The 110564-nt window shown below is 37.0% G+C and overlaps 2 protein-coding genes across 2 annotated transcripts; one reads left to right on the top strand and one right to left on the bottom strand.

Moving 5' to 3' along the window:
* Positions 1-5922: 5922 nt before the first annotated feature.
* On the bottom strand, positions 5923-7402 carry LOC129757242 (hydroxyacylglutathione hydrolase, mitochondrial). The gene is made up of 3 exons (XM_055754408.1): positions 7223-7402; positions 6959-7131; positions 5923-6727 (listed from the first exon to the last, which is right to left on the bottom strand). The coding sequence occupies exons 1-3, from the start codon at positions 7287-7289 to the stop codon at positions 6059-6061; spliced, it is 909 nt and encodes a 302-aa protein (XP_055610383.1). The 5' UTR covers positions 7290-7402; the 3' UTR covers positions 5923-6058.
* A 9727-nt stretch (positions 7403-17129) lies between these two features.
* Positions 17130-107456, top strand: LOC129753505 (coactosin-like protein). Its single transcript, XM_055749324.1, has 3 exons — positions 17130-17712; positions 106149-106472; positions 106542-107456. The coding sequence occupies exons 1-3, from the start codon at positions 17662-17664 to the stop codon at positions 106656-106658; spliced, it is 492 nt and encodes a 163-aa protein (XP_055605299.1). The 5' UTR covers positions 17130-17661; the 3' UTR covers positions 106659-107456.
* Positions 107457-110564: the final 3108 nt, after the last annotated feature.

The raw sequence follows: 110564 nt of genomic DNA, 5'->3' as shown, positions 1-110564 counted from the left end.
AATAAGTGATCAAAATTATTTGCGGACAAACGGTAAACGATAGACTCTTGATGTCTTCGCAACATTTTTATATTTTTTGATGATCTATCAAATTCTTGAAAGAAAAAAGTGATTTTTCCACCTGGAAGGGAGATAAAAAAATTATTTCTTGAAATAATTAGTTAAGAGACTTAATGTCTTCACAAAAGTTGTAGACCTTATTATTTTAAGCAACTTTGTTGAAGACAACATAAAGATCGTATGAAAATCATAAAAGTTACGAGCATTTTAAAAATAACGAGAATTTTAACAAGTAATTTTGAGTTTTTATTTAATATCTTTTTAGGTATACGATTTACAAACTTGATGTATTTGAGAAAGTTGTTCAAATTGTTAAAACATATAATTTTGTAGAACATTTTAAATACATATTTCAACTAAGAAAGGAGATATACTACAAAATATCCAAAATAATGCCATTTTTCAGTAAGTTATATCCTTAAAAGTTCGGACGAGTTCGGATAATTTTTTGAGTGGATTTTGTTGGTCAAGTTATTGGCTTTCCATTGATATATAAATGAAACATTAGTTTTGAATAGATTTTTTACAAACAAGCAATCAAAAATGAGCTTTTTCCTCTAAAAACAGGAAAAATTGAGGGGTTTTTTCTTCGAATTTTAAGTGTTTCTAAAGGAAAAAGCTCATTTTTTATTGCTTGTTTGTAAAAAATCTATTCAAAACTAATGTTTAATTTATATATCAATGGAAAGCCAATAACTTGACCAACAAAATCCACTCAAAAAATTATCCGAACTCGTCCGAACTTTTAAGGATATAACTTACTGAAAAATGGCATTATTTTGGATATTTTGTAGTATATCTCCTTTCTTAGTTGAAATATGTATTTAAAATGTTCTACAAAATTGTGTGTTTTAACAATTTGAACAACTTTCTCAAATATATCAAGTTTGTAAATCGTATACTAAAAAAGATATTAAATAAAAACTCAAAATTACTTGTTAAAATTCTCGTTATTTTTTAAATGCTCGTAACTTTTATGATTTTCATACGATCTTTATGTTGTCTTCAACAAAGTTGCTTAAAATAATAAGGTCTACAACTTTTGTGAAGACATCAAGTCTCTGAACTAATTATTTCAAGAAATAATTTTTTTATCTCCCTTCCAGGTGGAAAAATCACTTTTTTCTTTCAAGAATTTGATAGATCATCAAAAAATATAAAAATGTTGCGAAGACATCAAGAGTCTATCGTTTACCGTTTGTCCGCAAATAATTTTGATCACTTATTAGGTGCATTTACCCCTGTGTGCGGCGCGGCGCTCCGTCGCGCTGCGCCTGACCACCCCCGTAGGCTGTGGATCTTCTGAATGCGGAGGGAGCGCAGATGCAGATGCGCCGGTTGACTACGCTCCAGATTCCAATGTCGTTTCGAAGTCTTCGTCACCAGTAAAAGTTGAATCACACCAGATAGATTCATCTTCACTCGTCGCATCCTCAAGCTCTTATTCGATTTCCGTTTCTACTGCTTCGGTCAAGAATTCCACCATAGGAGTTCCCGTTTCTGGTTTCCGGTTTTTCTCAACTACCTCGCCCAAAAATATCATGTCTCGGCGAACAAACACCTGCAACTGTCTGCAACTTTCTGGATTGTCTTGATCCTGTTTGCTCGAGCACTCCGATGCAAAGTGCCCCATTCTGTTGCACTTGAAGCATTTCACATTCGCTCTTCCTTTGGAAGACCGTTTTCGATTGCTAATGAACGCACTTTCTAAATTCGACGACTTTGCCGCAGAATGAACCTCAACATTCTGCGAAATCAGCCGTGATGTTCCTCCCGGACGCCATCGGCCCCATTATTATGGGCTCATAGTTCTCCGGCAAACCCATGAGAAGGATACTCGCCAGCCACGTATCATCCACCTTGAATCCGACTTCTGCAAGCTTCGGGTTCGTCGCCAGAGTCTCATCGACATACTGCTCCACGGACTTACACTCCTCCAAACGAATACTCGTTAGCTTCCGCAGGAGACCAATTCTGCGGGTCATTCCGCCGTCCTGGAAAGCACTCTTGAGTTTCGCCCACGCTTATTGTGCCGTAGTTGTCTCCTGAACCAAGCTGTAGTTTATTGGCCGGCCCTATTTCAAGGCAAATGGTAGCTAGCGCCTGATATAACTTAAAGGTGGAGAAAAAAGCCAAAATCGCGGTGGACGGATATAAATAAAATACGACGGGTAGTGTTCAGCTTTACGATCCAAAATGTAAGTTATATCAACTGGCGACGAGGTCAAAAAGTGAGTTTTTTTTATCGAAATAGTAAGCGCGTGGTTTTCGGGAAAAGTGCCCTGTATTTTAACCGATATTTTATTATCGAGAAGTTTTTTTTCGCGACGGTAGTGGACAATTTGGTTGGTTTTTGAAAAACCACGTTTTGAAGAACAAAGAGTCTTTTGTTCTACGAGGTATATTGTTCTACGAGGCTCTTCATTGTTACGATCAATTGTTCTGCGGATTTTTTTTTGTAAATTCCTTCAAAGGATTTATTTTTTTTTAACCAGAACAAGTGCATGCTATGCTACAGCAAGTTTTGTGAGCGAAATCTAACGAAAAGCGATTTTGCAAAGAATTTACAATTTGCATCAACATCCATTGAAAGTACGCCACCATTTTGTTAACCACGAGGTTAAATTTTCGGTCTGTACCATTTTGTGATCGGATAAGATTTTCATTATCCCTTTTTCTTGGTGTTCATCTCACGTCTCACCATTATCTGACCACTGTCTCACCCACAAGACAGTTAATAAAAATCAACTGTGGTGAATTTCAGTTGTCAAAGTGGAAGTCTTTTGTCTGCAATTGGGAGCGAAAACGTGCAGAAGAAACACAATTTGTGTCTTTTATCGCCCAAAGCGTTCGTTAAAAGTTTTTTATTGCTGTTTTTTACATCCAGAGTGGATTCTGCTGGTTGTTGCTGCTGTGGTGCGATTTGGGTTGACTGCTGCTAACCGGAAGGCTGTTGTTGCTGCTGTTTGGAAGATTTGGGTTGCCTGCTGCTACCTGGAAGACTGTTGTTGCTGCGGTTCGGAAGTTGCGATTGACCGCTGCTGTGAGAGGAAAATTGGTTTTTTTTGCTGCTGTTGGAAGACAGTAAGTGGTTGCTGTAACTTTTGCCTGGACGGAATTTTAAGCTGTTGGTTCTATACCAGATTTTTTTGTGTGGATTGCTGTTGCTTCGAGAAGAAATTGGTCGAGCGCAGTGATAAATTCACAATTCGAGAACGGGATTTTTTGCGACACGAGCGGATCGGTGCGAGGTTTTCAGATCAGGTATGTGATTTTGTTTTCATTTAATTTTTTGTCATTGTGAAACATATCCGAAGCATATTTTTTAGCAATTTTTTATTTTATTAACGATTTTATTTTTTCAATTTTTCTCCACATTTTTTAAATTTCACCTGTGTATTTCAGCAATTTTTATTGCTTTTTATTTATTATGGCTCTGACTGCGACCATGGAACCGTACATTCTCGGTTCGGTCCCTTTTTCCCAATATTTAGAACAATTAGAGTTCATTTTTGAGCATAACGAATACACGGAAGCCAGATATAAGGTTTCGTTTTTGGCAGTATGTGGCCAAGAGGTGTATTCAGAATTGAAAAAGTTGTTTCCAGGACGCAATTTTAGGGATCTTACATATAAAGAAATAACTGAGGCTCTCAAAAAGCGATTCGATAAGTCAGACACAGAGATTTTGCAGAGTGAAGAATTTTGGACTAGGCGTCAAGGTGATCATGAGAAGGCGGAAGATTTTATTTTAGCAGTCAAAGTACTGGCAGAAAAATGTAATTTGGGAGAACTAAAGCAAAGAGGAATTCGGGATGTTTTGGCTATAGGTGTGAACGACGAAGAATTACAAAAGCAATTATTTAACGAAAAAGATTTAACAGCCGAAAGGGCTGAGCAGTTAATTTTAAATTATGAACATGCAATGAGCCGTACCCGATTTTTGAACAGGAAAAAGGAGAAAAATATTAACATAATTTCACGTCTTGGTTCTCGCCCGCAAAGTAGTTTTAACAATCGCGCCTATTCTTCGAAGTTTTCTGGAGGTTTTAGAGGAAGAGATCGTAGCCTGGAAAGAAACAACTTTAGAAATCGTTCGTTTTCTTCACGCAGTAGGAGTGGAGACCGGTTTTCTAATAGAAAACGTTTTAATAATGAAAAGAAAGTTTTCATTTGTTCCTTCTGTAAAAAGAAGGGACATACCAGAAAATTTTGCTATCAGTTGAAACAAAACAACAAAATTTATACAAAAAATCAAAATAGTGTAAAATTTTTGGATACTCCAAAATCACCTATTCCTTCTACATCTTCTTCAATTTCCAAGCGTTTAAAAGCAGACTTGGAGTCTGATAGTGAAGACGAATTGTCGTGTCTCATGATTGCATCGGGAATTGGGTCTAAGCCTAGATCAAATGGTCCTTGTTATGTTGAAACCCTAATTGAAAATAAGCGTTTAACCATGGAAGTCGATTGCGGTTCGGCTGAAAGCGTGATTTCGGAGGAGCTATTCTTCAGAAATTTTAAAAACCATAGTTTGAGTCCGTGCCATAAAAGATTGGTCGTGATTGATGGGAAAAGGTTAAAAATTTCAGGAATGTTTTCAGTAAAGGTAGAAAATTTGGGGATTCAACATAAACTGAATCTCATAGTGCTGCGATGCGACAACGAGTTTACTCCATTAATGGGACGCACATGGTTGGACGTACTATATCCGGAATGGAGGAACATTTTTGCAAGGCACCATTTGTTTAGCGGAAGCGTACATTTGTTGAAAGAAGATCAAGCGGTAGAAGAGATAAGGAGTAAGTTTAAGAACGTTTTCAACAAAGATTTTTCTAGTCCAATTAAAGGTTTTGAGGGGGACTTAGTTCTGAAGGAGGACCGACCTATTTTCAAAAAAGCGTATCAAGTTCCTTTACGTTTGAGGCCAAGAGTGTTGGAGTATTTGGATAACTTGGAGAAAGAAGGGGTGATTACACCTGTGGAAGCCAGTGAGTGGGCTTCACCGGTGGTAATTGTGGTTAAGAAAGATAAAGACATACGTTTAGTAATAGTTGATATAACTTAAAGGTGGAGAAAAAAGCCAAAATCGCGGTGGACGGATATAAATAAAATACGACGGGTAGTGTTCAGCTTTACGATCCAAAATGTAAGTTATATCAGCGCCCTCTGGGACACTTTCTGGTACACCACGTCGTCATCGTCCGTTTCCACGGCACGCTAGCTTCCTTCGCGAATCAATACTATTTTCATGGCAAACGCCCAGGGACTATAGTTTTCACATCCTCGGAGCCTTTCTGTAACCGGCAGACTAACGTGACATGCTCCGGCCCTCAGAACAACTGCCACTCGGTGATGAGAACTCTGGTCATCTCTGCTTCAATGTTCAACACGTTTTTTAACTTCTTCACACGAGAAAAAATTGTCACTGTTACTTCGAAGTTCGAACAAACAAACCGCTATAGCAACAGTTGTCAGGTAACGTGAACTGGGTCCATAACCTATTATTTACTACACTTTGATCTTAGCCTTTAGGCCGAGAAGCGATAACCATAACCTATTAGTAAACAGGTTTATTCGAAGGTTGAACATCTATAGTGAAGTTTATTGAAAGCTTACATGCTATTTATACAATCCTAATGTTTCATAGCTTATTATAATTTAACAGATTAGATGTTTCTAGTATGTTCATCGTAACGACCATAGTATTTATCTTGTTACTACTGTAAACAGGGTCTTGCCTATAAATAGGAACGAATTGTACTTTATAAGTTAGTTAATAATAAACCGTTAAAACTCTTTACATTAAAATATTCAGCAGCCTTCAGGAAATAGTTCGGATTATTGAACATTTGAGATCAATATTTTTATATTATTTTATTGTTATCCCAAACAAGAAGGCATTGTAAATTTTTTAGAACGATGAAATAAACGAGCTAAGCTCAATAACTATGAAAATAACCCAAAACCAACATACCTTGATAAGTCTTGGTTCCCTCTAGAACACATCCTTGGCGGCACGCAGCGCCTGCATCGTATCCAACGGTGTACTCTTCCCGACAAACTTCTGCACGCTGGGCTCATGCACCCGCATAAATACGTTGGTTTTCTTTTCTTGACCGATTGTGGACGGAACCATGGCCCGACGTCCTTCCAGGTCTGCTTCTTTAGCTACTTTTAGTAGCTGAGCGATATCCGGATTGTTCGGCTCGACCGTGTTGGCGAATTTCAAATTGTTCAGGGCATACTCGTGGCCACAGTACACCTTCGTGTCATCGGGCAGGGCCGACAGTTTTGTGATCAGAGCATCGTACATCTGCTGAGGAGTTCCCTCGAAGAAGCGTCCACAACCGGCCAGGAATAGGGTATCTCCGGTGAACACTACCTTATCTTCCGGTGTTTCTATATAGTAGCAAATGTGAGAACTGGTGTGGCAAGGCGTAGATATGCAGCGCACTTTCAGTTTCCCAATCTCCAGCGAATCGTCCTGTCCCACAGGATGGGTCAGGTTATCGATACGATCATCGTTGCCCCCGTAGATGGACAGTTGGCCTAAGGATGGGTCGTTTTGATAGCGCTTGAACAAATCTGCGTTTCCACCGGCGTGATCCCAGTGATGGTGCGTGGTTAACACTTTGTTCAAAGTTACACCAGACTCTTTGGCCACCTTTGGATTGAAGAACAATGGTAAATTTAATTTTTTTTATGAAACCTTGATTATGTAGCCTCAATTAAGATTTGTTTGGTAATTGATAAGAGGCCATACAAATAATCAATATTGCACCAGACATCTAAAGATAGCTTTGTCGAATTGGATATGCACATAATTAAATGTGTATGTACTTGAATCTCGATTGGATTTGCAAATGTGACACGACCCCTTCATCCTTGGAATTACCTGCAAAACCCGATCCGGCTCGACGGGATCGACAATGGCTGCGTTCTTCGTTTCGTTGCAAACCACCAAATACATGAAGTTGTCCTTGAGGGCTGGAATTTTTTTCACCGTCAGGCTCGCCATTTCGGTCGTTTGTACCAGGGTAGATCTTTGACGGAAACTCCAGCTAGTAACTACGGTCGTGAACAAAGAAAGATAACAGAGAACAGTGTTATCGTAATCATGATAGACAATTTTTTTTATTTCAAAACAAAAACAACTCACCGGTAAAATAGGCCGCTGTCAATCCTTGGGATACCCGGAATGGAAGCAAACTGAGCAGGGAAGACATCGACAAGCGAAGGAAGAAATAAGATTAAATTCGAAAAAACGCAGTCTCTAAAACATGGAATGACTTTTGCACAACTAAACTGGAAGCGATAGCACAAGACTGAATGATGTTTTTGTTACCGATTGTGATAGGATGAAATCCGCAAACGAAATACACAGCACACCGCACGCAGATTATATGCGAGCGATTTCACAGATTCGAGGCGTAAACAACAAAGATGAGGTAGCTTCAAGCTTTTAGAAAACGATCCTGACGAACGTCAGTATGCTTTTTGGTGAGAGTGAGTGACGAATGAGTTCTTTTGAATGAGGGTTGGAAAAAATTAAATTTTCTTAAATTGTAAATTATATTTCTAATAGAAAAACAAGATTTTTTAACACGTTCATCGCCACGTCACCCATATATGGGTGACGGCTCTCTTAAGCAAGGTTGCCGCTCAGTTCTGCCACGCGTTGTAAATCTGAAGCTCTCTCGCTTTACTTTCATGCTCTGAGATTTTTTTGGGCGACGAACGTGTTAATACTTTTGTGTGAGGCAACTGAAATAATATCTTCTTCTTCTTCTTTCTACTGCTGGACTGCCTGCTGTTGGGCTGCAGTCCAATGGGTGTAGAGGGAAATAATATCAAATATCAGTTATTTTCTCTTGTGTAAAGCAAATATAATAATACGTCGTCAGTCAGATTAATTATCTTAGAAACAAGAAGAAATCATGTTTAAATAATCCAAGGTTATAAAAAATCTCCATCAATTATTTAATATTAAGTTTTATAAAGTTTGTGCCCGAAACCTAAGTAGACTCTGTCAACTAGGTGTTAATAGTCAAAATCAAATAGTCAAAATAGTGTTTTCAAATTTAGGCGCTACCCTAGAACATTTTTTGAGTTCTCCTCTACTGGGAACTCACTCTCATGCGACTGATCCTCAAAGGATCCCCGAAAAGCAAAGCAAATTCAATAGTTTTCTGCGTTCGCCGAGTTAACATGATTTGCAAGTTAAGTTTGGGGGGGAGGAGGGCGGGGGGTGGGGGTGCCGATAGTGTTAATGTTAAGTGTGGGGCAGGAAAATAAAACGTTCTGTCCGTTCTGTGAAAGAAGCAGCGAACCCATATATCGCAACAAATAAGGTAAAATTGATCAACATTAAATTAAGTATTTTTCTACATTTCTTTTAATTTGACGAGATCAACATAAAAGGGGCCGTTCACATACCACGTGGACAACTTACGGGGGGAGAGGGGGGTATGGAAATGTCCACGGAGAGGGGGTAGGGGTTTGGGTCATGTCCACGTGGACATACTTAATTTCAAAACATTTTCTAAAGGTGAATAAATATTAAGATGTTTAAATCAAAATCTTGAAAAGTCATAGCTTTCTAGTTTAAGTTTAAACTATTAGCAGCTACTTGAAAACATATAAATAAATATGATAATTTTGAAATTTAAAATTTTCAAAATCATTTTATATCAGGAAATTCATATTCGTTTTTTTTTTTAAGATCAGCCATTTGAATAACAAAAAGGCAAAAACTATAGTGTTATGTAACTGTCAAATTATAGATATTTGAAAAAAATTGGACACGTGGACATCCGGGGAGGGGGGTAAGGGTTTGCCAAATGTCCACGCTTGTCCACGGAGGAGGAAAAGGGGTTCAAAAATCTCATTTTTCTGTCCACGTGGTATCTGAACGGCCCCTAAGTTTTTAAATGGCTGTCCGCTAACTACAAAAGGGTGATCATCCCGAAATAAAATGATTCAGAATGAGTATTAACGGCGTGTTCGTAAATTGCTTTTTTTCTATGGAAGTGATTTGTTTTTATCGATGTTGGCGTTCGTAAATTACAAACAAACGTATGCGAAAGCATTGGAAAGTGATTTTAAATCTACCAAAAAAATCCATCGACTAATGCATCTCCCAAAACTCAATTTACGGACGTGCCTTAAACATATGGAAATTACAGATTAACGCAGGTAAACAAGCTCAAATAAAAAATCTTCTGAAACTTATGTTAGTGCTGAATACCACCGTTAAAAAAGTTAGCCCATTTTTGAAGCCTTATAACTTTTTTATCTTAACTCTTATCGAAATGCAGTCTTCGGATGAAATATTTCTCATAGTTAAGGCTTTAAGAAAACTCGTTTTTGAAAGAAACCGGCCGACGGGAACCAAAGTTATTGATGAAAAACTGGATGTTCATGTTCCTCCCGAACAAAATGTCCCAAAATCCCATACAAACTTCAGGCTCGTTGAGCGACCCCTTCACGTGATCCGATCTCGCCCAAATTTGGCATGAGATCTTGTACTAGGCCAAGGATCAATTTTAGCCTGCAGCGCCTAACTTTTTCAAAAGTCGGGTCATTTGGGGCACTCTATTGGGCAGTTAATCATTTTACAATGTTTTCTGCCAAAAAAGTTTTCTCTATGTGACATTCTTGTGTAGAAATATCAATATAGAGACGACCACCTTGATGAAAATTTCGTATAAGTTCAAAACAAAATATACTTGCTTGTGTTTTTACTTGAAAGTTGACAATAAAAAAAAAAGACTGTTTTGCTTAGCTTAGCTTAGCTTGGTTGACTACTCATATCCACCTTTAATCATTGAAATGGAAATGCTTTGTAGATATGCTTATTCAACAAAAAATAAAAAAAGACCAGTGTGGTATCCTGACGTGTAAGGTAAACTGCCAGAGATTAGAGTTAATAAATAGCGAGCGTAATCGAGAGCAAGTCTCAGTCTAGATAGGACCGGCAAGCAGCGTTACCACATATACAGATTTTTCTGTAAGTATACAGATTTTTTTGAAATTTTCAAACACAGAATCTGTATATACAGATTACAGATAATTGGAAATTTATACAGATTTCATACAGATTTTCGAAAATCAGAGATTTTCCAAGATATTTTGATTATACTTCGAGTCAATCAATAATCATCTTCTTCGATTGTTACAGTTGATTTTTAGAACTTTATTTATGGTGTGATTTGAGCAAAGTACAGTTAAAAAACCCAACCCTAATCAAAAATAAATCAACTTGTTCGACCAGATTTGGCCCACTGTATCGAACTTATTTTTGATAAAACCCGACAGCCCATAGTTCCCGGAAAAACGAAAAAAAAAATTCTGGTACTGTCATCAAAAATTTCCGGACGTGAGTTTTTGGGAAAGAAATGAAAAAGAAAAGTGTGGTGCTCGGTCGAGTGCGGAGGCTTTGAGCCGGCGGGTCGGGAGAAAGGTTTGCTCCGCATCCCCACGGAGGACAGAAGCGGCGATCGTGGCACAGATGGCCACTCCATCATCGCCGACTTCGGAGCCCATGGCAATCAACAGTTCCAGCATCATCCGGCACGGCAATGTCGTGCGTCTCCATCGGGGCGATGCAAGCCACACCTCCGGCTGCTCCGTGCTGCACCAGCAGCAAAAACAACAACTCCAGCAACAACATCCGCACGGTAATGTTATGCGTCGGCATCGGGGCAATACCCACCACACCTCCGACTGCTCCGTGCTGCACCATCAGCAGAACAACACCAACGCCAGCAGCAGAACAACAACAACTCCAACAACAGCATCACCGGGCCGTCGAGTGTTTCGGAGGCAACTACGAGGCAGACAGTGGGACCATGCATGGTTCCCAGTTAAGGTGCCAGTCGGACGAGAGCCGTAAGTTGAACTCAAAAGAAACCACACTCTAAAAATGACCAGAATTGTCGGGAGATTGGGTGGGTGAATTAAAAAGTGGCCATTAGAAAATTTTAAATTGTGTTCTCGTTTTTTCATTTGTGGCGACGACCATAAAAACCCTCCTGTTACAAATGGCGCCCAACTAAATCGAACCACTTTGATTATTAGTTCGATAAATTTTAGAGACTTAGCGTCGACTTACAATTATGAGGATTTTTAATATTCGATAATATGTACTTATCATTTTTTTTTTCATGATTGCTCATCTTGTATATCACACCATATTATTGTATTATCATAGTTTTTGTGTTATTTATTCGATATTGTCGTCAATTAAAATCAACATTTATTATTTATTGGAACTAAAATACATCACGCACAGTTATCAAAGGGGTTGCCAAGGAAAAATCAAAAGGAACGCGATCTGGAGGCGCGGTATAACCTCTATTCTGGGCCCTTGGTAATTAAGAGGATTAAATCCCTCTTTTCCTGAGATAACTGTTGCTTTTAGTTCTGTTTAGTCCTCACTGTAAAATCACAACCATTATTCTCTTCAATGGCTACATGATTTTAAATGCTTGTTTTGCTGCTTGGGTGAAAGTTTTTCAGTCGTTTGGTTCAGGATTCGAGGAAATTTTTGCCAGGTCTGCTGGTATAGATCGACATCATTTGCCAAGATATGTTGGCGTTGAGTTTCGTTTTTAGTTTTAGTTAAATCTTTGCCATAATTCGTTGGCTTAAAGATATTTTGGTCAAGATTCGTTGGCTTTGAGTTTATTATGATGTGTTTATGTTTTATGTATTAAGTTTTAGACACCTCTGCAGTAGGTGTTACGCTTCCGAGGTATGCTCGGAATGTAGTCGATCATTTCTTTTCCTCGAACTCCTTGTGGCGTGGTTTTGAAATTTTCATGGATTTCTATCACAATCCATGAAAATTTCTACCAAAGCAGCAATGTTGTGTTACAGTTGATTTTTAGAACTTTATTTATGGTGTGATTTGAGCAAAGTACAGTTAAAAAACCCAACCCTAATCAAAAATAAATCAACTTGTTCGACCAGATTTGGCCCACTGTATCGAACTTATTTTTGATAAAACCCGACAGCCCATAGTTCCCGGAAAAACGAAAAAAAAAATTCTGGTACTGTCATCAAAAATTTCCGGACGTGAGTTTTTGGGAAAGAAATGAAAAAGAAAAGTGTGGTGCTCGGTCGAGTGCGGAGGCTTTGAGCCGGCGGGTCGGGAGAAAGGTTTGCTCCGCATCCCCACGGAGGACAGAAGCGGCGATCGTGGCACAGATGGCCACTCCATCATCGCCGACTTCGGAGCCCATGGCAATCAACAGTTCCAGCATCATCCGGCACGGCAATGTCGTGCGTCTCCATCGGGGCGATGCAAGCCACACCTCCGGCTGCTCCGTGCTGCACCAGCAGCAAAAACAACAACTCCAGCAACAACATCCGCACGGTAATGTTATGCGTCGGCATCGGGGCAATACCCACCACACCTCCGACTGCTCCGTGCTGCACCATCAGCAGAACAACACCAACGCCAGCAGCAGAACAACAACAACTCCAACAACAGCATCACCGGGCCGTCGAGTGTTTCGGAGGCAACTACGAGGCAGACAGTGGGACCATGCATGGTTCCCAGTTAAGGTGCCAGTCGGACGAGAGCCGTAAGTTGAACTCAAAAGAAACCACACTCTAAAAATGACCAGAATTGTCGGGAGATTGGGTGGGTGAATTAAAAAGTGGCCATTAGAAAATTTTAAATTGTGTTCTCGTTTTTTCATTTGTGGCGACGACCATAAAAACCCTCCTGTTACACGATGACTCAATCATTCATCAATTATCACGCATGCAAATAAGGAAAAACTTCCAGATTAGAGTTAGGAACCGTTTCAATGCAATATAACAAGCAAAGGGTTGAAGAAAGTTTTAAAAACTGTGTTTAAGAATCGTATACCAACATTGGTCATTGCATCATAGGATGTAACTAATTGTAACACAATGTTCAAATACGAACTGATTTTTAAACCCCTGAAGGACACTGATTGTTATACTTAACGGAATATATCGACTTAAAACTTTGCGTGACCTTATTTTTCACACGTAGCGGACATGTATTTTGCGCGTTACAATTAATCGAAAAAAGTATACAAAATGTCAGGTTAAACACTGGTTTGACATGTCGCACAAATAGTAGCCTGCAGAAATGAGCAGCGTAGTCCAAATGAGTGCGTTACGCCTTATAAAAAGGTCACCGTTGTTCAGCGTAAGTATCCGAAATGAAAATTCTTGATACAGATTTCAAAACAGATTTTTGAGATTTTATGCAGATTAAAAAAGATTTTTTGGCTCAAAAATACAGATTTAAATGTGGCAACGCTGCCGGCAAGCGATCCAGATGGGGATACCATATTGGCGATCTGCCAGATGCACTATCCCTCTCTAAGAAAGAGAAGTCTTGATCAGGTTTTCTGTGAGGGAAAGGTAGTTCTAGAACTGGAGTACGAGAGGCGTAGCGAGATGTGCATCGAAAGGTTTGGAGGCGCTGCGAGAGGTTCGAGAGGTTTGAGGCGCTGCTGCTGCGTGAAGCATTAGGAGAGGTGCGAGGAGCGCTACGGAATGTGCTAGAGGTGTGAGAGAAGCCACGATGTGTGCGAAAGTTGTTTGTGAAAAGTGGTACGGTTCGCAAAATGTTGTTGTGCGCAAAGTGCTGCGTTCCTCATGTGCTGCTGTTAAAATTGATGAATAAATTAACACACTCGTCAAGGTTAGGCCTAAGGCAGTGCTGTTATTTGCAGTCGGGTTTAGCCCAAGACGCAAATAAATGGAACGCACTAGTCCGAGTTAAGCTCAAGACAGTGTAAATAGTTGCAGTCGGGTTTGGCCCAAGGCGCAAATGTTAGGAAAGACTCTAGTAACACTAGTCCGAGTTAAGCTCAAGGCAGTGTTTAATTTTGCAGTCGGGTTTAGCCCAAGGCGCAAAAGAAAAGCACAGAGAAAGCAAAAAGATGATGAACGGAAAGAAGAAGCAAGATTAAGAGAAGATGATGGAAAGAAAAAAAAAGAAAAGATTAAAATAATGGAAAAAGAAAGAGAAACAAAAAGGAAAGAGGAAGATAATGTTAAGAGAAAGATAGTGGAATGGAAAAATAATCGAAAGAGATTATGAGCCATTCCAAAAAGAATAAAGTTGCAAAAAAAAAAGATTATGAAAAGTGGAAGATGATAAAGCGAAAGATGGTGGAAGTAGAAAATTGATGGAAATAACATTGGAAAAATTGGAGAAACGGCTGAAAGCAAAAGTCATTACCTAACGATTGAATGATAAAGGTATAATATTGAAAAAGGATAATTAATGAACAATTATTATGATTCTCGAGAATAACACCCTTATTCTTGTTTACGGCGTATCTGACTTTCGTTCGAACGGATACTTTCGATCGAATTCGAAAGAGCTATTCTTGTTTTCGTTCGAGTGCGATACGTTCGTTGTTGGTGTTACCCGATGAACTTCGAAATTTCTAGGCAGCCCTTGGCAGGCAAATGACAGTTCTTGGCGTAAACATTTTTTTCTCTTGTGGAAATTTGTTCACCATCGAGCAACGAACGGAAAAATCTAGGATTTCACGAAAGAAAAGTGAATTTTAGAAGTGTGCTGGTTGATGGTTCCTTCCAGGTTGTGCTTATTCGGTGAATTAATGGAAAATGATACAACATTAGCAGTGGCTGGGGACTATACCGGCAACAAATTTTGCTCGTCAACAAAATGAAAAGCAGCAGCAACAAGCACCTTCCGACATCAATGCTGTTCGTTCAGCTGTGGCCTGTGTCCTCGATGGTCTCCGATCACAAAAATACCCCTAAATGCCCGACGGTAAAAATGATGGCTCTGCCGCTATTTGTATTGCTGTTCTGTTAAAAAACGTCTCTGCTGGAAAAATAATTTATATACCGTTCAAATAAAAAAAAAGTTGTAACATTCGTAAGATAAATTTCTTTTAATTCAATCCTCATTTTTTCGGAGTATGAAATTCGGTGATTTTCCCATAAAACTTATTTTCAACCGCTCTTAACTTCAAAAACGTTCCCGGTTCGCAACATCTGACTCGCGTTTGTTGGGTAGTAGTAAAAATACGTTCGATCGAAAACGAGAATGCAACCATTCGTTCGAACGAACAATGTTCGAAAGATCGAACTGTTCTCATTCGTTCGAACGAAAACAAGAATGCCAAATGGCAAAACTTTCGAACGAATGTCATTCGATCGAAAACGAGAATAAGGGTGTAAGAGATTTGATGAAAAACCCAGAAAATTTAAAACTATTAAAGTTGTACAGAACTGTTGAACAGAAGTTGTACAGAATCCTGAAAATAGATGGATTGGTGCGGCGGAGATGAAAATTACTGATAGAAAGGAAGTAATTATAACAATTAGCTAAGTACGGTTTCCAAAAAACTGTCTGGATGCAATGAGGCAGTTTATTGTGCCAGGGGAGGATGTGGTATCCTGACGTGTAAGGTAAACTGCCAGAGATTAGAGTTAATAAATAGCGAGCGTAATCGAGAGCAAGTCTCAGTCTAGATAGGACCGGCAAGCGATCCAGATGGGGATACCATAACCAGTAGATAAGCTTATTCAACAAAAATAAAAAAAAGACTACATGTAAACATGTTTAATTAGGATTTGCTCATTTTACGCATTTCCAATTCCATGATCGCTGGCGAAAAAAAAGACTGTTTCCAGCAAAAAAGTAAAAATTACCCAAAAGTCACATGGGACAGTTTTGCTTGGAACGGCAGTTAATGTGATGAAAAAAAGACAAATTTAGTTATTTTTTATTTATTTTGATGTTTTTTTACAAAATAAATCATTTATTAACCCAGTTTTAAGAGTAATTGCTAATTATTCAGTTTTCATTCTGGGATATACTATTTTTTTTCAAGGGAGCTTAACTGCTAGGGTCATTCTTCCCTATCGCCTGTGGGATATACTAATTATTCAGTAAACAAAACAAAGGTTTTCAAGAAAAAAGTCGCTGATTATTCAATTTTTCTAAAGTTTCCATTTATGACGTATGATATTGGAAAACTAAAAACTTTTGTTACATTCAATAAATCTTTTGATCAGCTTAAACATTGCTGACATAGTTAAATTTCATGATGCAAACCAGAATATTATCTAACTTTGTTAAAAACGCCATCTTTTTTTTACCAGTTTGTCAATCGGCTCAGTTTTAAGAAGCCACCAAAATAATAATAAATTTTCAACCGTGAAGGATGGTTAAGGCTATGGAATTTTTATTTTTAAATACCATTTTGAATTAAAAATTGGAAACATCCTAACGACTTTCCTAAATACTCTCATTCGTCTTGTTTTCAAAGAACTCACTCTCTCAACACTTCCCAAGCAAGAGCAGTAAACCTGGTAGCTCATTTTCCACGGCAAACGAGCGTGAAAGTCCGGCAACCCCATCGTTCGTGCAATACGCACGACCGCACATGGCCGCGTGTAAGAAGTGCACATGCAACTAACCTGGATGGAGCACAGCACATGGGCCAACCGACGGATGGCCGGTTTGTTGCATGTAGACGCAGACCAGTACAATCACACTTGGCGTGCCATAATAGAAATGAAAGATTATGCGCTGCTTTTTCGATGCCCTAAAGCACAGCCAGAGAAACGTTCAATTCCGTCCATCAAGGCTCAGAAAAAATAACAATAATTTAAATCAATATTAATCATCGCACACCGCACACAGTTGTTGGTTGGTGATGGATGCTGCACTCTCTCCAAGTTTAAACTTTAAGCAAGACTTAATTTTCGGTTCTCCTTTTGCTCCTTTTCCACAGGCAGGCAGCCATCGCCGGTCCATACGCACGAGAGAAGACGCGAAAGTCGCGCACCTAGTCAATATTTATTATGGAAAACGGAGCTGCCCAGCAGCGCTTTCTTTCTACAAATGCATCATCATCATCGCTGGATGAAACGAACCAAACGGAATCGGCCGAACTTTAGCATGACCAGGCATTGGCCGGGAGCAACTGAAAGAGAAACCAAAGAGCGCGAGAGTATCGCCAACGGAGTTCAACTTCCAGAGCCATCGGATTTTGTGGGGACCGGTTCGTGGCGATTGGAAGCAGTTCAGTCGCTTCAGTCATTCCTTTGTTTCGCTCGAGTTAAGTGTGTTCCTAAGCTCCTTTCTTGAGACCAAGTCTGTACCAGCACTGGATAGAACCTACTTGCTGCATCTCTTCTCACACACACATTCTCGGCCAGAAGAAGACAAGACGACGACGACGTTCGCCTTGCTTCCAGCGCTTCAGATAAAGCAAGGGTTCAAGAACTTCTCCCGGAGTTGTCCGTTGCACTTTTACAAACCGGAAGTACGCGTGAAGTCGTGTGATTAGTCCTCGGGACGTTTATTGCCGCGATACTACCAGTAGTGATTCGAATTGTGTCGTTACCGAGTGTCCGCGCGAGTGTTTAATTCGGCTATCTTGACCGCCCACCGCAGAAAGCTCTTTGGATTAACGCGTGAGCCAACCCGGCAAAGTAGCTAACAGCCAAGAAAGAAACCGGGAAACCAAGGCAAAAGCAAACCGGTGCGTGGCAGGAAGCCAGCAATCTTTTCCGAACGAAGTTTCATACCAAGGCCTCAAAATTCCATCCGCCGAGATGTCCGAAGCTTGCGAAGTCGAGCAAATCATCGAGAGCAAGCCAAGAAAGGTAATAATAATCGCACACCACACAGCTCAACACAACACAACTACCGTTGCTTGGGTTGGGTCCAGATTGGGTCCCAAAAAAAAATTTTGGGGTCCAGGTTGAGTGAGGGGTCTCTTCTGCTCTCTCCTTTGCTGCGCGCTAACCTGAAAAATTGGAAGGGCGGGTTTGTGAGCGCAGTAAATTGCAACGGGTGGTGCCAGATTTATGATGATCTGGAGGCAGACTGAGTGTTATTTTTGAGGCGGTCAATAATTTTTTTTTTTTGACAACTTTTAAAATGGTATAAATTTGCAAAACCTTTAACAAAATAATGTATTCAAAATCAAAGTTTTTCAAATCAAAATAGGTTTCTACTTCGTTTGAAAAGAAACCTCTTTTGACCTTAGTGGTTTTGTCATTTGTTCCAACAAAGTAGGCCTTTTCATGGAATTCAATCCGGTATTGATACAATCTAGTTAAGGGATGTCATAAAACTTTCATTATGCCCACGTATTGATTTTTAAAACTGTCCATTCTTTGATGTTTGTGAATTTTATTTTCAACAATGAAGAATTGGGATCCACTTGGCAATAAAAAACAAACTTTTATTTTTTTTTCTCAAACTAAAATTTTACAGTTTCTCTCGAACATTTAATTTTACCTAATATTGCTAAGTTTTAACGAGGCATTTTAGAAGTCGTAGAAATATTTTTTATATGTATTTGACTTGAAATTGAACTTCGGTATTATGTCGTTATTCATACAACAATTATCAGTGTATAGTCTAACTTTCTTTTTTTTTTCAATTCCAGCTCTTGAACAACTTTGTTAATACTGACATGAATGAGTCAAATTGAAAAACTTGAAACGAACAATAACTGTGAATATTATATAAATTGTTTAAAAAAAATGCCCAGCAAGCCCCTTATAAATATTGGTCACCACTTGTAATTTTTACTGATACACCTGTAATTCAAACGGGACTACCTGCAATTATCACCGTATTACTTGTAATTACTAGCGAAATACCTGTAAAAATGACCGAATTACCTGTAGTTTTGCCGAATTTCCGGAACTTTTTACCGAAAAAAAAGTAAAATTTGCAGTGGAATAATGTAAACAAAACGAAAATTGTTTTAAATCATCATGTTGACTACAGAATTTATATGGTTTTCATCACTTAATCGCACTTTAAACACATCCTTCGTTATTTGTAGCTAGAACTGAGTGAAATTGAAAAAAGGACTTATTTCAATGTTATTTTTGAAAAATTGGGCATGTTTGCATCAGAGGCATTGCTAGCCAGCTCGGCTTACATCTTAGTATTGAACATTGAAGAACATTTTCAAACAAGTTATTTCACTTTAAGAACGAAGTTAACACAGAAACTATGTATTTATTTTAAACAAAGTTTTTCTTCCTCGATCAAATCTGGTTTTAATTTGGCTGAAAAATTTCAGTTTTGGATGTTAAAACTTAAAACCCCGTGAATAAACTCAAGAGAATTCTCGACATCCCTGTGGTATTATGCTAAGATATTTATCATTTTGAAGTTAATGGTATCAATCAACTTTGTCCAAACACTGCAAGATATTTTAATTGATACGTGAAGATTTATTTTTTTTTTATATTTTCACACTTATTTAAGTTCTAGACCTATCTTCTAAAAAAAAGCAAAGGGATATTGATGACAATCAATATCTATAAAGTTAGAAACATCCAGTAACGTTCTAATTTTCCAAAAATTTTGATAACTTTAATAATGAATTAATGGCTATAACCTCAGAAACAAGAGTTGTTGAAGAATAATCAATTGTACTAGATGATCACTAATTTCACATCGGTGATTGGCCGAGGCCATCAATTTTGATCAAAGGGCAAAAGAATGTTGCCCACAATGCCCAAAACTAATTATCGCTAACGTCGCCGGCCACGTCCTAGAAGTCAATAGATAGTTTGAAAAAGAGAGAAAGAAATGAAAGATTAATTTTGTGCTTTAGGGCAGGGGTCTCCTATGCTTCCTAGTAAAATATTTGTTGTTGGAAGTATGGGTGAAAGGATATGATCAGGAAGCACTTTTTACTAGTGCGATCTTCTAGGACTAAGAACTTTTTCCACAATTTCCTGTGAATTCTATGTGAAACTCTAATAATTACAGTTGAGTCTAGATTTTCTGCTTTAAATCATTGATCATTTAAAAAAAACTGTTTTTCACTTTTTCTTACACAAACTTTAACAAACTTTCTTGTTACTTAGTGAAACGAAGGGTAAAAATTTCAATAAAACTAAACAATAATTTTAAAAATTTAAAGTAATTTTCTAACATTGCTTTTTGAACTTCTTGAATTTTGAAAAATGAAAAGTTTAAACACGACAATAGAGCATATTTGGATAAACGCGTTATGACATAATCATGAATCCAATATATGTACCTAATTGTTTCCAAAATTTAAAAACAGATCCTTTTAAATGAGTTCAATGATGGCCGATTGAAAACAAGTCATATTTTTAGAATCTAACGCTGAAAAAGATTTAAACCAAATCCTGCTATTGATTTCAACCAAAAAGTAACATTTCGAACCTGATTATAATGTTTGAATAGAAATGAACGAGAAAAAACTGTACTATACTTCCAAAAAATAACCCGCGATAAAATATTGAAAAAGGAATGAACTCATCAATTTCTTAAATATGATCGAGGACTCCAAAGGCTATATTCCTTTTAAATCCTTGCTACGAGCTGCATTCAGGATTCTCCAGAAAATAGATTTGGTGTTTTTCCTCGGGGTCACTCCTTGTGAAAATTTTTCGGGACCCGTTCTTGAAACATATTTGAAGGTCCAATTTGATTGGCGAAAAAGGAAATTTTCTGGCGCAAAAACGAACACTCCCGTCACTTTCGAGCACAGCCTACTGAGTCAGTTAGAATTCTAAATTTAGATTTAGCATACATATTCAAGAATTAAAATTCAGGTTCCTATTTTAAAAAGACTATCTTCAAGGCAAAAAGTTATTGTTTAAATGAAAGAAGAAACGATATGGTAAACAAGGCTGGAACAAATATCAATTTCTTCTTTTGTCACCTCCCCCCCTCCCCCCCCCCCTTTTAAATTTCAAAAAACTCGAAGGGGGGAATAAATAAAGTTTGAAGTATTTTATGTAAATTTTGGAAAAAAAATCCAAATATCCGAAAGATTGCAAGACAAAAAACTAAACTTTGGAAGGTGGGAGTTATTTTACCTTTTGTATTCTTTAATTTATTTATTTTTGGATAAAAATTTACTTCATTTATAGGTTTTTTGCAATGATATAATATGCAATTTTGTTGCCTACAAGTTTTCATGAAATTTATTTCAATTTATTTGTTTTTCGCATTATTTTTTAACCTTTTAACATTAACCTAAAAACAGACCATGTTCATCTTTTGGCTGCCCAGTTTTGGCACTGAAATTTGTCAAGTTTTTGAGATTGATTGTCCCGACTCATCTGTACACGCTCAGCAAGTGTGCGTAAGAAATGTCAAGAACAACTCTATGCAAGTCTAAAAAATTCTCCATTTATGAATTAACCTAACATGATGGTTTGTTGATGATGATGATATTGTTGTTGATTGGACAAAACAAGAAGTCCTATCAAATAACAGTGACATGGTTAAATGAATGATGATTTCTATGGGTAATAAAGTTTCCTATCGACTGGTTTGGTAATGAAAGAGAGGGTTTTTGGTGATTTCAGTCTTAAAGGATATGGGTTTTTGTATTTTTACTGCATCCGACGTTTCGACATTTATTATGCCTTTTTCAAGGATTGGTTCATTTTCGTTTTAATTGTCCAGTTTGTTTTTGAATCTATTAAACTGTTTGATTTTTTAAAATGTTTTTGTCCAGTTGCTGCTACTTGGGCTTGGAGGATTTTATTGATGACAAACGTAAACAACAGTCAAACATTTTTGGGAAATAAAAAACCTGTTATTGATTTATTGATCCACCTCTGATCCACTTACTGATGAACTCTGTCAATTTTCATAAACATTAGAATTTTTATCCGTGGAAGCAGTCTCATTTAGCTCGTACTCAGGTTCAAAAGTTGTCTTGATTCCAAATCGTTGTGGCAACTATTTATAGCTTCATATACATACATATTGCGCAAGCAAAACCGAACAAATTCCACCATTTTTTGGGAGAACCGATAAATTTTGGCACCCCGATGCATCGGTAATCTTGCCCGTAAGCGATCTACATACGGTTTTTTTTTCGTTGGTTTGTTTGTCGACTTAACTCTTACGACTTGGAGAAGGCGTAGGTTTAATTTATGGAGAGCTGTTCGGTGCAGACTCCCCAGTTTGAGGGAGCCTTCCTTCCACCCGGACGATTGCGTGTCTCTTTCACTACTTTCGAAGGTCCATCCGGAGGAGGGAGGTGTCCTCCGGACGACGACCATGCCGCAGATTTGGCGCGTCGTTGTTGACCAACTGTTGAAAATCCGCTTACAAAGTTATTTTATTTATATTCGCCTCTTCCATATCGAGTAAGCCCAATGCCGTCCGGTTGTTCTAACCTGAGATACTTGGGTAGTGATATCTTTGAGATTGTTGCTTGCTGGTTGCTCTCCATCGCATCCGTTGGACCCCGAATTTTTTTTTTTTTGGATTCGGACCCGAGAGAAGAGGGGTCAAGCGTGCCTTTTTATCGCACACACTTAGATAGATGGGTGGATTGGATATATTATATGTATTTATTTCCTAACGGTGTAGCTCAACCATACGGTCTGGTGCCCATCAGCCAAGCTTGGGGGTCTTTGGTTGGCAGAAAGTGTGACTTCTTTCGGAGGAAAATTTCGATAGTTGCTGCTTACTTTCGCGCTTCAAGCTCTCAAGTCAGGGAGAAGAAGTCAGTGTAAGACACACACGAAGAAAAGGCACCCGATTGGGCGCCTCGAGGTTGAACCGAAACGTGCAAAAGCCAATGATTTCTGGGAAAGCACATTGTCGCTGGACGCTGACAGACTCAGAGCACCAAAGTCAAAACACCTGAGTGCTTACCAGGAAAAGTTTATGGAAAGTACCCGTGGGAGACTAGCAAAAGTGAGAAATGGTTTCAATGGATAACACATTTGAAGGTTGAGCATTTTTTTAGGTAATTAGTAAAACGTAATTTTATTTTATCGACGTTTTTTGGCAGATTTTAGATTTGAAAACGTTTTTATCAGTTGTCTAGACGTTTCGAGCTACTCTGGCTTTCGCTTCTCTTCAGTGAACACTAAAATTATATTTTTAACACTGAATGTTCATCTATACAATATTTAAAAAAAACTTACAATCTAATGGCCTTCGTCTATACTTATTTGATTCGGAACGAACACAAACACATACAGGATCTCAATGAAACTTCATATTTCCTCAAAGAGATTCCCTTTTCTCAACTCTTAGCGTACATCTTTCAAGGATATGATGGCTAGCATCTTACAAATGCTAAAACCACCAACCCACAGAAAATGTGCTGTGTGTACCGTGACCGGGAATCGATCTCATACCCGCTGGCTTAGAAGACTTGAAGGCTATCCTCTACACCACGGGCAGCGACATTTTGTAATTTCGTTCACATTTGTATCTTAGTTTTTGTGATGATTTTTAATTACAGAGTCGTAAGCTGTTTTAAAATTAAAGGATTCTATTAGCCTATTGACTACATTGTTGTCACTTCTAATCTTAATGTAAAAAGTTTCCGCTGTAATTCTCGCATTATAGCCTGTATTTTTTTCTAAAATTTTTGTATTGTCGAAGTTAAAAAGATGACCAGTTTCTAAACTGTGTTGTGCTTCTTCCTTATTTTGACTTTTTTATGAGAGTAAATTAAATTCATGATAAAATATTTAAGTACATATTTTTGTTCCCTAGAAGATAAACTTAACGTTGCATTTTTGAGTGTTGTATGTCGAATTCGTGTATGCTTAAGCTTGCCAGATTGCCCGAATTTATCCGGACTTGCCCGGAAATTTGATACAAAATATGGGAATGATCCGGCCCCGCCCGATTGCCCGGATTTCGTTGAAAAATGCCGGGTTTTGCCCGGATTTATTCGCTTTATTTGCAAAATTAAACAAAAACAACTCAATTTGAGTTATTATAATTTTTATATTTGCGTCCAAAAGCGATTCCAATTTTTTAGCAAAATAATTATGAACGATTCTCTTGAAGACTAAAGTATAACTTTAACTCCGCTGATGCGATTTGATGAAAAAAAAGTTTCATGGTTTTTTTTTCTGGATTTTTGTTGAATAATTCCCGGCTTTTGACCGAATTTGCCCGGATTTGTACGACCCGGATGAATGCGAGGAAAATTCTGGCAACCTTCCCGCACAAGACAAAAATGACAAAAAACGAAAATTTAAAAAAAATTACAAAAAATACTTAATAAAAAAAGCAAAAATAGCAAGAATTTAAAAAATTACCAAGTAAAATACAAAGTTGATTAAATTCGAATAATGACAAAATTATAAACTTTACAAAAATGACAAAAATATAAATTTAAAAAATAATTATTACAAAAAATTAGAAAAAAAACTTGATTTTTCATGATTTCAAAAAGTACAATAGATGAGAAAAATATCGGAAAAAATAGCTAAATAGACGGAAATCACAAAAAATACATAAGAAAGGCACCAATTGAACAAAAATTATACGTAATAAGCATAACAGTGCTCCCAAAACTATTTAAAAATTTCATAAAAATACCATAAAGTGACAGTCAAATGAACCAAAACTGGTAAAAAAGACATAAAAAGACAGAAAAATTAAAACAATTTATCGAACATGAAGTAGGAGACCTAAAAGAAACGCAAAAAAAAAAACATAAGTGAATCAAAAACTATACAAAAACATAAAACAAGAACACATAAAATAGGGTCAAATGAGGTTATTATGCACAAAAATAACTCAGTTTTTTTTTCTATTATCTGCTAAATAAAGACTTAAACTTAAACTTTAAAAATTGCTTGAGTTGTTGTAGAACAAAACCAAAATATATGATATCGTTCCCCCTGATCATTTAGGGATTTTCGGCTTAATTTTAAGGTTGCATTTAGTGGTATGAAAATGCCTATTCAAATTACCCAACGTGGTCATAATTATCTCACTGCAGTGCCACTTCATCACACTGCAAAAAACGCGTTTGTTGCTTACAACTTTATGAAGAGATGAATCATTGTAATTTATGTTTGTTACTTTAATTTATCGGCTTTATCGGTGAAAATTGATGTCCTTTTTAGTAGGGACGTCTTAAGATTATGATAATTTATAGACTGATAGAACGTTACACGAAAAATTAAAAAAAAAGGTAAAATTTACCTTTTTGCGAGGTGTTTTTTTTCACCCAGCTTTCTGGGTAAATTTTACCTTATTTAATTCACCTAGCAAAAAGGTAACTTTTACCTTTTTTCAATTCACCTAGCAAAAAGGTGAATTTTACCTCTTTTGCATTTACCTAGCAAAATAGTAAATAATACCGTTACCCCACCCTCTGATTTAAAAGGTAAATGTTAACTGGTTTGGTTGGTTTCTTCAATAAAACTTAAATAAAATTAGTTAAAGAATTGGTTTTTATTTAAGATAATAAGGACTTTTACCTTTATATTTCATGTTGGAATGCAGAAAATTATAGTTGCTTACTCACGGTCACTTTCTTCGAGTTCTTCCTTGGCCGCTGAATCCTCTTGCATTGCGTTGACATTCATATCCTTCTCTTTCGATTGATCCATTTAGGTCCCGCTTTTCCGGAATGATCTGTGGGATGTTCCGGAATGTTGGCCAATCTGTAACAAAAGCAAAGTATTATGACGAGAACCAGCACTATTATAGAAACATTTACCGTTCTGTTCGGATTTTCACATATTGGGCACAAAGCAAAACTTTTTTCTGAATGACAAAACAGCATAACCTCAATAAACGGGTTCGGAAAATTGTTACTTTTTTCAAGATGAACTGTACCGTTTTGTTCAGCTCAATCCAGGTCAACTTCACCTCGCTACGAGGTAAGTTTTACCTTTTTTGGTTCACCTTTTTTATAGGTGGATTGTACCTTTTTATTCAGCTCAATTCAGGTGAACTTCACCTCACTACGAGGTAAGATTTACCTTTTTTGAATTCACCTTTTTTCTCGGTGAATTGTATCTTTTTTTCCAGCTCGATTCAGGTTTACCTTTTTACCTCAGTAAATTTTACCTTTTTATTATTTTCCGTGTAGAAGAAAAGAAAGACGGTGAAAATGAGCGGGTACACTAAAAAAAAATTCCTCATGTGAACACTACGTGAAAATGTACATGAATTTTTGCCACCATGAAAATCACGTGAAACTTACGTGAATTTTAGGTAGCAAACAGAGTACGCGCAGCAGGTACAATTCACGTAATTTTCATATGAGTTCAACTTGAAGCGTACGTGGAGAAAAGATTCGTTCTGCTACATGCTGTTCACGTAAATTTCATATTGATATAAACATATAGTAATGTTTTATTTCGAATCGTAAACTAAAAAAAGGTTTCATTTTCAGGGGAATTTTATTATATCGAGTGATAAGACAAGCACGTGATAATAGATAACACGATTAACAAACTTCTTACTGCCACTTTTACGTTTTAACAACACATTTACATTTCACTTTTTTTTAAACACTTCCGCCGAGAAAATAGCATTCGAAGAGCCACAGTTGCTGGCCGTCCTAGTGGCCCTAATTCATAATCCTGTGTAAACAAAATATGTAATCAAAATTACGACACCTCAAAACTTTTACTACTTACGAAAAATTTGCTTTTCTATTACCCAGAATGTCTTCATCTGCCATCACCAACTGTTGGATCTACGCCATATTGAATATTGTTTCATTCACATAGATTTTACGTGAATGAGCTATTCAGAATTAAGTGAATTTCACTTAGAAAGCACCAAATCCATCTATACTTGGCGAATCACTGGTTTTTCACGTAAATCGAATGTGTCTTTGTTTGGACAGCATACAACTATGTGAATGTCACGTAAAGATCAAGTAATATTTTATTATAGCTACTAAGTGCTTCACGGAAATCGAGCAAAAATTCACATAATGAGCGCCTACGTGAAAATCTAGATGAATTTAACGTTTTCTTTTCGGCTGAGTGTAGAATTTATTAAGAAACATTATCATCAAATATAAAAATTTTGTTCTGCTGAAATATAACTTTTTTTTTTACATTTCATTTTTTAGGTGCAATCGAAGAAGTTTTACAGTAAAATAAGCTCTACACCCAAAATAATCTGCAGGTAGCTGTTACGGAAAAAACTACATTTTTTTTTATCCAATTGATTTTCACGTTCATCTTTTCGCAACGTCTGTCTAATCCATCTGCACTTACTTTTTGGTAAAAAAAAATCAAAACAAATTAAATTTGATCATAATAAAAATTTATTTTCACTTTCATTCGTCACACTGTCACTACACTTAATTCATTATTTAAAAGAAACACAAATCCGGGACCTTTTTCCAGCGAGTTAGGTTGTGGAATCCTGTAAAAATTGTTTTGGTCGATTTCTCCAAACTTTCTCCAAAGCTAAAAAGAATACGAACCACGGCTTAAATTGAATTAAATTTTGACAGGGAAAACGATATTCACTTACCACCTTGCTCCTGAGGCTCGGATTTGTATTTCTCTTGCTTTGGCCCCGCAAGACGTCCTTTGTGGTGTACTGCTCGTTAACCGACGCTGAATACTTTTGAGCTGCCGCATCCGAATTCCGGGGGTCGCGCGAAAAATCTTAAATTTTCAAAATCTTGCAAAATTTTAAACTCGAAAATTTTTCGCCAAAAAATCATTTTATTCAATTTCGGGGTCGCGCGAAAAACCTAGAATTTTTTAAATCTTGCAAAATTTTAAACTCGAAAATTTTTCGGCAAAAATCATTTTTTTCGATTTTTTCCGGTCGGGGGTCGCGCGAAATACCTTGATTTTTTAAAATCTTGCCAAATTTTAAACTCGAAAATTTTTCGGCAAAAATCTTTTTTTTCGATTTTTCCGGTCGGGGGTCGCGCGAAAAACCTAGAATTTTTTGAATCTTGCAAAATTTTAAACTCGAAAATTTTTCGCCAAAAAAAACATTTTTTTCGATTTTTTTCCGGTCGGGGGTCGCGCGAAAAACCTTGAATTTTTTTAATCTTGCAAAATTTTAAACTCAAAGCCAAAAACTCATTTTTTTCGACTTTTTCCGGCCGGGGTTCGCGCGAAAAACCTTGAATTTTTTGAATCTTGCAAAATTTTAAACTCGAAAATTCCGCAATTCCCACATTTTCCAATAGGAATACACTACCAGACGCATGAGAAAATAGCAGAAAAAAGGGTTTAGACCTATCCACCTAGACTTTACGTGAAATTCATATGTCATCTGTTTGGATTCATAGTAGTTACTACAAAGCACACGTAGAGTCGATGTGATGCAGTAAAAGCTTATTCTACGTGAAAAATCCCGTATATTTTATTTCTAAATTATTATGCGTGCATAAGAAATGCAATGATTTTTTTTATTAACCCTCCATTAAGTGAGATAAAAAATTTAACTTCTATACTGTAAGTCCAATCTCTTTGCCGCCTTGGACAAACTTGTTTAAAATGCAATTTATTGAAAATTTTTGTTAAATGTAAAATTTCCAAAACATGTATCTTTCGAAATACAGTGTATTATATACATATAAATAATATTTCAAAATCTGTTTTCTTTTCATTATAACTTTTTTCTGGTAATTTTAAGATTTTAAAGATTTTCCACAAAGTTGGTGAAAAAAAAAATTAGATGAAAAGTAAGACAAATGCAAAAAAATAGGGCAAAATCTTCGATGTTGTCAAGTTTCACGGAATATACCCACACTCACACAAAAAAGGAACGTAAAATTCACCTGGATTTTCACGTAGCCCCTCGTTACGTGATTTTTTGCTTGATTTACGCTAACCACTGAAAAGGCAATAAAAAATCACTCAAACTACATTCATACAGTTGAATGCTGTCAAAAACAAGACATTCCATTAACGTGGATTTCCAGTGATCCGTCACGTATAGACGAATGTGGTTCATTGTAAGTGATGTTCATGGAATTCTCAGAGGCTCATTCACGTAATATGTACGTGTAAGAATAGAATATTGATTTAAGCAACCCTTTTTCTCACCCCAAGTTGTTGCTCCAATAAATTTCCCAAAAAAAAATCACTAAAAGACCTTCCCTCGTGAAGATGCATCTCAGTAGCCGATGAGTTAGTATGCGAGTTTAAAATCGCTTACCCAAACACTCCTTCCTTATGCACTCTTGCACAGCCACAACAACAACAATGTTGTAAGTTCACTGGTCCTACATATCGATCTGTTTCCGTCTGGTCGTCTGTTCCGGATGTCATCGTGATGTAGTAGACAGTTTTTTTTATTCCTCTTCGTGTTTCATCTATTATTTTTATTCTTCAATGTTCTGCTGCTGCACCATCTCGTTCGTTCGTTACCACGGTTACGTTACACATGGCCTCCGAGAGCAGTTTCTGCTCTTAGTTGCTGCACAGCCACACCGCAAGCATTAACCCATTCGTATCATGCATCCGATGATGGTAGAAGTAGATGTAATGTAGGGCATAAATAGTTGCTGGTAATATGCATTCACAAATCCGCCCTCCTCTGTTTGGGACCGGGTTCGAGTTCGGGTAACCGGTTTGCTTTTTTCCCTGGTGGAGCACCAACTGGAAATTCGGGAGCAAAGCCAGTCCCAGAGAGCGTCGTCGTCGTCATTCAACATTAATAACAGCATCAGCAATGAACGAGCTGTGTTTTGAAATGTGATATTGGCCCTCTATTATCTGTTTCGTAATACCAACCATCATCCAGATTAGGGCATGGCTGGAGGGCTTTTAGTTAATATTGGGATTTGACATTTGACACCAGATTAGGTGGAATGGGATTTTTAGATCAGTTAAGTAATAAAAACATCAGATTTAAATTCTGACTTATTAAATTTCTTAAGTTGATTCTAGCATACAATTACCTAAAAATTTCTGCAATCTGAGAACACAATTTTCCCGTATGTTTAGATAACGTGCCGCTATTAAGCCTACCACCATTCTAATACCTGAATGGTATGTATGTATGTTAATTATCCACCATGGGTCTACGGATTCACCGCAGTTCAGATGAATAATGTATTATAAATGACTTGATGAAGAATTAGAAATTTTGAAATTGAACTAACAATCAAAATTAGAGGTAAAGGGTGATACAGTCAAAATTTGGCCAAGGGAAAACGCGTGTAAATCGGTGAAATCGTTTATTTAAAAAATCAAATTGAATTTCTTTTTCAAGTTTAATTAGTATAAAATTCAGGAAAAATATTCAGTTAGGCTTCCGCTTTTCCAAATCCGAGTTTCCGGGCCTTACGCTTAACCCATGCCATCAGATTTTGTACAGCCACCTTGTCAACCTTTTTCGCCGCAGAAAGCCAGTTCGCCTTGAACTGCTGCTCGTCCTTAGCAGTTTTTTTGGTCTTGTTTAGGTTCCGCTTGACAATAGTCCAGTATTTTTCAAGTGGGCGGAGCTCTGGCGTGTTGGAAGGGTTCTTGTCCTTGGGAACCACCTGCACGTTGTTGGCGGCGTACCACTCCATGGCCTTTTTACCGTAATGACAAGATGCCAAATCCGGCCAAAACAGTACGGAACAACCGTGTTTCTTCAGGAAAGGCAGCAGACGTTTATTCAAACACTCTTTCACGTAAATTTCTTGGTTGACAGTCCCGGAAGCTATGAAAATGCTGCTTTTCAAACCACAGGTACAGATGGCTTGCCAAACTAAATATTTCTTCGCGAATTTTGAATGTTTCATGTGTTTGATAATATCTGCTACCTTTCCCCTTCCTTTTGCTTTATAAAACTCCTGTCCCGGAAGCTGCTTGTAGTCGGCTTTGACGTAGGTTTCGTCGTCCATTACCACGCAGTCAAACTTCGTCAGCATCGTCGTGTACAGCCTCCGGGATCGCGCTTTGGCTGTCGTATTTTGTTTATCATCGCGATTTGGAGTCACTACCTTCTTGTAAGTCGATAGTCCGGATCGTTTTTTGGCTCGATGCACGGTTGTAGACGATACACCCAGCTTATTTGCGGCATCTCGGAGAGAGAAGTTAGGGTTTCGCTTGAAACTACCGGCAACTCTCTTTGTCTTCTCAGCGGCTTTCGGTTTTCGATTTCCCCCCGATCCAGACTTCCTGGCTGTCGACAAACGTTCCCCAAACACTTTAATTACATTTGTAACGGTTGGTTTGGCAACTTTTAGCGATTTTGCCAGCTTTGCGTGCGAGTAGCTCGGAATTCGCGATGCGCGAGCAAAATTTTGATACGCTGCTCTTCTTCCTTGGACGGCATTTTTACAACTGAAGAGTGAATTCCAAAATCAAAATAAGAGCAACATTCTACACACACACCTTCAAAATGAGGGGTGTTCAGGTTTTTTAAATGCAAAATTGAAAGAAATACGTCAAGTTGATATTGACCAAATTTTGACCGTATCACCCTTTATGCGATCTTGTGCTATTTAAATTCTCCAACTAAAGAGTCATTTTGATAATTTTATCTTGATTGTGAAACTCTTTTGTCAGCTGAATCTGAATGCTAATTTCAGTATAAATTCTAAATTCTAAAACTCAGCACCTCAATCTAGAATTTGAATTTCGGTTTCGGAATTTAAATACGATTTCTGAAATATACAAAAAAAAAAATACGATTTCAGAATATAGATTCTAAATCAGCATTTTCATTACGAGCCAAGAATTGAAATTTGTTTCAGGCTCTCAACCTTGAATCTTGGATTTCAATTCTGACGTTTTCGGTTTCAATTTGAACTTATATTTTTATTATTACATATTTTCAATCCGATTTGCAAATTTCAATTTAATGTAAATAAAATGATGAATCTGACTCTGAGTTTTTAGTTCTGCATCGTAATTTTGAAGCTTTATAATGTTTGAACTCTGCTTTCTAACTTTTTTTTAAATAAGATTTTGAAATGTTTAGTTCAAGAACTTCGCATGAATGTCTACAAAATTGCAGGCTGGTTTCTACATTTTTTTACCCATTTGAAAAATTATCCCCTCAATATTGAAAATGCATATGATTTGCGAAATCACGAATCATATTTTGAATTAAATGCAAACCCCAATTTGAACGATTTAAAATTAGGTTTGAAATTCTTATTTTAACATAATGATCCGAACCGAAAGTCAAGAATCCCAAACTGGATATAGAATCCGAAACATGAAAACAGGAATACAATTGAGATTTTGATAATGTGAAATCAGAATGACTTTGAGTGAGAATTTAAATACATTAAAATTTTTTATTGGGGTGATCAATTTTCCAATACGCGCTTCACAAGCGTATGACTTCTACTGGCAGTCGAACTTTCTTATCTTTGTTTCGACATTGTAACTATTATGAAATGTTGAACCTCTTAAAACCATTTTTTTTGCAGAAAAATACACGAAAGTATAGTTTTTTTTTATTGCACACCACTTTAGTTCTACGAATAACTTTATCGTTTAGGAAACAATTTTTTTTACAACAATTCCTTAACTGTATGGGCTGAATAACTTAATATCAAAACTTGTCGGTTGCATCCATTTAATATATTCAATAGGGGTTTGAAAAAACGATAAAAATCAACAAATTTTGTTGATTTTTATAGTTTTTCCAAACTCTGTCTTAAGACGTGTTTCATATCTCTTCTTTCCTCTACCGAACATAAAATATATTTTTTGTTTAAAAAAAAGACAGAATGGTGATAAGTTTAAGACCTAATTGTCAACAGCTATTTAAGATCGAAAAACACATGAGCCAAGGAATTTTGACGCGACCAAAAGGATAATTTTTCGAACAATATCCTTATTTCCGGTACTTCTATGTTTTATAAGCATTTCTTAGATGTAGACCTTGACAACTCATTGTCAAGCAGTTGCCATTAGTATGGATTGTTAAATTAACATGTTTTGAAACATTCCGCGCAAAAAGTAAGTTGTAATAATCATTGGTTTTGGTTAGATGCTGATTCTTGAAATCCCCATCTAAAACCGGGGTTGGTTTGAAGAAGGTTCATATTTTTTTTTTTCTTTTTTATACATTACCAATTTCAAAACACAGACATATTTATGAGAGAAAGACAACAGATTTTTTTTTCAATTATTTTTACGTAAAAGTATATCATTGCTTGTTAAATAGGATTTCAATAGAAAAAATGAAAAGTTTTGAAATTAAGGGTTTAATTCTTTTTCTTTAAATAAATTTCAATTCTAAATTTCTTGATACACTTTTAATCAAAAGTGTTGATTTTAACATAAAGCACATGTAAACCCCATTCCTTTTCTAAATGGTCGATTGCTTCTACCAAAAAACTCTAGCTTTGATCTTTTCACCTAACAATACTTTCATGTTTGTGTAAGAATTCTACTCTGAGTTTCATAATTCTACGAAATGCCAAAAATAGGAGAATAGGTGCATATGTTTTAACAACTGTTTCGAAAGATTTTGGCGTCATAAATTCGAACATTAAGTCAGATTTTGTCTATCACCTCAAGATTTGGTGCAATGGCTCGTAAATTTCAAAATTGATCATTTTTTACTAAATTCCAGCTGATAAACTAATACACCTACATTAAAACTAAAAATTGAATAATATACAGACCCCGTTCGATTTTGGCAACACGCCTGTACATTTTGTGTTGCCAAAATCGAATGTTGCCAAAATCGAACAGTTTTTTTTTCTCAACTTTGTTTCAGTTATTTTTACAAAATAACTATTATTATAATCATAAACGTTATTTTTAGTCAATTTCCAATCATTTGAAGTCAGTTTTTATTTTTTTTCATCATGTTTTTGATGCATTTTTCACTTTTCTTGTTCAGTTTATAATGTTTTTTTCATTTTTTTCATATTTGCTATTTTTGTCATTCTTCATCATTTTTTAGTTGTTTTTATGTCATTATCATTCTTTTGTTTGAATTTGTTTTTCAATTTTTCATTTTTTTTGGAATATTTGAGTACTTTATATTTAAAAAAAAAAAATAGTTTTTTGTTGCATTTTATCACCATTTCAGAACATAACAATGTATTAATGGTGTTTGTCTAAATTAAATTGGTCCTGTTATGACATAAACCAGAAAGTAATGTTGTTTTTAAAAACCGTTCGATTTTGGCGGTGAATCCGTGCACCCATGGTGGATAACCAACATACAACATACATACATATACTTTCAATTACTATCTCATAAGTAAGCGCAGGTCATAAGCTTTCAAATAATACCCAAACTTGTAAGACAACTAATATTTCGTACCAAAATTTATGGGTGAGAATAACAAAATGTGAAGTGCAAAGTTAAAATGAGCTGATAGAAGAAATATTTATTTCTTCTATCATAACTATAAAATAAAAGTATTTGTTTTAATAGAATAACTAGTGTTTTCGCACCAATCTGAAAATCCCCGTTTCCTCAGAGAGAACTGGCGACTGAGTCAGCCGGAATGTCCATAGTGTAAAGAGAGTAGCATAAGTAGGTATACAGAAGAACGAGGCGGCCGCAAAACTGGAAGGTCATGTACCTCTGTTCTGTCTGTTGCTTGCAGCTTGGAGGGGTTGCCTTGGGTAGATCTGCGATTTACGCGAACTTCATGCGCGATACGCAAGCAAAGACTTAAGCAGCAGCAGGCAGCGGTTCCTTGGGAGTATCGCGTCTCTACAGTGTTCGATCGCTAGTTGGGATGATTATTGTGTTTTTCAATCAATACTTTTATTATCAAACTTAAATTCTATTTCCTTCTGGGTGATTTACTGTAATTCATTATTAATCCCACCCCAATCAGCGACCATACACTGTGTACCGCCGAAGAGTGATCCGGAGGAGCCAAAATCGTAATAAGCCGGTCGAGTTGTGTGCTCTTTATTTTTTTTTTTTTTGCTGCTGCTGCTGCTTGCCTTTGGTGTTTTATTTTTTCGAGACGTCTCCGTGTGAGATTGGAGAGGGGGTGTTGAAACGAGTGTAATAAAAATTGAGCTCTTCCCGTGTATGGCAATGTTCTTAAATTCTTCATTTCTTCACGTCTGTGCCCCAGACCAGACGTTGCTTGGAGAGAATCCGGTGCCCTGGGGGCGAATCGTTGTTGACGTCACGTGTTTTAAACTTTCGACAAATATATAAGTAAGTCGCAAGTAAACCACGATAAAATAATTCTCGTTAAAAATAAGAAATTGCATTAATGACTAGGGGGAAAACCATACGGTTATCGGTCGAGAATCCAAACCGTTACCCTAGAGGAAGAGACCAAAAAAAACAGCCGAAGTCATCAACGACTCCGAGCGGCTTGGCGGATGGAATTGGATAATGAAGCACATGGAATGGCTGAATAAGTGAGTGAGTGAGTGCGTGCTGCTTACGGGACGAGATGATGACTGTTGTTAGTTTGTCGGATTTCAATTCAAACCAGCGATTAAAACTGTTCTGATTTTGAACTTTCTGGAGGTCGCCTGGATGGAGCCTTTGTGATCAACTAACCGAGATAGGTGATGTTATGTTGAAATATAACAGCAGATTGCTGATTCAATGCAATATGGAAGAGTATTGGGCTTGGGAAGTGCAAGGAGATTGATACTGCTTTCATCCGGTAAAAACCCATAATTTTATAAGCTGAAAAACTTTCCATATAAATCGGGTTAAAGATAATCTTGTTGATCGAATATTTACAAAACAATTATTCCATATCGTAAAACTATTTTTAGAAATTCGAAAAGATAATATACAATCAATGACATCATTCAAGGAAGTCTTTTTTCTGATATTGAATATTTTAACTCATTGAACAACTTTGCAAAACGATTCGACGTATGCTTTAAGAAATGTTCCTTTTGGTTAAAATCTTCTTCAAAATAAAATCAAAATTCGCGTACTTTACAGAAATAGGAAAAATTTACAAACACGATCACTTCTATTTTTTTTTTCTTGAAATTCCAAAATTCCAAATTGCCGCCTACCGTGGCCTAGAGGATAGCGTCCAAATCTTCTAAGTTAGTAGTCATAAGACCAAATCTCGGTCACGGCAAACATAGTAAATACTCTTTCTGTGAGCTGGTGGTTTGAGCGTTTGGAAGATGCTAGCCATCATCTACTTGAATGATGCTAATAAATTAATTTATTATTCAAGGTTTACATTTCAATTTTTGTTGTTCACTTACATTGTATAACCTCCAAATTTAACCTCAACAATAAGGTAATTATAACCGTTAAGTAATTCGATGGAACTCTAGATGATGAAATAATTTTAAGTTTAGATAATAGTAATTTGAGGATTACAAGAATTTTCATTTTAGATAAGAACTTACATTGTGTGATTTCCGAATTTATGAAATCCACGATACGGTTACTTATATCCGTTAAAATACTCGATGGAATTCTAGAAATTATCATTTTTTAACTTAGAGAATAGTTATTCAAATTTATTATACTCACGATCCAAAATTTTGAAACAGAACTATGTGATTATATAATTTTAACCTTCCCATGCCGTTCGCAAAATATCCGTTTCGGGGAAATTTGAGTTGTAGTTTGATTTCGTTCTCCTGGCTGTAAATGTTAACCGATTTTGATGATATTATATTCATTGTGTAGGTAATTTGTTCTTATTACTCAAAATTTTAAAATAAAGTCGATATGTATTACCAAGTTATCAGAAACTGGTTCAGAAAGTAAAAAGTCCGAAAAATCAATTTTATTTTTAAAATGCTCATAACTTTTAACAGCTTTTCTGTATTTAAGTGTTTCATTGATGTTTGAAATCGTCAAGAATCCATCTATCCGACAGTGTATAGATATGTTGGGGTCCAATGAATGTTTTGACCGCTATCTCAGATCTTCCGGTAGAAAAAAATCTAACTTCAAAAAAACGTTATCCAATTTTTGCTTTGCTTAGCTGTATTTCATTTCCCAATGAACCGATTTTCAAAACTCAAATTTCAATTTTTTGACGTTAATTTGATCATTATTTTCATAGAACATACTTGGTCTGTCAAAATTCCTAGTTCTTCAGTATATTGGAATGATGATGAAGAGATTTTAAATGTGCGCTTCGGGTCATATTGACCCGAACGGCATGGGAAGGTTAATTGGAAATTCCTAACTGAGTGAACAGGTGAATGACGATGCACTTTCTTGCTGATATTCAACGACTTAGTCTGTCTCCTCAACTGTCACGACGATTGCTGTTTTGCCATTGGTGTCTGATCCACAATTTGGTAGGGGCTGGGGAGCGACCAAAGATGCGGGAACATATGTACTTTATATGTTTTTTTTTAAACTTTTCCTTTTGTCATCATATTTGATCAACATTCAAAAACGAAGTTTCTCAAGATTATATAGGTCCATACAAGGCCGTAGGAAGAACCGGCTGGAGGCGGGGGGGATTTGTGGCAAAATTTTCTCATATCAGTTTTGCTTGAATAATCTATACTTCAAGAGTATAAAAAAGTGTGTAGTTCTGTTTAATTATTTAGCTTTGAGTTTTTTTTACTATTAAAGTTAGGTATTTATTTCAAATCCTTATATTCGAAATTCAGTCCTAGAAATGCAAATTTAAAAAAAATCAAATGATAAATAAATGGATTTTCAAGGTTTTATTTTACAGAAAAAAATTTTGCATCTACTTAAATCAGCAGTTATTAACCTAATTCTTTTCAACTACAAAATATTTTGAAATAAAAGTAAGAGATTATTTTGCGGATGAAATCAAATTCAAACTCGATTAAAATATAAAATTTTAGTTAAAAACATTGTTTTTAAATAACTAAACAGTTTTGAATCATTTATCCAGTCTGTATAGCCTGAATCGGCTAAGACGGTGTATATCTTTTATTTGCAATATGAAAATAAAAAAAAAATGTTTCCAGCTTAGTTTTAGCTTGAAGATAAAATACAAGCTCTTCGACCAATAATAATTTATATTTATTTATAATTAGAATCCTGTTAATATTTAAAAACATTAAAATTTACCTTTTTCAAAGAACGAAATCTTCAAAATGAATTCAAATATTATTTCATATTTGTGGTTTCTGCTGACTGACTGACTCTGATAAAATATAAAATTTTAATATCGAAACTAGAATTAAAACCATGAAACTGCGATCTCCTGGAAAAAGACTACGAATTTTTAATCTAAGTTACAGATAATAATTTCTTTTAATTATGAACCAACAATTGAAATAAGTATCACAACCCTTAACCAGAAATCTGTTATTTGAATTCTGAATTTTCGCCTTTAATATGAATCCTTTTTTCAGTTATTTATTTGAAAATCAATTTGTAAATCTAAATAAAACCTACGAATGATGAAACTGTTACGGATTTTTCAATTCTGGATCACCATTATGAAACTTTCTTAAGATCAAATTCTGTAATAGAATTCAAAGTTGTTATTTTAAATATTTTTTCATATATTTACGAAATGATGACTTTCGACTATGGAAAATGCATCTAGTTGAGATTTCAAATGCAAAACCAAGATGGGTTTTTCCCAATGATGATCCAAATTGGAGTTTAATAACGGAAAAAATGAATAAAGAGTCCGAAACCACAGACATCGAATTTTAATGTTTATCAGGAAATTTGGATCCTCCTAATCCAGAATTACTCTATCCTGAGCTTATCAGATATTTTTCAGCTCTTATCCCGGCCTTGCAATTTAGGGTTTTCCCCCAATATCCGCCAATATATAAATTATTTATTAAAAATTATAAAGAAAAGCTCTCAAAAACTTGTTTTTCATATCAGGAGCATGTGTGACTCATATTTTAAGTTTATATAAAAAATCGTTAATGTTAATTTTGATGAAATTTGCTCAAAAAGATGAACGCAACATACAAATTATATTTCTAATGAATCAATTCAAATTTTCGTTTGATTTTGCAAATAATGTGAACAAAATCGGGAATCTGGCATTCTAAGTCTTATCTTATTGAAATTCGATATTCGGGACTCAATGTCTATCAACAAGGGAGATTATTTTTTTGAAAAACTGTAGTAGAATTGTGGACCTGGAATAAGATTTCGAGGTTTTGACTTTAGTTCTGAGTCGAGAAACTTTTGAACCATTTTAGTCGTTTATCAAAACTTGATTAGGAATTCGACATTTTGAGTTCAGAGAAGCACATTTCGCTTGGCTTTTTGGAACATCATGAGAGTGGAGAAGTTTAACCTCAAACGTCCCCCTCCCCTTCCTACGGCCATGGGACCTTATTCCTTTAAATGTGGAACACGTAAGGTAATGTTATTCCGAAAAAACCGTTCGAGTTTGGCGCGTGTGCCGAACTCGAATGTTAGCAACGTCGATCGAGGTATATATTAACAGATTTGATAAAATCCTCATCCTGTATTTCGTAAATTATAACAACATAGTAAGTTGTTTTAGTTGAGACGTTTATACATATTTACCTTTAATTTACCCGTGTAATTTGTTTAAAAAGTATCAAAGTATTAAAGATCTTTAAAACAAAAACTTAATAGAGGCGCTTAAAATCAGTAGGATGTAAATAGTACCCAAATGATAGGTTCGAGAAAACGTGCTTCAGAGTTGTCAAGGTGCACAATTGTTCATAAATTATTCGAATTCGAGCAGTTTTAATTCATTCGGAAAAGTTTTAAAATGTTTTTTTAATCTGACATTTGCACCGGATATTTGACCGCATGAAGCATCGATTAGTATACTGAACTGAAGATCGATGATTTTGACACTTACGTCCCTCTGATTCTGAGGGCGTCAATTATAAAAAAAAATCAATTGGTTCTTTATTGATAACTAGCTGACCCGGTGTGCTTTGCTACACCTTTTAAAAATAAATTAAATTTAAAGAAATTATTTAAACTTTCAAATTTCTACATCATTCAGAAGCAACCCCTTGAATCTAACTTTCTGAAATTTGATCTTTGAATTGGTTTCCAAGATCTGCAAATTTTGCTCTGTTTATAAGTTTAGTTGATTCTTTAAATATATCAAAATGTATGTTTTACTGGTATGGATTTATCACCTTTTCCTCTTTCAAATGCGAGAAGGGCTCACGTACGACACAGTTTCAGTATCTAAATAACGTCACATTTCACTCCATTTGTCTGATAAGTATTCGAGATTAAAGGGAGGGTCTCAAATTATTCGTATGAAAACAACTTCTTTTATATAATATGGTCTCTATTGCTTGATTTGTTTGTACTCGATTTATAAAAAAAAACTTGTCTGAAAGCCCTTCTTTCTTCTCCCCATCCGACTACTGGCCCCCTCTTCACTTCCTACGTACTCTCTGGAAGAATGGTGGTGTTTCAAATAATTAAAGAACCATTTCTCGTGCCCTAATGGTTTCCCATGTCATATTTGGCTCCTTTTGTTAGATAAGATCTTGGATTATGCTAAAAAATTGTATGGGAGCTCCCCTCTTCCCTAATTTTATCCCCAATTGAAGGTGAAAGGAATCACAAATAAGCACCTAACCATTTCTCGTACTCGAATACCCTCCCAGGCCAAACTTGGTTTCATCAGTTCTCGAGTGATGTAAAAAAGTGCATGGAAGCTCAGTGTAGTTGAAGTTCCAAAAAATACAATCTTACTTATTGAAAATTAACTGAAGATTTATTCGATTAAAACACGTATATAAAGCTTCTAAGAGGCTTTTCTACATTATGAATGTTTTCAAGAGAGTTTTCATAAGACTCTTGGTATTTTTGTCATTTTTTTATTTCTGTTTTTTTCTTCAAGGAAATATGTTTAGGTTTTATGAATGGGTTCTAAAATCGCCAGTCGATTTGGGGTCATTTCTCAAACTCTAAAAAACTTATCCATGATTTTTTGCAAAATTTTTAAGTAACGTAACGTAACATAAGTAAATTTGAGCTTTGAGGTTTGTATGGGAAAATTCACTACTTCTTGAATTGTTTCTACTGACAAACATCTTAAAATGAAAAATCGCGATAAAATAAAACTCCCGTAAAGAGGATTAAGAAAAAAAAACACCTCCAATGAAAATACCTAACGCCCGTTTGCAAATAAAAATTTCTCTAATAGGCACATTTATGTATACCTAAATACCGAAGACCCCAATCAAATTCCTGCCCAAATTGTTGCCCAAAAATTGTTGAAAATAAGGCAACAACAAAACCGCAAAAACCGTTTACTTCAAGGAAAAAAAAGATCCAAAGTTGAATAGTGGAACAGATACATATTCATGTGAACACAGCCATTATTGGCCATTGATTTCCCAATTTCGAATCTTCACTTCGGAGGGATCGGCAGCAATCGAGAGAATCTTGCATGAGAAAAGCACACACAGCTCTGAAATGGCCTCCAAGGAACTCTGCAGAAGATCTCCCAAGAAACGCGCTGATGCGTCCCTGAAGACTGGCTTAATAATGAAAATAAGAAAGACCCATCCATCCAAATGACGACCGGGCGGCCGAAGTTTTGTGTATACAGTGGTCTTGGTCAGTCAAGTTCAACGATTAAATTTTTATTTTCACGGGCCTTCAGCTACGAACACGGTTCATGGCCTCAGCAGCTTCTTTAGTCGGTTTGCACTCTCCAAGTGTCTTCCTCATTTCCGCCACATATAAATAGGTATCTAGCGTGTCCAGCGCGGTATTTGGGCTGTTGCATTTTTGACGGAAGAAAGTTGACCGCGAAAACGATCCATCTGGAACCCTCGGATACTCTCCACGGCCTAAAAGTTAGGAACCCGGTGCAGTTAGGTTAGGGACGAGGTCAATTTGACCGGGTCGCGATGGTCAGATTCTGCGCCTCCCTTTGGGCCATTCGAGGCTAGATTGAAGCACAACCCACGTGATTGGCGCGACCAATTGGCTAAATTAATCCCCTCGATGAATTGAAGGAAGGTATGAGTTTCTTGTGGAAGTGAGTAAACACATCTATTCTTCACTTACTCTGCTGTTGGTTGCCAGGTGTTGCTTTCTTTCTCTCTTCCTTTTCCCCGTTGATTCCGGTATAAATCGCTAATTGGGCCAAACGTGATCGGTCACGGTCATGGTCAAGTGTTTATTTGGATTTTTATTCATTTATTTGCCGAGCCGAGGGCAGCACCTGTGTAACTTCGAGATACCTATCCTCTGTCGGTAATTGAAAACTATTATTTTGAGCGGAAACGCGCTTTTGAGGGAGCGAGGGATGGGGGCTCCTCGTTTATTGCAATGAAATTGCCGTTTCCAAATGCAAGCCATGATATCTATTTGTCTGTGGGCTTTGAATGGTGTAAGGTATTTTGGAATGTTTGTTGGAACTGATGTTTCAATTTTGGGTTCTTAAAATACTGAATATCACCAGTAAATTTGAAAAAACAGCTTCAACTTTTTTTTTGTTTTCTCGAGAGATTTTAAACCAAGTTGGTTTACTCTTCCCAAAGTAACTTACACCTTGAAGATCTTTTTCCGCTTTCAAACGTTGCAGAAGAATAAACTCAAATTTTTATAATAAAAAAAACTACTTTCCTACCCCTTGTAGTCTCACGCCAATTATGACATTCTTGGTTGGTGCCATAATTGGCATAAAGAGATGCCCGAAATGGACAGCATTGGCGAAATGTATAGTTTCGTATTTCTCCATCATTTCCATTTTTACACTCGTCGGAACGACAGCCTGTTTATAAATTTTACAAGCAACAAGAGAAAAACGAAATATTTCTTCACATCCGTTCATAAGACGAAAAAGACTGGAAACATTTTGTTGAAATGCGCATATAAACGAGAAATTATGATCAAATAGAAATTGAATTATAGCTTAAATCGATCAAATCCAAGTAAAGTCAGTAGGAAGTCCATTCTACCACTTTATCGGCGATTGATCAGGAAGAGCACTTCTTGACAATTATGATTTCAAAATTACCTCATGTTTGGAGTTCAGCACATTTGCACACATTTTTGGCACGAAGAAAGCACAGACCCTTTAAAAATCCTGAGTTTTATATTGACCTAACACTGTCATGCAACCTTTGACCAAAGCAAGAAAAATAAAAATATATCCACATAAAAAAATGATAATATGTATCCACAGCAGCTTAAGATTGTTTTGTCTATCCAAAGATAAAGCTAATAGCTTTGACATAAGCAGTGAAGCATATATACGATGCTAGATTTTCTACTTAAACAAGAACTAGAAAACTTGAAACCAGATTCAAATTTATTTCAATAAAATCGTTTAAAGTTAACAGCTTTTTTTATTCAATTATAGACACAATTGTTACTTTTGAGATTATGCAATCTCTTCAGCTCTCAATCATTCAACCAAATCCCACAGAATTCGCCTTAAAACGTTTTTTTTTTTAATATTTACACCAAAAATAATTTTGGTGATCTTAAAACTGAGACTGAAAAATGGTTTAGTAAACACAACTGATAGAAATGAAGCAACAAATGATTGAATGTATACAGATTTTATGTTGAAACATTTCAAGATCAATTCAACTGTTTGAAGTTTCAAAAATTGTTCTATTTGGGTAAATATTAATTTTTTCAACCCCACAAACCTATTCATATTTGGTGCAAATGACAATCAAATTAATATATCATCAGTCAAACCCTTTTTCAACGTAATGTAAATTTTTATTTTTTTTCGAAATTCGCGCTATTTATTTGTGCTATTTATCGGACAATGAATTTGTTAGTATATGTTTTTTAAGTTAAAAACTATTAATTGCTAAAAAAGTTAAAAAGAAGTTCAAAAATACAAGGTTTATTAATTCATCTTTGTAGTGTGTTTTTTTTAACTTTTTATTTTTTTCCAAATTCTAATTGTTTTCAGAATATTTTTTCTCCTTATTTTAAACTAAATTTATTAAAACGAAACTATTAATCATGTTTTTTCTTTCTTCCTTCCAGGTATGTACAAATAAACATTCGTATGTAAGTAACATCTTAATGGTGTTTATTTTCAAAAAGAAGTCTGTGTAATTTAAGGACCTATATAAATCATTTAGGTTCGATTTAGGTTCGAATACAGACTCTATTCTTTATCTTTGCTTTGTACTTCCAAACAAACCTTAGCATGTCTGAAATGATAAACAAGAACTTCCTGATATTCGTTTATTTTTTAAATGTGTTCAGGAAGTGCGATACTGTCAATATTATGTAAATCTATTATTTTTCCATAACTGATAATAATATCATAATAGCTTAAATCAAGTAGAAGACATTTTTTAGAAGAATTTACAAAATGAATGTATGAAACAAAAAACAAATAGCAAAATTCAGGAATTGTATTTAGAATCAGAATCCTAGCCATTTAAACAAAAATCATATGATTTTCGAAACGTAGTTTCGAAATAGAGGAAGCAATTTAAAAATGGTAAAATACATGTTTTACAGGGCCGGATTAAGCCTTCGAGGGGCCCGAAGCAATTTTTCTCGAAGGGCCCTTAAAATAGTTTTTTTACAAAGCCATCCCAAAGAATTCCTTATATTTTAAGCAACCGAAAGTTGGTTGTCTTCATACAACCGTTATATCTTCAATAAAATATGTTGTAATAATAATTTCAGCCGTTTTTTGACAATTGTTGATAATTTTTAGTGAATTTCAGTTTCGCACACAGTTTTTTGTGTTTCCCTTTAAATGATTGTTGTCATATTTGAAAGCGGCAAATATAAGCTAATGTCGTTCCAAAAACCCATCCGTACCAATATCAAGCGGGGTCTGTATCTGGAATCTCCAAATAAACGATTGTTATTACATTACAGGCGAAAATTGGGAAAGAGTTATTCGACTGATCGAAGATAAAAACTCTGATAAGATCTTTTAAATCCAAATTGATGTTGTGTTTTATTCAAAAACATTTATTATTCAAAATTCAAATGTTTATTCTAATTTCATATCTTTAGCACCAACGAATCGGTTTCAAGGGATTTGGCAATTTTTTTGAAATGGAATGCAAAATTCAGAATAAGATCAAATATTAAAAAGAGAAAATTTTGACTTGATAAGTAGAACTGTTTCAGCTGGTGAATATAGAATTGAAAACATGAATTAAGAATGAATATAAAGTCACCACCACATGAACTATGAATTTGTGGAGGAAAACAAAGCAAAAATTGTATATTTATTGCAAAATTTAGAAAAGATTAAAATAAAAACATAGAAATATTTATGTGACATAATCCCTCGATAAAACTCTGAATTTATCACATTGCTTGTAAAAAGAATTCAGGATACTAACTTGAATAGAGGGTTATTTAAAAATAGAAATGCTCTGAGTAAAACATGTAAGCATCGAAAGTTTTAAATCGAATTTCAAATCTATGACTGCAAATTATAAAAGTTTTTCCAGGTATCGTTGTCAACCAAAGTTTGAGTATGAACTAAAAAATTGAATCGTGAAATGTGAAGAAAGATTTAAGAAATACATGGCTTGATCCGCTGTGAAATCAAAAAAAAAATTGACACAATAAACGAAGAAAAAATTTTGTGTTATTTTTAGTAAAGTAAGCATTTCAGGTTGCAGGATTTATCTGGATTTGCCCGGGGGTTCAAAGAAAAAATTGAAAAAGAAGTATGATTTTCTTCACTTTCTTCATTAATTTCGGTAATAAAAATTAAATTTTTATAGGATATGCTTTCGGGTTTCGATTGCAATTGGAAAAAAATCAAATTAAATTTTCATATTTTTCAAGATTCACTAGAAAAAGGAGGAAATAAGGAACGTGTACGCGTTTTTAAAATCCGACAACTAACCAAATAACTGCAATCGTTGAACATTTGGCTAACACCAAGTTCGTGTACTTTCGAATAGATTGATTTGCGCATCGGCCGAATTTACGATTACTAACACGAAGTGGAATCAACATTGAAATTATTCTGAGGTGCAAAGAATTCAAGAGCTGATTTTCATTAATTTGAAATTCAAATATGCAATTTGGTTTTTTTCTACATATTCTCGATTATTTAAAGATATCTTTTGGAAATGGGTAAAAAATTGTGTATCTAAATTTTTGGCAAATTATTACAAATAATTTTAAAAAAAGTTTTTGAACGGATGATCAACTTTGTCGAAGATTACGAGTAATTTTGACCTCTGAGAACTAAATTATAAAAGTTTTCTTGTGGTGATGTTTTCAAATGGAGAAGTTTGGAGAATTTTGATGAATGTTTTAAAGGAATTTCTACCCAAATTCAATCTTTCATCAATCCTGAATTTTATTTTGTGAATTCTTAGCGGCTACGTGAAAAATTACATAATTGTTATCAAACTGAAATTCACGTAGTTGCTACGGAATGAATAAGTAAACGCGCCCCCATAAGAATCGGTGCATAATGAACATCAACTAAAATTTACGTGATTTTTTTAGTGAGTTCGACATAATGTGATAATAAAAGATTCGTGAATTTCGTTTAATATTGAAATTTAGTTCAATTTGCTTATTGCTTATGTTTTTTTTTTAAATTTCGATTTAAAAAATACAAGAAACTTCTTTTTAAAGAAAGCTTATTCAAAACTTCATTTTGCACAATACAAACAGAATTTTAAACAAACATTTTATTCAAAAAAATCGGCAACAATCCGCTTCCCAGGCCTGGTTAAATTGAATAACCCTGTAGAATTGAAAAAAAAGTTGAATAATGAACAATTAATTTCTGAATAAATTCAGCTAATAAGTTACCTTCCTCGGATCAGCCGAGAATTCGTTTTTTACAATCCCTGGAAGGCACTCGAATTTACTTGATCCTCCAGGATGTCCAACCTACCGCAAAGAAATGTTCCGTGGTCTGACGTAATAAATCAATTTCGTTTGTTAGATATTTCAATTTCACCGTCCAAATAAACAGTAAATCTATTCGGCTACGAATCCCGAATATTGTATATAAATTGATGAAATTTTCAGCGAAGCTACCTGCTAATGTAATGTTAACATTTGCAAATTTTTATGTTGTTTTTAAGATAGCGTCCGATGAAGAAATTTTTCGACTTTAATTTTTGGGCAACATGTGCGCCGTCTGTAATGCATACTATTGTGGTATCTTGATATAAATCGTCTTTGCGCTCCCACCATACAGACCATACAGACAATATATGAGAGCCCAACTCAACCGACGATGTTTAGTAATCGATAGCACAACTGACCTTTGTAGAGTGTAGCAAGCAATCAAGTCAGTTGTGCGGCAGTCTGGATTTGGACCTTGAAAGGGTTCAGAACCGGGTCTCCACAACTATGAACCACCTTTTTCCAAATCAAGGCTATTTTTGATTACTTTTGCTATTTTCTGAAGCTTTTACTCTAAATTTAGAATTTGGTCGAAGTTTTAACAAATTTAGCCGATTGTCCTCCTTCGGCACAAAAAACATATTTAACTTTCTATCACTCCACCACCGTTTTTGCGTAATGGTACGATTCCAGCTCCAACTTAAACAGAGTATAAACTTTGTGGTTTCTATTGGAGAACTTTGCTGAGAAAACGGCCGCATTTAGAGGCAATCTTCTTTGTATTTTTATCCATTTATCCTGTCAATCGTTAGGGCTAAGCATTTTGCAGTTTCCGCAGATCGTTAGCCTCCTCAAGTGCTAAACATTAAATTTTTCAATTTTTTATCCTTGTTTATTTCCGAGGAATACAAGGTGATACTTGCCAACGAAAAGTTTCTGGCTGGAAACCTGCCAAGTGACCGCTAAAGAGTTCGTTTTGCTGTCCATTACGAAATTTTCAAAATATTTCCCCACAAGCAGTCCACATATTTTGCGCCCGATTTGACCACCGTATTTTGTTTATTTTACCGGTGGAAATCTGTTTTACTTTGTAGAAATGAAGTGAGGCCTTTTTATAAGTCAGCCAGACGAACCAGTCAGAAAAATTTGACTTTTTTTTACTTTCTCATTCATATTTTCGGATCGGGCTTGAAAAAAAAAAATATCTCACATTCCTCACACTCCATGGAATCAATAATCTTCACTGTTATTCAAATTTTAACTCTCTATCGGGTCTTCTAGGACTTCTTAAACAATTTACCATGTTAACTTTGGTCGAATAGTTGATTTCCAGCTATTTTTGGGTCTCCCACTGGGACTTTTCCGAATTTTGCTCAATCGTGCCCAAAACATTTTGTCAATGAATTTCGGTATTAGACGCTATCTCAAAAACCACTTGACAGATTGTCACCAAATTTTGTGCACGTGCAGTGTGCACGTTACATTACTAGGTAGCTTCTCTGAAAATTTGATATGTTTTCATCCATGCATTCAAAAGTTGTGTTGCATTTGTTTCGAATACACTCCTTAATCATGAAGCAACTGGCAGAAGTCACGGCTTTCGGTGTAATCCTAGCGAAAAAAAAACACAAATTTCTCAAACATTTTTCCCACAACGAACAAAATTGGCTGACTGACCTTTTCTTATAAGAATTTGAGAAATAAAAACTCGAAACCGATTTAAAGTATCCTCTTTGGTTTTACTTGAACTTCAAGACTCACGTAGAATCGATATAATGCAACAAAGATTTAGTTTACGTGAAAAATGTCGTAAATATAATTTCTAAATTATTTTGCGTGTAGTAATTCTCATTATTTTCACCATTTCAGGCCTCTGACGCCAAATTGTGTTTGAGCTCCTTTTTAAAGTGGAATTGAATCATCACTTGGTTGTGATTAGAGCCAATAGATTGTTTTTTGAAAAGTGTCTTCCCTACTCAAACGTTTATTGTACAGTAAAGCAAGAATACATAACGGATTGAAAAAACGAATTATACACACTACTGTGTGAAACCTCAACTTTTAGTTTTAATTGTGCATTGAGTACGCTACATTCTTATACCAACAAAAACATATTCAGAAATTATTCCTTAAGAAAGACCATAAAAATGGTCGAAACGTCGGGCATTCAAATGTTAAATTGATTGAATTCTTAGACCGAAAAATAACCGACAACAAAAACATGTAACATTTATGTTGAAATGAAATCTAATTAAAGTGAATCATTTTCTGGACCAAATCAGATTATTACTGAGTAGATTATACACTTTCTTCTTTTGTAATGATGATACTGTAATAAGCTACTATATTTATCATTGGAGGTATTGATTTCATCCGGGTGCTTATCGTGCAACAGTCTATTGATCGCAACTGGAAATTTTTGTAGGAACAAAAAGTGGTTACTTACATACGTGCGCATATTTGCTCTGATAAAGTTGTCGCTATCTGCATTATTTAAGTGCATTCGTGGGATTCGTGAGTATGTACCCTGGATGGCTGGCGCTATCTCGAGGAAATATCACCTGATGGTCGTTTAATTTACACTTGATTGTCCCATGATAACACCCCCGACCCGTCCGGATCGTTGCAGAATGCAGGCTCGGAGTGTTGTTTCAAGATGGTGCAAGATAACAGCCGGGCGATGTGGTAATAGCAATTTATATACACGCAATCGTTGTTTTTTCTGTCTAGATACAAGTGTTGTCTTGTGAAAAGAGAGTCTACCGGGATATTTTTCCCTTTACAATTGGTTCCTTTTTTAGCATGGAGAAATAATTGTCTCCAGAGAAGGTTTAATTAGAAAACATGTAGGAGTGTAGGAAAAATTTTAAAGAGGCAATTTGAACTAAAATACAGTTGCCTTTATAAATCATTAGAACTGTGAGGCATATCTACAATCATACATACGTATGTACCAATAATGAAAGTAAATTGAACAATGTCACTCATTATTCCCCTTTACTTATCTCCCGTCAAGTCAAGTGACAGGAAAAGTAAAGCTCTTGATATTACATTATGGATTACAATCAACCTAGATAGAAGGAAGTCAATCCACTCAACAACAACAACATCAACCCATGGATGGGGTGCGGCATTGTCGCAGTTTGATTGCCATTCCTCACTTTTTTTCCGATCAATATTGTTAATACAGTGACTAGGTCCTCAAAGCAGATACAAGGATTTGTCCGTTGAATAAATAATCACTTGATTAATGACGAATATTTCCGCTGATAAAGTTGAAGGGGTTACTGTATTCAGAAAACGTGTTGGAATTGATCCCTTCTTATAACATCCATGAATTATTCCTTTCCAAAAAATTATGGTTCCTGAAATTTTAAGTTATTTAAAACAACGAAAAACTTCCCCGAAACGGAACTTCTGTTTTTTCCCTTACACTTGTTGAGCAGTTTGAGGGCCGATAAATAATACACGATACGAGTGTGACGGCGATAAATTTTATGACGAATGCTTCCCCAACCATCCAGAGGGAGTTCAGGGAAACAATTCTGACTCACTTAGCCACACGAATCTAAACCAGAACCCCTCCTTTCTTTCTGGAAGCAACAAGGCAACAGCTGCTCGAGTTTCCACCAAAGAACAAGCAGGAATTTGTCGAAAAGGGAAAATAAAACACCCGAAAGCTTCTAACTTTTCTGTCATCGACGACGTCATCATCAATGTATGTATGGATTGTTGGTTTTTTTTCTGCCATCAAATCCTCGAAGTTGAAGTTGACGATGATGACTCACATCTTTGGAGCTCAGACGAACCTAAACCGTATCACGCGATTGTTGAAGCACCATTTATTGGGTTGAGAAAGATCACAACGAAGCAACTGCAAACGGTCGAAGAGTGAGTGATAAATGCCCTACGGATATTTTTGACGGACGGGTCCAATTCAGCGGGACTCCCTTCAAACTTTATTGGCAGATGAAGCAAGCCCCCAAGTAGGAACTTTGATTGTTCGTCGATGTGAAAGCGTAAATACTTTCGGGCTTCTGCAAAGTTGTTGCAAAAATGTTTCTCAGCAACAATTTTTGTAAATTATCGCATTTTTCCAAAAATTGCCAAGGTTTTTTTTTTGGAAGAAGCTTTGATTAACGCTCACGTTATTAACAGAAGCAGGAAATAAAATGACATTTCCAAGCTGTAGTATTCGGCAATAACTTTCACCGAATTTCGTCACTTAAAAATGCAGAATGCTCACATTGCAGTCGTACGGTTGTTTGGTTTTGGTCCCTAAACTTAGTTTAATAAAACTGAATGTGATGTGTAAGACAAAAAAAGTGTAGGTATAGCTTATTTAGCATTGCATAGACAACCACAAAGCTTTTCATCAATAAGGCTAAAGGGTGATACGGTCAAAAGTTGGTCAAGGGAAAACGCGCGTAAAACGGTGAAATCGTTTATTTAAAAAATCAAATTAAATTTCTTTTTCAAGTTTAATTAGTATAAAATTCAGGAAAAATATTCAGTTAAGCTTCCGCTTTTCCAAATCCTAATTGCCGGGCCTCACGCTTAACCCCTGCCATCAGATTTTGTAAAGCCACCTTGTCCACCTTCTTCGCCGCTGAAAGCAAGTTTGTCTTGAACTGCTGCTCGTCTTTAGCAGTTTTTTTGGTCTTCTTTAGGTTCCGCTTGACAAAAGCTCAGTAATTCTCAATTGAGCGGAGCTCTGGCGTGTTGGGAGGGTTCTTATCCTTGGGAACCACCTGCACGTTGTTGGCGGCGCACCACTCCATGGCCTTTTTACCGTAATAGCAAGATGCCAAATCCGGCCAAAACAGTATGAACAACCGTGTTTCTTCAGGAAAGGCAGCAGACGTTTATTCAAACACTCTTTCACGTAAATTTCTTGGTTGACAGTCCCGGAAGCTATGAAAATGCTGCTTTTCAAGCCACAGGTACAGATGGCTTGCCAAACCAGATATTTCTTCGCGAACTTTGACAGTTTCATGTGCTTGAAAATATCTGCTACCTTTCCCCTTCCTTTTGCCGTATAAAACTCCTGTCCCGTAAGCTGCTTGTAACCGGCTTTGACGTAGGTTTTGTCGTCCATGCTCACGCAGTCAAACTTCGTCAGCATCGTCGTGTACAGCCTCCGGGATCGCGCTTTGGCCGTCGTATTTTGTTTATCATCGCGATTTGGAGTCACTACCTTCTTGTAAGTAGATAGTCCGGCTCGTTTTTTGGCTCGATGCACGGTTGTAGCCGATACACCCAGCTTATTTGCAGCATCTCGGAGAGAGAGGTTAGGGTTTCGCTTGAAACTACCGGCAACTCTCTTTGTCGTCTCAGCGGCTTCCGGTTTTCGATTTCCCCCCGATCCAGACTTCTTGGCTGTCGACAAACGTTCCCCAAATGCTTTAATTACATTTGTAACGGTTGATTTGGCAACTTTTAGCGATTTTGCCTGCTTTGCGTGCGAGTAGCTCGGATTTTCCCGATGCGCGAGTAAAATTTTGATACGCTGCTCTTCTTCCTTGGACGGCATTTCGACAACTGAAGAGTGAATTACAAAATCAAAATAGGAGCAACATTCTACACACACACCTTCAAAATTAGGGGTGTTCAGGTTTTTTAAATGCAAAATTGAAAGAAATACGTCGAGTTGATATTGACCAAAGTTTGACCGTATCACCTTTTAACACAACCATGTTTATCTTCTTTACGTGATAAACTAAGCATCGTTGAATCAACCACACATGATAGCTGATTCATCTTCGATATTGATACCTATTCAAGAAAACATTAAGTGCAATTAAATATTAGTGACATGGAAGAACCTACCATATGATTTATCAAAACAACTAGGAGATTTTTATCCGCACATTTAATCTGCGAAATTGATTTTTTAAACGAATGGTGCATCGAATTTGAGATGATAATATGCATATCGTTACTTCTTTTTCCTGTGAAGTTTATGGAAGCTTGAAGTGATACACAGTAAGTATAATGAAATTACCGAGTTCGGTGATTTATTTAGCCGAACCAGTTCTGTAGGGGAGATGAGGGCATAACGAGCACCCAGGGCATAATGAGCACTCCTTTTTTCTACATAAGTACGTATTTTCTTGAACAAATTTTCATAAGGACTGGTTTCGTACTACCCATAGTATTAATTTTTCACCAAAAAAGAAATATCTTTTTCATCTTTACAGAGATATTAAATAATAACCAGCTAGGTTCTCAAGTGACGAAAATATTATAATTTTTGAGCACCACCAAATAAGCTTTTATGATCTTTAAATCATCTTGATCTGAAATGTACGCACTGCATCATGATCTACACATTGTTTCTCAATTTTCAACATCATAGTTTTTTTTTATTTTTCACTTTCAATTTTAAAACGCCTTCTTACTTTAATTTGTTCACTAGAGGCGAACAGAGCATTATCAATGAAGGCATAATGAGCATTTTCTTCGGGGGAATCTAGCATCGAATTCAACTCGATGAAGTCAACTGAATAATAGAGCTACAGCTTGACTTGTTTCGTCTGTCGATTTGGCCTATTGGTAAGGTGTCGAAGAGGTAATCAATAGACTTAAGTTCGATTCCTGTTCGAGGGGTTTTTTTTGCGCATACCATTCATGATAGATTTTTTTATTGTTACATCATACGGCTAATAGCATCAAAACATCATCCGTCAAACAAAACACCAGAAACATAATGTATGAGCATAATCCTTTGAATTCTACAAACAGACCTAGATTATTTTGTTATTGCTTTGTTTGATGAATCTACGCCGCACCGTTTAGTGCAATCATGATCATAAATGATAAATGAAAAAAAAAATCACCTCGACCAGGAATCGAACTCGAGTCTACTGATTAACTCTCCGACATCTTACCAATAGGCCAAATCGTCAGACGATACAAGTCAAGCTTAAGCTCTATTACTCAGTTGACTTCATCGAGTCGAATTTGCTGCTAGAATCCCCGGCAGAAAACGCTCATTATGCCTTCATTAATGGTGCTCTTACTGCCTCGGGGGGTTTCTCATTATGCCTCTACAGTGACTGGTTTTCAGCTTTCGGCAAAAATTTTTAAAATGCATTTTTAAACGTTTTTATCTACTTTTTCAAGTTTCATCCAATTAGGCAATAGATTATTTGAGTGTCTGAACACGAAACAATGATGTAATTCACATATTACAGCTGTTCTCTATGGTTAAATAAGCGTTTTCCTTAAGGTGGCCATTATGCCCCATCTCCCCTAATTAGAAAAAAACCGATAGTTTATTACTTTCACCCCTATTTTCTACCGAACTTCGTTAATCGATTCTTGTCTTACCGAAGTTCGGTAATATCCGCTTATGATACAAAGTGTCATAACATACAAAGTGTCATAACATTCTACAAACTTAATCTTTTCTCCAGTGGTCGGGACGATTTTCTCCTGTATTTTCAACAGCTGAAAATTACAGGACGTTCTCAGGACAGAAAAACACCACAGGAAAACAACTGTCAAAATCACCTGTAGGTTCGAAACAGTTACCTCCTGTGGTTTGCAGGAAGATTCAAAATTTTCCTGTAGCCTCGAGAATGACTCCTCATGAGATTTACATAGAACATGAGATTTACATAGAACCACTGGGATACTGGTCCATGTCGTACGAGGCGACTTTTCCAGTACTTCCCAGATACGTTTATCTCATATTTCTGTCTATTGGAAATCAATGAGGCTGTATCTGGGCAGGGGAGAAAATAAGTCAAGGTCAATTATTGCATGCAGAGTTCAGAAGTTTTTCAAGTTCAAAACATTGGAAGGAAATGTTTTGAATCTGAATCAGTTTTAAATTCTTGCTAGTATTTTTGACCCCTGTACGTATTTTCTCTCGAGAAGGGTATGCCAATAGTGCATATGTAGTACATGCATTTGCACAAGCTGTATTCTTCCATATTTTCTCGTTTTACCAATTTGGAATATGATTTTTCATTTAACAAATCTCTTTGCTCTCCTAGTAACTCCGTTCAATAAAATCTCTTCATAAGTGTTCAAATGTGAATCGCAAACGCATCGCTTACGGTCCCATTGCTTCTGAAATCATAGAAGAATATGATCTAGATTACATCAGTTATATCTGTTACGTCAAGCGCAAAATAAGTGTATTTTCCTTATAATGGACAAGTATTCAGTCCCTTCTATCTTTGGATTGGCAACAGAATTTTGTGGCGGTAAATGTCCGTTCATATAAAGATATTTAATTGTAAAAATTGCATCATGGTTATTCAATCATTGAAGCCGTACAAATATCGTTTCCGTGGAAAAAAAAAATTAAAAAAAATTTATATATATATATTTTTACGGTTTGCCAAGGTTTGTGAAGTTTTTGATCAAAACTTGTATCGCATGTCGACAGTCATATCTGTTTCACCAAATATGTGTCACTTCTCTTGTATTGACACATGTTTCCTTAGCTTTAGAATGGTTATAGTGTTAAGAAGAGTCAAAGCTCCTTTAATATCGTACTCTGATATTTCGTATCATACGTCAATCCTGGTTCTGGAATCCACTGCTTCAGCTTCGTGCAGTGTTAATATCGCTTGTTTCAAATTTGGCGTCACAGAAGCTCATTGTAGTCGTCTAACCAGAGCGCTAACTGGTCAGTTAAATAAAAATATATAAAATCTAGACTTTGTGTTCTGAATCTCCTGTATGGTTAAGCTATGATTCAAAGGTACTATTGTACCTATATTTACCTTTCACTTAGTGTGTACATGTTCCTCTTTTGCCCGACTTCATTCTTTTTAATGTATGTCAGAATTTAACAAAGGAAGTTAAAAAAGTCCTTATTTCCAATATTTTGATTGAAAAACAGCTTCATTGCTTAAAAATCCCTATGTGGACAGGCTAAATGCCAACTTTGCCATTATAAAATCGTTTATTTGCCCTCATTGTAGCATCCTGGATAGAACATTTTCTGATCATTGTAAACTCAAATCTCCTGAATTTTGTAGTTGTGAATCAATAATGTATGATTCTTTTAGCTCATATATGCCTGTTTTTCGATTGCTAGAAAGCTTTCATGTACTCTCGCCTATCCTGATATAATTGTATCTCATTCTAAGAATTTAAACTAAAATAACAATCTGTCATTTTTCACCCAATGTGGTTATAAGCTTCAATGCTTCAAAATTCCTACGTGTATCGGCTTTATGCCCTAAATATTTATTTATTTTCTAATCCTTTTATGGTTTTCAGGTTTCTCAGGTATATGATGAAATCTGTAAAAAAAGGCTAGGCACAATTTTCCCGTTTGTTTGGATAACGTGCCGCTATCAAGCCTACCCCTTTTCTGATACCTGATGATACAAAGTGTCATAACATACAAAGTGTCATAACATTCTACAAACTTAATCTTTTCTCCAGTGGTCGGGACGATTTTCTCCTGTATTTTCAACAGCTGAAAATTACAGGACGTTCTCAGGACAGAAAAACACCACAGGAAAACAACTGTCAAAATCACCTGTAGGTTCGAAACAGTTACCTCCTGTGGTTTGCAGGAAGATTCAAAATTTTCCTGTAGCCTCGAGAATGACTCCTCATGAGATTTACATAGAACTTAGATATTTGTTACGCAGAAAATTAAATACACCAATTTTTTTTTCTTAATTATAAAAATTTAAAATTTTTATTCATGATTCGATGAGAAATGGATCAATAGTAATATTGATGAATATTAATAGTTAATAGTAACATCATGAGCCTGGGTGTTCGTTTGAGCACGGAATTTTGTCTGAAAAATAAAAACAATTAAGTTAGTCAATTTAGTTTCATGCAGATATGAATTATTTAAAAAAAAAATACCTTCTTCAGCCTTTTGATTCAGTTCTTGCTGGTCATTTGAGGTTTCTGAACAAGCAAACTGATAAAGTACTGGAACAACAAATGTTGCAAAGACCAATTATGTCCTTTTTGTTCGACTTCGAACACCACCAGTGGATCCTCTGGAACAAAAAAGCCTTCGGCAACTCCCGCTGTTCGTATGCATTTCTTCTACGAAAATGAACAAAATTATTTCGATACTGATAATATAAGTAGATAACTTACTGAGCTATCGATGCTGGATTCGATGATGAAAGATTGACAAAAACGAACATGACCGTTCCTTGAAGTCTTCTTCTGGACTTTGTCGTCGCCGCTTTAATATTTCTATCACACACGCGGAAACTATACTCAACAGCATAAGATGAAAAAGGATAAAAAATAAAAAGCGCGACAGAAAACAGTTGACAGCTGCTACGATCCTACGTAATACAGGACAATTGTTCACGAGTTCCTGTGCGTTCGTAGACATTTTATCGCGAATTTCAGGAGATATGGAGCGTCTCGAGATTCGGGTGAGTTCCCATTCGAACTTCGTTTGAATTGAGCAGTTTTCCTGTGATACAGAGAATCGTGATCCCGAGCAGGATAGATGCATTCTTAGTGCGAATCATCTCGCGTAATACATTGTGCATCATAAGTCGAAGCTACCGAGCACTTTAGGGGTTTCGGTGAAAATTGCCGAAAAATACAGTTTTCGGTAACTTACCAGCAAACATGAAATCGTATTTGAAATAAAAAAGAAGATAAAAAAAATAAAAAAAATAAGAAAAACAAATTTTAAAAAAGATTAAAAATTAAAAATTGAAAAAAATTAATATTAAAAATTTTGAAAAAAAATTGAAAAATTAAGAAAAATAAGAAAAAAATATTTAAAAACACAAAAAAGTGAAAAAAATTTAATACACAATTAAAAAAATTGAAAAAACAAAAAAGAGAAAAAAAAATTGAAAAAATATAAAACAATATATTAAAATTTAAAAAATATAAAAAAAAAAATTAAAAAAATTAAAAAAATTACAAAAAAATTTACAAAAAATAATCATAACAAAAAATTTGTTAAAAAAAAAATCGAAAAAATCATAAAAATGTACAGAAAAAAAATTTAAATTGAATTAAAAAAATAAAATTAAAAGAAATAATAAGGCTAAAACAAAAATTAAAATTTAAAAAAATCATACCAACAAATTTGTTTAGAAATAATCGAAAAAATAAAAAAATACCAAAAAAAATTACAAAAAAAATTAAATTAAACAAAAAAAAATTAAATTAAAAAGAAATAATAAGGCTAAAACAAATATCAATTTCTTCTTTTGTTACCAACCCCCCCCCCCTCCCCTTCTCTCTCCCCTTTCAAAATATTCAAAAAACCCGAAAAGGGGAACAAATAAAATTTGAAGTATTTTATGTAAATGTCGATAAAAAAAATGCAGTTTTCCAGTTTTCGGTAACTTCCCAGCAAACATGAAATCATATTCGAAATAAAAAAAAGCAGACAACAAATAAAAAAAAACATTAAAAATTTTGAAAAAAAATTGAAAAAATTAAAAAAAAAAAATATACAAAACCAAAACAAAATTTGGAAAAAAAACGAATACACAATAGAAAAAATTAAAAAAAAGAAAAAAAATAAAAAAGAGAAAAAAATTAAAATTGAAAAAATATAAAAAATAAATTTAAAAAAAAAGATTGCAAAAAATAAATAAATTTAAAAAAATTAGAAAAAAATTAAAATTTAAAAAAATCATTATAAAAAATTTGTTTGAAAAAAAACCAAAAAAAAACAAAAAAATTTACAGAAAAAAAATTAAATTAAATTTAAAAAAATTAAATTGAACAGAAATAATAAGGCTAAAAAAATTAAATTAAAAAAAAAATCATACCAAAAAAAATTGTTTAGAAAAAATCTAAAAAATAAGAAAAAACGAAAAAAATTACAAAAAAAAAATGAATTAAATAAAACAAAAATTAAAAAGAAATAATAAGGCTGGAATCAGGGCCCGTGCGAAGGACTCGTCGATGGGAGGAATCATGATAAAAAATTGTTAGAAAAATTAAAATGATTGTTATTTATCTTATTCATCTAATTTTACATTTTATTTCTTCATTTTCAATGGAAGGATTGATTCAAAAATCCACTGTAGTATCTTGAATTTGAAAAAAAAAATATCACGATTAGAAATTTCAATTTTTGATTAGGAAAAAAAATAATTAGGAAAAATTATTCAATAGCTGAAAATTGAATTTTCAAAAATATTAAAAATATTAAATTTTATTCAAGACTGCCAGTGATCAAAGTCAAAGATAAATCCCTTTTCCAGGTATTGAAATAAAAGGCTAAAAAACTTAATAACAATTTTATATATTTATAATACAACACGTTCAAGTTTACTGAAAAATTACAGATTGGGAAATGATCAATAAGAAACTGATAAAATAAAAATAAAAATAAAAATATTTCATCCAAGTTTAGTTGTAAATATTGAAAGAAAAAGAATAATACAAATTCAGTTAACATTGCGCATTGAAATTTACCTTCAAAGTTGCTACTTCGAATCAAATCATTTGTAGATAAGATACATTTAAAATCATGATTGAAACACATAATTTGATAGAATGAATTTAAAATAATTATCTAAAAAATTTCAATCTAAAGTTTTAAATTTAAAAATTTTAAGATCAGCATTTTTGTCGCTATCAATTTGAATATTGGGTCCAGAAATGAACGGAATTTTGGTTTCAAAGGCAGAGGGTTATGTTTTCAGAACACAAAAATTCAGATTTGAAAAACAAAGACAAACTTATGAAAAATATTTCATAAAATTCAAATTGTTTCACTGTAAAATGCAGCAAATGTGTTTGAAATTTAAAACAAAATATGAAAATTAAAAAAACAAATTTAATTGTTAACTTAAAAGCACAACATTTTGGTACTTATGATTGAATGATTGATAGCTTCCTGAACTCGAATCTTTTGTCAAATTTTATCTATCACCTTGCGTTTTGCTGATATGGAGTTTATAAGCTTTCAAATGTATCAGTTTTAAGAGGAATTAATCATTGATAACTGATAAAGTAACAAATCGACGGATGCATAAAAAAATCTGATTCTGAATTTGGTTGTTATACCCATTCAATTTAATTAAGGAATAATATGCCAAAGATGATGATGCATGATCTAAAAAAGTTAAATTCTACAGTTAATAAAAATTTGGAAAGATATCATTACAAGTATTTTTGACATAATTATTCAGTTAGTAAAAAGTAAAAAAAAAATCATTTATAAAAAAAAGTTCAAACTTTCAAAACGATTAGATTTTTGCTTTAAAAATATCTAAAATTCAATTTGGTTTAAAACTTCATTAAAAATGAGGAATAGTACACCAATTGAAAACCTCTACAATTTTTCCACAGACCTTAAAATTACTTGAAGTCTTGAGTCCAAGAAGTTGGAAATTGATTTATAACTTTATTTTTAGATGTTGTGTTTTTGTTTCAAAGTCTTGTCAAAATAATTCAGAAATTTTTTCAATGATTTTTAGGACACCCAAATTAGTAAAAATTAGCTTTTAAATTCTTTGCACCTCGAAGGATGTTAATTTTTTGGCCTTGTGTAATTTATCAAAACGTTTTTGAATGTGATGTTAAGCATTTAGAAGAATAATAAACACAAAATATGACTGAAATTAGTTTCTTGAAGAATATTTTATATCAGCACAGTTTTTTTTGTTGATGAGTATTTTTAGTAATAAAGTAGATGATTCTAGGTATTAGATTTTAATTTGCTAATTCTGATGACCATCGTGAGTCATGATACATGGCTTCCAACTTGTTGATGTATGAAATTAGTATTCGATAATTCAATTTTGAAGTTAAAATGGTTGGATTCATATTCTGAATTTGTTTGATCACACTTCTGAATAAATACCCATTCTTAAGACGAGTTATATATGCCAAGTTTGTTTGCAAAAGGTAGATTAAAATGAAAATCGAAACTCACAATTAAAAGTTAGTTTCAAATCATGAACCATATGTGCCATATGTATGTAATGTCGTGTAATAAAAGGTCTCAAGCCTAGGGTGCTTTCGAACCAATTGCCGAAATTTTTTGACAATATTTTTAACACTTATTTAACACCTTTTAAGATCAAGCAATTTCTTTTCACTACTTCGAAAATTTTACTTGCAAAAAATCTTCATGGGGAGGTTAAACCCCTAAACCTGCTACCCGAATGATGATTGTCAGACAATTTGACAACCTAGTTTCATATATTGCAGAGTTCATTCGAATTCTTTAAATCAAGCCCAGTATTGTTGATCTTGCAAAAGACTATCAAAAGATTTTAAAAGATTGTTTATTTAATGTTTCTTTAATGCTTTAATGTTTCGTCAGCACAGCATAAAAATAAAAAATATATATTCAAAATGAAAAACGAGATAAATCATTTCCCAGAACGAAAAACTCAAATTAGCTGCAAATATCATCGGAAGTCAGTCAACTTTGGCGCGAGGCGCCTCGATTGTGTCAAACGTGCTCCATTTTTTTTGTCGCCTCTGGCCAAGATCTTGAAGCGATGCATCGCCAAACAAAGTGCAGGGCGTCCAGTAGAGTTCCCCCTCCCGGAAAGCCGTTACGGATCTATCCGGTCATAGAAAGTCAGCGGCCGCCGCCAGCCACGTTCCATGAATTATTGAACAAATGAACAGCACGAATCGTTTTAATTTCCTCGCCTTTGATTTTTTTTAGTTTTGGAACGTTGCAGATGCGATTGAAAAGAAGCAAGAGAGCAAAAAAAAACAAAAACAAATTCGAGGGCACAAAAAACGCAGTGCTGTATAATAAGCTCTCCGCCAATCGATTCAACACGTTTAAACTTAAAATAATAAACAGCAGCTCAGCTACCTTTTCTCGTGTGCGACATCCGAACTGCACATAAAAATTTCGAAGAAAAAAACCCCAATTCGAGCCGGCAGCTGCTGTGCGAAACTAAAAATTCCGGTTGCAATCCATCCGGAAAAAGGTGAAAGCTTCGGAGGTGGCTCCACAAACGGACAGAAACAGACAGACAAACCTCCAAGATTGATGATCTTGAAAGCTCGTCGCGCGTCCAGCCAAGGCAGCCAGTCAGTAGTCACGTGGTGCGTCCATTATTCGAAATCGTTCCGAAGAAAGGGTCGCAGCCATAAACTGTCACTCTCCTGGTCGAGAAATCAATTTTCGGGTAAAGCCATCATCTGTCGGTACCAACCATTTGTAATTGTCACATAAATTTCCACATCAATTACACCTCTATCGTTTTTCAAGAGCCACAACCTCTAAATATTGACTCGTGGAGAGCAAAACGAGACGACCCAAAGTCAATGAATGGCTGAGGCGTACGCACGCATCAACTGATCAGTGTTGCGCAGACGCAATCCTAACAACGCAATGTCGTTGTCCAGTCCGTTGATTCCTTTTTCTTTCATCTCGAAGCCGACAACGATGCCTGACTGGTCCGGAGAAAGAGAGTTTAAGTTAACCCTTTCACTTGAGTTGTGTGTGGTGCGTGTGTGTGAATTGAATGCTTAAAGTTTACCTAATTTGCAGCTTTGTTTCTTTCTGCAAATCATCACCGGTAATGAGCTGGAACTAAGTATAACGATCGATTGGGACTGACTTAAGTATCAATAAAGCAGCTCCATCTACTAGCATAGTGTGGAATCAACAGATCGGTTTCGAAGGCTGTGGATTTTCAGCGTTTCTTGGATTGCATAGGAGAAATTTCGACAAATAATTGCTGTAGAAAAAAATATGCAGAAAAATTATGAATATATCTAAGTCAGTTATTAGGACAGTTTGCAGTCACCGTTTGTGTATTTGACTTTAACGCTTTGCAAAAAAATCATTCCCAAAAATCACATTCTGGTGTAGGAGTAGGCTGCGGTTGAAAGTGTCAGACGCGATTTTTCGGAGCTTGGAAAATTTAAATACAATTGAAAGTTTTTATACGAAATTTAGTGCGAGACTCAAAAAAACAGTAGACAATGGGAAGTGTTTATGTTTGAGGTGCGTAGCGGGTCCAGAGTTGTGGAATTTCGGCTTTGTTCGACGTTTGCGTGGTGGAATAGTGCCGGAACAACCTGTAAGAACACCAATTTTCTTCTCGAAATTCTTTTATTGGCGGAATTGGAAGTATGCAGAAAATCGAAGCTAAATTTTCCTTTATTTTCCGTTTCTAGTCACTCTTTAAATTCCAAGATCGAAGAGATATTTTGCGAGGGATGGCGTTGTGAATTAATTGCGTTAGCTTTCTGTAGTTACACCATGATTCAATTTTCGCAAATTCAAGTTTTCATTTTAAGGCATCAGAATTCGTGATCGGAGGCTGTGTCCTTAAATGACGGACATGTTTTCAGTGAAAGGAAATTTGAGGAGTTTCAAGATCGTTTAAAGCGTACAAAGACTTTATTTTTCCGGAAAATTGTTTGAACTGGAATAAACAAAGATATGATTTCATAGCTTGGAAATCATAATTTTGGATTGGATGGGTAGAATGACGGTCAGCCTTTAAAGTCAAATTCACAGTAGGTACTCATGTTTACAGCTATAAGGGCTCAAGCTAAGTATTAATCTTTATTTATAATGTTATTATTGTTTTTGTTTTTTTTTTTTAATCATATTCATATGAAGCGTTTGGCAGGGAACTCCACGCTCTATTCTTCCCTTGTTACTGTATCTTTACGTTGTCATCACATTGTTCGCCTGGCCGTAGTCGTATCTGCAATGCATGTTCTATGTTTCAGATATTATATTAAAATGAAAAATGAAGAACGCAAGTTTTCATTTTCCAGGATGCATACAATTTTTGGCCATGCTGGTGTTAGAAGAAAAAAAAGAAGAAGTCTTAATTTTAGTTTGTTATTCTGGTTCTGAATTATTAAAAATAAGAACGAAAGCATAGCATAGCATAGCATAGGGTGATTACACACATCTTGCATTGGCTGATACAGAAAGTACAACTGTTAATCAGATCCAACACGAGATGCCAAAATAAGAATCTGGATTCAATACTTATTTCAAGTGCCGCTTTGATTTCCAGTGAGGTACTATAATGCACACCACGGCAAGTCAATGTAATCATGATAGGGAAGTTCTGAAACAGCGAAATAAACTCTTAAGGTGCAGAGAACTCATACGACCCATGAAGCTGTTTCAGAAATGATGGGGGAGGGTTTTAGATATGGAGGATCCTACATGGCAAGTAGGACTAGTTAACATAATATAATGATGAGTTCCAAAAATTCGTATAAATTAAACAATCTCACCGAATTCAGCTAGCTTATTCTTCCTTCCTCTTCAAAATATTGATTGTATACCATGATGAAGCTTTGAAGTATCTTCAACCAATTGGTCAAAAATTGTGACTTAAGCTTCTTAAACATTGTGATCTTCTCAGCAAACCTCTCCAAGTCGAGCCAATTCGTTCTTCCGCTGGCGAAGCAATGTAACTCCCGAAAGGCGGTTTCGATTCCGGGGATCCAAGAAAATAAAAACGTTTCCCAATTTTCAAATCAATAACACTCCATCCTCTTAGTTCTTCAAGACAATTTGGCTCGAATCGTTCGGCTTTTGCATTCTAAAAGCGCATCCTCCAATTTTTTTTATCATCCCCCAAGAGATTCCTTTCCGCCATATTTTTCTTCACAAGATCCCGGAAAACCTGGGATTCGTCATTTTTCATCAGCAGTTTTCTTCATTGCCTTGCGAATCGCAGCCAAAAGAAAGCGGAAGTCTCGGAAATGGACCAAATCCAATCATCGACAATTTTCCACAATTCTTTTTTTTTTCATAAAAAAAATCTCAAAACTTTGCACTACCGAAAACACGTCTGTCACGAACAAGCACAGCCTACCGAATCTGAATTATTGAAAAGAAGGACGATTCACGAAAAAGTGCATATAAATCATTATAATAGTAAATATCTTATAACACACATCTTATAACAATATGGAGTTTCAAGTAATAATACGTTGTAACTTTCTTTTTTGAACTCGAAGCTGTTCTTCTTGTCTTCAATACAGATGGAGCTTGGAGAACATAACTTAATGAAAAAAGTACTTAAAAAAAGCTGTTTTAGACTCCTGAATAGTATGTTTTTCATAAGTTGTAAATAATGAATTCTTCTTTTAAATGATTTGACAATAAGACACAGTGATCATATCTCAAGTATCCAAAAGTTCCATTGAAAGGGCTCTTAAAAGCTTAAACAGCCCTGCTTATTCAGCTTATTCAGATCAAAATTTAAGCTCCTATCCACATTTTCTAGTTCAATAATATAAAAAAAGGAAAAAAACCTTTTTTTTAATCTTTCAACGCCCAAATCTGTTTTAGGATAATCTTATCTCTTCTGTTAATTAATTTCATACTTACTTAAAAAACTTGCATGCTTGAAGATTTGAACCTGAACCCTGCTAGTAAAAGCTGAGCATGTTACCTGGACGCATCAATTCATCACGAATATCTTTCTCGAAGTAGACTTTTCACCAAATGATTCAAAATAATCAAGGAATTCGAGCCAGCAAGATTTGATTTAATGTGAGTGTAAAAAAAATCTTTTTCTTATTTCAATCGGTTCAAAAGTAAAGAAAACTATTTACATTATCAAAACTAAAGGAGCTACTGGGGGACTGGAAGGACAATAGAAAAGATAATAACCAAAATATAATCAGTTTTTATAAATATTTTTCATTATTTCCGTAACACTCACAATGTTTTGTTAATTTTATGAAGAATTTATTCACCGTTTATTAGGTTTGTTTATTTGTGTTTATTGGATTTATCGATGAAAGTGATGTCCTTATTAGTTAGAATATTTGAAGATTATGAAATTTTATAGACGGATGGAAAGTTTTCAGAAATGAAAAATTGGTGGAGAGTAGCGAGTTTTTGTCAATAAAAGAGTAAAAATGTACTTTGGAATATATAAACAAGTACCAAAAGAGTACCGATTTTTACTTTTTCCGTGGGCTTTTTGTACTTTTTTATTCAACCAAATGTGAACTTTTAGTGATTCCACTGATCAATTTTTGAAATATTGATTATCAGCTAATTTCAACAAAAAGGACTGTATCGAAAAATCATTAGCAATATCTTTCTGTGAATTAAAATGAAATAAGTTTATTATTTTAATTTCTCCTATTCGGTTTATTCAAGATCAGTATGATTAGAAACAATATCATGGTTAACATAAGTCAAAAAAATGTTCTAAAGAATAATCGCACTTTTGTTTAAATGCTTTCCAACAGGTTCTGCACAGTAGCTTTTGTGCATTTCCTGTATGCTACCTTCCAATTTTACTCGAATTCTTCCGTGCTTTGAAAACTGCTCCCTCCTTCCTAAAGATCCTCTTCACAACCGCCCAGTATTGTTCAATCGGTCGGAGATCTGGACAATTTGATGGATTGATAGTTTTCTCAACGAGCCACTGCAGTACAGGCTTGGCGAAATGTGCAGATGCCAATTCCTGAATCCTGTTTGACGTAGCTTTCGCCGTCCATGAAGATGCATCAGTTGCTGTTGTCCAGAGTATGTTGGTAAAGTTTTCGTTCCCTTGTTTTTGCTAGAGATTGTTGCTCTTCTGATTTCTTTGATACCTTCCGCTTTTTGTACGTCTTCAAGGAGTTCCTGTCCTTGATTCTCTGAATCGCTAGTCCTGTCGAGCGTGACGGGTGAATTCTCGTTACTCGGACTCTCAGTAATACAACAAATGCTTTTTGATGGAATTCGGTTCAGGGAAATGCCAGTTACAGCTTTTTGAATTTGGATCTTTAAATGTTAAAAATCAGAAGTCAGCATCAGGATCAAGATCAGAAACTTGCATTAGGATCTAAAATGAGCATCAGGATAAGAATCAAAATCCAGCAGGATCTGGAATCAAAGTTTCTTGATCAGGACCTAGAATTAAGATTCAGAATCAATATTCCGCATCTGAAATCAGGATCAGAATTCAAAACTAGGTTTCTGGATCAGCATATGAATCAGGTATGCGAAAAATCGGAATGAGTATCCCAGATAATACTGGATCAGAATACTTCATCAGGATTAATGACCCAGCATGAGGACACAAGATCAAATATTCAGAGTCTGGAATCACGATTCAAATTCGGAATCAGGATCCGGAAGTAAGATCCAGGTTCAGGATTAGGATACTGGATCAGTAAGGATCCGGGATAAGAATCCGGGATTAAGATTCAGGATCGGTAGCAGGTACTCAAAATCCATGATCAGTTGCAAGATCTCGAAATCTGTATACTGTCTTCAGAGTTAAGATCTACACTCAAAATGTCGTATTAGGATCAGTATCAGAAACCGGGTGCAGGGTTCAAATCAGGATCCAGGTTCAAGATTAGAATCTAGGATCTGGATCCAAGATAAGCATTGGAATCTGTTTTCAGGATACATGCTCAGCGTTTAGGAAATGGATTGTGATCAAAAATCATGATCCATGATTCTTGATTTAGGACCATTTTTCAGTATACCTGATTATGAACCAGGATCATGATTCATGGATGATAGTCCCCAAGCAGCATCCAGGATCAATATCCAGGACTCAGGATCCACAATCAGAATCAGGTTCATGATCTTGAATCTAAATCCAGATTCAGACCCCAGAATGAAGATCCAAAATAGGAATAAGAGATCAGTATTCAGGTTTCAGAATCAGATTCAGAATCCTGGATCGAAGTTCAGAATCAGGATCCGCGATCGGATTGGATTATAAACTTGATTTAGTTTCGATTGATCCATTTTGAACACTAATTTCACATTAAGAACTTATTAATTGGGGCAGACAAATCAAGATATTTTGGCTTAAGTAGTACAAAAATCGAGAAAACTAAATTGTTCCCTCAAAGATCACTCCGAATGATCGTTGATCGGTGGCTTTCTCATGCTTGCGATTTGCATAACTGAATCTGAATCGCCGCGAAAATAAAAGTAAATAAGACATAATCTACTATAAATAAAAACATTAGGAGTGAATCGATCGTAACGGCAAATATGTATCTTTCTAGCTGCAAAGTGTTGAAAATGGCAGCCAACGCTTATAAACAGAAAAAAAACAAGAAAATGATCATGCAGAGAAAAAAAACAAGTTGTGGAATCATAACGCAGAGCGAAAGATAATTTAACTATTCCTAAAGATGGTTTCACTAAACACGATATAAGAAATGCAAACACATGCATCAAAAAATATCAGCTTATGGTTTGGGAGAAAATAAATAAAAGAAGCAGCAAAAAAATTATGCAGTTTCGCCTTTTCCTTTCGCTTTTCTGTGTTTTATTGTGTGTTTTTGTGCTGATGCAATTCACTCATGATCGGCACACATTTTCGGGTGTTGTTTCTCATCGATTGAATTGACTAGATATTTGTTATGCAATTTAGGTTACATTTTTTCGCATCAATCGTGGAGCTTCATTTCGAAGAGAATCTTTCTGACTGTTTCGGTATTTAATTTTGTCAAATATAATTTGTCAGGTTTAAATGGTTTCTATTATCTTTGGACTTTTAAAAATTCCAGAGAATTTTTAAAGCTGAGAACCATAATTTTGAGATAGATTTGTTTAAAGTGTGTATGTAGAACTTTTTTCTGTAGTAATTCCTAGACAAGTGACAAATCCCAAATTTGGGGAAGTGAACTCAAATTTTGAAATCCCTTTTTATTTGATTTTACCGAAGTTCCGCTATCCAGTCAGTTAGTCAATCAATCATCCAATGCCCACGAGAGCCACCGATATGAATTATGCAATTTTAATCAAACGGTAATTGGTTGGTGGAACGGCAGAAAGTTAGAGACTATCCATCCGAATGGTGCTGCGCTCCATTGAGTTCGTTTTTCGGGGGGTTTTCCTCCATTCGGTGTTGTAATATCGAGTTAGGAAGTAACAGTGCTTAACACCATAGGTGTATGTTTAACGTTGGACAATCAATGTTAATCGTTGACAGACGATCAAAAATAGCTGACTTTATGCATCACTAATCGGAAAAAGGACAGTTGTACTTAGCAATACTTTCTAAGAGGTTTTTTTTTTCACATTTTTGGGCTTAACCGACTTTACAAAACCTAATTTATTCTTTTTTTTTCTTCTACAGGTATGGATTATATCGACAAAGCAGTAAAATAAATAACAGGTATTTATAAAGAGTACAATAAATCCTTGGTTGTATTTCATTGGGTTTTTTTTGTTTTTCTGGGATTTTAACACTCTCGTGTTATTCATCCCCTCTATTTCAATTGGTAAAAAGATTAGAATTATTAGGAAGTTATTACGATTAGCTTCTTATTCCAAAATCAAAAAGTAAAAAATCAAAGTTAGTAGAGAAGATAAAGGCATAATGGCCACTTAAGGAGGACGCTTATTTAACCATAAAAACAGTTATATTATGTGAGCTACACGACTATTGCGTGTTCAGACACTAAAGAGTCTATTTGGTATCTGACTGAAACTTGAAAAAGTAGATATTTCAAAACGTTTAAAAATGCATTTCAAATTTTTTTGTCGAAATCAGAAAATATTGATGTTGCCGGATTTCATTGGAGCCGGGATTTTGCACGGGTGTATTCTTATTCTCATTATGAATAATAATAATAATAATAATAATAATATTTATTAAAGACCTTTTAACCTTGAGAGGTCATTCGGGTCTGATCATTATGAATAGTAAATGAAAAAAATCTCCTCGACCAGGAATCGAGAACTCGAGTCCTTTGGTTTACTTCTCCGACATCTTACCACTAGGCCAACTCGTCAGTTGAAATCTGAAAAGATGTAGCTCTATAATTGATTTGATTTCAATGAGTTGAATACGCTGCTAGATTCTACTGCAGAAAATGCTCATCATGCCCCGATCAATGGTGCCCTGTTCACCCCGAGTCAACAAGGTAAAATAAAAACGCATTTTAAAATAGATTATAGTGAGAAATGAAAACTTCAATGAAGGTGAAACTTGAGGAACAATGTGTACATCATGTGACAGTTTGTACATTATAGATCAAGATGATTTATCGATCCTTAGAGTTCATTTCCCGGTTCTTGAGAATTAAATTTTTTTCGATACTTGAGAACCAAATTGGTTTTTTTTAAATATTTCTGTAAAGTGTAAAAAAGATTCCTTTTTTGTTGAAAAATTAATACTATAGGAACTACGCAACTGACACTCATAAAATTTTATTTAAGAAAATACGTTTTATCGTAGAAAAGGTTTGCCCCGGGTGTTCGTTATGCCCCTATCTCCCCTACACATTGTTCCTCAAGTTTTACCTTCATTGAAGTTTTCATTTTTCACAATTATCAATTTAAATGCGTTTTCACTGTAACTTGTTGACTCGAGGCGAACAGAGCACCATTGATCGGGGCATGATGAGCATTTTATGCCGTAAAATCTAGCAGCGAAATCAACTCGATGAAGTCTTGAGCGAGACACCACCATCGACATTTCTTCGAATATTAGTATTAAAAAAGACAAATCAGACTGTAGATCAGCTACGGAATACTCAGAAAAAAAAATCACCTAGTGTCAAGTATTCAAAAACTCATTCAAACAAGCGACAAAACTTGCATCGCTCCGATTTTTGCTCATTAAAATGCCTTGGAAGTGTACAAGAAAGCTGAAATAAAAAGCTATACATTGCACACAAAGATATTGCTTTTTAATTTTAAGATTATGACCCCAAAAAAACATAAAATAGTGGTGTGAAACCCGTATTTTTCAATCAATTATTTAACCGTCAAATTGTTGATGTCACACCATATAAATTTTTAGTAGAGGATCGAAAAGTTGACGTCATTTGAAACACAGAATTTTTTTACCGAATTTTCAAAAATAAAGGGTGCTAAGGTCAAAATTTGGTCAAGGGAAAACGCGTGTAAATCGGAGAAATCGTTTTTTTTTTAATTAAACTGAATTTCTTTTTCAAGTTTGACCCCTGCCACCAAAATTTGTACAGCCACCTTGTCCACCTTTTCGCCGCAGAAAGCCAGTTTGCCTTGAACTGCTGCTCGTCCTTAGCAGTTTTTTTGGTCTTCTTTAGGTTCCGCTTGACAAATAGCCCAGTATTTCTCAATTGTTCTTGTCCTTGGGAACCACCAGCACGTTGTTGGAGGCGTACCACTCCATGGCCTTTTTACCGTAATGGCAAAATGCCAAATCCGGCCAAAACAGTACGGAAAACCCGTGTTTCTTCAGGGAAGGCAGCAGACGTTTATTCAAACACTCTTTCACGTAAATTTCTTGGTTGGCAGTCCCGGAAGCTATGAAAATGCTGCTTTTCAAGCCACAGATGGCTTGCCAAACTAGATATTTCTTCGCGAACTTTGACAGTTTGGGCTTCACGTGGTTGGGGTAGTCATGTGCTTGAAAATATCTGCTACCTTTCCCCTTCCTTTTGCCATATAAAACTCCCGTCCCGGAAGCTGCTTGTAGTCGGCTTTGACGTAGGTTTCGTCGTCCATTATCACGCAGTCAAACTTCGTCAGCATCGTCGTGTACAGTCTCCGGGATCGCGCTTTGGCCGTCGTATTTTGTTTATCGTCGCGATTTGGAGTCACTACCTTCTTGTAAGTCGACAGTCCGGCTTTCGCTTAAAACTACCGGCAACTCTCTTTGTCTTCTCAGCGGCTTTCGGTTTTCGATTTCCCCCCGACCCAGACTTCCTGGCTGTCGACAAACGTTCCCCAAACACTTTAATTACATTTGTACCGGTGATTTGGCAACTTTTAGTGGTTTTGCCAGCTTTGCGTGCGGGTAGCTCGGATTTTCGATGCGCGAACAAAATTGTGATACGCTGCTCTCCTTCCTTGGACGGCATTTTGACAACTGAAGAGTGAATTGCAAAATCAAAATAGGAGCAACATTCTACACACAGTTTCAAATTGAAAGAAATACGTCAAGTTGATATTGACCAAATTTTGACCGTATCACCCTTTAGCTGTTCAAAATTTAAAATTTTGATTATGGATCATTTAAGAGACAAAATCTTTACTCAGCACTGATGCCCAAAACTAGTCCCAGGTTAAAAATTATGACACAATTCAAAATTTTCTCACTTGTTGATTTAAATTCAGTTGAGTGTTCAACTTTAAATGAGATTTAACTAACTTCGGAGGTTCTGGTTCCATATTATTAGAATGAAATTTTTTTTTTCTAATATTTGGATTTTATATCCAGTTTTGGATCCACGATTTTCAATTCGAATCATAGGCTTTTCAATATAATGATAATAAATTTTATTATAATATTGAAAAGCTTATTATTTTAATGATTTTAAAGCTGTCGATAACACAATGCCCTTTAGCTCACATTTTTCAACATCTATTCGTTTCTTCTATATCCAAAGCGCTCTAGTTTTGACTTTTCCACCTATCAATACTTTCAATTCTGTCTCAATTACTCTCTTATTAGAATTATAATTTGCCGATAAGCTATAAAATTAAATAAGAAAATATTCCTGCGGCTGTCAAATTAAAATGACGGTAATTATTTTCCGAATATGAATGAGAAAAAATTAAAAACCATATCATATATTCAGATTCGAAGGTTTAACCTTGATTCTCATGCCAAATCCAAACATAATAAAGCTTCAAAAGCTTCAATTGAAAACTCGAGATCAGATAAATCATTGGAAATTTATATTTTGAAACAGATTTACAGATCGAATTAAGAATCAATAATTGAAATTATGAATTCAATTTGAAACCTATAACATCAGAATTTTATTTAAAGATTTAAGAAATAAAATTCACTCCTTAACATATATTAAAAATTCTGATCTGAAATTAAGATTCAGAATGAGTTTTTTTTGTAAATTCAGAAACCTTAATGAAATTCACAAAAAGAATCGAAACTAAAAAATTTTATTTTATATTCAGATTCATCTCGTAAATGAGTTGAACGATAAAAATATCAAGATGACTCTTTCGTTGAGGAATTCAAGTCGCAAGAGATCGCAGACTTATATTTTTTTTTTTAAATTGAATTTCATAATTTACAATTTTTATTCAATGTCAGTTGTGTTAACAAACACAGCTGAAAATCACAACTATAAAGAAGAATTTCAGATTATTTAGAAATTTTTGTTCAATGAAATCAACTGATTTTTATTTTAATTATGGAATTTATTTTAATGAAAAATATTTCCTGTTAAAGAATCATGTAATCTCCACGTTTAAAAACTGCTAGAAATTTCATATTTTCTTGGTGTATTTACATGTTGCAGTTTTTTTTTAAGAACCAAATTGCCAACTAAAATCGTAAATTTCGATCAAGTTTGTAAGAATCGGATTCTTGTCGCAAAATTTTGATCTCTTTCTTTTACTTTTGAAAAATTGATTTATATCCATTAATGTTTAATTTTTTTGAATTTGTACAAAAATCTCGTAGGACTGCTTTTTAAATTTGAACATAGAACGATTTCTTACTCAAACCAAACCAACCAAATCCACCAGACTCTTGACTAAGTTCAAAGATTTTGTCATCGATGAAAGTATGTTCCCTGTTTTCTTACTAAAAGCTGAATTTTACAAATTGACTGTACAATTTTAAGGATTTTAGGACCTTTTTTTCAAAAAGAACTGAATTATTCGAAAAACTTAAAATATTTAAGAACTTAAGTCGTTTGTTAACATTAAAATTTCATCCATCTTAAGATTTCTTTACATGATTCAAGATAATAGAATGTTTTGTAGTATTTTTTACCCCTAAATGTATGCAGCAGATTAACACTTTTTTCTTAATAACATTTTTGACAGAAAAAATGTAAAATTTAATTCGAACAAAACCAAAAACTACTGTAATTGGTACTTTTTGCGTTAGGACATCACAAATGTATAAAAAACTTAAAATTTTCAAACGTTTTCATTTGATTTTTCATTAATTACAGAGTTTGTTGCAACTTACCCCTTTTTCTTAGTAGGGTGAAAATCGCATGTTTTTGAAAATTTAAAAATATCTGGTAAAACCAATAATTTTTCTGACTACGTCAATTTGGTGTCCCATCAACCTTAAAGCTTTTGATGTACAAGAGGAATGAATATCTGTAGTTGAAAAATGTTGCATGTTGCCCCAGTTGACGGTACGTTGCAAACAAAGTTTTTTTTCTAATTTTAAAATCATGACCCCAAAAAATGTAATATAGTGGTGTGAAACCCATACTTTTCAATCAATCAACCGTTACATTTGCTTAGGTCACGCCAGCTAAATTTTGAAAAGAGCATCGAAAAATTGACGTCATTTGGCAGAAACACAGAATTTTTAACAATGTTTCAAAAATAGCCATTTTTTCAAACTTTTGGTCAAATTGCAATTTCTCAGATTTTCTTGCACTTAAATTCAACTTTGCACTGGATTTTGAGCACAATAATTTATATTTACCAGAAAGGTAAAACATCGCTTAAGGAAAGGAAATGTGAGCGTTTCACACATTATTCAAAAAGCGTTTGCAATAAGAAAATTCTGATTCGAAATTAAATGGAATATTCAAATGACATGTTTTTCAGAGTATTTTTATTTGCTTTGCGATGAATATAATAATTCGCTGCACATCTGCATAGAGGAGAGTGATATTTTAAAAGTCCAGAATTTATTCCTCCAAACGGCTGATGGCAGCTGACTCGATGCACACGATCTGAAAAATATTAATATAAATTATAACTGAATTATTTTTTTCATATGTTGATCATATGTCGGAAACTTACCAAAATTACCTCTACGACGCAGTTTTCGATTTTATTAAAAAAAAAATTTCAAACTGGCGTCTTCTCCTTAATTGTTTCCAAACTGCCTCACACACTTTCTTCTTAAGCGGCTAATTCGGATAATGTGTAAATTCACAACTTGCGCAGTGTGTAAAAATCACACTCCTGTTTGACAGCTCCATACATTTGCCGATAATATGTGAAACTATTTTGCAAAATGTGTGAAATGATTTATCAGTCTATGTAAAATTTTCAGTCCTAGAAATGAATTTATCGGAGTAACGGAAAATTGCTTGATCTCAATTCAGTCTACACAGCTCTAGGCCTAAGAACATTCATCTTACATCACGATATGACGTTCAGGAATCGATACTTATTTTGATTTAAATTTCGATTTATTATTCAATAAACCTTTTGTTTTGCAACGCAAATCTTGACACTTAGAAAACCTATCTCGTCTTTAGAGTAGGATTTCAAAGTGTAGTTTAACAAGTTCAGAATTTTAAACCAACAGTTTATATTTCATTCATCAAATACTAATCTAACACATTAACAAGTTGGTAGCCATGTGAGAGGTGACAGGCGTCTTCTTAATGCTCAGCATTACATTCAAAAGGGTTTTCTAAATTGAATAAAGTAACACATTTTCCTTTTTTTTTCGAGGTACAAAGAATCTAAATGCTAATTTTGGCGGTCCAAATATGATTTTTTTTTTGAAAAGATGAATATCATTTGAGAAATTTTTGCCAAAACTGTAGAACAATGCAAAAAATAAAAAAAAGCTTTTGACCCTTTTCCACAAGACCGCAAGTAATTTTGATTTCTTTGAAAATAGTTATAAATGTTTTCTTATTGTTTACTTTCCCCAATACTGTAAATACGGAAGTTTTGACGAATTGAAACAAAAAAAATGAAGCACATTAAATTTTAGATATTTATTGAAGCAAAAATCAAATCGTTATGCAAGCTTAAAAAAAATGATAAATGAAATAAAACTTTTTTTAACTTTCTTTATTAATGCCAGAAAAACTTGTAGTGATATTTTTCAAAACAAAAATGAAAATTGTAGAATTTAACTTTTTAGATAATTGTATCTCTGAAAAAACAATATCATCGATTCATTGCTAAACAAATTAACTCCATATCACCGAAACAAGAGATAGACGAAATCTAACAAATGATTCGAAAATCAATCATTCAAATATAGGCACCAAAATGCATTCTCTTAAATCATAAATTAAGTTTTATAAATAAGTTTTTAAAATAGTAAGACTTTTTTATTGGAAAATTTTTCTATTAAACCGTTGAAAAAAATATCTTTTGCAGCTCCATATTTTGTTTTAATTTTCATTACCTAAATTTAAAGTATAGTTTTTTTTTTCAATTTTCAAAATTTTATTTTTTAAATTTGGTTTTGAAAGTTTGTCAATTTTCAATTCTGAATTTTTGTTTCTAGGATCATAATCTTTTTGGAATCCTATAAATCTTTATTTGTTAATAAAAAAATATATTGTTTTTAATTTTGTATTTAACGGCGACCAAATATTCAGGAGATTGAAATTTAAAACTTTAAACGTGTCACTAATTTTTGTTATTTTAATTTTTTTTTAAGAAATGATCATGATTTTCAATTGAACTTTAAAAGTTTGAAAATTAATTCAAAGCATCAACTTTGAACAATATCAACCAAATTAGTATTTGATTTGTGTTGCAATATTTACAACAAAATTAGAATTCCTTTTTCTTATTTTTATCAGTTTCTTATAGATCAATCAAGAGATCAAATTTTATAAACTGTACTCTATCAGTGTAATCTTTAAATGATGAATGAAACTTGTAAAGCTATTATTGTGAACATGAAAATATAACTTTTTGGCCCTTAATTTTACTGCTAAAAATGATTTTATTTCAGACTTTGAACACTAGCACTCTTGAAATAAAATTTTAAATGTTTTTTTTTATCAAATTTAATTCAAACATGTTTTGAATAAATTCTGATAAGTTCATATTAAATATTAAATATTTTTCCAAATTCGGGATATTTCCGCGGAATTTTTCTATCAACTCTTCAAGTAAAAATGAAGAAAAGAAATGTAAATTAAAAATAACCAATTTTACTGCACAATTTTTGATCAAGGTTATTTGGTTGACCAGACTTTAAGTTTATTTTTTGAACTCGGAATTACTTTCTTTTGTAATCTGATAGTCTATTTCAACTATTCTTTTTCTGTACACTGATTCTTATGTCCAAAGCTTTAAATCCTGGTTTTATTCGGAATTTTTATTTGTATTTGTTTTCTGGTGTTTCAGAAATATTGATTTCAAATTATTTAACAAGACTTTAAAAAAAAATTTCAAGCAAATTTCTAGTTCAGAATAAGGGACCTGACTTATCAGAAATACCTCTGATTCTGGTTGATTTTGAATCGTATCAGTTCAATTTATAATTTTTTAGAATTTGTATAATGGTCATGAGAAGAAAATAGTTTTAGAAATCAACTTCCTGATTTATTGTGCAGTTTTGGTATTGTTAAAATTTCTAGCTAATTTGGAATTTTGAAAACCTCCTCATGGGCGGGCCTGGTTGTAGCTAAATCTTGTCTGAGAAACATATTAGAGTTATATTACGAGGTTTCCAAAACTATAAGTTTTGTAAAAATCGGTTGGGAATCAAGAGAGATGTATTGGTTTAGTCAAATTGACACTCCAGGGTAAAAATTTCGGTTACGGATGAAGGTTAAGAGAAATACGCTAATAATTGTAAACTTCATTTCTTAACCACTTGATATGTGAGAGACGAGACATATGAAGTGAGAGGTGTGAAGTGAGACAAAAGTCGTGGCAAATAAGAAGAAAACATGAGAAGAGAGAAATGAGAAGTGAGACTTGAGAAACGAGACATAACACATGAAACGTGAGGCATTAAATAAGAGAAATGAGAGGTAAAAAGAGTTGACAAGTGAAACGTCAGAACTAAGACGTGAGAAATGAGACGTGGAGCGTGATAGTAAGACGTGAGACCAGTCTCAAGCCTTACTTCTCATGCCTCTCGTTTCACGAATAATGTTTCATGTTCCATGTCTCATGTCACATGTCTCATGTCTCATGTCTCATGTCTCATGTCTCATGTCTCATGTGTCATGTCTCATGAATGAATGATCAGATCAAATCTCATGTCTTAAGTCTAATGTCTAAAGTCTCAGTTTTCATGTCTTTTTTCTCAAATCTCATGTCTCATGTCTCTGATCTAAAATTTCTAAATAGCATTCTTTAAACAACAATATCATTATTTTGATGCAATGTAACTCTTTGCAACCTATCAACAACTCCAGCATGTAAATTTTGCATTGATTTTGCAACGAAACCATGCTCGTTTGTTGGATGTCTCATAGACGAGTGCAATACCTACCGTGTTTAGCTTTGCTTCGGTAGGTTCACATTGTCTTCTTTTAAAGAACATTTCATTTATTGGGTTCTTGTTTTCGAAGCGAACTCTAAGGCGTTACACTACCAAATCATGCAAGCGTGGCACGGTTTCTGCCATTCACTTGTTTTTATTGTAGGTAAATGTATACCTACAGTACAATAGTTTATGATTGGACAATTATCGTAATAGATTGTTTACCAGAGCTGATCCCCGTAAATGACGTTTGCTAATATGGTCTTTCGTGATTAATTTTTTAAATTTATGATTGACTCACAATCTCTGTTTGTGAATAATTTTAATGATAAGCTTTCATTTTTGGTTAAAGTGGGAATGCATCGAAGCGATCAAGTTTCAGCGGGGCGGAAATCGTCTGAACAATTTAGATAGGCAACATTTTATTGCACTTCTGTCCCGACTATCGATTCATGTCATGCCCCTTGCTGGAAACACTTGTTCGATCAAGTTGAAAGAAATCGCAAGTGTGATGATTCATGACCAAGCCAGGGGAACGATTTTATCGCAAACGCAATTTGCGCAGCTGCATCGCGCAGTTTCATCGATCACTGATAGTGAAAATGTATGAACGACTGACTAAGCATCGGGTATCACAATTCTCGAAACTGACACCTGGAGTAATCTTCTGTTTGAAGCCGTTATTTCTTTGAACTCCGATAACCTACATCGCTTGTCGTCTACAAATTGCAACTACAAATAATAACCTTATTTCAGCCGATGTTTTATGGATGGGGTAAATTCAGGGTGCATAAATTTTGTAGCAGTTTTAGGTCTTTAACTGGACCGGACAAAAAAAACAGAAAATAGATGTAAGATTAATTAACCATCAAAGGAAAGGTTAAGCGTCGTCGTCATCAGTTTCACTCTGTTGTTCAGTTTACGAACGCAACGTTTCGGGTGCACTCTCGGAAGTTTTCTCCCTCGATCACGAAAAACGACTTGAAAACACATCAGGGACAAAATATCAAAATGCACATAAATTGGTTTGACTGGAAAAACGAAAAAAACCTTCTAAGCAATGGAAAGTAAAACCGGAACATCGTTCGAGAAATTGAAGCAAGTGAACACCTTTTTTTTCCTTGTGTTTCATTCATTAACCGAAAACCTCAAGAGCAAAAGTGGAACCTTGAATGGCGAGAAGGCGCGTGACTGAAGTGCTTTGGGGCTTTTTCGGCTTTCTTCATTGTTTTTTCTTCTCTACTGAAAAGATCATCTTTCAGTCAAAACGATAACCGGAGAATTGCCGCAGTGCTTCTTTAATGAGCGTTTTTTGATATGGTGTAAGTTCGTAAAAAGGTGAAAATTTACAAAGAGTCTAGTCATTATTTATGGCATTTTCGATTGGTAAAAAGTCTGTCAAACTTGGAGTCTAGTTTTGATTATTAAATTTAAATTCTGAGCCTCGGGAATTCTTTTTCATTTTTACTTCAAAGTTAAATAAAACAAATTTGGAATTCCGTGCTGATCTTTTAATTTCAAATATTTATTTTTTTAAATACATATTACGGAATTGGATAACATTTCCCCATGGTAAAATTTATTCAGCTAATATAGGACTTTAAAAGCACGCATTCAATTTCATACAAAACTATACATTTTTGTAGAAAAAAATGATTTTAAATTCTTGATCTGTATCTTCACTAATTCCCAATTAACTACCTATCCGACAACAATGTTGTCATTAGGGAAAGTGAAATGAACCTAAAAGCTGTGAAATACCGACCGAGATCGTGTCCATATTCATACTCCAAGAAACGGTCTACAAGTTTGCAAGACCCCAGAGTTGGGTCCAACCAGCAACCAGTTTATCTGGAAAATTGGTCGAAATCGCACGCGAAAAAAAATGTAACACAACAAGAAATCCAGTTTCGAACCCGTCGTCCAAGGTTGTTCAAGTCTTGCCTGTAGCAGTAGGGAAAAGGAAAAAATCTTTCCTTCAGCTTCTGATGTTTGTAGAAAGAAGGTAAGGTACCAACCTACAGACGAACTGGAACAATAAATGCATCTTTCTTTGGAGCAAAAATTTTGCCATCACTGATGGAGCTCGGATCGGGAGGAAAACAGTCAGAACCGGTTTGTTTACTTATTGAACTGAGCCTGCCGCCAATTGTGGTTTCTCTGTTGTTGTTGTTATTCGGTGTAATATGCAATGGCCATTAAATGTACGGGTGCACCAAGTGAATTATTACTTTTACCAAATAGCTCAATCAATTTTTAGTGTGTAGAAAGTTGAAATCATAATGATGGCTAAAGTTTCTATGATCCGGATCTGAGAAGAGTAATCGAAATTACTCACCGAAGTACTGTTCGTAGATATGGGCGGTAACATAACTTGTTTTCGATTTATACACTTGGGTATGATCAATGCCTCGAAATGCGAACTGCCAACACCAACTTGCATCCGAATTTATACGCACTTCAAAATCTAAATGGTGCAAGAATATCGAAAAATACGTCAATTTGTATAAACATTCTAATTTTTTTCCACTCTGACTTAGACTATCACGAATAATCACAATGATAAGTGCTAGTGAAAAAGACATCAGTAGCTTGGTACAAATCTTCAAAATATCACCCTAAAGAAATTCATGTATGTATGTTGGTCATCTCCATGGGCGCACGGATTTACCGCAGTTTGTGCCTTAGTATGTGCTCATGTGCATTCTTAGATTATTACACGGACCCCATGACTTCGTATGGACTGTTATTTTTTTTATTAGTTGATCACCCAATGCTTTTTACGAATTGCATTCAGAGGCACGCCAAGCCACCGCGAGCCCCAGTATGCTTCTCTGGGTCCATGGGTGCAGTTGGTCTACTCCAGATACTATGTACCCCTAAATACGCCATAAACTCCACCTGGGGCCTCTGGCCATAATTCCCATCCGGACCTGCAACGAAGGTTGTACCCGTGATGGGAGACCAAGTCCGCGCTTTTGCGCTCATCGACCTAATTGGTTGCAAGTCAAAACTCCAGCGTATATACCCTGCCTCTTGTTTCGATTCAAGACTAAGGACCTGTCCTCTGACGACTTTATGTCCGGCTTTTACTCGTAACTCGAGGCTTACTTGGTTACCACGACTATCGTGCGCTCAGCCTCTGTTCGAGACCACTGCTAGAGACCAATGACCTCTCCTTTAACGACTTGAGGTATTCGCTTCGCTTGGTTTGGCTCGAGGCCCTCTCCTCTGCCCTTCTGTGTGCGGATCGAGAGCCTGGACACACATCCTGGACATCCTGGACACACATCCGGGGTACATGTCCGGAGCTTTACGAAACTACTCGGATAATTCCCGGCGAAGACGTCATCCTACACCGACTCAAATGACTCATGGGCCGACGACGTAAAATCACTCTATCCGGGAGTATTCGCGACGTTAATACTTTCTCTCTACGACTGCGAAGAAGGTATAGCCTTATCTTTGTATGCTTTACTGCTAGAATCGGACGCGCACTACTCGAAGGCCCCCGCCGAAAGGGCATTCTACTCCAACCGTCATCCTGTCTTTTTCTTTCCTTTGGAAACTCTATCGACCGAACGGGAGACACACGTCTTTACTCACTGAATGTTATCCGTTGACTGACTGCAGCTCAGGACACGGCAGCTCAGTCGTCGTGTGTGTGCGTGTGTATATTAAGCACGATGGAAGGAGAAGGCCGACTCGGAAGGGCCTATCAGACGAGAGAGTGTCGTGCTCGCAATTATCGGCTACACAGCAACTTTAGGGCTGGCAACCCTAGGCCGAATCGAGAGCAGCTTATCCTAGACTCGCGCCTGTCACAGCACACGTACGAGTCTTTTACGCTTACGACTCAGATGAATCTCGACGGTGATGTCATCCTACCCGGCTCGAGTGGGGCATCCGGCGGCGGCGCGAGACCACTCTAGCAAAGAGTATTCCGCGACGTGAATACTCTTCCCCCTATGAGTTCGCCTGCGGAGAAGTTCTTGTCTTATACCCGAAGCCTCCGTCGCAGAGGACGCGTTCGACTCGGATTCTCCACTACGGTAACGGTGGAGATATCCTATACACCAACACCCACACACACGACGTACCTAACAGCTTGGCATACGCAAAAGGTAAAGTCTTATCTTTGTATACTTTTAGGTTCGGACGCACACTACTCAGATGCTCTCCGACGAAGAAGTCACCCTACATCGGTGGCGGACTGGTACTGGTTCCAACTCCTCTACAGGGCAGTCATGACCCGGGTGAACCCATCGCTATCCACGCGTCAAGTGTTGGCATCCTCACACATCCGCATGATGTTGTCGGTTGTCGTGTCTAGTAGCATGTTCGTGCGTACCATTTCGAACCTCGGAAAGTTGAACTCTACGTGCTCTGGTGTCTCAACTGTGTTACCGCAGGTTGGGCAGAATGGCGAGTTCACATGTCCGATGGTGTCTGCATGACGCATCCGTGACCAGTCAAGAACTGCGTCATGAAGAAATCCATCTCTCCATGTTTCCAAACCGACCAAAATCCGACGTTAGCGATGCGTCCACTGGCCGCGTTTCTAGCTGTCCCACTGGTGCTACCAGTTTTCGCACATCGGACATGTGCCTGTTCTTGTAGCAGAAGATATCTTTCTTATATATTGAAGAAGAATGTAGAAGCCAAAGAACGGGTCCGGAAGTTATACAACAAGGTTCTAACGAAGTATGACGGATGCATCCTCATGGATGACGAAAGGACCGTGAAGATGGATTTTTGCGGCTTCCTGTCCAAAATTTTTACAAAGCCACTGGTCCGGGTAATGTCCCCGCCAAGTTCAAATTCGTTTTTGCAGATAAGTTGGCAAGAAAGTGTTTGATCTGGCAAGGTATTTGCAGCTGCGGACGAAAAACCCCGTTTTTTTGTGAAAAACAAGGCCATGGACTCCGAAATGTGCAATGAGAAGTGCCTGAAATACGTTTTTTCCGTACATTAGATCTCACAAAGGACCAGTAAAGTTTTCGCCAGATTTGGCAAGCTGCCACTAAAGCAAAGAGGTACTGAGGTGATATCGGGCCAACGGGTGGATTTTGTCGAAAAGGACATCAACCCACCCAACTGCCCTCAATTCCGCCCTATCGAAAAATTTTGGGCATTTGTCAAGCAGAAGATGGGGAAGAATGGTAGGACGAATTGGGATGCAACAGAGATGAATAGATTGTGGAACAAAATGGCCGCTGAGGTTAGTGAATAGGGAGTCCAAACTATGATGAGTGGTACTCGATGAAAAGTTCGAAATTTCATCAAAAAACATCGGAAAAGTTTTTTATTATTATTTTTCCTTTAAAGTGCAATAAAAACCCTACATTTTGAGTACAAAACATTTTTATTTCGTTTACATAACATAGCTTCGAGATAGATCCTTTTTAATGCGTCCAGATTTTAGATTATCTTCGTGTTTTTTAAGAAGAGAGATAAAAGCCTAAAGACAACTGCTGTTCTTAGTTTTTTGGAAAAACATCTGCAAAGTTAAAAAAAAAATAGGATAGCACTAAGGTCGTACTTTTATCCCACCATACTCTAATATGGACGATCTCCTTTTTTCGCTTTATATATGTAGTTTTTGAAATCAGAAATCAATTGCCGTCCCATACCCCATGTATAAATTTCGACTTGATCGCTGCATAACAACGCAATTATTGTCAAAATATTAAACCTCTTCAGTGGCCTTTTTTACTATCTTTGGTATTTATCAATTGACATTCCCTCAAACTCCAGTGTGCATATTTTCGATCTAATCCATTGCATAATAACGTAAATATCGCAAAAAAACAATAATTTTTTTATATAAACGACCCCTTTAGTCAAACTATTGCAAAACAAATTTAACACCTGGAATCGATTACCCGTCCCTGAAAACTACCGTGTGCAAATTTTCATCCTAATCCGATGTAAAATAACGTCAATATCGCAAGCACAGTGATTTTTTAATATGGACGGCTCCTTTGGCCAACCCCTGACCCAAATTTGGATAATTGGAATCAATTGTTCGTCCTTAATAAGACTTTATGCAAATTTTCATCTCAATCGGATGTATAATAACGTCAATATTGCAAAAGTATTGAAAATTTAACACGGACGTCCCCTTTTGCCGGCCCTTTCACTGGATTTGATACTTAATATCAATTGCCCGTCCCTCAAAACTCTCGTGTCTCGTGTCCAATGTTTAATAACATCAATATCGCAAAAACAGTAAATAATCAATATTCCTCTTAGCTCTTGGTAGGTAGGTAGGTCTTGGACCGACCCTTGATTTAAAATCGGATAAGTGAACAATTGTTCGTTATTAAAGCTTAGTTCTTTTAGAAATGGGACACTTCTTTTGCTAATAGCTCGTTTACAAGTAATCGGACATTCAAAACTTTGCTTGGCATTTTGCTGCCTGTAAAAAGTACTATCCGACCTATTTTTTTCAAAATTTGAAATTCACGCGTTTTTGAGATATTCACGATGCAAGAGAAAAAGGACAAAAATATTTTGCACATTTTCCTTCAAAATCCATCATTATTATATTGATAGCTGACAAAACCGTTGATAATTCAAAGAATTACTGTTTGTGAGTGTAGAAAAGTATGCAAACACAGTCAAAACTGTACACAAAGTTCAAATCAAGCATTGGAGTGAAGCACATGATTGGCAACTACGGTTAAGGGTCATCAGGAAAGTCAAGGCTCATACCAGCATTTTTAATTTTGAATAAGCGAAAAACTAAGCGTAGATCACTGATATTTCCAAAAAAAAACTTCTCCGATAAACTGAAAGTGTTGCCTACTGATCAGTCATTCAAACCTAACCTTGCACAACAATTGTTAACTAGTTCCAGAGCTCGTATAGCCGGTACTGAGGCTATGAGACAGATGATTTCCGATGAACGACAAAACTTATGAAATACTCTATTTCGAGCAAATTCTGGCGTTTGAATCCTATTCTATGTCTGCTCATGGCAAGGCTCCGGGCATGTCAAGGTATGTATTTGCTTATTGTTTTGTATAAAATATAATGATTTGCCAAGATTTGCCCCTTATTTGCCCTCAGTTTCTTTCAAGAGAGAAGTATTGGACCGAAAAGTAGCAGAAATTGAAGGAGAAGGATGTAGCCACTGAAAATACAGATTTGAAGAAGTATAAGTTTGAAAAACTGATCAATATCATGACTGAAAAAAGTGTGCGCCGGCCGATGGGAGGTACCAAAAATGAAGTAGAAATTTTTCTTACGAAAAACGATAAATATTATTTTTCAAATTTTTTCATGAATGCTGATAAGATTAGCTTATTTTCCTTCATAGAAAGTATTTAGATCAAACGAATGGTTTTTGAGATACACACATTTGTAACTGTCCCATTTCTAAAAGAACTAAGCTTTAGTAACGAACTCCTATGTCCAAATTTTCATCCTAATCCGATGTATTATAACGTTAATATAGTTAAAATATTGAAATCTTAAACTTAATATGGACGACCTCTTTTGCCGGCCCCTTCAACTGAGTTTGATACCTGTAATCGATTGCCCGTCACTCAAAACTATCGAGGACCAATGTTCATCTGAATATTGCGGTTACTGGGAAAATTTCTAATCGCGCGACGGTAGCCTTCCGCGCGGTAGGCTAGCCGGAGCAGTAAACACAGTTAAAAAATTCACTCTTACTCATTAATTTCATTGAAAAGTTAAGAAGTAAATTCTTGAATCAATCTTCAAATCATTATTTTGCAAGAGAGGACAAAACATGAAGTCATCGGAATGAAATATTATTATTCTTAGTATTCATTGAGATTGAATTAATTACGAGCGTTAAAATCCCAGACAAAACAAAAAACAATCTACATTATTGAAAACACATTTTTCCATAGCCTGAGAATTAACTAATTTGGCATGACGAAGATTTTTGATGCGATAAATGCGTCTTTGATACTTTATATGCTGGTCGAATTCAATTATGTTGTCGTTAAAATGTAACAAATCGTATATGAGAAGTTAAAAAAAGGAGTTGTGTACGGTGAATAGTTATAGGTAATAATACCATTCGCATCGCAAAAAATTGGACTGCGCACTCATAACTGCGAAATTTGTGCGATCTGTCAAATCAGTATAAAATCTGACGGTTTTCTACACGCTAACCGCTTTTCAGTTAAACTTTATACGGATAACTCCGACTGCAAAACATAGCACGAAATCCAACATTCAATGAATGATCGCTACCGTGTCGTCGAACTCTAAACGAACTCATTTTTTTCGTGAATTTGTCCGCTGGTTGACCCCATCGCAAACAGGTTTTTTTTATTATTCATTTTCCGTGATTTTGACCGCTGATTGACCAAGTTCAAGGCAAATACAATTTTTTGTTTTGTAAACAATAGATAATCCGATAATAATATTTGGTATACATGTTTGTTTGACAACTTTTTATTAAATCATCTTTCAATGTTTTCCGCTTGTTCATCCGATTTAATTTCAGTCGATAAATAATCCTTATGTAGAACAATGCTCATTTTTTTCTTGAATACTGTAATTTTTTTTTACAGTGGTACCCTACGGGAGCCCAAATCAGCTATCGCAGAAATAGAAAAAAAGAGTGGATCAGCAATACGATGTATAATGACGTCAATATAGTAGAAACAGCGAACAGTTGATATGGACGACCCCTTTGACTAACCCCTTACACAAAATTTGATACCCATAGAATCGATTTCTCGTCTCTAAAAACACAAATGTGCAAATTTTCATTACAATCCGATGTAATATCGCTAAAACAATATTTGTCTTGTATGGACGACACCCTTTCAGAAGGAGTCATCCGAAAATCTGAAAACATTTTTCATCATTTTTGGTCCTAATGAGCATCTATGCCAAATTTCAGCTCTCTAGGCCTTGAGACGGCTGAGTCTGTAGAGGACAAACAAACAAACATACAAAAATTGCTATATATGATAAATATGTCTGCTAGCAAACACCCTGGTAAATTTCAGTTCACTTGGTGGATTTTGCCACCATTTGGTCTAGCACACGTGTTCTTATCACTGTTTTGGTTTTGGATTATGTGTTCATGGGCGAATTGTTCTTCAAATTTTGACTTCTTCAATAAGACGTTTTTTCAAATAAATCTTTATAAGATCTTAATATGTTAACAGAACGACATAGCGCAAAGCACAGGTAGCGCATGAGGGTAAGGGTCGCACTCAGATTGAGTAATCGACCCTCAATCATCAGGGTGCGAGATGAAGGATTTGTGTTTAGTTATCCGCCGATTATTATCCATCCACTTCCACAACATGAAAAAAAACACAAACTAAATAACCCGGCGCGTAGGTAGGTCGCCCAGAGAGAAGTGGTCCATAATACACACTATACTGGGGAATACTGACGGACGGCAGGCTGGCAGGAATCGTCGCAACACTCCATTTAGGGCCAACGACATTCAATTGTCCATATAAGGCATACACGTTCATTCGTTCGGCCGACTGATCGACCAGCAGCAGCCATCTGAATCTTGCTTGCACTCTCCCGCTTGATGAGGCTTGCTCACGTTTGCCTAGTTTTATGATCTGGCGATGTTTGAGTTTGCTGCTGGTCCGGTTCGTTACTTACCGCCGACGCCATTTGGCGACAATGTCTGGCTGTCTGGTCGTTCCGGGCAGAATTTTTGTGAGGGTGGCTGCATCCGTGAGCTATGACGAAATATTTAGATTCGAACATATGACATTTGAAATACGGTTTATTTTTTACGAAAAACCTGGAAAAAAATGAACCAAACTTATTTTGGGAAGAATTTGAAGACCCTCGGCGCTAATTGTCAGATAATAAAAAAAATTCCCACACCTTAGAAAATTCATAACTGAATTACAGCCATAGGGAAACATCTAGAAGAAAATCAGATGCATTTCTTGCACCCATGCATCTGATGCACTTTTATTGCATCTAGAAACATTTGCGAGAGTACGGATTGGAGAGACGACATTGAAAATTGTTAACGCGTAGCAACGACGACGACGCCCGACCATGAACTGGAACTTGGATCGGCGGCGCGGCTCACTTATACTGGCCAAGGGCTTTTCCGCATGCCTTCCATTTTCGCCGGCATTCTGCATCAGTCAGTTATCGATAGGACGGAGGAGAGCACATGGCACTTGGTGTGGCAATTCTGTCGATTTTGTCCCACCCATTTCGCGCTTGTCTATAGATAGATGTGGGGATGGAAAGATGTCCATGAGTCACTCTCACTCTCGTTCTATAGCCAGTGGCGTTGTCAACGCTGATTGCAGAATAGGTTCAGTTCTCCTATCGTTTTAAAATAGGAAAACAAAAAAAAACCAGCGAAAAGACAAGAACGATCTCTGAAGAAAGAAAAAACAACAACAACAGGCAAGACCTTAATTCTGTTTGTGCATGTGCATGAGATGTGTTGTTTATGCTTCCGCGCCAAGAAAAGAGTAGTAGAGCCAAGTTCACAAAACAAACATAAGAAAAAGCTATCGTAAAGTTGGCGTAAGTATATCTTTCTACGGACGAACGGGGGATAAATGGGAAAACACATTTGCATATGGGACTTGGGCAAACAAATTTCTTGGAGTAATGCTGAGCAAACGAACGAGGGCAAAGCATCGAGCTTCATAAGAGAACAGGGTAAAATATAAATAAAAGTAGGTGCTGGCGTTGTGAATCATTCCGCTGAATATGATGAGCAATTTTATTACAGTTAGAAGGTATTATTGCAGCTGAAATAAGCTGTACAGATAGCTAGAGGCGAGGTCTTCCCTGGTTCGAGGATATGTCTAACGTTTTAAAAAATATCAAAGGCATAATTTGATATTAATGAAAACAGAATTAGCTCTGGCTGCTCAAACAATTCCTAAAGCAACACAATCGCTCGAACCAAAACAGTTTCAGAGAAGGCTCAAGTACTAACTTTAAAGCGGGGACCGAACAAGTTGATGATATTTGTAGGACTTTGGGTATTTCATAGTATACCGTCTCACGCACGACACAACTTGATGAACAACATTTCTATAATTCACTCGGTCCATGGCAACCATTCTTCAATTTCTTGGACATCCCACATTCGTCTGATCACGCTCCACTTGATCTAACCACCTCGCTCGTTAGGTCCCTGCTTGTCAGGATCCTATCGGATTCGAAGCGAACACCTGGGGCGGGAACTCGAAACAATCGAGTTTCGTTCGATTCGACCAACTTTGGCATTACCAATCTCGATTCGAATGGAACATTTCGAGATGATCTACTACCCGATTTATTCGAAATCTAGTACGTGAAAATTTAGAACTCGAACGAGATTCGTAATACTGATGCTAATTCGATTCGAGTTCAACTCGAAACGGGTAACTCGAATCGAATAGGATTCATAATTCCACCCCAGTTTTTCAGGACAGTCGTCCGTTATTCTCGCAGCATGTCATGCCCAGAGTATCCGTCGTATCGTCGTTGAGTGGCGCGAGCTCGTGGTTCATTATCATTCGCCTCCACACTCCGTTCTCCTGCACGCCGTCAAAGATGGTTCTTAACTCTCATCGCTCGAATACTCCCAGTGTACGCAGATCCTCCTCTAGCACTATCTATATCTCATGCCCGTAAAGAACAACCGGTCTACTGAGCGTCATATGCAGGTTACACTTCGTGCGAGTGCTAAGTCTTCTCGACCGCAGTTGCTTGTGGAGTCCTTAGTAGGCACGACTTCCGCTGATCATTCACCGCCGGATCTCACGGCTGGTGTCATTGTCTGCGGTCACCAGTGAGCCGAGATAGACAAAGTCGGTCGGTCTCGGATCGGTAGGCCAGCATATACTTCGTTTTGGACGTATTATTCCTAATCCTTCCTGCTTCGCGTTTCATTCTGCGGTAGATCTCGTCCACCGCCGCAGAAGTTCTGGCCACTATGTCAGTGTCGTCGGCTAAGCAGATAAGTTGACTGGATCTCGTCGAATATTACCTTCTAACGCCACATTGAACATCATGCAGGATAGACCATCAGTGTGAGACATGACCATGCCCAGTGTGGGGGCGACTACCAGCTTACTGGTGAACCTCAGAAATAGCTGAGCTTCGTACCAGCTGTCTAAAAGTCAGACGACGAGCTCAACGGACGAAAAACGAAACCAATAGAGAAACGAGAGGTGCCGTTTACCGAGCAGCCAGAGTGACACATCAGCGAGCTATGAAAACAAGCAAAGAGAACTGTTACGGAGCGTTATGCCAGAGCGTAGATGATAACCCATGAGGAAAAGCCTATAGAGTTGCACTGGCGAGATGCGGTGGCCCAAGGTCGCCGACCGAAAAGTTTCCGGAAAAACTGAGAGAGATCGTTGCACATCTTTTCCCGCAGCATGGCCCGACTCAGTGGCCACTTACCCCATACGACGCAGGTGCCCACGACATCGAGCCAGTAACGAACGAGGAACTTGTGGCTATCGCTAAGAAACTTGCGGTGAATAAGGCCCCTGGTCCAGAAGGAATTCCAAATGCAGTGCCTTATCTTTCAGCGTGGTGCTACAAAGGTGTCTTTTCCCGATTCGTGGAAAACAGCAAAGTTGGTGCTACTACCGAAACCTGGGAAACCCCCAGGGCATCCTTCATCATACAGACCCATTGGTCATCCCCCAACCACTGTCGGGGGATACCCACGGGTAGAGAGGCTCTCGTTGCCGGGCGAGCCTCTCGAGTCGGTGTAGGATGTCGTCACCGTCGGGAAACATCCGAGTCGTAGCGTTCCAAGTCCCGAATGTGTGCCGTGACAGGCGCGAGTCTAGGATAAGCTGCTCTCGATCTGGCACACAACGGGCAGGAAAATCTGCGGGCCAAAAATCCTAGGGTTGCCAGCCAAGGGGGATAAAGAAGACCGGACCACGGTCGGAGTAGACTGACCCCATCGACGGGGGCTGTCGAGTAGAGTGCGTCCGACGCCGCGGTTTGAAGTTACAAAGATAAGACAATACCTTCTGCGTAGCGGATGCCGTGGGTGCGCCGCGTTCGTGCGTAGGATGCTCCACCTTCGGGGAGTATCCGAATAGAGCGGTTCTCAACGACAGAAGCTGTGGGGATAAGACATGACCTTCTTCGCAGTGGAAATCGTTGGGAAAGGGTTATTCCACGTTCGGGGAATACAAACGGTTAGAGTGGCTCTCGACGCCGGGTGAGCCATTCGAGTCGGAGTAGGATGACGTCTTCGTCGGAAATCATCCAAGTCGTTGCGTTAAGTCCCGCGCGTGTGCCGTGACAGGCGCGAGTCTAGGATAACCTGCTCTCGATCTGGCACACGACGGGCAAGGTGGCAAACTTCGAACCCTGAAGATAAGAGGTCGGGCTTCGATTCGTTAGAGGAGAGGTCAGGCCTCAAACCTTCAGGCGGAGAGGTTTGTGTGGTCAACCCCGAGCCTTTATGATAAGGGGTCGGGTCCCGAGTCGTAAGAGGAGGGACCAGGCCCCTTACCAACAAGAGGAGGGGTACAAGTGGTCACCTCGAGTCTTTACGAGGAGAGGTCAGATTTCAAGTCGTTAGAGGAGAGATCGGGCCTTGAATCGTGCAAAGGAGAGGTAAACCTCGAGTCGATGCGAGGAGGGGTCGGATCTCAAGTATTTAGAGGAGAGATTATGCCTCAAGTCGCGAAGAGGAGAGGTTTGTGTGGGAATCTCGAGTCATTGCGAGGAGATGTCGGTTCTCAAGTCGTTAGAGGAGAGTTCAGGCGTCGAGTCGTAAGGATGAGAGGTTTTGCTGAAAGTGGTCTCGTTAATGAGTATTGCCTTGGAGCGCACTAGCGCGTATAGACCTCCCACTATTGAAGTATAGTGTACTAAACAGTTCGAGGTGGGAATTAGGTCTGCGGCCCCAGGTGGAGTTTAGGGAGTAGGGGGTATACACGGAGTATATCATGAGTTTTCCCATTGTACCCATGGACCCAGAGTAGCAAACTGGGGGGACGCGGTGGCTCGCCGTGCCTAGGAATACAACCCGTAAACCGGGATTTACCACCTGTGATTACCAACTAAAAAAAAAACACCCATTGGTCTGCTTGACACCCTTGGAGAGCTACTGGAAAGGATGATATTTTACAGACTTACTGAACACAGAAGGCGAAAGTGGACTGTCGGACAGACAGTTCGGTTCTCGGAAAGGGAGATCTGCGGTGAACGCCATCCGAATGGTGACAGAGTACGCGAAGCGCGCATATAAAAAGGAGCGGACAGGTGTTCGTCACGGCGCCATAGTGACAATCGCCGTTAAGAATGCCTTCAACAATGCAAGTTGGGAAGCGATTGCCAAAGCGCTTCACAGGATGCGTATTCCCAATAAACTCTGCAGGATAATAGGGAGCTTCTTCAAAAATCGAGTCCTGACGTACAAAACCGAAACCGATCTACTGCCCTAACAGCGGGTGTTCCACAGGGTTCCATAATTGGACCTGTGCTTTGGAATGCCATGTATAATGAGGTATTAACGCTGAAACTACCAGCAGGCGTGCAGATAGTCGGATTTGCTGACGATATCGTGCCCATGATCACCGGCGAAACAATCGAGGAGGTAGAAGACCTTGCAACGGTGTCCGTAGAAAGGGTTGGCATCTGGATGGAGAGAGTTAAGCTTCAGATAGCTCATCATAAAACCGAAGTTCTGCTCGTGACTGAAGATTACTGTTGGAGGACACACGACATCTTCAAAACAGCAGCTGAAATACCTTGAAGTAATGGTCGATAATCGCTTAAGTTTTGGTGCGCATGTCAAATACTGTTGTGAAAGTGCATCGAAAGTCATAGATTCATTGGCCTGGATTATGCCGAACTGCCATGCTCAGAGACGTCTCCTTGCGAGCGTAGCACTGTCGAAACTACATGGCTGATAGCCATGCGAGTTTCCTGTGCATACTGGACCAAGTATGGAGAGGTCAATTTCTACCTGACTTCTTCTTCTTCTTTTCTTTTTCTGGGATTTTCATCCTGCGCGGATGATTCATCCCTCAACTTCTACCTGACGCAGTTCCTTTCGGGTCATGGGTGCTTCAAGCAATACCTTCATCGGTTTAAGCTTATCAGCTCGCCTTATTGTCCGGAATGCGTAGATACGGAGGAATCGGCAGAACATGCTATCTTGTCTGCCCCAGGTTCATTTCAAGGCGTCACCAACTTCAAAATTTGAACGTTGAAAATATTGTGAGTGAAATATGTCGCGGCTATAGTCGACGAAATCTCGCAAATCATGCGCGTTCTAAAAAGAATCAGGGAAGATGATGAACGGAGAGAGCTTTGACAAGCTAATGGAAGGTCTTGAGCCTCGTATGACACTACAATTCAAAAGCAAAGCGATCTTAGGGCGTAGGTGTAACGCTAATCTGGACTCATACGTGTGGTGGGACTTAAAAGGTCTCACATACTCAGCTACGATCTTTCCTGTAGCAAAAGGAAGCGGAGATACCATTCGGAGTGGTCGTGACGGGATTCTAGGGTTAGAAATTCTGCAGGAGTGGATGCTGTGACGAGCGCGAGTTACTTTGAAAGTGTTTCCTAACCGGCACATGTCTCGGGGTCTTCCGTACCAGTCTGAAGTTGTCGAAAAGAGAAAGTGGATGAAGTAGAAAGAAGGTAAAGGAGTAAGAAGATAAAGGGGAAAGACCAAAATTGAGAAAAAGGAAAAGGGTGATATGTATAAGTGCATGAGTACAGCCTACCCCTTAATGATGAAACCAAGGGGCATATCTAACACACGAAGCCCAAGGTGATTTTAGTTTTTGGTCCTTCTTGTAGATTGTGCATAATGTGTAGTCCTGAAGTGTCGCCATAAGACATAATTCTACGTCTATGGTTGAGAACCACGAATTCAACTGTGTTCAAACGATTCAAAGGCGTGGTTCAAATGTGCTATGTGAGCAAAATTTTTGTGCAGAGTAAATACTCTTTAACTTGAGCTGGACTTTCTGTACGTATGAAGATCACAAGTCCCCAGAATGTGACGAAGCCGTGCCGGAAGTTGTGGGACCAGATGGTATCCTCAATTACTTTTTCTGTCGTAACTTTTATAATCTTAGGTCTTCAAAGAACTTTTTTTGGAATAACGTCTAGGGTTAATTTCAAGAACGATCAAAACTACCCAAAAACGAAAAAACGGGACAAAGTCGAACGCACCTAAAAATTTCGAAATTAAAAAAATTGTTTTGCGTAATAGAAATTGAAGCCTGATTTTAATCTCGAGTAAATTTTAACAAAATATGATCAATTAGTTTAGTTCGATAGCAATTTAACCTAGCCTTGAGCTATAGGTGCTTCTCTATAGAGTAGTTATAACTACAAGAAATGCTTTCAAAATAGCACTTTTCGCTGCATTGAATTTGCTTTAAAAAAAAGTTTGTCACAGTAAGAAGCCATCAATTGGTCAGCACTATAATTAATACAAACAGTCATCTTTGACGGTTTGTTGGCGATGTGGTCGCCCTTCAGGCGAGCCACGTGGGAGCGAAAAAAAAATAAAACGACGATGCGCGCGTTCCTCTCAAGTCTCCGAGCCCTCAAGCAGCATCAAATGAAGCATAAAACGGTTGCGGTTGCTCGCCGTGTCTCTATTTTTTTTGTACCCTGCGCCGCCGCCACATGTTTGAACATGGCGGCGCACGCGGACACAATTAGAGGAATCGATTTGTTCGGGCATTGAGCAAAAATTAATAAAAACAAATGAAAGTACATTTTCGCTTTCATAATCAGCATTTTTGTGCAAAACTGAGCGCCAATAACATACAGGGAGGAAGCCTATCACCTGACGTCGAGACGCCTAGCCTCCTCCTCGGTTTGAAGCTTTTGAAGTCATCATCATCTGCGTCGCTAATTGTTGTGGATGGACCCTCTAGACAAGATTGCATGTTATCGTAGCACACTTGGATGATTCTTGGCCCAACTGACTGGCTAGATTAGCATCAGGTGGGTACTTTAACGAGTCACTATACTTCACCACTTCTCTTATCTAGTAGTCCAGCCAGAGCCCTAGCGAGCACGTGGATTGTGTAACATAACTGCTCTTCCTATAAAAAAATCATAAACAAAGTTTACTTTCGTTTTCGGAATCAGCTAGCCATTTTCCAGTGATGGGCCTTTTATTGCTAGTCCAGTATAGCCTAGCTAGGTATTTAGGCTTCTGAAATGCCGGTCAGCGTCGAAGTGGAAAGTTAGCAGCCTTCAAGCGGCAGCAACTTGCTAACCCATATATTCCGCGTTTCACGTGATCATGTCGGGCCACTGCTGCTGCTGCTAGCTTTGCTTGTAAGGTTTGTAATGGCTCATCAACAAACATGGGTGAAGTTGTTTACATCAATGTTATACAGCCACTGATGATCAATATTTTGATTGAGTTATTCAACTACCAAAACATTCGGTAGGTGAAGGTGATTTTTTGTGCTGCACTTCCTTCTCGAGTAGATTTCTGCTACTTCGTATTTCCGGACAAAAATTAAAAATATCAAAAATTGATTGATCATGACTGAATACCATAGAAATCCTTTAGGTAAATTGTCACACTTTCAGAACAATTTCGAAAAAGTTTATTTGTCGTTTCAAAGAAATCGTTGAAGCTGAATAACAGCAACATACACGTGAAGGGTGTTGAATCCAACCCAATAAAGGGTTTCTTTCACTAAGCGTGAGCGATGATAAAAGAAAACGTCAAACTGTATGGGAAACATTACGAAACCAAAAACCAAATAAAAGCTGGTCTCTTTGATTCCAGACTTCGAACAAGCAACACGCGTCTTGCTGCTCTCCATCCGAAATCTCAGTGGCGACGAGGATGGGATCTTCTCCATTTTGTGATTTTTTTAAGAGTGCTTTAAAAGAAATTTATTTTCCGCGGTTTTCGACAAAAGTTTGTCGCAATTAATAATTGCCTGCGCTTTTTTTTGTACGGCAACTGTGTTCACAAATAGTGTGATTCCGGAAATTCACGGCCCGTGCCTTTGTTAGCGGCGACACAAGAGAAGAGTTGGAAAACTCTTGGCTGTCGATTGTGGCCATCTTTCCTTCACGCCACGTGGATTTTTTTACTGGCAGGATAAGGAATTGTTGGTTGCTGTTGCTGCTGGGTGAAAGTTGCTGCTGCTGCTGGGTGTGAGTTTCGGTGCTTCCGTCGGGATCTGCTGTTTGCTGTTGTCGTGCCTTTGGACGAGTTTTTCGCTGGCAATAAAGCGTTGGTTCAACCTCGGTCGGTTTTTGGCTGGGTTTTAGCTGATAAAGGTACGTTATTTTTTTACCATTTTTTATTACTGCGTGCATCGGAATCAATTGGATTTTAAATTTTCATAGAACACATTCATTTTGTGTCGGATACCTGCTACAATGCCTCTGATCGGTAATATTGACCCTTTTGTTCCGAATTCTGTGTCGTTCGCACAGTATGTGGAACAAATGGAATGGGTTTTTCGTTGCAATAAGATAGTGGAGGCAGATCGTAAAACATATTTTTTAGCTATGTGTGGGCAGGAGACATACAGCGAGTTGAAATTGCTTCACCCGGGGCAAGATTTAGAAACCAAAAGTTATGCGGATATTATTGCTTCATTAAAGAAAAGATTTGACAAAGTTGAAACTGATATGTTTCAACGATATAAATTTTACATCATGGCGCAGGAAGAAAGTCAAAAAGCGGAAGATTTTATACTCAATGTCAAGCTCCAAGCTGAAAGTTGTGCATTCGGGGATTTTAAGGATACTGCAATCCGGGATAAATTGGTCATGGGCGTGTTTGACAAGGAGGTACAACAAAAATTGTTGGAGTTGGAAGATTTAACACTATCAAGAGTTGAAAAAATCATCGTTAATACGGAAAGTGCGGGCATAAGAGCTCGTGAAATTAATGACAGACGACTAACAGTCGTCGCAAATGTTGATACTAAGGAAAGAAATGTTTTTAAACCAGATTATCGTTCAAGAAATCGTGATGCAAGGGTTTCGGAAAGAAATCGTAATTTTCGTAATGGTAATAGTAGAAGCAGGAGCCGTTCTGTTTCTGGTGGTCGACGTTCATTTTACTGTACCTTTTGCAACAAAACCGGGCACACTTAAAAGTATTGCTATGAGTTGAGAAACAAAAAGAAAAATTTACGTGTGAATTTTGTGTCGAGTCCAGTGACACAGGAGTCCAGTGGTACTGATTATTTCAAAAGGCTAAGGGAGGAAGTTAAATCGAGTGATTCGGAATCGGATGAGGAAGTTTGCATGCAAATTGTTACCATCAATAATATCAGCGAACCTTGCGTTGTCGACGTGCAGATTGAGGGTTGTTTTTTCCGCATGGAGGTCGATAGTGGTTCGGCGGTGTCCGTTATGGATGAGCATGATTTCAGGAAAAGTATGAATCATTTGCGGCTTTCCCCGTACAAAAATCAGCTGGTAGTTGTTGATGGTACCAAACTCGAGGTCGTTGGTATGGTTAAGGTGGAGGTTTCCATGCAAGGCCTTGTAAGAAATCATTTGAAATTAATAGTGCTGCGAAATAATCAAAATTTACGAAGAATCACTCTTCTTTGCGGTCGCAAATGGTTGGATGCTTTCTTCTCGAGCTGGAGAACCGCTTTTACGTCGTCATCAGTAAATCAGATATCCAATTCCAAAATTGAAGAGGTGGTGGACGATGTGAAATGTAAGTTTAAACATATTTTCAATAAAACTTTTTCCGATCCAATTGTAGGCTATAAAGCTGATTTAGTTTTGAAGGAAGATAGACCAATTTTCAAAAAGGCGTATGGGGTGCCTTTGCGTTTGAGACAAAAAGTAATTGAACATCTTGATTTTCTTGAAAGAGAGGGAGTTATAACACCTATTGAAGTGAGTGAATGGGCTTCTCCGGTTATTGCGGTGATGAAAAAAGATAACGAAATTCGTTTAGTTATCGATTGTAAGGTATCTGTTAACAAGTTAATAATACCAAATACTTATCCGCTGCCAGTAGCGCAAGATTTATTTGCTTCTTTGGCGGGTGCTAAAGTATTTTGCTCTTTGGATCTTGCTGGAGCGTATACTCAGCTTTTACTAACAAAAAAATCTAGAAAATTTATGACTATTAATACAATTAAAGGACTTTTTTGTTACAATAGGTTACCACAAGGTGTTTCATCATCCGCATCGATTTTTCAAAAAATTATGGACCAGATTTTGAAAGAATTGCCAATGGTGTTTTGCTATTTGGATGATGTTTTAATAGCAGGGGTAGATTTTGAAGATTGTAAGAAAAAACTTTATATTGTTTTAGAAAGATTGACTAAAGCAAATATTAAAGTCAATTTAAAAAAATGCAAGTTTTTTGTATCTTCTCTACCTTTCCTTGGCCATATTCTTACTAGAGATGGTCTCAAACCTTGTCCACAGAAAATCGAAACCATCAGTGAAGCGAAATCTCCAACAAATATAACAGAACTAAAGGCCTTCTTAGGTTTGCTAAATTTTTATGGCAAATTTATTCCCCAATTGTCCGCCAAATTGAGTTGTTTGTATAATTTACTAAAGAAAAACGTCCGCTTTCAATGGAATGATGAATGTGAAAAAGCATTTGTCAATAGCAAAAAATATTTATTAAAATCAAATCTTCTAGAATTTTTCGATCCGGACAAGCCGATTGTTGTTGTTTCGGACGCCTGCAATTATGGAATTGGTGGAGTAATTGCACATGTGATAGACGGAGTTGAAAAACCGATATCATTTACTTCATTTTCACTTACAAAAGCTCAACAATCGTATCCGATATTACATTTAGAGGCTTTGGCTGTTGTTACGACAATTAAAAAGTTCCATAAATTTCTGTACGGAAAAAAATTTACTGTGTTCACCGACCATAAACCGTTAATTGGAATCTTTGGACGAGAAGGAAAAAACACAATGTTTGTAACTAGATTGCAACGTTATGTCATGGAGTTAACAATTTATGATTTTGAAATTGTTTACAGGCCATCCACGAAAATGGGTAACGCGGATTTTTGTTCCCGTTTTCCGCTTAAACAGGAAGTGCCTAAGTCATTACAACGTGAATTTATCAAAAGTTTGAATTTTTCGTCCAGTCTTCCAATTGATTTTAAAATAATTGCTAAAGAAACAGCAAATGATAAATTCTTGAAACAGTTAAGATATTACATTTTAAATGGTTGGCCTACAAAAGTAGAACGAAATTTTAGAGATATTTACGCGCATTACCAAGATTTGGAAGAAGTAAACGGCTGTGTTTTGTTTCAAGATAGAATAATTATCTCTTTGTCGTTACAAAAAAATGTACTAGAAATTTTACATCAGAATCACAATGGAATTGTTAAAATTAAACAACTAGCCCGCAGAAGTATTTATTGGTTTGGTTTAAATCAAGATATTGAGCAATTTGTTAAATCGTGTCAAATCTGTAATCAAATGGCCATTGTTCATCGTCCTAAAATAAAAAACAGTTGGATACCTGTAAAGCAACCTTTTAAAAGACTTCACGCAGATTTCTTTTATTTTCAACAGAAAGTTTTCCTGGTAATAATAGATAGTTGTTCCAAGTGGCTTGAGCTGGACTATATGCGTTTTGGAACAGATTGTAAAAAGGTTTTACATAAATTTATGGCTGTTTTTGCCAGATTTGGATTACCTGACATAGTAGTCACTGATGGGGGGCCACCATTCAACTCACAATACTTTGTACAATTTTTGGAAAGGCAAGGCATTCAAGTTCTGAAAAGTCCTCCTTATAACCCCCAAAGTAACGGTCAGGCAGAGCGACTTGTTCGCTTAGTAAAGGAAGTTTTCAAAAAGTTTCTTCTAGACCCTAAAATGCAAAAAATGGATATTGAAGAGAAAATTCAATATTTCCTTTTCAATTATAGAAATACATGTCTTAAATCAGGTCAATTTCCTTCAGAAAATATTTTCAAATTCAAACCGAAAACGTTAATGGACTTGCTAAATCCAAAATATGATTTTAAATTGAATTTGACGCAACCATTTCATGATGCAGATAGTAAAGTACGTACTGAAAAAGTAGTTTTGGACCAATTTTTAAATATTAAAGCAGGGGAACCTGTTTATTACAAAAATCCCAAAAAGACTGATATAAAACGTTGGATAATTGCAAAATTTATAAAAAAAATCTCATCCAACGTTTTCCAGATTTCACTGAGCGGCAGAATGATCCTGGCACATCGGCAACAGCTACGTTTGGCAGAAAGAAGTCCAAGGCGAACGGGGGCGGTGATTGTTTCGGAACCTTGCCCAGAAGTTCGATTATCTAAACGAAGACGAGAGGACGACTTTTTGGTACAATCCGATATGTTACCGAGTCAGCAGAATGAAAGAGTTTTTGCCTCACAAGAGGCGTTCGAAGTTCAAAGTCGGTTGTCGGAATCGTCCGACGATTTCTATGGTTTTGCAGCGGATTCCTTCGTATTTGGCGATCGAAACAGGCCAAGTAATTTAAGCGAATCCGAGCGAATGCATGAAGAAGATGTATTGGATTCCCAGCATGAACAAACAGCTAACATTTTAAGAAGATCTAAAAGAAGAAAGCGAGAAAAGAAATCGAATGAATATGTTTATTATTAGGAAAAAAGTTATAATATAAGTTCAAACATTAACAACAAAAATGAATTATAGAAATTTTATGTTAAATGATTCCGTTTGGTTTGGAATAGTTTTTTAATTGTAAATTAGCTGAAGAGAGAAGAAGTGTTGAATCCAACCCAATAAAGGGTTTCTTTCACTAAGCGTGAGCGATGATAAAAGAAAACGTCAAACTGTATGGGAAACATTACGAAACCAAAAACCAAATAAAAGCTGGTCTCTTTGATTCCAGACTTCGAACAAGCAACACGCGTCTTGCTGCTCTCCATCCGAAATCTCAAAGGGAAACTCAGATACTTCAATCGCCATGTTGAGCACATTTAGGATAGTCAAATGGGGAATTCTTATCACTGTGTGAAGTACTCTCAGCAGGTCCAGCACTCGTGGAAAAGAAGAAAAATTGGATCACCATGGATTGGAGGGTCAACGATCCGAAGCCTAGGAAGATCAACTGGTCAGGAAGCATTGGAAGGTCTTAGGGTCAGGAATCAGAAGGCCGTCGACTACGCTAAGCAATGGAAGGATCGTCGAGCCAGTAAACCATTTAAAGATGGTCGTGTTAAAACCAGCAGCCACTGGAAGACTGTCAGACCAATAGTAGAAAAGAAGGTCGAGCCGGGAATCGTAGGAAGATCATCAGCCCAGCTGCCATGAAAGGTTGTCGAGCTGGAATCACTAAGAAATCATCAAACCGAGGCTATGAAAACTCTTCGAACCGAGGCCATGAAACTGGTCGAACGAACGCTGGGAGGACATCCTACTGCAGCCATGTGGAGTCGTCGGACCAGAACCATTGAAGACTAAACAGGAGAAAGTTCTCATCGAACCCAAGCACTGGATCATATAAAGCCGTAAAAACAAAGAAGGATTCAACCGCGAATAAGACCAAAATTTTATACAATCTTAAGTATAACAATGGCTTATTTACTAACCGTCTTAAATGGTCAAGCCCAGAATGAGCTTGTCATTTGAACGATGTGGAGTTCAAGATCGGTCCGGCCCCTTTTCAGGGTGAACACCCGCACAATTGTCCTTCTCATCGGAAGTTAGATACTGGATGAATCAGTTGAGCTAGCGATTGCTACAGTGAATGTTGAGAGTAGTATTACAATGGCTTACTGATAAATAGTCTTAAATGGACAAGCCCTGAATGAGCTAGCCATTTGAACAATGTGGAGTTCAAGAACGGGCCATTTTCAGGGTTCATTCTAAACACCTGCCCTTAACTGTCCTCCTCATCGGAAGCTAGATACTGGATGAATCAGTTGAGCTAGCAATTGTTATAGTGAATGTTGAAAGCTTGTCTCTGATACTATTTAAAGGCTCCCACTTCAGTATGTTGCCGCCGAACTCCATAAACCTAATCATTACCCATGAATTGGCGTTTGCTGGGCGACAATTCGCCCATTGTGATTACAGCGAAACATGTATCTTTACAAAACAGTTTAGTAAAATTGTTGAAATTCGTCTTATCGAAGCAATCGATGAGATGAATACCAACACACGCATGATGTTTGTTTATAATGAATAAAAGATTAATAATTGTAACCATGGAAATGGTTTAGTATGTAAGGTAGCGAATCATTAGAAATAAAGTATTCCAAGTGCTACCTCCAACCAGATCAAGTCTCTCCTTTCCACTGCCCAAGTGCTGCACAACAGATTATGGGCCGAGCACTAGTGAAAAGGAGGAGAAGCGGAATCAAGAGTGGACAGTCATCCGGCCAGGAAGCCAACGGAAGGACAACGAGCCAGAGCCAGGGAAGGTCAACGAGTTGGGAACCGTTTAAAGTGTCGGACCAAGAGCCAACTGTAAGGTCGTCGAACCGGGAAACCAGGTGGAGGTCTACAAGCCAGGAAACACGGGAGGTCGTCGGACAGGTGTCCTGGAAGGTCGTTGAGTTGGATCCATTGAAAGCGGACCAGAATCCATTGGACGTTCGGGAGCCAACGGAAGGTCGTGTGCCATTGGTGAGGCGTCGACCCGAGATAAGAGAGTCGAGCCAGAACCAAAACAAGGTCGTCGGACCGGAGCCAGTGGAAGGTCGCCGGAAGGGTGTCATGGAAGGTCGTTGGGTTAGAGCCATTAGGAGCGGAACAGAATCCCTGGTAGGTCGATGGACCGAAAGCCATGGAAGGTTGGCGGGCCGGTATCATGGAAGATCGTCAAGTCATGAACCAGGAGGTGGTCGTCGGGTCAGGAGCCATTGGAGGACTTACGAGCGGGGTACCACGGAAGATCGTCAAACCAAGTGAAAGTCTGTTACAGTTGATTTTTTGAACTTTATTTATGGTGTGATTTGAGCAAAGTACAGTTAAAAAACCCAACCCTAATCAAAAATAAATAAACTTGTTCGACCAGATTTGGCCCACTGTATCGAACTTATTTTTTGAAATAACCCGACAGTCCATAGTTCCCGGAAAAACGAAAAAAGAAAAAAAAAACTGGTACTGTCATCAAAATTTCCGGACGTCATTTTTTTTGGAGAAGAATTAGAAAGAAAAGTGTGGTGCTCGATCGAGTGCGGAGGCTTTTGGGCCTGCGGGTCTGGAGAAGCTTCGGGGCTTCTGCTCCACATCCCCACGGAGGACAGAAGCGGCGATCGTGGCACAGATGGCCACTCCATCATCGCCGACTTCGGAGCCAGTACAGTGCTATGAGACGTCGGCCCATGGCAATCAACAATTCCAGCAACAACATCTGGCACGGCAATGTCGTGCGTCTCCATCGGTGCGATGCAAGCCACACCTCCGACTGCTCCGTGCTGCACCAGCAGCAAAACAACAACAACTCCAGCAACAACATCCGCACGGCAATGTTATGCGTCGGCATCGGGGCAATATCAACCACACCTCCGACTGCTCCGTGCTGCACCAGCAGCAGAACAACAACAACACCAGCAGCAGAACGACAACAACATCCGGCACTGCCATGTGGTGCTTCGCCATCGGTACAACACCAGCCACACCCCGGCTGCTTGGTAAGTTCTGCACCAGCAGCAGAACAACAACAACGCCAGCAGCTGAACAACAACAACTGCAGCAGCAGCATGGCCTGGCCGTCAAGTGTTTCGGAGGTAACTACGAGGCAGACAGTGGGACCATGCATGGTTCCCAGTAAGGTGCCAGTCGGACAAGAACCGTAAGTGAAAAATACACTCCAAAACAAAACTCACCAGAATAGTCGGGAGCTTGGGTGGGTGAAAATAAAAGTGGCCAATTGTAAAATTTAATCAATGTTTTGTTTTTTTTTTTATTTGTGGCGACGACCATAAGAAACCTCCTGTTACAAGTCGTCGAGCTGGACCACTAGAAGCGTCAGGCCTAAGGAAAGGGGTCGAGGCGGAAGGGAAGCATCACGCCGCAGGAAGAGCGCCGAGACCAGAGCCATGGAAGATCGTCAGGCCAGAGTCATTGGGAGGTCGTCGGACCGGAAGCCACTTGAAGGTCGTCGTTCCAGACCCCGGTGAAGGTCGTCGAACTGGTGCCATGGAAAGTCATCGAGTTGAAAGAGGGGCGAGAGCGTATAGTTCAATAAAGGCGACGATTGAGTTTCAGTGCGAGCGTCCCATCTTTAGGAAGAACCGCCGGAGGCAGTTCGAAGACTACAGAATGCGTTTGTTGAGGAGGTTTGTTGGAATTCGTCTAATCGAAGCAATCTATGAGATGAATAGCAACATAAAGGGGGTCCACTATGAAATTGCTCTAACTTTTTAATCGTTGGGTAGATATAAAAATTTTTGGTGGATTTAGTTCATAGTGCATTGTTTACATCCTACAAGTTTTAAATTCCTGTGATCAAAACTCGCGGAAATGGAGTTGAAAGAACAGCTCGTGCGTGATAAAATCTAGCGCATCCATCACGAGAACAGGATCTCTCGCATCGTTCCATCGCTAAAACGTTGAGAATCGCGAATTCTACGGTGTCACGAGTGATTAAGCGGTTCAAAGACCACCGATCGGAAGCCCAGAAGTGAAGGGTACAACACCAAAAATCACAACCGCGTAGATGGGGCCTTCAACCAAAACCCGAACGCCTCCGCTCGGGATGTGGCTAAAAGCTGCGCCTAAGCCGAAGTTTTATCATTTAACCAGAAGGCCAAATTTAAAGTACAAAAGGCCAATAATCGCGACGAGAAGCAGAATAAGTCCGCCAAAAGCCGTGCCAGGAAGTTGTACCTCTACATGATGACGAAAGTTTAATGCTGCATCATGGACGACGAAACATATGTGAAGGCCGACTTCAAACAGATCCCCGGCAACCTGTTTTTCACGGCCAAGTATAAGTTCAGCGTTCCTGAGCTCATAAAATGTCCCAATATGCGAATAAATTCCTGGTTTGGCAAGCCATCTGCACGTGCGGGAAGCAGAATGCACCTTTCGTAACCCAGGACACGAATGTGTCCCAGATGTACATGAAAGAGTGCCTCCAGAAGCAGTTGCTTCCTCTCCTGAAGGCCTTCTGGGAGGATTTGGCATCATGCCACTACTCCAAGGACGTGCTGAAGTGGTATGCGGACAATAAGGTCAATTAGGTTATGGCGTTCTCAACCCACTACGACATTCTTCATAAGCAGAAGTCTCAATCCAATATAACATTCCTTAAATTAGAAATATCAATCCATCATAATTTTATTCATTGACAGAAGTCTCGATTTTCTCTAATTTTCTCTTAAAGCAAGTTTGTTTAAATGAAAAAGTCATAATTCAATATTATTTTTTTATATGAGTTATATGATTTTTTTATATGAGCAAGAGACCTTTTTTGCACTTTCTGACTTTTTGAAATTATCTAAAAGCAGAAGTCTAAAGGCATTCTCTTTAAGCAGAGGTAACATTCAAATAAAGATTTAAAATGAAGAAACACTTTTATCTACAACCGTTACAACATTTTTTGAATGCAGAATTCTCAATCCGCTGTACGATTTTTCAAAAGAAGAATTCTTGATCTGCTATCACATTCTACCACAGTCCTATCACATCTCTTGAAACCAGAAGTTTAGATCTATTGAAAGTAGAAGTGTCAAAGCACTTTGATTGTTTCTGAGTTTGAAGTCTCAGCCCTCTATAAACTTTACTGAAAGTACAAGTTTAAAACCACAAGTAAGTTCTCCATTAGCATTAGTTTTGATCCCTGAAATCAGTAGTCCCAATCTGCAATGAGATTCTATTGAAGGAGAAATCTCAATCAACGAGAACGTTTATTACAAGAAGAAGTCTCAGTTTAAATCTATGTTTTGTACAAACAGAAGTTTTCAGCTATTGTAACTCTCTTTGAAACGCCATTTTTTCTCAAGCAGAAGTCTAAATCCGGTTTTTCTCTTCTCGAAAGCAGGAGTTGTAATCTGTTATATTTCTTGAAAGCCTTGCAAGATTCTCATAAAATAGAGTCTCAATACTCTGGGGCAGTTTCTTTAAGCAGAAGTCTCAATCTACAATAACGTTTGAAGTTAAATTGAGATAGAAGATGAAGATGAGTGCATTGAGAGAAAACAGCTTGAAATTGCAAAAAAGCCAGTTGAGAACCAATGTAATGTAGAGAAAACCTGAGCATTTCAAGGGTGTTTAAGACACTTCTTGGAATAGAAAAGCAACTCGAAAGAAAAGTTTGTAATGAGTAAAAACAGCACGTTGAGATAACTGGCACAAAATATGTCGAAGCTTTGAGAGGTCAGCTTGAAAATCAGTGAGTCGAGAGAACAACTAAAACGAAACAATTTATTAGTGAAAATTTCTAACAGGTCGGAAGGACAGCCTGAAGTAGAACAAAATAGCAAGTCGGAACGAGAGAACAGATTGAACATATTTCTGAGAGTTCCAATTGGATTGAGAGGACAACTTAAAATTGTAGAAAAAACAAGTTGAGAAGATAATTTGGAATAGAGAAACTCATGTTATGATTATGACGCTCGATGAAAAATTTATATAAAATACTGGAAAAAAACCGAACGTTCGAACCGATTAATTCTAATTCTGAATTCGAATTATAATTCTGAACTCTGAGTCTGATTTCTCAACCTCTTAAATCACCTTTTAATTTTGCGTTCAGTTCTCTCATCTTTGCAGAAAAATATTAATATACCTACCTTTCCCCTCTCCGTTTACAGATGGCCCTGCCCACATCGCTCGATCGGGACGCCATCCGGGAAGCGTACGAGGACATCCGTTCCAACCTGACCGACAACGAGTGGGCCGTGTTCAAATTCGACGGGCTCAAGATCGTGTGCTCCCAGAAGGGCATCGGCTTCGACGAGTTCGGCAGCCAGTTCGCGGACAACGAGCGGGCCTTCGGCTACATCCGGATACAGACCGGCGACGAGATGTCCAAGCGCAGCAAGTTCCTGTTCCTCACCTGGATCGGCCCCGAGGTCGGGGTGATGCAGCGAGCCAAAATGTCCACCGACAAGTCGATCATTAAGGATGTGATCAACGTGAGTCACTTGAAAAGGGATCCTCTTAGTTTGAACTGTTTTTTATTAATGCTTAAATTTTCATTTCAGAACTTTGCCGTGGAGCTACAGGTGGAAAACAGTGCGGACTTGGACCTGGAGATCTTCAAGGAACACCTAAACAAGGCCGCCGGAGCCAACTACGGAACGGGAGTACGTGAGCTGTAAAAAAAGCAAGCAAAAACACACAATCAAATCATCATCACACCATAGGAACGTCTTTTTTGTCATCTCAATTCAAAATTCTTCAACTTTATCAGAAGTTGCTCTGAGAGATCACTCTCAGATCGTTCTTTATAATTTCCCGTCGTTCGGTTGTAATGCTATAAAGTTTGCTTCCTTATAGAACTTCTAGGAATAGTTTGCTTCTATTTATATGTGATTTATAGTTTTCCTTACGTTTTTTTTTTCGTTTCATTTCACGCGTTGTAACCAATTATGTATTTATCGAAATTGTGATTTTGAAAGGTACTTTCAAAGCAAACAAACTAGAAGACAGTCACAAATCTCTCGGACATTTGCGATTGTGTATAAATTTATCGAAAATTAAAAAAAAATCGTGAACACACATTACGCGCAACCGCAATCATATAATAATCGATTAATGAAAGCCTGCATAAGAAATGATTGAAGTAGAACAACAAATCTGCAATATTATCTTAATAATTGGATTAGTCGTTAAGTAATCGTTAGGCCTCGAGACGATGTAACTCCTCAAGACAGAGTGAAAGAGCGCATTAAAGCAAATAAAGAGAAGAAGAAAAAACTATAATACAACGAGAAAGGACTCTTTCCAATGTCACGTCGGTGCAAATCGAGCGGAGAATCTTATACCATCAGAAACAAGAACAACAACAACCAACATCAGATTTCTTTTTTGAAGTATTTTTATCGAATGTATAAAATAGAAACACAGACAACTATTATCGTCGTAGTTTAGACGGAAAATAAAGTTATAGCAGTATACTCGCTGAAGTTCAAGTGTTCTGATCCGAAAACCTGCAATCGCCGTACTCTAACAGAGGAAGTCTCAATCATTTTGGAGAAGAAGAACCCCTTCTTTCAAAGCGGAAGTCTCAATCCGTTGACGATTGTCGAAAATGGTCTTAGTTTTCTTTAACCTTCCCCATAAGCAGCAGTTTTAGTTATAACTTTCTCTGACAGAAGAAATCTCAATCCACTGTAGGATTCGCTAAAATCTTCTACAAGCAGCAGTCTCAATCCACTAAAAATTCAACTGAAAGAAAAGTTTTAAAATTGCTATCAGTTAAATCGTTAAAAGCAGAAATCTCAATTCGTTGAAAGTTCTTGAAACCACAGAGGTCTCAATCAACAGTATATGTGGGATATGAGAAATGGAATCGTGTCAAATGTCGAATTAAGTCAAACAATGCTCCTGGCACCACTATTTGCCAGCATTATTAGATCTGTCACGAATGATGTCTTTCTCACCAGAGTCCTCTCTTTCCTTCCAACGGGCTCAGTCGCGGGCCCGGTCAGTTTGTCAGTCAGTTCGTCTGTCGAGCGCCAGAAAGGTCGTGCGGGAAAATGGGATTGGGCCTGCTAAAAAGAATAAAGCCTGCTCTTTACTCTTACACAGATTTCCATAAGAATGACAGCTAATCGGAGTGAAATTGGAGTGAAGGTTATTTTTCTCTCTGTTTAACACACTGTGGGGGATGATTCGGAACCAACAGAAAGGAATTACACTTGTTTATAGCACAGAATTAACTTTATTCTTCCGACCAAGAAACTTGCATCAACTGCCCTCCGTTCCATCCGCTAAACTTCTCCCTTTCTCTTCCCCAGTACAGGGGTAGGACACTTCACAAGCAAGGGATAAGACACAAGTTCTATTAAAGGTATAGCACCTATCTAGACCCTACAATCCCCCCTTAGTTTTATTTGAATTTATTTTTAATGTGGAACGTAATCCATAAATTTAGCAGGTTCTGTTCGAGCACGCTTTGTACGGGTGCGCTGTTCTTCTGGTGATGATGAACCAGCTGATGTTTGTAACTGTTGACTGTTCGGTTCCTCCGACTGTAGTGATTCTGCTGCTAATTGTTCATGTTGTGTAGGCTGGAGGTCGTCTTCCGGGTCAATCCGCTTGAGGTCAGCAACATTCCGTCGGTATTCCTTTCCATCATCCATTGAACGCACTGTTGTATCTGCACCTGTCCTCCTGATCACAACAAATTCTTCGGGAGCGAAAGTAGAACTCAGTTTATTCTCTTTGCGCATACGCTTCACCAAAACACGATCTCCAACCTTTATCTCACTTGCACGTGCTCGACGCTTCGCATCAGCTGCGACTCTTCCCTTTTCCTTTTGTAATTTATCGTGATCTCGTATATCTTCATCCATGTTAGAAATAAGCGGAATGTGTGGTAGCTTGGAGCGTATTCTTCGACCGAACAGTAATTCTGATGGTGATCGACCTGTTGTTGGATGCGGTGTGGCGTGATATGATAGCATATATTGACAAAGAACTTGCCTCCAGTTTTGGCCCAGCTCTTGCGCAATTCTCATCCTTTTCAGGATAGAACGATTCTGCCTCTCGACTTCCCCATTTTGTTGAGGCCAGTACGGAATGGTATTAACTAGCCTGATGCCAAACTCCTCACAGAAGGATTTAAATTCCTCACAATTTCCGCTGAGCTGTGGACCATTGTCAGCTCGAATGGTAAGGGGCACTCCAAAACGACTAAAGATTTTAATCAACTCCTCGATTGTATGTTTCGTGGTGATTTGTTGCATTTCACAGACTTCTACATATCGGCTGTAGTAATCTACAACTACAAGCAAAGTCTCCCCATTGGGTAGTGGTCCAAGAAAGTCTATCGCGACATCTTCCCATGGGCCGTTTGGTATCTCCTTTCTAATCATAGGTTGTGGAGGATCAGGAGTTGAAACTAAAAGGCAACCGCGACATTTCTTAACAAACGCCTCCACCGCGACATCCATTTTGGGCCACCAAACTGCACCTCGAAGATGAGACTTCATCGTCCGGACTCCCAAATGTCCTTCATGAGCAATCCTGATAACCCTCTCACGCAACGAACTAGGTATAACAATTCTATCTGTGCGCAGTAGAATATCTCCGAATCGACACAGCTCATTGGAAATTACCCGGAACGATAGCGGTAGTTGGTCAATACACCCGTTGTCAATAGCTTTTAGGACTTCTTGGAGCTCCAGATCTTCCTTGGTTGCTTCTACAATTTCCTCCCATCGAAGAGCAGCGGAAGTTGCAGCCGATAAGGCAATTTGTTTAATAAAAAGTTCTTCCTTTGGATCAAAAGGAACTGGTGTTAAGGTACTCAACCGTGAAAGGACATCGGCCAGATTTTTCTCTCCGGAAATATGAGTCACCCAATAGTCGAAGGCTTGGAGTCGAAGAACCCAACGCTCTATTCTGGAGCATGGTCGGGATCTCACAGTAAATAAGTAAACCAACGCTTTACAATCGGTTAAAATATCAAATTGACGGCCATATAAGTATATTTGAAACCGTTCTACGCTCCAAACTATAGCTAAGGCCTCCTTCTCTGTTTGGCAATACCGTCTTTCCGTGTCGGTAAGAGACTTCGAAGCACAAGTAACCACTCGGCTGTTCCCTTCCGCATCAGTTTGAAGCAATAATGCCCCAAGACCCGTCGGACTTGCGTCCGCCATCACTGTCGTTCTGTGATTTTGATTGAAAAACCCTAAACTTAGAACCTCAGTCATTGCAGCTTTGATACTGTCGAATGAGCTCTGATGACGCGCAGACCATTCAAACTTCGAGTCTTTCTTAGTCAATAGACGAAGTGGCTCATCCAATGTTGCCAAATTTGGAATAAATTTGTTGAGGTAATTGGCTAGCCCTAAAAAGCTACGAACCTCCGCTTCATTTTCCGGTCGCCGAAATGACCGAATGGTGTCCACCTTGCTGTCAGCAGGAGCAATGCCTTCAACGGTAATTTTATGACCCAAGAATACCATTTCGGTAGCCCGAAATACGCATTTCTCCCAATTTAGTTCCACTCTGCGCTCATCAAATCGTTTCAGGACCTATTAATAATGTAATAC

Source organism: Uranotaenia lowii, chromosome 1, assembly GCF_029784155.1.
Source record: "Uranotaenia lowii strain MFRU-FL chromosome 1, ASM2978415v1, whole genome shotgun sequence".
Taxonomy (NCBI): domain Eukaryota; kingdom Metazoa; phylum Arthropoda; class Insecta; order Diptera; family Culicidae; genus Uranotaenia; species Uranotaenia lowii.
The sequence above is the reverse complement of the archived record's forward strand: the minus strand, read 5'-3'. Positions and strand labels throughout refer to the sequence as shown.

Excerpts from the sequence above, each read along its gene's own strand:
- LOC129757242 (XM_055754408.1), bottom strand. The coding sequence starts at position 7,289 with ATGTCTTCCCTGCTCAGTTTGCTTCCATTCCGGGTATCCCAAGGATTG. Across the intron at positions 7,132-7,222 it reads GACAGCGGCCTATTTTACCG|TTACTAGCTGGAGTTTCCGT; the intron begins GTGAGTTGTTTT and ends TCACGACCGTAG. Across the intron at positions 6,728-6,958 it reads AGCCGGATCGGGTTTTGCAG|GTGGCCAAAGAGTCTGGTGT; the intron begins GTAATTCCAAGG and ends TTCAATCCAAAG.
- LOC129753505 (XM_055749324.1), top strand. The coding sequence starts at position 17,662 with ATGTCCGAAGCTTGCGAAGTCGAGCAAATCATCGAGAGCAAGCCAAGA. Across the intron at positions 17,713-106,148 it reads TCGAGAGCAAGCCAAGAAAG|ATGGCCCTGCCCACATCGCT; the intron begins GTAATAATAATC and ends CTCCGTTTACAG. Across the intron at positions 106,473-106,541 it reads TCATTAAGGATGTGATCAAC|AACTTTGCCGTGGAGCTACA; the intron begins GTGAGTCACTTG and ends TTTTCATTTCAG.